General features: G+C 37.7%; 1 protein-coding gene and 1 long non-coding RNA gene across 3 annotated transcripts; one reads left to right on the forward strand and one right to left on the reverse strand.

The window, feature by feature from the left end:
- The first annotated feature begins 48,225 nt into the window (after positions 1-48,225).
- Positions 48,226-52,749, forward strand: LOC135322081 (uncharacterized). Its single transcript, XR_010382395.1, has 4 exons — positions 48,226-48,307; positions 49,034-49,109; positions 49,458-49,519; positions 52,599-52,749. It is a non-coding gene; the product is annotated as an uncharacterized LOC135322081 (long non-coding RNA).
- Positions 52,750-63,044: 10,295 nt separating this feature from the next.
- On the reverse strand, positions 63,045-94,254 carry USP38 (ubiquitin specific peptidase 38). 2 transcript variants are annotated; one of them, XM_010983759.3, is made up of 10 exons: positions 93,048-94,254; positions 91,328-91,463; positions 84,987-85,116; positions 82,719-82,820; positions 78,449-78,607; positions 77,082-77,275; positions 74,467-74,560; positions 71,724-71,830; positions 68,983-70,342; positions 63,045-64,385 (listed from the first exon to the last, which is right to left on the reverse strand). In XM_010983759.3, the coding sequence occupies exons 1-10, from the start codon at positions 93,727-93,729 to the stop codon at positions 64,224-64,226; spliced, it is 3,126 nt and encodes a 1,041-aa protein (XP_010982061.2). In that variant the 5' UTR covers positions 93,730-94,254; the 3' UTR covers positions 63,045-64,223. The 2 variants fall into 2 exon arrangements, with proteins under 2 accessions (XP_010982061.2, XP_064349323.1); XM_064493253.1 differs by lacking the exons at positions 91,328-91,463; positions 93,048-94,254 and adding an exon at positions 86,376-91,299.
- Positions 94,255-144,179: the final 49,925 nt, after the last annotated feature.

Below are 144,179 nucleotides of genomic sequence, written 5' to 3' on the forward strand. Positions count from 1 at the left end.
TTATATCCTGCGTGGGAAATAAAATCCCATTTCTAGGGTGAATAGTATCCCCACGCCCCAGGGGAGCCAATCTTCCAAATGCTAACAAAGAAGCAGCCTCTCTGTGTCCAGCACCTCCCCAGAGCCTTCACCTCGCTGAGCTCAAGTCTACGAATGGGAGGAAATTCCAGGCTACTCCCCGTGAGAATTCAGTGGTAGCTTCTTCCTCAATACACATTTGTTTTTATGAAGAAAACCCCATCCAAGGGTACAACCAGCTGGGAGTCTCCTTCCTTCTTCAAGATTCAGTGGTGGAAGGCAGCAGAGCAATGCGGAGTCAGAGCTCAGTCTCTCTCCTGACCCTGTGTGCAAATCAGACTGAAATATGTATCAATAAGATGTGACTTCTTGCGCTCAGCTGAAGCATCTCGTTTCAACAAATTTCCCCATTTTATCATAAAAATCACTATATCTGCTTGGCTGATAAAATCTGTTTGAATAAGGCCTATGTACATTGGGTGGCCCACAGCAAACCTCTGAGGGCAGTAAATTGCATCTTGGAAATGCAGGCTTTTTGGAACTGTGTCTCCATCAAGACTCCGGGGGATTTCAATGCAGAAGGTTTTGCAAAGTTTGCATTTTTCATTCATTAAGGCTGTGTGGCTGCCAAACTTCTCTTCCTGTTAGTCATACAGGGAGGAGGGCTCAACACAGCGGGCTGGTCATAAATTATCGTGTGGCTCACGGCAGCCCACGAGGAATATACCAAGTTGGCACAAGTTTTGTGAACGATTTCTGAGAAATCCAAATGTATTGAAAAATCACATGTTTACAGAGGAATGAAAGACCCAGGGTATCTTTAGATTCCGCAGGCCAAGAATTAAGCTCGTCCTTTATCTAAACCAGAGTGAGAAACCCAGAATTAGATGACTGTGAATAGTCTATTTTTGTGGCATTCCATAGGAAAATTGCTACAAGTAAATGATTCTTCTGTCTTGATCTGTGGTTCTAAATCTTTTTTTTTTTTAATTTTTGTGGATCCCTTTGAGAATCTGAAGAAAGCTCACCAGACATTGCTCGCAAATACACACACAATTGTATATACAATTTCAGGAGGCTCACGAGTCCTCCGAGGCTCACTGTAACCTCAGGTTAAGGATCGCTGCACTTAATACTAGAAGCTCCCTGATGGCGACGATTATGTCTAACCATCCCATCTAATTATGTCTAATCTGCATAACATCCCTCCTGTTCGTGCCTAATACCCCATTACACACTCAGAAATTCTGGTTAGTGTTCCCTGACATGAACTTGAAGTAATAAAGTTCCTTTCTATTTTTTACAGTGTTCTTTTAAAAAGTCCAAGGTGTTTATTGGCTCAAAAAAGCAAGTCTCCTTTTTAAGTAAGTTCTGCAATGTATCATACATTCCCTTGATGTAGGAAAAAAAAAAAAAAAAAAGAATTACTTTCTCTCTAGCTCCAGAATTGCCCTGAACCAAATTTATACTCAGGCAAAATTGGAAATGGAATTGCTGCTGCTGAGAATTTCCCACTAGCTGTCTACCTTCTGCTTCACGTGGACTTTGAAGACCCTCCTTTTTACTTACGTCTCCCAGGGCTATGGATAAAATGTTGCTGCAGGCACGCACTGACTGGCACAGTTTCGGGGGCGCCATTCACACATATTACCAGGTGGACTTGAGACCTTGCTCAATACTGGTAATGACCACCAATGTTGAGTCTAAACGGTGCTAAGGAGGTGTACTATCTTCACAGCCCCTATGTGATCTCCATTAGTCACTGGAGGAAAGACAGACCAGGAAAGCTGAAAGCCATAAAACTCGTGAATCGCAGTCACAGTTTGAAGCCAGACTTCCCTGACTTCAAGACCCCACACTGAACTGCTACACTTGTCCTCTTCCTTTGTACTTGCGAATTTGCTGAAGAAAATCAGGCTAAAGAATTGGATGGGGAAGAGATCTACTATCCTTCCTCCCATCCTCGGGAAGGATTCCCAGGAGATGTGTCTGCAGAGCTTCCAGGCATTGACACTTCCTTGCACACCTGCCAGTGTGACTGGAGAAGAGTTGAAGGTACATTGTTGAGGATCATATAGGGTGGCCCCCGGAGAAACTGCAAAGCAGGTAGACATTGTCTTGGGTCCCCTCAGCTTCTGTTTCATCCTCTGTCACTTGGCACCACTTGTTTTATAGGCGAAAGTGCAATGATGTGGGGAGTTTGGGCATCTTCTCACTCACCTACAGGAAAGGGGCAGAGTCTCCTCTACAGGCCTTTGTTGCAGGGGGCACATGGGAAGAGGGACTCACAGAGAAAAATACTGAGACTGGGCTATTCAGAACCTGACACAGGCGTGTGCTGGGGGTGGGATGGGCTTGGGGGTAAGCAGGCTAGGGAAAAAGAAACCCATTTCTCCTTTCTCAGGTCTGATTGGTCTAGGAAGTGCCCCTGGGCATAGCCGCTTGGAGGAGGATTCATCATCGAGTCTGAGAGCACTAGCCCTGGCCCCCAGGTCTCCCAGCTCTGCCCTCTGAGCCTCTAGTTGGCTTGTTCCTGGGAAACTAACAAAATCCGGAGTGGTCAGCCGAGGAGGAAGCAATAGGTACTATTCAGTTTCCAACTTCGGAGCTAGAGTTGAGATAATGGAAGTAGATTACCCCGGTGTTGATGCCTTAAGAAGGGGGACTGAAAGTGAGTTACCTGGCTGCAGACAAGGTTGGCAGAGCGCACAGGATTGGGGCGGGGAGGGAAGGAAGAGAAGGGAGGCTGTGCTGGACACACTACACAGAAATGACCAGAGCAGATGCAGGGGAGCCAAGGGCAAGCCTCTCCTTAACCTCACACCACCCCTGGAGAGGGGCCAAAGTCTTAAGGAAACTGTGCACACGGCTGCGAATTGACTTCTCCTCCTTGTCCGCAGTTCAGGTCCTTCCGGAGCACCAGCCCTTGAGGACAGAAAGCCTGGCCCCGGCCCCCGGTGGGCAGTGGTGGTGTGGGAAGAGAAGCCTTGGCAGCGGACTTGTGTGAGGCTGCTCCGTGGGGGAGTCCACCCTTGCTGGAATGGGAACTACTGAGTTATTAGTAAACATAAAATGTCCCAAGGGTAATCAGGCACTGTGAAAGTACTTAACAGGGAGAATCTTTCCTGAGCTACCTAAAATGACGTTTCGATTGGGGTTAAAAAATTAGGTTGTTTTGCAGCAACATGGATAGACCTGGAGATCGTCATACTAAGTGAAGTAAGCCGGCAAGAGAAAGATATCACTTATCTATGGAATCTAAAAACCCAGCACAAATGTACTTATTTACAAAACAGAAACAGACTCACAGACAAAGAGAGCAAATTTATAGTTACCAGGGGGGAAAAGGGGTGGGAAGGGATAAATTGAGAGTTCGAGATTTGCAGATACTAACTACTATATATAAAATAAATAAACAAGTTTCTGTGGTGTAGTACAGGGAACTATATTCATATCTTGTGTATGAATGATAAAGAATATAAAAAGGGATATATGTATGTCCATGTACGACTGAAACATTATGCTGTGCACCAGAAATTGATACAACATTATCAACTGATTGTATTTCAATTTAAAAAAATAAAGTTAATTATAGCAACGAAAAAAAAAGAATGAGATAATATAAGGAACTTAGTGCCTGGAAAAGAGTAACTATTCAGTGTGACTGTTATCGTTGTTGCTTTTATTTAGAATTCACGTTTGTCACATCATGAATATGGTATTCTATATGCATATTGTGGATTTTTTAAAGAAGTACATGTAGATATATGACTATAACATTGATATTAATAATAGCTTGGTGAAATTATATAGATAACAGGATGAGGTAACTATAATCCTCACATATATTTCATAAACTGTATTCCTCAAGTAGTGTAAATTTGGGAAGCTAGTTTTTTCTATTATATTTGTATCATATTGGAGTAATGTTAAAAAAAAAAAAAGCCAACCATTTTCCACAATGCTAGAGATTTCAATATTTTTTTACAGTCCTGTATAATAGTAACTAATTGTGAATTATTTTTAAATCTTCAAGGACATTCTAACAAAAATGAAATTATGTTAATCTTATGTTTAGTGTTCATTAAATCTTGCTGAATGTTGTATCTTTGAGTACGGTAATTTTCCTATGCCATATATGTAATTATGTTTTAACCTGATAAGTCAAATAAACAGAATGGCCTATTTTTCAGTATTCTATAAAAAAAAAAATTAGGCTGATCTATACCATTGCCTAGAGGAGACCACAAAGCCACAGGATGCTAGAATCTGTTGTTAGAGGTCCCCAGATGTCAAAAAGTCACAAATGAATTATATTTTTGAACTGGATATAAAGCTTCAATGTAGAGACTGACCTGCAAGGCTGCCGAGCGAGTTCATGTGGGAGAGAACAAACAGTCCCGGTTATCCAAACCCTAGTCTCCTGTTACTTCCTGTTCTGCATAGTGAGCACCAGCCTGTGCCCACCCTGGTCCCTCTAGACCAGTATTCTCACCTCTGTTCAGGATCACAACTAACTGAAGGGAAAATGCAAGAATAATAACCTGAATTTCATATTCAGAGCAAGACAGGGCAAGAGTCCTGGGAGATGGGAAGAGTTTAAAAAAGATCTTTCTTTCCTTTTTCCAAGGGAGAAAGCAGGGACTGTTCTAGGATTATGTCTCTTCTTTCCCCTCCATAGTTTCCTCCTCACTTCCATTAAATAACATATCTATTGGTTATCTTCTGTGCTCAAGACATTGTGCCAAGCATCACCACAAGTGCAAGGATGGGGAAGCCACGGTTCCCTTCCTGGTGGGTGTTCTAGTAGGGGGGAAATGACAAGTACTAAACACAAATAACTATAATAGAAGGCTTATTTGGTAAATCCAAAGATACTGCTTAAGAAATGTGCCCTCCTGGAGAAGGATCAGGAAAGGCACCTTGAAGAAAGTTACATTTGAGATGGGACTTGAGAAATGAATAACACTTAATTAGCAGGAGGAAAATTGAGGGTTGGGTGAGTGTGTGCCTGGAGGAGGAAATAGCTTGGGCAAAGGCCCAAGGACACAGGGCCTGGTAATGACTGAGAGACAGGTAGGAGGCTGGGGGTACTGAAGTGTATGGTGTGTGAAAAGGCTCCGAGGTGATAGTCTGCAATACTCTGCTCTTCTGACATTTCTAACATCGCTCATCCCTAGAACAGGTGCCTTCAGAGCCAGTGACTGGTCAGAATGTAGATTAGGTGATGAAGAGCAGAAGGCAGAGTTTTCTACCTGTGTTTCCTAGGTTCTACCTGCATATACCTATGTTTCCTGTGCCCACTATTCACATTTTTCCCTCTTTTCATTTCCAACTATTACAGGAAGCAAGCTTGACCTTCCACATCAGGAAAGGAGTCTCTGTCCCATCTGCTCTGGAACATACAGCATTGAATTTTTGAGTGCACAGATGATTATTTCTTAATAATAAGAAAAAGAAAACTTTATGTAACTTTTGCCTCAAAAGTGAAGTATCATCTCATACTGATCAAAATGGCCATCATTAAAAAGTCTACAAATGATAAATGCTGGAGAGGGTGTGGAGAAAAGGAAACTCCTACACTGTTGGTGGGAATGTAGTTTGGTGCAGTCACTATGGAGAACAGTATGGAGATGCCTTAAAAAACTAAAAATAGAGTTACCATATGATCCAGCAATCCCAGTCCTGGGCATATATCCAGAGAAAACGCTAATTTGAAAAGATACATGCACCCCAATGTTCACAGCAGCACTATTTACAATAACCAAGACATGGAAGTGACCTAAATGTCCATCAACAGATGATTGGATAAAGAAGTTGTGATATACACACACACACAATGGAATACTGCTCAGCCATAAAAAAGAATAAAATAATGCCATTTGCAGTAACACAGATAGACCTGGAGATCGTCATACTAAGTGAAGTAAGCCAGAAAGAGAAAGACAACTACCATACAATATCACTTATATGTAGAATCTAAACAAAATGACACAAATGAACTTATTTACAAACAGACTCACAGACATAGAAAACAAATATGATTATCGGGGGGAAGGGGAGAGGGAAGGGATAGATTGGGAGTTTGAAATTTGCAGATACTAACTACTGTATATAAAATAGATAAACAACAAATTTCTGCTGTATCATAGAGGGAACTATATTCAACAACTTATAATAACCTATAATGAAAAAGAATAGGAAAAGGAAAATGTATATGTGTATAACTGAATCACTATGCTGTACACCAGAAATTCACGCAACATTATAAAACTATACTTCAAATAAAAAGATAAATGTCAAGTTTAACATTTCAGTTTCTCAGAGTTGCTGTGGCTCTGGCTGTTGTGTGCTCCAATGCTAAACAAGACAGGACTTTCCAGCTATTCAACAATCCTAAGCAAGTAGCATGTCTGAACAAAGAGTATTTTGACTACTTTGCATAAAATTTTTTTTAAAGTTTTGTGACATATATTAGTTAATGAAATATTTGGGGAGGAAACTACATCATTCAGTTCTTCTGGAATTTGGGGAAATCTCACAGCTGCCTTTGACTCCAGTGGGTTTTCTTGGCATCATTCCACTCCCCGGTAGAAGATTATTCATGGAAAGATTACATCTCTTTATTTGGGAGAAACCACAGACGTGGGAAGGCTCACCAAGTCAAAACCTGGTCATGTCAGACCAGATATGAACGACTTTCATGTGGGGGATGCCTGTGTAAGCAGTCCCTTCACTGCTTGGGGGATGAAAGATCGAGTCAGGAAGGAATACATCTAGAAAAACCCTCCCAGCTCATAAAACTCCCCATGCAGCATTAGAATTCATTGAAAGCTCTAAAACACAGATTTCTCTTTGAAGAGATGAACCCATTTGTCATTTGCGTGGTGCAAATTACTCAGACAACATTTTACTCTCATTTCACAAGTTGAGCCCATGTATATGGAAGCAGTGGAATTATTGATAAGAGGTAGGTGGTGGGAAGGGAAATGTTTATTCATTTTTAAGCAAGAGACATTTGCCTCTCTTACTAGATTTTTTTTTCTTGTAGGGGAGACACTATTACAATTACATGGTCTTTATAACACTGAATGAGAGACCACATCAGGGTTCTGGAAAACTCCAGAAGCTGGAAGGGAGCTCTGATAGAGGGGATAATGCAGGCTCTGGGTGGTAGGAGGGGAGCCAGGAGATGGGAAGGTTGTAAACCCAGAAGTACCTACTGCAAGTGTTGCCCAAGGACCTGGTGGTAGGAATCACTCCTTGACATTGATGAAAACCTGCCAACTGCTTGTTCCCCACTCACTGTCTGAATGGCTTAAAAATAAATTTTGTAGACCTGTTGTGAATTTTTCCCCTTCCTGTAGATAATGAGAGGGATCTGGTAGACTAGATGGTGACTTTGGAGTGACCCAGCTCTGGCCCTTATCTGAGATCTGTCACTAATGTGCTGTGTGATGCTGAGCACATTACTGAACCTCCCTGAACACCCTTTGTCCCCCCGTGTGTAATAGAAGAGGCTCATCCCTGTCTTGCAGGGTTAATGTGAGAACTAAACAAAATAACATATGTTAAAAAAAATCTCAGCAGGATACTTTCAGTAAATACTGTATTTCTTTTCCATAATCCTTCATTCCAGTGTAGAGTTCTGGAAGGACAGTCTCAGGGTGAAGAACTGGCAGGGCACTGGGGTTATTCTTGATGCGGTTCCTCCAGGGCTCAGCACAGCTCACACCCCCAGGGCGCTGAGGCTGACTCACTCTCTTGGGGGACCTGGGAGCAGAAGGCAAAATGGACTTCGGTTCAGTGCCAACTAGAGCAGAGCCTTTCCAGAGCTCTCCCAAGCCCAAGGCGTTTCCCTGGAACTGGACCAGCCATGAATGCAAGGGGCCTGGCTTCACTGCATTTGGCTTGCTTTGGAGTTTCCAAAGAACCCTGCCAGTGTCCTGCCAGACATGAGATGCTGCGCCCTTTTTCCTCAAAGATGTTTGTGTTAATTAATCAAGGCATTTTGGAGCAGGAATTCTTCATGTAAGAGATATTTCCCACAAGCATTCCAGCCTGTAACACATCTTCCATGCTAAAAATACTTCCTATGTTCTAACCCCTTAAACTTTATAAATTACTGTTCAAGCTGGAAACAGTAATGATTTGTCCATGTTCCTTAATTGAGTGTCATTTGAGGTGAAAAAAAAATCAATAGTTACCCCAGCAGCCATCAAATGTTATAGAGTTGACTCCAGCCTCTCTGATCTGCATGGTTAAAAACACTTTCAGAAACCATTAGTCTAAAGAGAAAAAAGAACCGGGAGTTCCCATGTGTTGATGGTGTCGATTTGTTTTTGTGCATGTTTCTCTGGGATAGTCAAGTAAGATTTCTGGAAGGATATTTTTAGTAGGTGTATCGGTTCCTTTATTTTGTGATAAATGTCTTTGCAAAATGTAGTTTGTTTGACACAGCATGAGACTGTCAACCTTGATGGTGACACATCTAAGCTGAATCCAGCTCCCCCACAAAAAGGAAGATCAATAATTGGGTCATGATGCTAAGGAGTGGAATTTCTAGGGGAGGGGCAAGGAGGTTAACACTTTTTTCCTACTGCGTGGAGTTAAGTACCCTTTGGGAGGGCTGGGGAATTTAATTTGCCCTTCAGATGGTCCTATCAATGTTCTTTTTCTTTTTTCTTTTTTCCTGATGTCTGGTTCAAAGAGGTGGGACTGGGTAGCCTGTCAATCAGAAGGGCCCGTTGCATCTTCGGAGGTTCTAGAAGGAACTGAGTAGGGCTCTCGGGGAGGGAGGCACTGGCCAGCTGCTCTCGACCTGATGCAGAAGCACTCTTTCCTTGAATTTGTCTTATCTCCTCCTGCTTCTGGAGACGTAGACCCCCGGGGACAAGGTCTGAGTGTGGGTCTGGAAAAGCGATTCTCAGAATGTGGTCCCCAGCCAGACCAGCTGCATCGGCATCACCAGAGAACATGAAAGAAATGCAGATTCTCAGCCCCCAGCCCAGATCTGCTGACTCCAAACCTCCGTGCTTAGAGCCTGCGCTTTAACAAGCCCTCACGGTTCTGCTGGTGCAGATTCAAATTGGGAACCGCTGGCCTCAGAAAGCCTATTTCTAGGCTAAGTCTTAATTAAGCTAGTGAGGCTGTGCCTGCCCAGCTCAGTGGAGGAGGAGCGACCTGTAGTCGGAACCTCGGCAGGTAACAGAGTATGTGGACGTGGAATGACTGTCCTTTTGGACATTCACCATAGGTAGCCAAAAAGGTGGAAGGCTGGATCATTGAGCCAAAAGTTTTGACTGTTTTCAATCATGCGCTCAAAGAGAAGGAGTGTTTCCCCTTCATTTCGCTCGGCTGTTTGTTTTCTCGGGAGGGGAGGGCCTTACCAAAGGTGAGTGAGTTTGAAGAACCTCAGTCCTGGCACTTACCACCTGGATGGGCCGGGGCACGTTGCTTAACCTCTGAGGCTAATTTTCATCATCTATAAAAATAGATTAATACCTAGTTTTTGGCGCTGGTGTAAGATTAGAGATTCCAGGTAACCCTAATGATCTGCCTTATGGGAGGAGGGTGATAGGTCATCCAAAAAGAATGAGTTTCTCTTTGGCTTTGGAGATTTCTTTTTTCCTAAAGATTTATCTTCCTCATTCTTTGCTTGGGCCGGGATGAAGTTTCCCTTCCATGGTGCGAATCATTCCCTTGGATGGTAGAAACTCACTTTTGTGGCTGGAGTTTGCCAGAGTCGTGCAAGCCTTTTACAGATAACTGAGTTGGCTGCCAAATATTGGTCAGTTCAAAGGTCGTGGGCCGTGGGAAAATACTATTAAATGTCAGTGCTGGTGTGTGTGCCAGCTGGTGTCCCCCCCCCGTGTGCCTGATGGAAGGTGAGCAGAGTGACGTGCAGGTGACTGGGAAGTGAATCTGTACTCAGGGAACAAGGTAGGCCCTGGGAAAGGGGGACGGAGACGAGAGGACACCCCTCAAGTTGAAGGTGGCCGGCTCCCATAAAGCAACACAAATGACTACCCAGAGACACCTTGGGGAAGACACTAGGGTCATCACACCTCAGTTTTCTCATCTGCAAAACAGTGATAGAGCCCAGGCCCCACATCTCCTGTCCTAAGGATTAAATGAGGTGGCCCCTCGCAGCCAGCCCATAGGAGAGTACTTTACAAGGGAGTCTCCCTGAATCCCATTGGCCCTCGTGTGTTTCACAATGCTGTGTCTCCCTGTTCTCCCCCAGAAAAGGACCCTTTTCAATCTGTAAAGCATAAGAATAGATGATTTTGACCTGGTGTGTCATACTGTGAGCTGCCAAATAGAAACTGCCTATATGTCTTGAGGAGAACAGTTGTTTCTCATCTTCATATTCCAGAACACAGTGATATCCTGGCCCCCTCTTTCTCTCTGAGTGAGAGGGGTGTGCTGGGTTTGAGTTCAAACGTGAACACAGAAAAGCTCCTGAGGCTTCCAGGCCCTCATTCTGCTCAAGTGTTGAAACAAAGAGGAGGACCAGACCTCTGCGAGCATCCTCACACCTGTTTCTTGTCTCACGTTCTTAAGAGTCCTGTTGAGAGTAACTTGTATTTGTTCTTTTTTTTTCCCCTTGAAATATCGTAAATCAGGATTTTTTTTTGATGGTTATTTTATCAGTCCCTGTATTTCGAGTGCCGTATGAACTTGTTTATTCATATTTTTTGTTCTTTCATGCAAAATAGCGGCTATGGTAAAATGGCAACATGGCGACGTGGAAATTACACATGCTCTCAAGTTCCGTAGGCCTAGGTTCAGTCGACTCAACAGTCTGTTGAATGCCAGCTGTGTGACTTCAGACAAATCACTTAACCTCTCTGGCCTTCCATTTTCTTATCTGTAAAATGGAGATAATGAATGATGCCTATTTCATAGGATTACCATGTAGGTTAAAGATAATATATTAAGGGACTTTGCACAAGGTAAGCTATAAACCACGTTTAGCTGTGATTAAATCCCAGCACTAGAGATTCTCACGTTTGTCTGAAAATTTAACAAAAGTTATGCTCTTCAGAATTACCCTTGGAGGCAATATTGTTCTCTTTTTGTAGACCAGGCAGAGAGGCTCAGAGAGGTGAAGAGAGAGGCTCAGAGAGGTAAAGGAACATGCTCAGAGGTATGTGTCTAGAGAATGAAAATACAAGGTTTCAGCCCAGATTTTTTTGACCCTAAATTTAGGGTTCCTTTTACTCCATACCAGTTACACTTTCGTGATGAAAACTTAATTCTTTGTGGTATAATGAGACCAAAAATTGTGAATGCCAAAAACAGACACTTTGCCTATTCCTTTTTAAAGCACTGATTACCTTCTGCCTCACAGGATAATTACTTATGCATATGCAATAGTTTATCTGTTAGCTTATGCAAAAAAAAAAAAAAAAATCAAAGCAGAGCCTGACTCTGGGTGTTCTTATGTTCTCCAGATTATCAACACAGGGTCTTAGAGCCCGTGGGTCCTCAACATATGTTCAGTGAATGACACAGAGCTGAATGGTGGAGGTTTATACCTAGCTTTGTGTAATAGTTACACCAGCATGCCATCCCACTTCATTTTTGTGTCTTGCAGAGTTTGTTTTTAAAATAATTTCCTACACCTGTCTCTATTCCCAAACTGCTTGAGGTGGTTTGTTGCTCAGATTAATTGGTACCTGACTTTGCTGACTCATTTTGGGAGATCAACAAGTTCACACACCAGTGTGAACAAAGAAGAAGGTGGGGACCAGTCTTTTAGGATTTATTGAGAGACAGGCACTGACATATCGAAAAATTGATACGCAAATGAAAGGCGCTGTTTAAATCAATGAACAAAAGTCCACGTTGCAATCATTTCCAAACAGTGCTCTGACAAAAATTAATGTGGTTCAGCGACTTACCAGGTAACAGAATGGGAAAGTCTCTGGTCTGCTCGGTTCAGTCATCCTGTGTGCTCCACATCCCACCCCATCCTGCCCATGAGCAGCTCTGCTCTTAGTAAAGGCTTTGAGCTAGAAAAGATTCTGCATTGACAGTTACAGGGTTGCTTCTGGTCCATTGCCTGCTCTACAGACTTGCTCCCTTTGAGACCGAAGTTAGTCTCAGAACTTACTTAGTGACACCAGCTCCACCTCCACCTCCACCCCAGGAGAGTAACACCAATCAGATGTATTCAACCCAACCAAGGATGCAATGCAGCACAAGGGGACATTTATACTGACAACTCAGTACTAGTGGATGTGTTTTCAGAACTAACCAACCCAAGGAATAAATTAGGGGCTCTGGGGAATAAAGTAGGGGCTTGCATTTCCATGGAGGAGGGTGCACTGGCGGTAAGCGTCAAATGCTTGGGACTCAGGAGTCATCGTTTTCTTTTCCAGTTCAGCAACTCCTTTTTGGCTACATGCTATTATTTAAGTTTATTGACAGTTCTGTTCTTTGGTTTATTCATTTAGAACTGTGGTTCTCAACTGGGTATCATTTTGCCCACCAAAGGACACATGGCACTGACCGGAGACATTTTTGGTTGTCACAACCAGGAGAAAGGATGGTGGTACTACTGGCGTCTAATGGGGAGAGGTCAGGGACACTGCTAAACATCCTCCACAACAGAGTTATCCAGTTCAAAATGCCAGTCGTGCCAAGGATGAGAAACCCTGATTTAGAGAAACTACCCCCTCAAATGGAAAGTTAGGCAGTTTTACTTTTGTAGAACACTTTGAGATCTTTGGATACAAAGTTGCTGTGTAAGTTTTAAAAAGTCTTGTTGTTACAAGTCCCTGGGCCTCAGTGAAGCTTGCTGACAGGGTCTGACTCAGCTCCTTCCCACATTTTAAAGGGTTATCTTTGCTCTCATTGGGATTTGTCTTTTTTTTTTTTTTAAAAGCTTGTTTTCCTTCCGAAAGCACTTTAAATTTTAAAGGGTTGATCCTGAACCACTTGGTTATCTAAGTCATTTCTGGCAGAGTTAGAAAGAGTCTTAAAGAGAACTCTTGCAACTGGTCTTGGTTCTAGACTAAAGGAGACATTTTCCAGAGGTCAAACAACAGGTGAGCCTTTAACAACGGTCCCCTTACTGGCTGACCCGGCAGCGTACCCCTGAGTGAAAGAGAGTTAGGTTAGTAAGAGCAAACTGAGTCTAAATTTCATTGGCTCTTCTCTTTCTTTTGCTCCTGGAAAATTCTCTTCAGTGGTCCATTAGGATTCACACAGAGAATGACAAAGAGCGGAAAAAACAATTTCCAAAGTAGACAGTCACAAGAATCAGATTTATTTTTTCTGGAACCATCCAGGAAAAAAAGAAAGCAACCATACAGACAAGACAGTTTTAAACCCAGCCTGCTTCTGATTGAAGTCATTTCCTTTCTGCTAGGCTTTCAGAATTCGACTTCATCGTATCAAGTCTGTCTGAAAACCAGATTGGCGCATGAGGTATATTTGGCACTCCTTGGACTTTGGCAGACTCAAGAAGATTTCAAATGTGTCAGAAATCTGGGAGGCCTGGGGAATGGAGAAATGGAGTTTATTTTCATGGAAAGTTGGTGGTGTACTTAGGTTGCTGAGAATATTTTCCCTATGAAAAGATGATTTAACTAAGGCTGAAGATGAGGGGAAAAAACTTAAACCACTGAAGATCAGGCTAAGAAATTGAATTTCTACCTAAGAAAATTTACTTTGGCATGGAAATATCTATTCCATTTTCCAAGGAAGAGCATCCTACCGGCCCTGTTAATATTATTTCATTATTGTTCAATGAATTTCTTTAGTGGGTTACAAGAGTCATAGAAAAAATATTGCAGCTGGAGGGTACCACTGAAAAGCACTGAAGGGAGGTCCAAGGAGGCTGTTCTGAGAGTCAGGATGACAGCGAGAGAAGCAGGCTACCCCCGGTTGCTGTGAACTACAGCATTGCTCCCAGCCTTACCTTTGATGGCCCTTTGATAGACATTTCTCTAGTTTTCTTCCTTCCAGTGTTTGAAGGAGGTAATGGGAATGTACACGGATCCTGGTGATGACACTAGCATTATGAGTACTGCTTGAGGGCTGGACCTCAAATGCTGAGAACTGACTGTTGGATTCCCAGAACATTTTGCACAATGATGTCTGGGATGCCAAGTCAGCAGAGTGACTGTCAGAGGAAACGTAGACAGCAGAAATCTGTTGGAAGAAGACGTTAAAAACTAGATATTTACACAGAGAATTTTGCAATAGCATCTTTGCCATGTTTGCCTTGTGGTGTGGTGGTGTTTACCTTGCCATAACTTTGTTATTCTTTATCTGTATTATTCTATAGCTTGAAAAAGTATTCTCTTGCTCCTTCTTAAAGGTAATCTCTCTTTGGTGTTGTATGATTCCTATAATCAGTTATGGGTTTGGGATTGGCAAAAATCCATGATTTATTAAGAAATCAGCAGTCACATCTATGTGCTTGTGTAGGTTTGTCCTCTTCCACATAGACTGAAATTAAAGAAGGAAGTAACTTGATCTGATTGGCAGAACATTAAGGTAGGAATGAGATTTCCCTTACAAGCTGGAGGTACAGACAGGGAGAAGAGTTAGCAGTGTGGCTCAGGAGTATTGATTATATCCACAGTGGGGAAAGAAAGCCTGTTAATAAGGGGAATTTTTTTTTTTAATGATGTTTAAAAAAAAATTGCTACTACCAAGTTAGGATAATGTTATCTTAAAGAAGCCCATAGTAAATATTTTAGGTTGTGGGCTGTATGAGCTCTCTAGCAACAACTTCACTCTGCCATTGCAGTATGAATGGAGCAGAGAGAATAAGGAAGTGAATGGGTGTGGCTGGGTTCCAATAAAATTTGATTTATGGACACTGAGATTTGAATTTCGTGTAATTTTCACATTTCATAAAATAACATTCTTCTTTTGATTTTCTTCAACCATTTAAAGATCTAAAAACTGATCTTGGTTTGCAGACTGAGGTGACATAGCAGAACTGGCATGTGGTCTGTAGTCTGCAGACCCCTGATGAAGAGAAAAACACAGTGATTTTGGGAATTAGACTCGGGTTAAAAATCTGGCTCCACCGAAAACTAACAAATCGCTTGATCTGGCTGAGGGCAGATCACTTTTCTAAGTTGGTTACTTCATGTGGAAAATGGAGAGAGAAAAGTCTCCCATTCCTGGTTATTGTGACTATAAAAAAGGTAACGTAAATAAAATGCCTGATACTCTGCTCTTCCCGTAACAAATGATAACATGATAATAAAAATCATCTTAATTATCAAATTTTCTCAAGTCGGCTACTTTAGTTTAATTTGACCAGGATTTCTTCATCCAGATGCATTTCTGTAGTCTCCTGCTGGAGTCTATAGATCCAGACTCAGTAGGTCTGATCCCCAACTATGTATCCTTTCCCACATGAACAGATTAATAAACATTCAAAGCATGTTTTTCTGGAAGCTTCTTACATTGCTCCAGGGAGAAGCCTGTCACTTTCAAATTGCAGTGTAAACCTGGGAGTTGCTGAGTTCCTGGTTTGCCTTTCTTGTAGGACTTGGCGGGACAAGAGTCTTTGGTTTCACTTTCAGGCCTTATGTTTGTGACAGAGGAGGAGATGGCTACGAGACGATTGTTTGCTTGGCTTTCACTAGATAATACAAATGAGTGCTTGGGAGAAACTTTATTCAGAGTAAGTCTCCACATCTAATTCTTTAAGGTACAAGCATTTCTCCAACCCCATAATTTGTGAAAATTACTTCCCACGAGAGCTTCCAGCCTCCAGAGCTATATTTGGCTGAACCCAGACGCTAATTAGACTTCCCATCTGAAGGAGAGACCTGTTTCTCCATCTCTTCTTCTGACTGTACCACATCAAATTTTGAAGGACAGTATGATCTATGGGCCAGGACTAGGATAAGACAAGCAGGACACTTGCCTTGGGTACAAAATTTAAGAAGTGCCCCAGACTTGGTAATCAAGATAAATGATATTTTAATGCAATATTAAAAAAAAATCAAAATCCAGTTGAACAGAATCCAATTGAACAAAAATTCAAACTTTTCAAAAATTTAAATAATTAGGTCCAGTAACGGTGCTGGCCAAACCCTATTTGAGCTTAAGGCAAAAGGAAAAATCAGTAACACTGATGCAATAAATCTTAGTTAGACTCCTTCACTACTCTGTCTCCCTTGGAGGCGGTGCCTGAAATTTTTACTATAATTTAAAACATTGACTTAGAAACTGAGTGGGTTCTGTTGCACTGTTTTCCTGTCTTCACTGCTTCCTTGCTCTCTCTCCACATTCTCTTTTTTGACTCTTCTCTCCTTTTGTTTCTATTATCATCCACTCACTTTTTTTTTTTTTTTTACTTTCTTTCTGCACGTGAGCTTTGACCTGTTTACTCATCCTCAGTTTCTACAAGGAAAACAATCAAAGAGCTCTTTCATTTATAATCATTGCGTGGTTTCCCGTCAGTCAATACTAATTCTAAGGCAAAGATGCCTTTCACGGATGGTGGTTTATGTCCTCTTGGCTTGAAGCCAACGTGGTGACCTCTCTAACAATTCTCATAGTTCCCTTGGGTGTGGAAACCTCCAATCAGGGAAACATTGAGCTACGTGAGAGCTGATAAACCACAATAAGTTCGAAGGATTTCCCTTTATACTATCAGTGGCGCTCATAGAGTAAGTGTTCATGAATGCATGGGGCCACTCGTCCCTGACTCCTGACAGTTACCAGCACATTCCTGAGACAGGAGGCTTTGAGAACCAAATGTTTGAAGTAAGCACCATTGGGATGCGCGGGCCTATTAATGTGGCAGTATCTGGCGTGTATAATCTGAACAAAAGCTCCCTTCCTCTTTCTTAATCTTTATCCCAGATGAGAGCATGGCTCAGTACCAAGAAAGTTTTCAGTTTTTCTTCCCAGGAAAGTTAAGCCAGAAGCACAGAATGCCACAGGGAAGTGACCATGGGAATAGAAGTCAGAGCCGTCCTATATTCCGTGCAGTAGCTGGAGCACCACGGAGACACAACAGCTGATGAACAATTTTAAATGCGAGCAATTTTATGGACACTGATTAAATCCAGCCCTGGGATTCTAGAGCAGCTCATCAGACAGAATCATGATTTGAGAATATTTTTGCTATTCTCCAGTGTTGAAAAATTTATTTACTTTGTCTGTTGCCCAAGGGTATATATATAAGTGAGAGTTCCTTTAGCCCAAAAGTTTCCAAAAGTTTAAGCTCTAAAACAGTAAAATAAACATGTCATATATTTATTCGCATGTTGTCCAAACACACACCAAGTGCTTTTTGTGGTTGGTTTGAAGTTTTGATTCTGGTCTTCTGTATTTATTTATCTTTCTTTTAAGGAACAGGGTGAATATCCTGTGCTAGGATAGGGTGAGGGTTGGGGGAGGTGGCTCTTTCCAGATGATGGGAGAAATCGAATTTAGTTCCTCCAGGCTTGGAAAGCTTCCTGCATTAAGTAGAATTAGACATGAGCTTGGACAGGGCAAAAAAAAAAGGGGAGTTCTCAAGAAGCCTTTTCAGCCAGATGAGAATAGTGGCTTTTGGAGGTCAATCCAAGGGAAAGAGAGAGCTGTGTTCTCAAACTTGAGCATCCATCAGGATCACCTGGAGGGATCGTTAAACCAGGCATTGCTGGGCCCCACCCTTGGAGTTTCTGATTCAGCAGGTCCAGGTGAGGCAAGATCCCAGACGATGCTGCTGCTGTGATCCAGAGACCACAGTTTGAGAATGACTAGTACCGATCGAGTACAAGTTCCTTACTTTTTACTGCATTTGAGACTCTTGGGGATTTGAAGAAAGCTGTCAGAGCCCCCCTGGAAAACTGCACAAACGAAAATGGGAAATTTGGGATCTAGTTTCTGGATTCAGGTGATCCGGATTAAGGACATTCCTTTGGTATCGCTACACTTGAGATGCCCTCCCACCATGATTCTTCAGGTAGGGACTTCATCCATTCATTCCACCAAGCCTTGTAAGAAGAGATGTGATGTTGATTTTAGGGATCACTTAAGGCCCCTGGATTTTAGTAACATTTTTAAAGATAGAAAAGTTTTCGTAGGAAAAATAAAATCATTAAAAAAAACCTCAATACTTAAAACTATGTAAATGTTTTTACAAAATTTGTTCTGGTGCCCTATGGGTACTCAATTCATTTTTTATTTTTAAAGTTTATTCTTTTTTTTTTTTTTCCTTTAGTGGAGGCACTGGGAAATGAACCCAGGACCTTGTGCATGCTAAGCATGTGCTCTACCACAGAGATATACCCTCCCACTCAATTCATTTTTAAATAAATCAAAACTATAATCCTCCTCTAAAGAAAGTTGACCTTAGAAGCATGAAGAAAACCTGCAGTATTCAGAAGAAACGTTGAGTACATGCATTTTAAGTGTTGTATGCCTGTTTCAAGCAATTGTTGAAGGGAGGGAGGGAATTTCCAGTTAGTAAGTAAAGAAAAGCTAAGTCTCTCAGAATTTCGTCAATCACAGGCCATGTGCAAGGAGAGAGAGCACAGAAAACTGCAAAGAGACACGTGTTTTTGGTCAGAAGACATAATCTTGCATGCAAGCACTGACATTGACTAGCTCGGTAATCCTGCAAAAACTGCAGGAGTCCCTTCTGGGGCCCCAGCTTCCTTTTCTGTAAAATGAATATGTTATCTATCTCACAGTTCCTTGTGAAGATAAGATATTCATGTGAACTTGCCTAGCATAGAGATGTCACTCAATACTTTTACCATGGCTCTGTTCTATCCCCTTCGATCCTTTCAGGTGTTCTTTGCTCAGTACTTGGATGGTTTTCTCCCTTGCTTGTGTTCATCAGAATTCTGCTGAATTCTCAAGGGGAACTCTCCGCAGAACTCAGGGGTTCTCTCTCCATGCAGCTGTCCTCCCTCTGGTGTTTGGTCCTGTGGACTCTGGCCACGTTGGTCTCCTGGGACTTTCTTACATCTCAGCTGAGGGAGTCTCCTGGATCTGCTTGAGTTCCCCCTCTGCTCCTCCAGCTAGAAACTCTCTCAGAGCAGTAGGCTGAGCCTTGTGCTTAGCGTGTGACTGAACAGTGTAACTCCTCCACCCACAGCTTTCAGAGGCCCCCTGACATTTGCACCAAAGAGGGAGTCTCTTTTCAGTGGAAGACTGGTGCTGATTGTTACTAATGGTAGACTCCTGGTGGTGGTGGTGGGGAGACAAAGGTTGTTGTCAGTTATCCGGGTCCAGCCTTAGTCTTAGGCAAGCCTGTGACCCTGGAACTCAGAGGCTAGAGCTTTCTCAGCACTCCCCCAGGGTAGCCAAGCTCTACATTGTGTACATGGTGGTCTTACCCCCCCTCCAGGGGTGGGAGACCTCTAGTTCGTATCAGTACAGGAAGCTGAGCCCAGGAGGCATACCTGTGCTTTTCTCAGGAGCAGAGGGCTTTTATTTCTACTATTCCTTCAAGCTGTAGGTCTTTTACAAGGGTTGCTGCTCCTAACCAAGTGGTCCCCAGCTTTTGCTTCATATGAAAGAGGGTCTAGAAAAGCAGGCCATGTTTTATGCTTTTCCTTCCAGCATCAGTCAATTATTGCACATCAGCAAGGGCTTTTTTGGAGTCTTCTGCCCTGTGCTTAGTTTTTCTTATGAAGACCTGGTGGAAACCTGCAGAAAAGAAGTTGCAAGTGAGTGCAGATTCTCCTTGTGTCAGGGGCTCCCAGTTACTATGAACTGATCCATTAGCACCGACTCAGTCTTTAAGAATTTATTAAGTAATATTAGTTGATTTCTTCTTATCCCCCTTTATGGCAGTCACCTCTTCTATTCCTGCTCTCTCAGAATCAATAGTCCTGCCTCTAACTGTCACTCTTTGAATTCAGTTTGCTTGGTTGTCTTGTGACCTCAGTGCCTTTAGTAAGTTGGAGAAAAGTTATAATTTTACTGATTGTCCAACTTTTCTTGTTAGAATAGGAGCAACCTTGTCCAGCACCTATCTTTTTTTTTTTTTTTTTTTTTTTTTTTAGTTTTTATTTTTGGTGGGGGGAAGTAGTTAGGTTTATTTATGTATTTAGTCTTAGAGGAGGTACCGGGGATTGAACCCAGGACCACATGCATGCTAAGCATGCGCTCTACCACTTGAGCTATACCCTCCCCCTAAAAGTTTTTGACATCCTAAGCACAAGCAGAACACTCTTCCTTTTCTTTAAATGTATTAAACATGGTCATTTTATATTCTGTGTCTGATAATGCAGCAGTCAAACAGTATAAATTTCAAATAATATAAATTCCCTCACTAGGAAATATATACACAAACACATATACAGATTTGTTATAGGGAATTCACTTACATAATTTAGGGAGCTGGTTAAGTAGCCCCTGCAAGGCTGTTGTCTCTGCTTTCGAACCTGGAGCTTTAAGTCCACAGGGTGGGAAACGAAGACCATAAGCAGGCCAGAACTCACCAGCATGATATGGAATCCTACGAGGGTGGCCCGATACACTTGTTCATTTCACCTCTGTTATTGGTGACAACGGTATTCTGCAGAAGCTTGGGTCCTTTGTCAGAGGACTATATACGTACTCTTTGGCTAGAAGAGCTAGAGAAGGATGGAGGGGAAGGGAGAGCAATTGCAGGCCCTGCTGATCCGTCCCATCGAGGTGGGTCAGCAAAGCAGCAAGGTGTGTGCCCTCCAAAACGGCACTCTAACTGCTGTGTATAAAATAGATAAACAACATGTTTCTCCTGTATATATCACGGGGAACTACATTTCAATATCTGGTAGTAACTTATGGTAAAAAAGAATATGAAAACAAATATGTATAAGTTCCCATGTGACTGAAGAAGCATTGTGCTGTATGCCAGAAACTGACACAGCATTGTAAACTGACTATTCTTCAATAAAGATATATATTAAAAAGGCTCATTTTAAAACTGAATAATTTTAGTAATACCTGCTTTGTATTATAGTACTATGATTAGAAGTTTAAGAATATGGAGGCTTAAGGACCTCCCTGCATCCTATCCTAACAGGAAGCATTCAAGAAAGGGAATTCTGGGAAGAGCACTTCAGCCAGGTGACACATCCCAAAGCCACCAGAGATAACTCCACAATCTGAATTTATTATAGGACTGTTTTGTGGACCATATTGTTCCACTAGTTCTCATTCTTGGTGGCTTTTTCCTTATGTATTTTGTTATTTTTGACTGTGGGCCATTCATTTTCCTTGACTTTTGTTTGTGGGAATTCTTATAGGCTTGGTTGGAAGTTGGCTTTTTGCCGAGTGTGTTTTTATTTGCTCCTTCCGGGAACCTGGGGGTGTTATCAGTAAGGAATTATGTCACGCTGAATTCTTGGCTTGAGGTTTTTACCCTACACGTGTTGTATGAATTCAGGTACAAACCCACAATGAGGACTGAATTGTGGATCCAAATTCTTAGCATCATTCCGCACCCCCCCGATACAGTGCCAATTTTGAGAGAATTGATTTTTCTTGCAATTCTTTGGAGTTGAGAACAGACTTACTTCTAGTTCACCTTCACACTAAGAATATAGCCCCCTGTTTCCCAGAGTCATGTTGGGGAGGGGAGGAACTATAGTTTTAGATGTCTACATTTGCTTGTCCCTGGGTTTTATTTCACTTCCCCATTTTAGTATTAACAGAAAGACACATCTGAAGGAAATATTTTTAAAAGCATAGTTGAGAGTGAAAATTTACTATACCTTAGCTAATATAGATCTCAGGAAATGAACAATTTGATGCAATCTTCTTTCTGGATATTTAAGAGTTAATTTAGAATTTAAATATTAAAATTTGAACTATTTTAAGTGAAAATATTTCTAAAATATCTGCCTGTCATGTATCATAGGGAGTGCCAAATATAATTTATGCTTTTTGTGCTTACTTGGAATAACCATTTTAAGTATTCTTAAAGTTCTAATCATAACAGTAATCCTACAAAGCAGGTAATGTATTACTAAAATTATTCATTTAAAAAAACCCACAAAAATTGTAGAACAGATAAACAAGATTATACTGTATAGCACAGGGAAATATACACAAGATCTTATGGTAGCTCACAGAGAAAAAAATGTGACAATGAATATGTATATGTTCATGTATAACTGAAAAATTGTGCTAAACACTGGAATTTGACACAACATTGCAAAATGATTATAAATCAATAAAAAATGTTAAAAAAAAAAACAACTTTAAATTGAAGTTTGGAGAGTACTTGGAGTAAGAAAGGATAAAAAAAATTTCCAGATGATAATTTTTTTATGATAATTTGTTTATGAATGAGATCTATAATTATATTTTAGAAGATGCATTCTCTCATGGGTATTTTTTGCGGATATTTAGTCTTGACTTGAGTGACCACTGAAGAAAAATACCAACAGCTTACATTTATTGAGTGCTCACTGTTTACCAGCATCGTTCTCAATGCTTTAATCCTCACAAAACTGTTATGTGGTTAGTGCTATTTTTATTTCCATTTTATAGTTAAGAAACTGAGGTACAAGGAAGTTAAGTAGCCTGTTAAAGGCCACACAGTCAATATGTAAAAAGGTTGAAATATGCGCCCAGGAAGCTGGCTCCAGAGCCGGTGCCTTTAACACTGCACTAGGCAGCCTGGCAGGATGCTGTCCCAGCAGTGAGGAGATGGCGGGAGAGCTGTGTCTTCTCTGCTGCTGCAGGCAGAGCACTTGTACTGTTTTCTTTTCCCATCTTCCTAGTGGGAAAGATTTCAAATCTACAGAAAATTTGCAAGATGAGGATAAGGAACAACTGTATATATTTTAAATCTTTTGCTTCTTTCTTTCTCTGTCTTTGAGCCATCTGCAGACATCATAATCATTCAACCCTTAGGCGACACAAGCTGTATTTTCTAAGAACAAAAATATTCTCTTATTATGGTCTATTATCAGATTTCTGTAATTGTCTGAATACTATCCTTATAGCTTTACTTTTTAAAGTCCAGGATCCAATAAAGGATAACTTATTATGTTTGGTTATTGTGCTTTTTTAGCCCCTAACTGGAGTACTTTCCTATCCTTTTTTTCCTTTCATGATGTTGACTTTTTTTTTTTTTTATGTCTGGACCAGTTATTTTTGTAGATTGTCCTTCAGTTTGGACTTGTTTAATTTCTTCCTTGTGATTAGATGCAGGTAACACGTTATTGAAAGAAATGCTATCCAGGTGACGTGGGTCCTTCTAAGTGAGTCACGTCAGGGGCACACAATGTCTGTTTGTCCCATTATCGGTAATGTTGAACTTGACTATTTGGTTAAAGTCGTTGCTGCCAGACGTCTGCCTGAGGTGCAGAAGACCTTTTTCCTTTCAAATTAATAATTCATGTTGGGGTGAAACCTTGTGACTATGTAAATATTTTTTCCCAAAGAATCTTGTACGCAGTAAGTTTGGCACCCATTTTTGGTTCTTGTTGAATCAGGTATTACGGTAGTGACTGTGTAAGTGGGGATTTTCTACCTCCATCATGCCTTTGCGTTTTTTTTTTCTGTAAAGAATAACTCCTCCTCCACTTGGACTTTCTATAAGTTTTGTGTTGTTTTTAATCAGTGTAACTATGCCTTCTTGGATCCTTTTTCTTCACTGTAAGACCCACTTCGGTCAGGACTCACTCTGATGAATGCTCTGTCTGGAGTATTGCTAGTGGTGGCCCCTGCCTTCCGACCCCAGGCTTTTGACGTGCCTCATTAGTCTTGAGCACTATCTTACTTTCTGGCGCTTTCTTACTTCTCTACAATGAGACAAGCCAGGCTCATGGAAGTCCTATTCAGGGTCTTCTATTTTTGCTCATGACACAACTGTCCATTCCTAGATTCAGATCTTTCCCAATTTCTTCCCTTATCTTCTCTCCTTACTTTTGCTAGTTTCCCTTGATTCTTGCATTTACTTTAGCCATTGTGCTGACACAGTGGCCTTTTATACACGTCACAGGCGCTCAGAATGCATCATTTATACCAATAAAAGCTTGGCCCAAGCTATACTCTGAAATTGCCCTCCTGTCTTGTCCACTGCTTCCCTCTTGCCTCCTACAATCCGTTCTTCTAAAAGCGGGCAGAACAACCTTTTAAAAACATAAATAAGACATTAGTGACTTCTCTGTGTAAAACCCTCCAGTGGCATCCAACTTCATGCCGAATAAGAACAGAACTTCCTCCTAGGCTACTACGTTCTTTTCACATCTTACCTCTTACCGCTTTCTTTCTTGCTCCCAGGCTTTAGCCTTTGTCCATCAACACGCTAAGTTTATTTTTACCTTGGAGCCCTAGTCCTTGGATTGTCTGTCTCTGGGATGCGTGTCCTTGGATCTTTGCAGGGGATACTCCTCATTACCCAGTTTTGGCTTAAAGGCCTTCCCTGTTCGACCATCCAAACGAGGCCTTGTCTGTCTTATTTACTGCCATCCCCTTACCTCCTTGAATGAGATGCATTACAGATGGTAAATAAGTATTTGTTGAATGAATCAATAAGTAAATGAATGAATAAATCATATATAGCACATCAGAATATCAAATATGATGTGTGGAGATTGCAGGAGTTTTTGCTTTTGTTCTCTTGTTTTGCTAGAAGCTCAGGTATTATCACTATTGTTATATTATTATTATTTGTGTGTGTGTGTGTGTGTGTGTGTGTGTGTGTGTGTGTGTGTGTGTGTCTGTGCAGGAAGGGAGGGGTCAGTGTTACTTCCAGGTTCAAATCCACTGTGAAAACCTTAGGATTCTGGAAGGCTGTAAGGCTACTCTTTCTGCTTGTGAGACCAGCTTTGCAGAGAGGACTGTGTCTCTTAATGCTACAACCCACACCTCTAGAATGTTTAGGTATTAAATAAGAATCTATTTTAATTATACTTTCATCTTCCATTTTCTGTGAAGCCGGTTCATCTCCAGAAATAAGATAGGTCCCAGGAAGAATATTTTATGAGTTATTCATGTATAGTTTAATTCAAATCAATACTAAATAGACTTAAGAGCCCTGCATCTTTCAGATGAAAAAAATGCATGATAAAGCCTAGCGTTGTTTGATGGTGGATACATATGACAGCTAATGAGCTAGGACTCAGCTGCTCTTTTGCCTCTGTCTCCATATTTGGTTATTTCCTAACATGTGGACAAATACTATCTGAGTCTTTAAGTTTGTTTTGGATGTTTAGGTTTTCCCCTAGGGTTTTGTTTGGCAAATCATTTTTTTTTCCTTAGCCCTCCAGGTTCTTAGTCATAGGTATATCTAGAAATAATGCTGAAAACTTTTATTACTTCTTCAAATACAGTGATAATTAAGGGTTAAGGTTTGATATTAACAAATACACACTACTATTTATAAAACAGATAAACAACAAGGACCTACAGTATAGCACAGGGAACTATATTTAATATAACAAACTACAATGGAAAAGAATCTGAAAAAGAATAGATGTGTATGCATAACTAATCACTTTACTGTGTACCTGAAACTAGAAATCAACTATACAATGAAATCAACTACATTTCAATAGAAGGAAAAGAAGTAATTAAAGTTTTTTTCTGAATTAAAAAAAAATGACTGCTATGCAAAATGTCATCACTATACCATGTGAATATTTCTGGCTCTTCTTACTACTGAGATAATTAAGAAAGAACTAGTTTCCTAAAAATAAAATTTAAAAAACAATGAAAGTAATTGTCAAAGCTAGCAAAGGTGAAATGCAGTATAGATGTGTATACATGCATATATACGTATATGTGTGTATAATATATAAAAATACGTAATTAATAATATATGCATATATATTTTTCTCTGAATCCTGTGTTTATGACAGAATGCTATTAATTTTGTGGCAAAGTGCTCATGAGAATTATTTTAAGATCTATCTTCCTTCTTTATTTCTCTGAGTAAGTGTCTGAAAAGGGAAGAAGGTTGACTCAGCTAGAGTTGGATGCAACCCTCACCAACCCATCAAATTCACTAATAAATGGGCATTTAAAATAGTCTGGACAAGTTAAGTAATTTTGGCCTGAGTGCTAACGAGCTAGATCATCGTCTGCTTGTACCACTCCCTGGTGTTAGGCTAGACATTTAGAGAAGCTGTCAGAAGTCACGATGTGCCGCCTGTGTGTGTGATGACAGCCCTGGTGCCCACCCTTGTGGAGGCACGAGCCTCCGGTGTCTTCCTAGCAGTGGAGAGGTTTCTCCTCAATTCCTCACATTCCTAGGTCGACCCTCCTGGGATCAATGCCGTGTATTTCTGAGGCATTTTGTCAGGGAGACATTTTGTTCCTTGCAAACCTAACTGGTCTTGTATGGAGAACACAGACGTGGTAATTTAAGAAAATAACCTTAGAGATCTAAATCAACGTGGGTTCCCAAAAAGCACTTCCTCTTTCTCCTCAGAGAATCTAACACAGTGAAATTAAATAGTCAACACCAGATCCACAGCTTCACCATTTTATTCCTTCTCCAAATTTCTATTTTAAGAAATTTCAATCCCACAGGAAAGTGGAAGCAATAGGACAATGAACACTTGTATACCCTCTCTCTAGATTCAAACATTGATGCATTTTGCCACATTGGACCATTTGAAAGTAAATTTCAGACATGAGGGCCGGAATTCTTCAACATGCACCTCCTGAGAACAAGACTTTCTTCCATCATTTCATTATTGTGCTTAAGACAATTAACAGTAGTGCCACTGGTGGGAATGCAATTTGGTGCAGCCACTGTGGAAAACAGTATGGAGATTCCTCAAAAGACTAGGAATAGACTTACCGTATGACCCAGGAATCCCACTCCTGGGCATATATCCAGAAGGAACCCTACTTCAGGATGACACCTGCACCCCAATGTTCATAGCAGCACTATTTACAATAGCCAAGACATGGGAACAGCCTAAATGTCCATCAACAGATGACTGGATAAAGAAGAAGTGGTATATTTATACAATGGAATACTATTCAGCCATAAAAACCGACAACATGACGCCATTTGCAGCAACATGGATGCACCTGGAGAATGTCATTCTAAGTGAAGCAAGCCAGAAAGAGAAAGAAAAATACCATATGAGATCGCTCATATGTAGAATATAAAAAAAAAAAACCAAAAAACCAAACCAAACAAACAAAGCATAAATACAAAACAGAAACAGACCCATAGACATAGAATACAAACTTGTGGTGGCCAAGGGGGTGGAGGGTAGGAAGGGATAGACGAGATTTCAAAATTGTTGACTAGATAAACAAGATTATACTGTATAGCACAGGGAAATATACATAAGATCTTACGGTAGCTCACAGAGAAAAAAATGTGACAATGTATATATATGTTCATGTATGACTGAAAAATTGTGCTCTACACTGGAATTTAACACAACATTCTAAAATGATTATAAATTAATAAAAAATGTTAAAAAAAAGAAATTCATACTTACTCAAATATATATTTAGTCTTTTAAATCATATTTATCTTTGTCGATACTACATTACTTGGTAGTATTTACGTAAGTAGCTTTGTAACAGCTTCTAGTTGTGTTATGCTTATGTATGTGTGCTTTCCCTAAAAGAATTGCTTATATATTCTTTCCCTATTTTACGACTCAGTTTTAAAACCTTATTTTTCTGATATTATTCATAGTCGCTGGTAGTATATATTGAAGTCATCTTTTTGGAGGGCAATTTTGAAAGCATCTATCAACATTTAAAATATAGATACCCTTTGACTGACAATTGTGTACTTAGGAATTTATCCAGAAGAAACATTTGTACTAATGAATAAGAATATATGTACAAGGATAGTAATTGTAACAGTATTTGTAATAGCCCCAAATTATTGACAATATAAAGGTACACTCAGAAAAGGCTGACTGAATCTTGGTAAATCCACAATATGGAAATTTCTGCAGTTGAATAAAATCAAGTAGGTCTCAAAATACCCATGAGACGAAAAAATTCATGAAAGATTAAGTGCTATATTATCTAATCTTATTTTGTTTAAAATGTTTATATATGCATACATATTTTATATGTTTAATTGGTACATAGATATGCATTTATATATATTATATATATTTGTATATGTGTGGGAGACAATCTTGAAGGTAAAAGTTATAGTAAAATAATTGTGTATACTTAAGATTAAGTTTTCTTCCTTTAAGAAATTTAAAATTTGTTTTCTTTAGTTGCAGGTTTTGGAGATGGGAAAGGAGAATTCTTCCCTTTTTACTTTGTAAACTTTATGTGTTTTATTTTGCAATGAGAGCATGTTGCTTTTATAACTAAAAATGTAACAAAGATTTTAAGGCTTTCATATCAAAATAAATTATATATATCAAAATTATTTTCAGAGAATTTAGAGAAAAGTGTGAAAGTCCAACCTTTTAAAGAAAATAGACATAAATATTTATCAGTTTAAAGTTAAGGAAAAATAGAGACTTTCACAAATTTTGCACTTCCACGTGTAAACCAATGGCTCCCCTAATTAAAAACTCTGTGCTTAATTATAGTTTTCAATGTTTGGTTGAGAGGTTTTGCTAAAGCAAATTAAACAACAGTTTAAAAGAGTTTCAAAACAAGATGAAAAAGTGCTGATAACGTTGCATCATAAGAACATCTTTGCTAATGTTTTAAAAAGAAGAAGGAAAGGAGGCTGTTGGTGACTGGTCTCCAATTAGAGTGTCATAAAAGCAGGAAAGGTTTGGAAGAGGGCCACTGTCAGGGAGCCTGGGGCCGTACAGGGTTGTGGTGGGTAGGGCAGGAGGAAACATCTGGAATATAGGTTATTGTGTTACCAAGTAGTCTCTTCCTTTTTCTGTCTGGCCACGTGCAAAAGCCCCAAGGGAGACCAGAATGGAACAGCCATTTCAGAGGAACATCTGGTAGACCAGCCACCTTCTCAGGGTGGCCAGCTTGCATCTCAGGGTAAAGGAAGCAGGCCGCGGTCGGGAGGAAAGTGTTGTGGCTTTTGTCACCACCCTGACACTGAAAAGCCCTGAGAGGGCCTAAAAGGGAGAGAAGACTGAGGGTCAGTGAGGGAGCAACCAAGCCAGGAGACAGTGATTAGATTTCAGCCAAACAGTCAATAACCGGGAAGGAACACTGAGAAAAGTTGTAGGCTGCCCACATTTCTTTGACTGAGGCTAATTTTGCTTTCAATAGAAGGTTGGCTCTTGGGACCACTAGTGAAACTTTATACCCATAGATGTTCCCCTCCTAAATGAAAAGCTCTATTTTGTTGTGGTGATGATATTTAGAAGCATAATTGAGTGGAAGAACATGCTGAGATCTTAACCCCAGTAACACACTTGTGAATGGCCTCATCTTGAAAACCATGAGGTCACAATCTAACCGTAACTCCTGTTACAGATGATCTGGCTTAGGGTGGGCCAAAGACATTGCCTCTGATTTCTGATTTCCTCTTAAACTCTGCCAGGCTGATTGACTGAAGCAGCCAACACCCAATCTGTTCTAATCGCATCTATATTTTGGGCACAGCAATAAAAAGATGTATGGATTACCCTCCCATCCTATTTCTTCCGGTTCTCTTGGGCCCCAGGTGGGGTCCACACATAATCAGAACTCTCCTCCTGCAATGAGGTAGCAGAAGCTGGAATGGTTAAGGGAGGCTCTGAATCAACATGCAACAGAGCTGGGTCCAGTCTGGTTGCTATTTGTGGGGAGGCTGAGGAGCGGAGTTAATTCTAGGCATTGCCCTGAACAGGCAAGATTGCCATGTGCAGAGCCTAGTGTGTCCGAGTTAGGCTGCATCTTGCTTGGCTGCCACTGTGTGTGTATGTGTGTATGTGTACAAGTAACTTTCACTATAAGTCTCGGGAAATTACGGAGTGCTAATCATTTACAAATAGAGATTCTACAGTGTAGACTCAGTTTTTTTCACTGCATCTTTTACTTTCTAAAGTTTGGACCAGCCTTCTTCAGATCTGCCTTCTTCTAGTTTGTTGCAGTTTCCCAAAGGTTGGCTGCTGCTCAGCAGGTTTTCCAGTTAAAACTGAACTAAAATCCCTCATTCTCTCGAGGCTACCCAGCCTCCCACTGACTCTGACTTAGGCTGTGCGTTCTGCTCCAAGGCTGTCCCTCCTGCCCGCTCTGCCTGAGGGTATGGTGCTAACTGTTAGCTTATGTTGGATATTAACAGGTTGAGAATTCACAGGCTATATTCTGGACGCTTTTTTTCAGTCTGTTTTCGTTTCAAGGTGTTTCCTGCACACTTGAGCAGCTTTTTGTACTTACAGTGCAGCTTGGTTAAGGAAAGGTGGCATTCTTTAACTTTATTTTCTTCTTGTCTGGCTAACAGGATTGGTAGAAAATTAATTGCTTCTTCCTCCTTTTCAACCAGTATTTTTTTTTTTCTTGCAGCTGAGGCTCCTAATCAGCATATTAGCCACACTCTCTAAATTTATATAATGCACGAATGATCCAGTTTCTCCACATCCTTGCCAGCATTTAGTATTGTCACTACTTTTAATTTTGGTTGTTCTGACAGGTATATAGTGATATCTCATTGTGGTTTTAATTTGTTTTAATATTAATTCCCTAAGGACTAATAATGTTGAACATCTTTCCATGTGCTTATTTGCCATCTATGTTCTTCTTCAGTGAAAAATCTTTCATCCATTTCCTCACTGGATTTCTTTTTCCCTGTTGAGTTTTACAGACTCCTTATGTATCCTAGATACTAGTCCTTTGTTCAGTATGTACTTTGCAAATGTCTTCCCCAACCCTGTAGCTTGTCTGGTCACCCTCTTCGTGTGGGTACTCACAGAAGAAGATTTTAAATTTCGTGAGGTCCAGGTTACCAGCTTTTTTCTATAGTGAGTTGTCCTTTTGGTGTCAAGTCTAAGAACTCTTGGATAGCCCTACATCCTGAAGATTTTTCTCTATGCATAGATTTGCATGTTTCACCAAATTTGGGACATTTTCAGCCATTATTTCTTCAAATGCCCTTTCAGCCCTACAGTCTTTCTCTGGTCCTCATGTAACCACGATAATAAGAATGTCGAGTTTTTGTTATTGTCCCACAAATAGTTGCCTCAAGTTCACCACTTCTGTCCTCTGTCATCTTTAATATTGAGCACACCCAGAGGGCTTTTAAATTTCTGTGACTGTATTTTTCAGTTTTATAATTTCTGTATGGTCTCTTTTTTCCAATAACTTCTGTTTCTTTGCAGAGATTTTCTATTTTTTCATTTGTTACAAGAGAATTTGTTATTGATGAAGCGTTTTTTATAATTCTGTTTTCAAATCTTTGTCAGATGGCTCCAACCTTCGATTAGTCTTCGATTAGTCTTGATTGATTTTTCTTATTCAAACTGTAACTTTCTTGGTTCTTGGTTTGATGGTGATTCTCAGTTGTGTCCTGGACATTTTGCTAATTATGTTGGCAAAACTCTGGGTCCCAGTTAAACCTTTTACTTTAGCAGGCGTTCACCCTGTTTGAGTTTTGCATGTAGCTCCTGGCCTACTTTTGTGGTCGGTGTTTCCAATGGTAGTTTAATTCCTAGGGCCTTTGTGGCGTTACTTTGGTGGGTTTGGTCTGTCAGTCCTCCAGGCTCCCCCATGCACCCTGCTGGTGCTGCCTGAGTGGGTGGAGGGGTGGTCTCCAGGCCTGGGTGGTGGGTGACTTTTGGTTTGGAAGGGTGTGGTAGGATGCCCCTAACAGTGCCCCATGGCCGCTTCAGTGTGTCTGGGCAAAGGACCGTTTAGGGCCCATGGGAATAAAGAGGCTTCTGGAACCGGGCTGTTTGTCAGAACTGTAGCCAGGTTTTTGCCAGTTCTGCTCACTCACCTCAGTTTCTCTTGACAGAAAATGGAAATCCCAGGTCCTGCGGGAAGGAAAGTGGCTCCCCTAGCTCAGGGCTCCCAATGGAGCCCCCTTGCCTGTGGAGTTGGGTTTGCCTGATGTTGTCAGAGAGACTCCTGTTCAACTTGGGGGAGGAATGAGCCTCCCTGTGCTGCCTTCCATTGCGAGGTCGGGAAAGAATCTGTCTGGTGACTTTCTTCTGTTGGGTGGGTGGGGGTGCAGGATGCTGTTCCTCTCATCCTGGGTCCCAGACCAGCTCACCTTCTCACCACTTTTCAGAGTTCTCCTTTGGGTGCCTCTAGTGCCATTTCCAGAGTGCATAGTTGACCAGGAAAAAGTGACCATGCCATCTGGTCTATACTGGAAGTCCATGTGTGTATGTTTTATGACTTCTGTTGTCCTCCTTCGAGATGCTAGGCTGGGACATGGAGGGAAGAAAACTACTTGATGCAGCAGACACACATTAAAGTAAGGGAAGAGTTACTTCTCACTGGCTTAGAATTTGATAATTCTTGTAACTTTATTTCCTGAAGATTCCCCCTTTATTTGCCTCAAAACATTATTTTCCACAAACCACCTTTTTTTGGCCCTTGTACAGATTTATACAACTGGCAGAGTATACTTTCTGCTCACAGTACCCCCAGAAACCACAGGATGTGCTGAACAGCGAGAATTAGGCTTCCTGTCTTGTCCCACTTCACCTGCACTTCTCCAGGCTGCAGGCAAAGTGTCTAGGAAGCCACGGCAAGCTCAGTACTTACCAGATTCAACGACCCCCCAGACTCTAAAGTAATTGCAGATCTCATAGTTGTAAAGTAATATATACATAATAGACCATCAATAACTATCAGCTGGATGAATGAGTCATAATTTCAATTCACATTTTTATTTTCTTTCTTTCCTTTTTAAAAAATTGAAGTATTTAGTTAATTTACAATGTTGTATTAGTTTCTGGTGTACAGCACTGTGATTCAGTTTCATATATATATTACACATATATATGTATTCTTTTTCAGACTCTTTTTCAGACTCTTTTTCATTGTAGGTTATGATAAGAATGTAGTTCCCTGTGTTATATAGTAGAACCTTGATGTTTATCTATTTTATATATAGTAGTTTGTATCTGCTAATCCCAGACTCTTAATTTATCTCCCCCTCTGTTTCTCCTTTGGAAACTATCAATTTGTTTCCTATGTCTATGATTCTATTTCTGTTTTATAAATACATTTATTTGTATCATTTTTTATTCCACATAAAAATGATGTCCTATGATATTTGTCTTCCTCTGACTGACTGACTTCATTTTGTATGATAATCACTGGGTCCATCTATGTTGCTGCAAATGATGCTATTTCATTCTTTTTGTATATATGTGTGTATGTATATATATACATATATATATACATACACACATATCACATCATCTTTATTCCATCATCTGTTAATGGACATTTAGGTTGCTTCCATGTTTTGGCTATTGTGAATAATGCTACTATGAATATTGGTGCACGTGTATCTTTTTGAATTAGAGGTTTTCCCTGGATATATACCCAGGAGTGGGATAGCTAGATTATATGGTAATTTTATTTTTCATTTTTAACGGAATCTCCATACTGTTTTCCATAGTGGCTGCACCAAACTATATTCCCACCAGCAGTGTAGGAGGGCTCCCTTTTCTCCACATCCTCTCCAGCATTTATCATTTGTGGGCTTTTTAATGATGGCCATTCTGACTAGTATGAGGTGATAACATCATTGTAGTTTTGATTTGCATTTCTCTGATAATTAGTGATGTTGAGCATTTTTCATGTGCCTGTTGGCCATCTGTCTTCTTTGGAGTAATGTCTGTTTAGGTCTTCTGCCCATTTTTGGATTGGGTTGTTTGTTTTTTGTTATTGAGTTGTATGAGCTGTTTGTATATTCTGGCACATTTTTATTGGATTCTCATCTGAGCCCCCTTTTTCTTAAGTTGAGATCATCATTTATTCATAACTCAGTTGAATGTGTGTTGAGAACAGGCTGAATGCTCTGGCTGTGTGCTTCCACAGTTTCCTGCACTTCCCTTCATGCAAGGGATGTTGACCAGTGCAGCTCATTGAGCTTCTTATGAATGATGGGCCTTGAACCCCTGTTAGCTTAAGCAAACAGCTGACTTTAGGAATATGTAGAAAGACATTCATTAAAAGGAGCAATCAGCAAATCTGGGGAGTTAGGGAGCTGGAATTCCCTCCTCACCCCAAAGCCTCAGGATGCCCTCAGGGACCATCTTTAGTTTAGTGCATGTGTAGTCTGGATGTGAGGCTCCCAGGATTCTTCTCAAGGACCTCAAACATGAGGAACTGATATCTGAACTTATTCAGCTTCCCAAGAATTCATAGTCAACCTCAAATGGAGTGCTACCAAACACACCACACTTCGTTTTACCTGTGGAATACCACCCTAGAGGTATTCACGATGCAGGCATGCCATTGAAATGAACCCTCACTGAACACCTCAACTTCGATCATAGGATGCATCGGATTTTGCTGTCATTGCTTATTCGATCATATCACTTATCCAACTAGACTTATAGCAATGGGCAAAGAGAACGGTTTTGCTCTCCATTTTCTCTTTGGTAGCTAACACAGTGCCTGACACACAGTGGGTGTTATTATTTAATAAGTAACTATTTCAGACACTGATAGGGGCAAGAAGGAGTCAAAAATGTGAGAGGATAGGTTGTTCCCCCAAGAACTTATAACTTTGGTGAGGAAGGTGAATGGGGAAATAACTAACAGTAGTGTAAGTCATTACAAGAAATGCTAGGAAGAGATTAAAATGATCAGCCCTGCTAGTTTCCAACACAAGGAAGTTAATTACTAATTATGGGATCGAGGAAGGCTTTACAAAGGAAGTGACTTTCAGCTGCATCTGGAAATCATGCAGTCTAGGAGATGGTAGATTCCTTTTCCAGAGTGCATCCTCCTTTTCCTCACTTCTGTTCTTTTTCCTGAAAGGAGAAATATTTACAAAGTCTTCCGGTTACTAAGGGTCTGCTTCCTGGGGAAAGTCCTGAGTAGCATTCAATGATGGAAAAACAAGAACCTCTGTAGGATAATAGTAGATCCAGATCTGAGTGCTAAGTCTGGAGGGAAAATATTAACCACGTTTTCAACCCAAATACTATTCCAGGGCCTTTGGGAGTCTCTTTGTTTTGGTTTAAGCAATTTGTTTTTGGCTCAAAAGTAATCTCAGATGGTAGCAGCATTTCTAATTAGGTTTTAGTCCTGCTGACTGTAATCTATTTAAGGGTGTGAACATTTTTTTTTTTCTTAATTGGATTCACAGTGTTTCTGAATTCTCCAATGACCAACAGAAATTGTATAGACTTCAGTAATTGGATTTTCCAACTGAAGGGCTATTAACTCTTTCAAGGAGAGAAAATATATAACAAATCGAACGCTGTTGATTGAATTGAACGCTGTTATTTTACTAAAGGACTGCACATTTTTGTAAAATATTTTGCTAAAATATTACCAAGTGTTTTGGGGCCATCTCACTGATTTCCACTCAGAACCTGGTTGAAAAGGTGGGAAAGAAACAAATCAGATTGTTTTTCTTTACATGATTTCTTCATCACAGAAAGGTTAGGGGACTTACGATTTATCACACAGCAGATCAGGAGCAGAATCATTAACTTTATCTTGCATTGCGTGCTTACTTTGTGGTTATAAAAAAGCTTTGAAAACCTTTGCCCCTAATAATAATTAGAGTTTTCACTAACCACCCAGAAAATAAGGGTGTGGGGAATAAGGCATTAAAGATGAGTGTGCTGAGAAAGGCGAGAGAGGGTGGGGAAGTTGAAGGCTGCCTAAGGGAAATGATTTCTTGAGGCACTCTCTAAGCCCATGCCACCAAAATGTCAGAAGAGGCTGTGACCCTGGGGCAAGGGGTGGACTGGAAAAGAGCTGTGGCATAGCTAACTCACGAGGGTCAGCTGAATGAACTGAACATTTCCAGGTCTTTCCTTCCTCTACCGAAAGTAGTTGATGTATCATTATCTTCAACAAAATTTGTTGGGGTCAAGACGTTTATTGTCTGTACCTCATAATTAGCTCTCATCTACTCTGTGTAGTGTGGTTTACATGGGCATCTCCGCAAATAGACTGTAGTCTCTTCAGGGGCAAGGACCAATGCTTAGAGACTGTATCCCCACGGGATCCTATAGAATTCCTTCTAAACTCGTGAGGAAGTCAGTAAATACCTTCTGATGGTATTTCATTTAACTTAGATGCAAGGGATGTCCAGCGCGTTTATCTCGGGGTCAAACATTTCCCATTTTTTGAGAATCGATGTCCTCCCCTTTTGCACCTGTGAATTATCAGAGGGGGCATCAGAGCCATGACTTCACTTTGATATTCTCCCTGATAGGCCAAGTGGAGCCAACGAGAGTCCTTCTCTTGGAGATTTGGCCTTTGAGACAAGGAGGAAAAAGACATTAGATTTTCCTGCCAATGGAAACCCATTAACCAAAGAAGCAAGACCCACAACGTCCCTGGTTCCTGGACGTGGCACACACTAGCCTGACCACCACTCTCAAACACCGCAATTTCCCTCCAGTGTCAGCAGACGATTCCCTGATCACATGAAAAATAGTCCCAACTTCCAGTCTAGGGATGGTCCTAAATCTATAACCCAGTTCTATCCAATGATAATCATAAACTCGGTTCTGTCTAATGAGGCATAACAGGGTCTTCTATAAAATACTTATTGCTCCTTGAGAAAAAGAGATAGAATAATTGGTTGTTCTCTGCCCTGGCCACCATCCTCACCCCCTGCTCCCTGCCTGGTGTTAAGGCAGCTGTCTTGTGACCATGAGGTCACCAAGCACAAGAGTGGCTGGCATACCGAGGCTGGTAAAATGAAAGAATGGAAAGGGTCTGGCTCCTTGATGACATTGTTAAGTGGCAGAGCCAGCCCTGGAATATCTGGAATGTTATTTTGTCTAATAATTAAATGTCTTTTTTCCTAAGGCCACTCTTAGTCAGATTTTTTTTGTTATTTGCAGTAAAATATATCCTAAGGATAGACCATATGACCCAGATCTTCCTTGAATTTTATTAGATTCACTAATATACTTCCTATAGATTCTTTTTCCCCCTTGGATAACTAGAGTAAATTTCTATCTTGTGCAGCCAAAGAAGCATTAACTTCTCATATAGGCTTCTTAACCTATTATATATGCTTTTCACAAAATATTTGAGGCTTTTCTTTGTATCATAGGAGGAAGTCAGGAAAAATGTTTATCCAAATACAAAGAGCATTTGTTTCCTATGCTTCCTGGAGTGTTTTCCTTTGCAATTTGACTTAACTCTGGATGAAAGCAACAGTAAAGTCAGAATCGCCTGTTGCTCTCATCCTCTCAGCTTTGAGAATTGCACAAGACAGTTGAGAGTATTCAAGTGTAGCTTCATCAAAGACAGGTGCTCTTGCTAAAGGGAATGCAATTCAGACTTATCTTTTTTTTCACCACCCTTTATATGTCACCTGAGTTGAGAGTAGAGTTTAGATACGAATATGTAGCAAAGAGCATTTCAAACTGGTGTATCTCCTTTTTAAAGAGATAAGGTAACTTTTAATAAAAGCCACAAAAACATTCATGTCCTCTGACCAAGTAATTCTACGCTAGAGAATTTTTCCTAAGGAAATATTTTGACAGATGTAGGGCAGATGTTTCTATCTGTAGTAGGAAAAAAAAAAAAAACACTGAAAAAGGAAAACATTAACTATTCAACAATAAGAAGATAATATAGTTAATTACAGTGTATCAGCAAGAGGGACTACAACCATTGAATATAATAATTGTGTAAGCAAGGTAAGAATATAGAACATGTTTGTGATACCTTTTTTTAAAACACAATACATAGTGATATGTAAACTATGATTGCAATTATAGATAAGCTCGGGAAGGTATATGAAAAAATAAAAAAAAAGTTTTTGGAGTTAGGTGGAATTGAGGGCAATTTCTTTCATTTTTCCAGTGTGATTCCAATGTGTTTTGTTATTCACGCCAAGCATCATGTCATGCCAAAGTCATCACCTGTGCCTGGGAAAAAAGTTTTCCCTCTGTCCAAACCTCATGTGGGCTTAAGAATTTGCTTGTTTTATGTTCCTATGTTGAATAGTCTGAACTATGGAAAAGTCTTGAGGAGTATATAGCTGAGAACTGACAGGACCATGATGACAAGGGGCATGAATGTTCAGAAAAGACTCTTCAGGGCCTTCGCAAGATTGATGCCATATGGTCTAGGTGGTATCAGAGTGGCCTGCTTTCTTCCTAATCCATTATTTCTCCCTGTGGGCCACTGGGCGGCTATTCATCTCTTATCCTTGGAAAGGTTTCTGAGCCTAAGAAGTTCCCTCCTAGGCCTTTTGAAGTTCACTCATGTGGCTGTGGTTGTATTCAAGGGCATATCACACATACTGCCTGGAAAAGATCTCAATGAATAAAAGTAGTTCCTTCGCCTAGAATTTTGTAGTCCTTTTTTTGAAGAGAATGTAATTGGTACAATAGCACCATCCAGAAGATAGTTACATTTGTCCTTACTGATGAGGAGGGGCTGGAATATGATGAGGATGGGCAGGGCTGGGCTGAAACGACCTGGGAGTGAACTCATGGGTGAAGCAAACACATTTAATTCTCCTTCCATATTTATTCGTGTCTCTAAATAAGCTAAGAAACAACTCCATAACGATGGTCATGTTCAGTAATAAGAATGGACCGGTGTTAGAAGGAACCATGCCTTCAGCAGAGATGAATACAGCCCTGGAGGGAAACCTTGACATTGTGCGTAAGAATTCTCTGGGGCTAGCGTCCCAGCCACAAGAATGTAATTGCCTTTGGGGGCTGTGAGACTGAGCAGTGTCCATATAGAAACATATGTCTGAGGTATGGCGGTTCTCGACGTTTGGAAATGTGGGGGCGAACTTGTGATGTCAGGATAACTGGGAGATGTTACTCAATTTGGTGAGCAAGGGCTAGGAACACTAATCTCTTGCAGTGTTGTAGACTGTCTTGAACAGTGAAGGATCGTCCTCCACAGAATTCCATTGATGCCCCTGTAGGAAAACACTAGAAAATCAAAAATCTAGTTTTCAAACACTAGAAAAATGAGATAATGGGGACCATGAAGCTATCATCAGAAATGGAATGAGTATGGGAGCTACAGAAGGAAAACACATTTCTCTGGCTGTTGAGTTTTGTTCTGATGGTAATGACTCGAGAACTCAAGACTGCATATTAGGAAAGGCTTTATCGGAGATCCTTATACAACACTGTCCCAGGAAAACCCCACTGCTTTGGAATTCTCCAGTTAGGCGCATTCTGGAGGTGGTGACATCGATTGATTTGAGAGAGGGAGCTTATAAAAATCATGTTTCAAAAATACACCTGCTGGAATCGTTATTAGCTTTAAGTGTTTTTCCAGGCTTAAAAGTTCACCTAGGCTTCTGAGACTGAAAATCTGACAGAAAATATCTATCAATGAGATAAAAGAAAGAATACATTTTATTTACAGTCTTCATTCTGAGTTTAATTCTCACCTGAAACAATTCGACAGTTTTTTTGGCCTCGTGTATATTTTTTTCCCATTTGGGGATATTCGGGTTTGCACTAACGTATTTAGCCATGCAGCATGATAGACTTTTGCTTAAAACTATCCCAAGATGACTTCTTAGAGCATAAGGAAGTTTCTGTAACACGTATTCTTCATCGACGAGCTTCATGCAAAGGTTTTTCTGCCGTCACACAGTTGCAGGTATGTTTGCTCAACCTGTAGTTTTAGGGTTTAACTAAGCCTTTTCGTTGTAATGTCTTTTCTAGAGGACTGATTATTCATTATTATGGAGGGTTAATATAAGGGAAGGATGAGTCTAGTAGTGATCCTTCCTTAATTGCATTCTCCACCGTTAAATGGGGGAAAAGCACAAACAGAAACAAACCACCCATCAGGCTGAGGGCAGGGGAACACATTGAAAAGAGAAAGGCTATCAACGCATCGTCGGCCTTTTCCATATGCTACTAATGTATTTGAAAGTGTTCACAACCCTAAATCCAGTCTTTCTTACATTAGAGATTTTAGTTTCCCTTAAAGATAAATGAACATCCACCCCCACCCCGCTTCCCTCTCCAGCTCTTGCAGAAAGGCTTCCCGTGCTTTGGCTTGTTCTCAGTGTAGTTTGGTTCTCAGAGTGCTTTATCTTGACCCATACGGAGTAATGGAACCCAGTGAAGAAGTGACTGTAAACCCTTAATACACTTTCTCACCCCTTCTCTTCTCTCCTTGCACGGCTTCTGCCATGTTGCTTTTGGCAAAGTCCTGCGGTCCAGTTAGCGAAGGTAACTGGAGAGCAGGGGTGTGGATCTGGGGTTGGCCATGGGTCATCTTCCTAGGTGGCTTTTTGGAGCCTGAACTTCCACTGCACTTACAGGAGAAAAAAACCTCTAGGGATTGAAGAGAAAGAAAGATTAAAGGGTGTTTTCCTTACTTTACAGATCAAAATGGGAACCTGATATTTGAGATTGTTTTTCAGCACTCCCTAACCCAAGGGAAACATCTGAAGAGGGAGGGCAGGGTGTTTCTCCACTTAGAAGGCCGTAATAGTGTTCCCAGAGGCATTCCCTCCAGAGCAGAACTTTGCTCACAGCCTGGGTGGCCAGGGAAGCTTCCTCCTGGAGAGATGCGCTGAGGCAAGGGAGGGGCCCGAGCAGGAGGGCAGGTGAGCAGTCTGGGCTTACTCTTCCTTTCCCCTCCCCAGGGGCCTCAGCTGGGAGCTCAAGTTGGGAGGGCTGATGTAGTCAGGAGAGATGCAGTTCCTCCCTGCTCTTAAATTCTAGGAGAGGCTTATCACATGCTGATTCTGTTGCCTTGAATGCCCACTGCTTTCTCATCTGTTCAGAGAACTGCTGCTAAATTTTCAACCCTCCTGTGCAAAGCCTTCCCAGAGAGCATCCTCCCTTTGCTTTCCAGCTTTCATGCCCTCCCAGGGGATCAGGAACACACCCTGTTACTAAAGTATCATTCTTAAAAGCAGTCCACAGGCAAGCTGCTCACCAGGCTTTGTCTCTTTGGTGACCGAACAAATAGTCAATAGGGTCAGTCTAGTCCACTTGTCTTTCTGTGATGGTATCTAGAAGGATTCTTGAACTTGAGATCTTTAGGAAGACGATGACAACACAACTCTATGAAGAAAGGACAGAGTCCACATGATGAATGAAAACCATTTATATTTTTTTAAATTTTATTTTTTATTGAAGTGTAGTTGATTTACATTGTTAGTTTCAGGTGTATAGCAAAGCAATTCAGTTATACATATACATACATACATACATACATACATACATACATACATATATACATACATATGTATTTTCAGATTCTTTTCCATTATAGCTTATTATGAGAAATTGAATATAGTTCCCTGTGCTACACAGTAGGTCCTTGATGTTTATTTTCTATATAGCAGTGTTAATCGTAAACTCCTAAGTTATCCCTCCCCCCACCCTTTCCCCTTTTGTAACCGTAGTTTGTTTTCTGTGACTGAGAGTCTGTTTCTGGAAGACCATTTACATTTGACCATAGACAATGTAAATCTCTGTGCTGGATTCTCTGTTGGGATAGAAGAAGCAGTCCACCTCCCTCCCTCCTGTCCCCACGCCCCACACGGCTACAGGATCTGGAGGTCTGGAAGCTCCTTTTTTCCAAGCTGCTTTGTCATCAGTGTCTAGTTTAGGTTCCAGGAACGGGAGCCCTCCTTGAGACTGAGAACAGAGCAGAAGGATATGCTATCCTTGACTCAGCAGCTGTGGGCAAATGTGTAAGCTTCAGCAGAGCACAGACATGAGGCTTTGTCAGGAGTTTCTAAGTATTCTTTTGAAAATCACCCACTGTGGTGCTGCAGGAAGCTGTGATCATTGGCTCAGTTCTGTTCTGATCCTTGAACTTCCTGATCTTCTGAGTTCTGTGAGGGGCTGCCCTGCCCTTCAGTCTCCTCCCACTTACAGTGGTTTTGTGTAAGGGCTCTGATTCCCTGTATTAAATCCCCTCCTGCTTGAAATACCTACAGTGGCTTCTGTTTCCTTGGCTAGACTCTGACTGATACAATCTACATGATCAAGTAGAAAAGGTAACAAGGGTTAAAGGGTGGATCTTCAATAGGAGATTTTAGTTGCTACTCATCAAGGGTCAGATGATTAAAACAAGAATCATTTTTCCTCTCATGCCGTCCAAACACTGCTCATCCTCTTTTGTGTTCCATTCCTGTTTTGTCTCATACCCGTACTGTGATTTGCTTTCCATAAAAGAGTTCTCACTCTCATATGAGACAATGGGCTGCACACAGTAGGTCCACAATATCTACTTGTTGAATTAAAAATAAAATGTACCTTACTTATGCCCTTCTTTTATATTCATTTTAGATACAGTATTTGGTAGCTGGATAGCAAATCAAGGAGGTTACTGTACTTCCAAAACATTTTGCAAAATGTTTAATGATGACATACACCAAGGAATAGCTCATCCCTCAGTGTGAATGACTGTTGAATCACTGCCTAGTCATTCTTGCATATAATCACTTACTCAGTAAATATTTATTGATCACCTACTGTGTGTCAGGAATCATTATAAGTGAACGAAATCATTATAAGGAAACAAAACAAGCAGAAATCTCTGCTCTGTTCATCTCACTGCTTTGATTTGGTTTTGACACCCGAGACTGAATGCTGTTTCCTTTGTTCTTTTGTGTGAGCCTCACTATGACTAAGGCAGTTCTTCTCAGTGGGATGATAAGTGTCCTGATTGCAGATCCAAAGGGAAAACTGACATTCTCCTTATTAGGAAGAAGCATCAAGTCCAAGGTGCTGAATGTGAACCTCATCTTCCTGGGATCCTTAATATAGGAGTGACACTCTGGCTTCCGTGCTAAACAATGTCACGTGCAGACTTGGACACGCTTTCTTCCGCTTCATTAGTAACAGTGGAAGTTAGGCATGGTTTCTCCTCAGATCTTGGCACGTTGTTGTTCTACTGGGATTGATAAAATTTAGTAGCTCTCTCATTCAAGTCCCATCTTGCCAGTGGTTTATAATATTTCTCTTACTCTTTAGCTTTAGACATAAGATAGTCTGGAGAGGGTTTGTTGTCTAGATATTGTTTTGGGTGCATTTCCTTGAAGAAGTCCCTGTTATCTTTGCTCACATGCTCCCTTTGAGTGATTTCTGGGATGAGACTGACTCATTGCTTATGACTAAATTTGGTAGATTTCCTTTAAAGAGGATAATTCTATAGTTAATCCTAACACATTACAAATATTCTGAAATATTATATAATACACCTGTGGGTAAATGATGGAAATGGATTGACTTCATGTATATATTTTGTCCTTCTTAGTAAATTTAATACATGGGGAGGAGAATTCACCCAAAGATCATTGAGGGTAATTTTACTTCTGTTCATGAATAAAAGAGGCAGAACCCTTCACTACACTCCTGCTGGTCCCAAAGTGTAGCCAGAAGGAAACCAGGGACCATTAGTGGTTCTGGCTGATAAAGAGTCTCAGGCTACTGAGATACGGCTTTTAACTTTGTTGAAGCTTTACCTCCTCCTTACACAGAAAGGGTGATAATCTGACCAGGGCTGAGGAGGGCAGGGCTGGGAGTGGGTGTGGTCAGAAAAGTAACAGGGATCCAGGCAATAGCACTGCCTATTTCCAGCCTAAAAGGCGTTTGGGCAGCCGAGATTTGGCTCTATGCAAAAGAACCTGTGATGAAAGTCATAGCAGGGACCAACTGAACTCCCATTTTTAATACTTAGGCCAATCAGTACAGCATGGATTACTGTTTTCAGAAGATGGAAAACCTGTGCTTCCAGATTCTTAGTCTCTATGTCCAAATATGAAGATAGAAAACAGCAAGTCTGGCCAAATGGACTTTACAGTGTGTATCCTGTTGGCTGCCTGCGTGCAGAAGCAGACTGAGTTGGACTGAAGATAGACAAAGCATTGTGAAGGGAACGGGCAGAGAAAATATGAGTAAGGTAGTGGGGAAGACTTTTAAATCAGTTACAAAAAAAAATACAAGGAAAAGAAATACTAGAGACCTACTTTAAATAGCACCTAGGAACTGTCCTAAATCAACAACAACAAAAAAAAACTGGAATATTAAGAGCTAATTTTAGTATCTTTTCCACTCAAGCCTATGTAAAGTCTTCCCCCAAACCCCAAACAAACAAACCTCATTGGACAGTACCCCAAGAGTAAAGTTAATTCTACTGTATGCCAAGTGAAAATAATAATAATTTTCTTTTGAAATCCAGGGGGAAAAGAAGTGTTCTAAGCCTGAGGCTCAGCTGGGGAGAAGCAGAAAGATGATGCTTAACGGTGGTTCTCTCCTTTGCAGTGTATTTCCACCTTAATCCACCCTTATAACATTCTGCGCGTCATTTATTTAAATAGAAGCAGGTATGGATATACACACAATATAGGAAGGCAAGCTCGGAGGTGTTCCAGCTTTGCAGACATGGTAGGTGAAATGGCCATGGAGCGCCCTGGCCAGCGCGTTCCAGCTCTGTTGGCTAACCCAGGGGTGGCCCTGCAAAGTCATCCCAAGCAAATATTTTTTCAGTTAATGGGCATCATTACTGAAATTTCACACAACACTTCAATCTTGCTCTGCAGCTCAGTTTCCTTCCACATCCAATATCCAACCTTTTAAAATACACATTTGCAGAGCGAAATTGGCTTTTGAAAGTTTTTAGAAGTTCTACCAAATGGGTGGAAACAGGCTGTCAATTTCTTCTCTTTTCCATTTCTTTTTTTCCAGAGCCTTCTGTCCTAGTTTAGGGAATGTATGAGGTCAGGGAAGCTAGTGGGGTCTGGCAGCAGGAAGAGAGAAGTGGTTTCATAAATACTATCTGGAATATCTTTTCTTAGGATGAAATCTCAGCAGGGAGAAGCCACAACTCTTTGCCTACTGGTTGACATAGCTTTAATATCTTTATGAAACTATCTTCTTTATTTCTACCAGGATTATTTCTACCAAGGAGATTATAGTTAAAACCATATATAATGAATGTGATAACAAGATTAGGAATTTAAGTTAAAAAGCCGTATATACAGGCAGAAAAAATATAATGCACTATTGTGTATGTATGACTGAAACATTATACTGTGCACCAGAAATTGACACAACATTGTAAATTGACTATATTTCAATTAAAAAAATAAAAAGAGTAAAAAAAATGCACTATTAATTTATATTCAGATCTTTATAATAACCAAAACAAAAGAAGAAATATAAGCATATATTTACTGAGGTCTTGCAATTTGCCCTGCTCTATATTTGAACATAGAAAAGCACTCGTGAGGAGTCTGGCTCCAGGCCCAAATCCTATGTGTGACTTTTCAAGGCTGACCATGGGCAATTGCAAAGGTTTTATTCGGAAGGCTCTTGGGGGAAAGCTGCCCTCCCCGCACTTGGTGGGCGGTCTGGAGGGAGTAACAGTCAGACTCACTTCCCCACAGGCCGGCCAGGCTAACACATAACGACATTCCTTGTCCAAATGCCTCCATTTGGAGGCCTCCTTATCAAGAGGCCTTCCAGTCACTTATCTTCCCCCCACCACCCACTTTTTTTTTTTTTTTAATGGAGGTACTAGGGATTGAACCCATTACCTCATACATGCTAAGCAGGTGCTCTACCCCTGAGCTGTACCCACGTCCCCTTCCCGAAGTCACTTTTCTGCGCTGACTCAGTGTTCAGTAGTTTTCTACTCTTTGCCGTCTCTCCACCCCCCAACCCAGGGCTCCTCTGGCAGTGAGGCAACCCCCAAGTCTCTGCTAATCCACCTGACCTTCCTCTGGAGCTGCTCTGGGAGAGAAAATGGAACACTGAGGGAGCCAGTGCTTTTTTTTTTTTTTTTTTTTTTTCCAGTTTTGCCTTTTGATTGTACCATTGCAGTAAGTGAATAAAGGCTTAATGGTTCCTCTGAGTTTGACTTGTTGTCTTAATTGACCACCTGAACACCTGGCAGCTCAGCTTTCTCCAGTTCAGCTCTTGACCGTAATTAGATATCAAACTTGGGAACAGAGACCCAGTTTACGGTTCTTATTCAGGGCTGAATGGATATTCATCCAGAACAATCAGGCATCTTCCCTGAATTCCAGAGTCCATCTGCCCCTTGAGAGGAATTGAAAAATTCATGGTTTCGTGGACAGGACACAGAATGAAGTGCCAGAAGTCTTGGGTTCCAAAATATACCTGGCTGTGTAATGTGGACATACAACATCATCCACATTTTCTGGGTTTCAGTTTTCTCAACTATGAAATGAGGAACTCTGGACAAGCAGGTAGTAAGGTGCCTTCACTCCATGGTTTTATGAAGCGAGTGCTCACCTGGGCCATCCCTTCTTCATTCCTTGATGTGGGTAAGAGTGTCTATCACTCACCTTTGCTAGGACGTGGGAGTGATAGAGGAAGCTGGGGCAAGAGCAGAGTCCTCAGTGCCTTCAGGAACAACCACCCCATTCTAGATCATCCAATTGGGACTTCTAGGCCTTAGACAAGAATTCATGTTTACTCTGAGAACAAAGAGTAATCTGCCCTGGGAATTTTATAATTTTATGCATATTTTTTAGAGCAGACAAGTCCATGGTTTAGTTTTAGATCGTCCTCAACTGTGTGTCTAGACACTGGGTAAATGATACTTTTGTCTCTTTGTGAGCATAGCAGAGTACTTATTCTAGTATTTACTAAATAGATTTTGAACAAACATGGGTATTGCGGACTGAATTGTGTCCTTCCAAAATCCAATTGTTAGGGAGAAGTTACAGTGCAGTGGTAGAATGTATGCCTAGCATGCACAAGGTTCTGGGTTCAATCCCCAGTACCTCCATTAAAAATAAATAAATAAAAAACCAAATTACCTCCCCTCCAAAAATTTTTTTTAAAAAAATAAATAAAATTTAAAAAGCCAAAAAACTCCCCTCAAACTCCAAAATTCATTTGTTGAAATCCTAACCCCCAATGTGATTGTATTTGGAAATAGGGTCTTTAAGGAGGTAATTAAGGTTAAATGAGGTCAGAAAGGGGGGACCCTAGTCCTGTAGGACTGGTGTCCTCACAAGAAGAGAAAGATCTCAATAATGATCTTTCTCTCTCCATCCATGCACAGAAGAAAGGCCATGTGAGGACACAGTGAGAAGGTGGCTGTCTACAAGCCAGGAAGTAGGATCTTACCAGAAATCAACCCTGCTGACACCTTGATCTTGGATTTCCAACCTCCAGAACCATGAGAAAATGTGTGTATTGTTTAAGCCGCTCAGTCCATGGTGCTTGGTTATGGAAGCCCAAGCTGACCAGTACAGTGAGGGAAAACATCTGTTTAAAACTGATTGTCTAAAAATGAAGCAAGGGAAAAATGTGGCATGATATTGAGCAATTGATGGAATGTGAGAAAAGAATATCTATTTGCCCTTGACACTGGAGAAGGTTCCTTCAAGCAGCACAGCTTATCGACATGGGATTATGTTTGAGTCTTTGTGAGTCCAATCTTACCATTTGTTCTGCTGAGAATACCATTTCCTTAATCATATTTTAAATATTCATAATTGTTTTTCAGTTTTTTATGATTCAACCTTTAGACAAAGTGTAGAACATTTAATTATAATAATTATATATACATGTATATACAAATTACATAAAGTAAAAATATAAACTTTAATAGTGTAAAAATGAAAGGTAGAGCTGATAAGCTGGAAGGTGGTGGAGGAGGAGAGTTGGAGCAAAGTGGAGGGAGCTCATTTCTCATTGTATAAATTACAAAATGGAGCAGTACTAGTAGTAGATGGATTAAGAAATAGAAGACACAGTTCCTTAAAGTTACAAAAATTACCAGTATTAGAGCTAAAATAATAAAGGTTAAAAAGTTCTTGGAGGAAAAGGAGCTAGTTATGAGCTAGATCCCTCATTATTTATGAAATAAGATCAAAAGCTACTTGAAAAAACAGACACATCAAGATATAGAAGTGTAGGTGTATTGTTTTTATTTTTAATTTTTTTTATTGAGGTCTACTTGATTTACAATGTTGTGTTAGTTTCTGGTGTACAGCATAGTGATTCAGTTATACATATACATATTATTTTTCATTATAGGTTATTACAAGATATTGGATATAATTCCATGTGCTATACAGTAAGACTTACTTATCTATATGTAGTAGTGTGTATCTGCAAATCCTGAACTCCTAATTTATCCCTCCCTCTACCTTCCCCTTTTGTAACCATGAGTTTGTTTTTTATGTCTGTGAGTCGAGTCTTCCTGTTTTATAAATAAGTTCATCTGTATTTTTTTTTAGTTCCACAGATAAGTGGTATATACATACACAATGGACTACTACTCAGCCATAAAAAAGAATGAAATAATGCCATTTTCAGCAACACGGATGGACCTTGAGATGATCATACTAAGTGAAGTAAGTCAGACAGAGAAAGACAAATATCATATGATATCACTTATCTGTGGTATATTGTTTTGAACTAAAATCTCAGTCATAAGCAGGTGATATTGGAGTACCAGTCAATGGGGAATCTCTTTTCCATTCAGTTTCTGAACAAGTCAGGGAATGAGGTCAGGAGTAAGGCTGATGGGAGATGTCAAGTTACTTTATTAGTGGCAAAGGCTAACTTGGAGGACATGCCTTGTTCTGAGAGCCGAAAAGCTTGTTTAATGCACTCTGGGAAGAGGAACTTTTTCCAAGCAATTGTAAAAGTGCTGGACCAGGGCAGCCATTTGCACATTGTGGGAAGAGGCCACACCTAGCAAAGCAGCAGGGAACACCTTCCCCCATGAAACTCCAGCCCCCAGCGGAGAGAAAGGAAAGAGTCAAGCCAGACAAACGCAGTTTATCTTTTTCAAATTTCCACTCAGATTAAGCCATTCTATAAATGAATGGGGTGGAGAGAGGCCTGGATGGACACATGTGGAAGGAAACATCAGGAATAGGGAGATCCCCCCTTAACGGTTGCCTCTAGGGAGTTGAACCTGTACTGTGTGTAGGGTGGACTCGAGAAGAACGTTACTTTTCATTATAAGGGAAGAATAGCAATAGAAAGTGGGAGGTGAATGAGCATTGGTCTGTGCCTTGTCTTCACTTTGGTTTATTTTTAATCCTACTTTGCCCTTCCTCATCCCTCTGCAGATTTTGGTTGGGCCACCTGGGAAGAGGGGATGATGAAGAGATCAAAGGAGAAAAGAGTCAGTGCTGGCTTACTACTGTAAGTCAGTTCTCCTGAATGTTTATCTTCACCCTTCATCACCTCTGACGCAGAAGCCACACCTTAATCCATTTCCGTAGAGTTAACCTTTATTTAGCCCCCTCTCCTGTTTTGGGGTTGCACCATACCCTTGTTTTCTTTTGCTCTATATGAATACATTCTAACAAAGTGAGACTTCAGGGAGGACCCTCAGGCCCTGTGATCAGACGGAGGTGGGCTAATCCCAACAGTCCTTGTGTGATCCTTACCCATCCCTTTTCATTCCGTTTACTCCTCCCACTCTGTTGCACTAAGGATGCATTTCTCTAACCCTCAAGACTAAACATCTCTTCTTCCTCCATTTGTCAGGTGATCAAGAACTTGGCATTCAGAGTGTCTTGATCTGGGTGGTAGTTATGCAGGAAATAAAGGTATGTGAGAATTTACTGAAGTGTATACTTAAGACTAGTTCACTTTATCCAGTCTACTGTATGTGTTATACTTCAATTAGAAAAAAAAACTAGCCTTCAGTTTCTTGACAGTTTCTATCCATGCCCAGAACTGTCACAAATACAGGCAAGGCCCTTCCCTTAGACATTTATTATGACCACACTTTGAAGGTGGGACTTTCTGAACTTTATATCCTTTCCCAGTGTTTCTCAGTCTTTTAAATATTTCTTTTCCTCAAGACTTACTGAACATTTTCAAGGCACAATTAATTTTCTTCTTTACTAGACCTTATTAACTGAGACATAAAATCTACAAGCCTTAAAAAAAATTGTTACATTTGGCTGCATGAAAAAAAAAATCAACATCTGCATGATGAAAACACCATGAGTAACATAAAAATATGGATGAAAGATTAAAATGGGAAAAAAATAATCACAACTCAAATCACAAAGGTCTATGTCCCTAATGTAGACTTCTGATTGGTTTATAAGGAACCCAATAAAAAGACAGGCAAAAGATGTGAACAAAACCTTCCATAATATATGAGACACTAAGCACATAACAGAAGCTTAACATCACTCACCATAAAAGAAATGAAAATGGAAACTACACCAAGACATCGTTTTCAAGTTAGAAGCGTCATCATACGGTAACTATTCTAAGTGCCTTTAAAACAGTAATTTGATTGTAGCCCTTAGAGGGATATTCTCAATGGGAAATTACAGAACAAGGAAGTTGGTTCATTCAACAATGACAACAGAATTTGCAAGGAAAATAAGGGAGAAATGAGAGGGAAACCCATAGATAAAAAAGCCTGAGAAAGCATATCTAAATCAATTGCAATGTATGGACCATATTTGGATTCTGATTCAAACATAAACATTCTAACATAAAATGTTAGAAGTGATGTAAAAAAAAAAAACACGAAACATTCTAAGACAATTCGGGAAATCTGGATGCTGATTGGAAATTTCATGATGTTAAGAAATGATTGAAAGTTTTTTAGGTGTGAACATTTTGCTACGGTTAAGTTTTAAAAAAAGAATTCTTAGAATTTAGTGATATAAATGCAACTATTTAAAGATGAAATGATGCCTGAGATTCCTTCAAAATAATCCCAAGGGGCAGGGAAATTGGCTGATAGGTATATGGAAGTTCGGTATAAATTTTTCAGTCTAAAAATAGGTTTTATACAGGGCAGCAGGGGAAGAGAAAATTGTCATTGTATGGTACATTAGCAAGTTATGTGAGTAAGGTCTTCACACACTTGAGATCTTTAGTTAGACGTGGGTCTCTGATTCCATGAGACTCAAACCCCTAGAGATAGATAACGTACCCTTCTTGGCCACAAGAGAATGATAATGCCTTTGAGGAGAGCAAAATTCAGAGGTCCAAGGGCCAGCTGATTTTAAAACTGGCCTCAAAACTTGTTTCCCTCATTTATCTCCTTTTTTTTTTTTTTTCCATTGCTAATTCCAATTCAGCCTGTATTCTGTCGTTTGGCCAATTCATGCCAAGGCTGTTATAGTACTACCTTATTATTTCTTCCCATAGCATAAAGCTCATAGAACAGAATTATTTCTGTGGTAAACACACTTAAGACCTCCCTAAACACTGGTATTTTAAAAAGGTCTAGCCAGAAAGTCATAGAACGGAGAGACACTGTTGATTAAAAACACTTTATACCAATGGGCAGAATTTATTTGCACTTACTATCTGGTTAGGTAAAAGGTTATTTCTTTAGAAAACCTGAAAAAATTTTCTGTTATTTAAAAATTTAGTATGTTTATTAAAATTTTTAAAAATAAAGAAAGAAAAACTGAAAAAATACAATTACATATACATGATACAAAATTTTTAAAATGCTCCCAAAATACTGTAAAAAACAAGTCTCCCTTCTGGGGAGGTTTCTCCCCAGATTTCTCCCTGGAAACATCAAAGCTAACAGTTTATTGTGTGTTCCTTCCAGAGATATTCTAAATATATTTGCAGAAAACATGATTATATATCACCAATGGTAGTAAATCAAATATGATTATTGAGTAATCCTTAACTTTCCCTAATCTGTGACTTCTTTGGGCTCCTTTTAACTTCTGGACTATTATTTACACAGCCAGCACAGAAAAACAGTTCTGAAAAAATCTTTGCCTCACGTTTATTTCTTCTTTGGCTTTGAAAAATTGTTTCTTGATTTTGACAACTCTAGCAATTTCATTTTTTTCCAGATGGATAATCACAGGACTGAGTAAATAAGAATTTAAACTAATCGTGCACGAGTTCACTGATGGATTTCAGTGAACATTTTGCTTTGGGTTCCATCAGTGTCCTAAAAGTGATGTTTAAAAACAATAAAACTAGGCAATCCTGCTTTTGCCTCTTGTCTCCCTAGTTTCAGAATCGTGAGTTTTAATGAAGACCAAACCATGGGGATTTTTGATAAAAAGGAATCTTGACTTAAATGACAGTGTGTTAGATCAACCACTGCAGGAAGATCAGAGATGGGAGGAGAGGTAGGAGAGAGGGAGTGTGGGAGGGCGTCACTCCCTTCACAAGCCCATTCCTTCCCAGGTCCTGTGTTCTAGCTTCTCTTCTTAACATCTTTCTATGGGGAATGGGCCATGCTTGTCCACTGCCCAGCTTTCCAACAGCCTTTGGAGGGAGGCTCTCAGCAATGGTAGCTGCTTAAAGAAAGACTAAATCATTCGAGTTTGAGAGTTGGCAGGTTTAGGTTCATACCACATGCATAATATAAGCTATTTATATCAACCAACAATTATACATATAGCTAGATCAATTATCAAAATGTATATATTAAAAATGTTAAATAATATTTTATATAAAACTATACTTCAAGGTATGAAGTAAAAATCATAAAAACCTAGCAGCAGCCCTCAGGCCTGCAACCCCATCTCTTTTTCCCTCTTTATTTCCTTTTCCTCTCCTCACTCTCTTTCTTCTCTAGTTCAGCTAGTCCCTAAGAAACAGTCATTCCATCCTCAGGCACAAGTCAGATCTAAAGCTGGCCTCAGGCCCAGCCAACTCCATGCTGTCTCCTTCCAGGAGGAAGACCAGGCTACACTTACTAAAGAAAGTAGGTGAATCTTCTCGGAAGAGTCACGGGCAGAACAGCTAACCAAATTAAATAGAGGCCATAAAAATGCATCGTTCTGAAGGCCAAAGAGTCCAAGAATGGAATAAATGCCAAAACGGATCCATGTAAGTTTAAAAGTAACTAAAATTGCTAAAAAAATTAATATTGCCCTGTGGCTTTTGACTCTGCCTGATAATGAAATAGATTAAGGCTCAAGTGGGCCAAAGACTTTTTCCTCATTTAATAAAAAATCTAGTGCCTGTTCTACCCAAATTGAAATTTTCACACATTATCTTATTCTGTTATTCGAAGTGCTGTCGCCTTGTAAATTCTATAATATATGATATAATACAATATAGTAAATAATATAACATATACATTAGTATAAAATTACTCTTATCTGTAAGTCCTAATTCCAGATTTCTAGAAAGGAAATTAGTTCATCTTGGGTGGAATGTCAGTTCTTGGCCCAGTTATGACCAGGTTCTTCGTTGGGTACACCTCCCTGAAAGTATGAAGTTCTTCCACCCACTTGTCCTAATGCAGACCATCCAGACACTTTTTGACCAATGATGTCTATCAGCTTCTTCAAGACTCATAATTCTGGGCTCTTGGAAAATGACCCTGCCCAGCACACCCTTGTATTCAGTTCCATGTGCATCTAGTGCCTATGAAATGTCAGGTGGTACAATGGACATTGGGAGGGAAAGATAAAGGCATTCTTTCAGAGGGAATTCAGTCTAGTTGCAGACAACCATATTCCCAAATATACAGAATTAACAATAGGCTGTCCTCATGTACTTAACACTTTAATAAAGATTGTGTTAAATGTAACTTTTTGGGGGACACTTTAATGGCAAAAAAAAAAATCACATTAGTCAATTTATTTAAAGTATGAAAATTAAAAACTCTCCACTTAGAAATACTGTGAGGAGAATAGACATGTGATTTCTTGTTAGCAGCTCTCTCAAATTTCTATGGAAAGAATAAAATAACTGACTAATGTAAAGCTTCAGGGTTATCACTTGTCTTGCCAACTACGATCATACATTTTTTAAAAATGAAGCCCCCCTTTATAAACAACACTATTATTTTCATTGCTCTTCCTTAAAACCAAACCTCCAGTGTACTGAGTGTTCTTAACTGACACTGCATTACCTAGAAAATAGAGATGTGGATTATTTAAGGCAGTTATTCTGAGTCAATAGTAGATCTGGAAAGACAACATATTTGCCAGATGGCAGCCAATCTATTATTTTGTCTCTAGTATTTAACACAAACTTAGCCCTTTGTATACTTTTAAGTGTCTAACCATGATGTTCCAACAAGGGATAGTGGAATATTCAAGAACTGTTCCAGACAATTGCCGACCTGTTTATATTGGCAGCCGGTGTCCTGGCTGAAGACACAATACAGTATTCTGGGCAGTCACTTCCCAAAGCAAGATTCTTAGTTTAGTTTGGGATGTTTTCTCTAATACTGTTTTGTTGGGATTTAGGCATGGGCAGTGGCGACTGGGAGGCAAGTTTTGTATTTCTATCATTATTATTATTTTACTTTTTGTTTTGTGTTCATCTTAGCCATGGGTGACGACAGTAATAAACTGGTCTCTGACCATTGGCTAATTTGATTATGCAATTGCTTCTGTTGTTACCGAAAGCTGAGAGGGGGGAAATTATCCAAGGCAAGAAATTATTCAGCAGGGACATACAGAAGTGTACCATCAATTACAACAGCAAATTACTTTTCCATGTTTTGAACCTAGATTTCAATATTTTCCTCATTAACTCTGGACCATGTTTGAGAACAAACTGCTCCAGACAGAACCAAATTAAGTTCAAGCCTGTCCTTCATACCTGAAAATGATGGAGTTCTCTGGAAATATAAGCTGTCAAAAAATGCAGCATGAGTATTATTTATAAACATGTGCCTTGGAATTAGCCAAGTGTAGATCATTCTGGAGACACTGAACAGCAGCAGTGCTCTCCACTAGGATGTTGTGATTTTGGTATCAAGATCACATACCACAAGGCAGACATCGTGGAAAATATTCACTTCTGTTATTGTCTGTTTAAAGAAACTGGGTAAGTGCTAGGAAGTTGAGGACATACAACCCCAAACCCAAGAAATAAAAATAAACTTAAGAAGACAAGATGTTCTAAAAGGGTAAATAAACATTATGAGTTATTTCCTTTCTGATAGCCATGGACAGACTGGTTAATAAGTGGTCAACAGGAACAACATTAAAATAAGTCTGTTGCTCTGTTGCCTTAATAATGGGGAAGTTAATAATGTTATAAGTTCCTCTTTCAGAAGTCATATATGGTCCATCCTCCGAGTAGAAATGAGCCTGAAATTTCTAGGAAGATAGGCACCCAGAAGTTTTTTCTTAAATATTTCCTTTTATTCCATAATTAGAGAATAGACATATTTTTTAAATTGAATTATAGTTGATTTACAATGTTGTATTAGTTTCTGGTATACAGCATTGTGATTCAGTTATACATATATATATATATTCTTTTTCATTACAGGTTATTACAATATAGTTCCCTTTTTTATACAGTAGGACCTTGTTTATCTGTTTTATATATAGTAGTCTGTATCTGCAAATCCCATACTTCTAATTTATCCCTCCCCACCTTCCCTTTGGTAACCATAATTTTTTTCCTGTGTCTATGAGTCTGTTTCTGGTTTTGTAAATAAGTTCATTTGTGTCATTTTTTAAGATTCTATATGTAAGTGATATCATATGATATTTGTCTTTCTTTGTCTGACTTACTTCACTAGTGTGATAATCTCTAGGTCCATCCATGTTGCTGCCTATGTGTTTAATTTTTTATAAGGGTACCCAGATGTTGGGTACTTAGGATGGGAAGGTGGCATAAAATTACAAAATATAGTTTACCACCACTATGGTTCATTACTATTATTTAGAGTTGTGCTGTTCATTATGGGAGCCGTGAGCCACATGGGGCCATTGACCACTTGAAATGTGGTTAGTGCATCTGAAGAACTGATATTTTAATTGAAAATTTAAAATAGGTACTCAATTTAGATATATGCAAACAATTTATTTTTAGTCTTTCCACTTTTCTCCGACTCTCTTAGTTTAAGCTCATCATCCATCCCTGGGGTTCCTGGAGTAGCTTCTTAACTGCTTTCTGGCCTCTGGTCTTACACTCTGCCAGGCTACTCTTAAAAAAAAACTGCCAGTTATAATGAAGATTTTCAATATTTTTTTGAAGTATAAAAGATATACAGAAAAGTACAAAATTGTAAGTATACAGTTTGATATGTTATAATGTGAACACAGCTGGTAAATGAACAACTAGGTGAAAAATAGAGCATTAACTGTATCGCAAATGTCCCCATTCATGATCCTTTCTGATTGCTTCCCCCTCCGTTTCTCTAAAGGTAGCACCCATACTTCCTACATCCACAAACTGCCTGTTTTATGTAAATGGTTTGCTTTCCTTAAATTATGTTTGTGGAATTCATCCTTCTTGTAATGTATATCTGGAGTTCATTTCCACTGCTGTATAGGAATTTAACATACTATATACCATAATTTATCTAGTCTATTCTTCATAGACACTTTAAGTTGTAGGCCATTATTAATAATACTACATTGAACCTTTAAAAATGTGTTTTGTGAATACGTTTCTATAGGATCTATTCCTAGTGAGTGAGTTACTGGATAGTAGAATATGCATGGGTCCAGTTTTCAAGGATAACTGTCATTTTTCCAAAGTAGTTTTATCAATCCACACTCCTGTAGGTAGTGTATGAGACTTTACAATCTGCAGCCTCATCAGGATTTGATACTGTCAATCTTTTTAAACTTAATTCATCTTATATAAAAGTGCTGTGGTTTTATTTGTATTTTCTGATGATTAATGAAGATCCGTATCTTTTTGTATGTTTATTAGAAAGTTGTTCTTATGAAGTTCCTGCTTCTCTTTTCCTCATTTTCTTGCAGACTATCTTATTTTTTTATTTTTTGATTTATAGCAGTTCTTTATATATTCACTTATGAGTTGCAAATATCTTCCACTCCATGATTTTTTCATTCTGAATGGTGTCTTTGAGGAACAGAAGTTTTTCATTTTATGTAATCCATTTTACCACTGCTTTCCTTCATGACAAGGGCTTTTTGGATCCTATTTAAGAAATCTTTCCATATTCCTAGGTTTTGAAGATATTCTGCCAAGTAATCTTTTAGAGTGTTAATTTGCCTTTCAGTTTAGATTTACAATCCATCTGAAAATACATTTTTGTATGCACTGTAAGAGCTGAATTTCTTTTATTTTATATGATTATCCAATTGCCCCATATGATTTATTGAAAAGCCCATCCTCACTAGCTAAAGTGCTACCTTTGTCTATTGTGACCAGCTCATTCCAATTTTCTTGGTTTTAGTTCTGAAAGATCTATATCATGGGAACAGCCTCAGGCTCAGGCAGACTAGGACGGATGGTCATCTTACTTTTGTCATAAATCATGTATGTGTAAGTTTGGGTCTATTTCTGGATTCACTTTTCTTTCCTGAACAGAGATGATAACCCACTCTGTCCTAATTAGTTTTGGCTTGTTTTGTTTGTTGTATGAGGGGGTTGTAATTGGGTTTATTTAGTTATTTCCATTTGGAAGAGGTGCTGGGGATTGAACCTGGGACCTCGTGTGTGCTCTACCACTTGAGCTATACCCTCCCCCCATCCTAATTAGTTTTGTAATAAGCCTTGTTATCCTGTAAAGAAAGGCATCCTACCTTGTTCATTTCCAAGAGTCTTGGCTATTGTTAGAATTTTTTCATTTCCATCTTATAATCAGCTTCTCAATATAAATAAAAAATCCAAGATTGGAAATGCATTGATTCTTTAGGCCAGTGTGAGGAAAATTAGATATTTATAATATTGAGCTTTCTAAACCGATTTATTTAGGTCTTCTTTACTTTCTTAAACAATGTTTTGTAGTATTCTGTGTGGAGGTCTTGTGTATGTTACGTTTTTAAGAAATTGATCTTGAAAATATGATGGTATATATAATCACTCAATTTTATATTCTAATACTTGTTCCCGATATCCAGATATACATTTGAATTTTGTATACTGGCTTTATATTCAGGGAACATGCTAAACTCACCTATTGATTTTAAAAGTTTGTATGTTAAGTTTAACATTCTTAATTATTTTGGATTTTCTACACAAACAGGTGGCTGGCTCCTAGGCTGTGTTTGCCAAACCCTGCTTTAGTCCATGTGTATGCTTCTTTTCCTGGAAGGGAGTCTCGTCTGTCTGCATGGTATGCTGGGCGCATGGGGGATGCGACAGGAGGCCCAAATCACTGCTCTTGGGCACAGTGTGAGTCTCGAGCTTTCCAAAGCTGTCTCTACTTTCCTGGATATTGAGTCAATGGTGCCAAATCTGTTTCCAGCACCCTTCATTTCTTTGTGTAGATCCAAGTTTCCATCTGGGATCATGTTCCTTCAGCCTGAAGAATTTTCTTTAACATACCACGTAGTCCAAATATTCGAGGAAAAAATTCTCAGCTTTTGTCTAAGAATTTTTTTCACTCTCACGTTGAATGACATCTTTGCTGGTATAATATAGCAAATGTTTACTACGTAGGCAGTTTTTCCTTCCTGCACTTTGTAGATGTCATTCCATTGCCTTCTAGCTTGCATATTTTTTAATAAGAAGACTGCTGTCTTCTGTTTTTCTTTATCAGAAATCAAACTTTTTCAGTGAAGTACTCTAGTAAATATTTTTGGCTTTGCAGGCCAAATAGTCTGTCACAACTACTCAACTCTGCCATTCTAGTGAAATAAACGCCATAGACAATAGGTAAGCAAATAGGTGTGTCAGTGTCCAGTAACTTTCTTTATGAAAAAACAGGAGGCAAGATAGATTTGACTTGAGGGCTGTATATAGTGTGTGAATCTCTGTTTCTCCAGTTGCTTTTAACAGTTTCTCTTTATCACTGTTTTTAATGAATTCAATTATCATATGCCTTGGTATGATTTCCTTTGGAAATCCATTTCTTTATTCATTTTGTCTTGGACTTTCCATTTCTTGGAATTTCCTTTTTTTTTTTCATTTTGTCCATATTTTTCTTTATATTCTTTTAAGCTGCTAGTTTGTCAGTTCCTTCCTTTCCATAATTTCTGAATCGGCATTTTTTTCTTTCTACTTTTAAAAAATTGAAGTATAGTCATTTTATAATGTGTCAATTTCTGGTATATGGCACAATGCTTCACTCATACATAAATATACATATATTTGTTTTCATATTTTCACCATAAGCTACTATAAGTTATCGAATATAGCTCCCTGTGCTATACTGAATCTGTTTCTATTGACTGTTTTTTCTCCTAAGTATGTCATATTTTCTTCCTTTGAATGCCTGATAATTTTTGATCAGATCCTGAATATTGTGTATTTGTTAAATGCTGGGTTTGTTGTATTCCTTTAGAGTATTGGACTTTGTTCTGCATGCAGTTGAATTACTTATAGATGACTTTGATCATTTCAAGGCCCGCTTTTAATTTTCCCTGTAGGTAATGCTCTAGGGCTAATTTAGCTCCATTACTAAGCCATGGTCTTTTTAAGGAGCACAAGACACAACCCAGGATAAAAGGGAAGACTAGTCAGTTTGGGAGGCCAGTATGAGATATACTTGAACATATTGCCTGGTGAGCTGGAATTAGTCAAATGAAAGCAGGAAGGGAGAAGTGGGGTGTGGGTAATGGTATGCTATACTGGGATTTGCATGTGTAGAAGCCTAGAGATGGCAAGTACATGATGTTGTCTGAATAAGGACTATGCGAGGTCCAGTATAACTTTGGAGGACAGAAAGGGAAGAATGAAGAGATGAGGCTGGTAAAGTAAGCAGTGATTTAACTGGTGCAGCAAATGAGCTTGCTAAGAACCACATTTCTTAACCATTTAGATCACTATCTACAAGTTTTTACAAAGCAAATCTCACTTTTTTGGAATCATGTTTGGAGTGCAAAAGAATAAGTGAAACAGATTATAGAATTTTATTTCATAATTTTTTTTGCAAGCTTTTTTAAACATGTAATTTGCTTAAGTCTTTTGTTCATATTTTTCTCCTACTTGTTACTGTCCCTCTGTTAGAGCATTGACTTTGGAGTTCTGAAGGCCTGGATTAAAATCTCAATTCTGATTTTTTAGCTGCATGATTTTGAGCAAATTTCTTAAACAGTCTTTCTTTATCCATAAAGGCGTAAGGGAGGGGAAAGGTATAAACTCACAGGGCTGACATAAGTTAAAAAGACATATAAATATCTGTGTCCAGCACATGACAGACAGCCAGCATATTAGTATCCTTGGATAAAAGCCCTAGGGAAAACAGCTCCTTTTCTAGCCCAGAAGTTCTCAACTGAGGCAGCACATTAAAATCATGTGAGAACTTTAAAAAATATTGATGCTCAGTCCCCATGTAGTTTAACTGGTCTTGGGGGGGAGTCTGATATTATTTTTCAAAACTTTTCCAAGTGATTCTAACATAATCACTTCAACCAGCGGTTGAAGCCGCTGGTCTAGCCAGGGAAGGCTAACCTTTTCATCTCTCTGAAATCAATGTGTGTGTGTGTGTGTGTGTGTGTGTGTGCGCGTGTGTGTGTGTGCGTATGTGTGTGTGTGTGTGTGTGTCTGTCTAGCACACAAAGCAAAACTTGAAAACATATTTATTAAGAGAAAAACAACTGCAGGCCATAACTGACACTGATGAGAGCTGGCTACACACTTGGCTGACTTCTTAGATTCTATTTTTAATGTTAAATCCACACTGGTTATGTAACACTGAGGCTAAAAGTTTTACATAACAAATCCCTTTGAATTTGTAAAACCCAGATTTGTTTTGTTGAATAAAAATCTTTATCTCTTAAAAATTATTTCTTTAGCAAAATTTCTTTTTATACAGGAAAAGCTGCTGTTGCTTTTTAAGTCAGCCTTTTTTCCAAGCACTGTTTATTTTGAATCCTTGTTTTTTTCAAATCCCTCATTCATTTTGAGTTTCATTCACTCCCAAAAAGGACTCTGTAAGAAAATTAACTTAATAAAACAAAATAAGGCTAGCTCTATGATGATATGACAGTTTGGTAAATGCCTAAGAATATATATGTATATGGAACAGCTTATATTTTAGACTTATTTTTAAAGCTTCTTTGGGGTAACTTTAAATTCATATTTCCTTGCTTTCACTTTAAACCTGTTTGTTACAGGATCACATTATCCAAAGTTTAACCTTATTCTTGTAGATTGTATTACTGAATTACTAATAAGTTAACATTTCCTAGTAAGTTTTCATAAGCTGAGAAGAACTTATCCTTTACTTCCGGAATATTTAGTTTTAGAAACCTAATCTTATTAGGAAAAAACAGAGGGTAAAAGGATATACAAAGTACAACACCTTTATGAGGAAAAATACCATATGTAAATGTAAAACATTATTTCCTCTGTTTTAGCTCTCTTGGTATAGAGTATATTGTGTGGAGTACACAATAGGAAAAGATACACTAGGAATTAAGAACTGGAACTAAGTACACAGTATCAAAATGGTCATTTCCATTAAGATCTGGGTACTAGAAAGATTATGCCAATTATGTTTAATTAAACCGGGCTGGGCACACATTAAGCATTCAATCCTCTTTCATAAGAGGGTAGCAAAAAGTACTTAAAGAGGTAGTATATGAAAAGACAAGTACTTTTGTAAATAACATCATAAAAAGAACAGATCTAAATGAAAAAGAACATTATAGATCTGAGCTTAAGACTTACTTTTGAAATATTTTTGTTCTTTCCAAATGTGACTTAAAAATCGGCCTTCTGAACCTGTCACAAAGTCCCCAAATACCTCTACACATTACGAGAGATCTTTATTCCTACATCCACAGGAGTCTTCTGGAAACCTAAGGTATGGAAACAAAGGCCAGGAATCTCTAGCCCAGTGTTGCCCTACTTCTCTGGTTATTCAGCTTAAAGAGAGGTGATGGGAAGATGCCTGAAGGGAGACTGAGCTACACTCCTTTCTCCAACTCGAGCTATGGAAGTGTCACAAGCCAGTTTCACAGGCACCTGCCTAGAGGATGGGTTACCCAGGCTTACACGACCAACCACATTTGTATTTTCTTCTTTGTATAGCTCTCTGAAAAAAACCTCTACTGTTCTCAGGGTGCCAGTAAAGATCTTTGAGAGGAACAGGCTTAGATGCCTAGTTTTTAATTTTTGTGAGTAGTGAGACCTAATGTGCCCTTCTCAGCAAAATTAGCAGCTACATTTTAACTGATTACCTTGGATTGAACTGAAGGGAAATAGTAGTAGTACCCTAGCCAGCCTTCACAGTCAGACCCCACAACATATGCAAGAGCAAGGGTTAGGAATACGGGGAAAGGGAAGACCTAATATGACAACTAAACCAAGCTGCAGTCAAGTGATAGGGATGCTAATTACTGAGGAGGACAATCATCAGAGCAATCCTAAGTATCGGCTTATTGAAGAGGCTCAGATGGATGAATTTTTGAATGAAGCTTCTGATTATTCTGGTTCCAAGATTTCCACAGGTATAAATGCTTTAAATTCAGCAAATAATGTTACTGTGTTTTTAATCTTAAAAGGAAATCTTTAATTTCAAGTCTTTGGTACTGGTATGAAGTTATTGAAATGTTTAATGTTATATAACTAGAACTTTATCTTTCTGTTATCATTTTGGAAAAAATTCAGTATGTATTACCTTGAGACATACGATCCTTAAATGATCATAGATAAAACTTTGGGTAGGTCTAATGGTCTTTATGGAAGTTTCCCATAGAAGCAGCTGAACCCAATATCAACTCAGCAAATATTTAATGACTTTATCAATTTTAGTAAATGCTAAGACTGATATAACCTGATTGTAAGTCATTATCTAGCCAGTGGACAACTGAACACATTGGGTAGCTCAGACACCCACTATGAGAATAGGAAGTCACAGGAAAGGAAGTTGATAAAAGTCCTTCTGGGTCAGTGATTTATATGGAAGAGAAAGCTCAATCAATTCTGCAAAGAATTTCCAGTTTAAACGAATCCAATCAGGTTTCCTAATCTTCCTTGTGACTAGAAACAGGTTAGGAGTGGGATGCGGCGGAATGAGGATGAGGAGTTGTTTTTAACTCCTGCCATTAAAAGCTTGGGAAAAAGATAAACCCCAAATCACCAAAGGCCATTCTTTCCTTAAAATGTTTTCAAAATAAATAGGAGACCAATCTTCAGAACAATGTGCAACCATGGGTAAGTTAAAACTTTTATGAATGGGGACAACTGGGCTGACTCCTGAATACTGTGTAATCAAGACCCAGGAGCCCCAAATGGTTGCCAGTTTCCTGGCAAAAGAACATGTGGGACGGTACAGGCTGACATTTTGACATTTTATCTCAAACTGTGAAACAATTGTGCAAAACATATGACTCAAACAACAACAACAACAACAAACTCAGAAAAACCCGGATGAACGACTCTAAAAATATGTGATCAATTTTTAATATTCTGAGGATTAAGTAACAAAAATCAAAGTTTTTTTTACGTGACTAGGTTCATTTCCTCTGAATTCTTCTAAGAGTTAAAAACAAACTATCACACTTATTGATTTAGAACCATCAGATTTTACTTCAGGAAAATCTAATACCTTTCAAAAAGTTATAATTTTAATGTTAGCACAAAAAATTACTTCCTAACATTTTTCATTTAAAAAAAACTTTTCCGCAGCCAAAGATTCCTATTTTTGAATTACAGTACTGCAAGGCACATACAGAACTCACCTCCTTCAAAACACACAGAAGATATACTCCCTGAAATAGAATTTTTAAAATCCTCAAATAATTAGAAATACTACAAAGTTAGCAATTTTTAGGTAAAAATGTGGCTCCTACAGGATCATGCACCTTTCTTAAAATCAATTCAGCACATATGTATAAATAATCCTTTTTTAAAACATTTGTACTTGAAATGCAGATACAGTGATGCTGAAGACAGCACTACACAAACCTGAAAAGTACTACAGCTGGATGAATTTTATGTTATTGCCTTCAAGAGAGACTGTATCATCTCTAGTATTTTCAAAGACTTGAATTTAATAATGGATAACTACACAGGTAATCTAAATAAAAGATTTTTTCTTTCCTTTTTAACAATATTTCCTTCAACTCTAATACCAATTCTTTTATAAAGGATAATAAATGAAATTTTTTTTTTCTTTCAGTAAAACCAAGGACAGGACCATTTAAATACCTCTACTAAATTTAATGCAGCTTAATTAGGGACCAGGTATATATTTTCCTCTGAAAATTTTTGGTCAAGCATGTCTAACCATAAAAGCAAATGGAATTTTAAGAGGTAGATTTTTTTCCCATGATGCATTTTGTTAATAAATGTATTGTCAAGAAAATAAAAACAAGCACTGAATGTGTTTTCTCAAAGTATAAGGGTCTAATGAAAAGAAAAATAAAAGATAGATATGATACTTGTTACAGTCTGACATTTTAACAGTCATAATATTGGCTGTTTTGTGACCAGTGCATTTGGACTCTCTCAGCATCAAAATACGAGTCTGCCAACAGTATTAAATCCTCCTCCACCCCCACCACCAGTTGGTCCGCAGCTTCCTGGTGGATCATTGTCATCAAATCCATTGGGCCGAAATGAACAGGAGGCAGATGCAGCTTGTAGGGCCCGGGCTCGAGCATTCAACTCTTGTTCCTAAAATTAAAAATAATTTTTATGAAATTAAAATTCTAAATACACATGGATGGACACAGCACCTATATAAATATTTTAAAATTGCCTCAATACGCATCCTTCAACTCTCAGTGACTGTAAAAATATTGATTACACTGATCCTTACCAAATCTTACTAAAGTAAAGTATATAACCACAGATGGAGCAAACAAGATAGCAAAATCCTGTTGTAACTCTACGGAATGACAGATCCTAAAGGCCGTGTTGTTTCAATACTGCACTTTATAGAAGAGGAAACTGAAGCCCCATACTTAAAATTTCTCTACAGAAATATTACAGTTCTTGCAACACTCATCCACACATACAGGAATGGATTTCTTTTCTAATACACAGAACAGAGAATTCAAAGGTCATGACAGTGGATTATCTACTCCCCATCAAGTGGGACCATTTTGGGAGTGGGCGATTACAGTAAAAAGCATAAATACTGAAAGAAGGCTGAATTTTTTTCTATCCTTTCCTCAGAATATTTCTCAGTAAATAAAAGATATCAGAAACACTGCTAAGCACAATGGAGCCTGTCTCCTTACAGTATTACTTAATGCTTTCCCTACCAGATTACTAGAACTTTTATAAGGAACCGTATTCATCTCAGTGTCAGACAAATATTAGGTGCTCAGTGAGTATTAATGACCTCAGATTGGAACACTACTAGGTACTTAGCTACAAAAGGAGTATATGTGAATATTTATTTACTCATAAATAAATCAACTGCAAATTCATTTGACAAGGTGAAGAACTAGATTCTACAACTGGCACAAACTCCTTGTAAGAACAGGGAGAATATTCTGGCAGACCCCTTTTTCTGGGAAAGAGTCTATAACTTTCTGAAGAGGTCATCAATGTGAGCAAGGCCTGCAAGCCAGGTAACAGCACAACCCTTAACTGGTTGGGTGTCATCATCTTAAAGAACCTTCACAGTACACTCAGCATGAATAACAAAAACCGTACGATTTCCAGTTTTTCAACTAAAAGCCTAACTACTTTGCTCCTCTGGGCCATAGTACTATTATTTTATAATTTCTAGCTAAAATTTCTTAGTTGACTATTCTACCTCCTTCATGAGATGTCCAGTTTTTCACTATGGAGAAAACCCCCCAGGCTTACCCTGACATGTATCTGTCATACTATGGACACCTTGTTTCTCAGTAGCACACAGTGACTGCTGTGCGATTCCCAGTACACAGATTATCAAGAACCACATATTTTTTTTATGGCTGACTGTGACCTTAGATAAGAAATCCTCATAGTAGAATGGCTTAATTAACCAGTCTCTGACAGGCCTCAGAGAGGCTTTCAAACTTAATTTGCAGGATATTTCTCAAAAACATTTTTTCCATTTACTCTATCATTTACAACATTTATAACTGGCTTCTCTGTATAGTGGCTAACGACACAATATTTTCCAGGAGATATGTTAATTTATTCTTCAATCTGTAAAGTTAAAGTAAGAACTATAGATTTTTTTTTAACATACAGAAAATAAAAACCATAGTTATTTCGGAAATAGACACAAAAATAAGAAACAAAAATCCTCTGCTCTATAACCTATTAAACCAGCTAAACAATCAATGAAAATATGACTCTGTATCTAAGAAATAATATCTGGTTTACGATTTGCACATGTTCCCTAAAGAATGAAATTAAACTTAATGAATATGGAAGGTGGAGTTCAAGAAGTTCTGTTCCTAAAAGATATGGTGAATTTTGCCTGGACTTTGTTGAAAAGTGATTTCCTGCCAGAATATGTTGAAGGAGATACAAAATACAAAAAAATTGAGTTAGTAACTCCATTGCTTCTGAGACTCTTGAAACCTATATTATATTTCAAGACAGAGCATCCCAAGAAAGTAATATTCCTTTCTGCTTTCTTATCTACTTATACAAATACATGGCTAACAAGAAAAACGTATGAAATTCTGTTTTTAGAAGCTTAAACAATGGATAAAAGTAGGCTTTTCATTTTATTTCTTTTAATATAGATGAGAACATTATGTAAATGTCACAAATTATGAGTCTCATAGCATATGTAATTTATATCCCAATTTTATATCAAGTATGAAAGTTAATTATTTCAGCAGTGGACAGTTGACCTAGTGAGAAAAAAGAGTTACTACTGCTTTGGGACAAAACCCTTTCAGTATATTTAGATTTCTCATTCAAGTAAATCTGTTAACATTAAATTAATCCATTTTTTCCCTTTAAACTACACAGATATAATGTATACTCTTCTGTATGTATGACAAAGCAAAATATTAAGACATTAAACTACCACCTCCTCCAAGGAAACAAAGAAACCCAACAAGGAAGGGGAGAATTGCCTGCAGCTGGTGTGGGACAGGCGGGGCTAGGTATGATCTCCGCAGTGCAATGGTGGTGCAACTTACAGCTTTCTCTCCCTGGATCCTAACCAAAGGCATGATTTTTGCAGTCCAGACTCTAAAATAACGGAGATACTCCTAATGGAAGTTGGACTGAGAGGAGAGAAATATATGAAAAGACAAGCCTTTTCCAAAATTTACTTCAAGATCCACAATTTACATTGGTCTCCTATGTGTCAGCATACGACACAGTAGAAAATGGTTTGTCAGACAGGATTTTTTTGCCCAGGCATTTCAAAACCACCAATCCTGCCAACACTAGAAAGAGCAAGAGTTTCTAACTTCTGTAAATCTAGTTGTGACTTAACTCCACACCCTTCCTTTTACTAAGATTTAAGTTTTCTACAACTGTTTTATGTGTTTACATCATAATTCAAACTGTATCAATTACATTGTTGTATTTAAAAATGAATAATACAGTCTAACTATATTTAAATTTCTAATCAAGAGTATTATTATAATTTGCTTTATTTTTCTTAAATAAACTTTGTATCTTTTAATTAAAAAATTTTTTTTGTTGAGGGGAGGTAGTTTTACTTATTTATTTTTAGAGGAGGTACTGGGGATTGAACCCATGATCTCATGCATGCTAAGTGTGCTCTCTACCAATTGAGCTACACCCTCCCTGTATAATTTGCTTTAAAAAGGCACTTTGATAATGAAGCTTTAACAGCCTGTCTTAATATAGGCAAGTAAATACCTTAAAGTAAAATTTAGCATTATCTTTTTCGCATTAAACAAATGGCCAATCTGAGACTTAAGATGCAACTTAAAACTACTGCACAACACTGAGAAACTGAATTAACAAAGTATATAATAGTTCTCCTTTACAGTGAGAGAAGGGTCTTAAAACAATAATGAAAAGAATGGCTCATCACACATAAACACTGTAAAATCAGGATGTAATGGGGTAAATGGCAAGACAGAGAAAATCATTTAGAGCTAGGCTGCAATACAAGTAGTTGTTATGGTTGTAAGAGCTTTTGGCATTCCAGTCACAGAAATCTGAGGAGTTTCTGCATGTTTCCAAAAGTCAAGATTGCACTGAGTCTTATTTTTATATTTTACATATTAGAAAATTTCTATTTCAATCTAACCCTCTTACCTTCACTCTCCAGTCTTCAAGAATCATGATGATTCTTATCAAGTGCAATATCATTTGATATCTAGCAAGAAGGACATGGTTGAATATAGTCTATTACCTTGATCATAAACCTTCTGACTGGATGTTAGAATCTTTGCTAGCGAATAATTCTAACAAATATTCTGTGTTTCTGATTTTTTCCTGTAAAATGTATCATGTATCATTACTTATTTTACAGTACAGTAAATGTGAAAACTTTTGAATAAACTTCCCTCTGAAAATCAGTACCATTTCTTCTCTTATTCTATATCTTTTAGGAGTTTTGTGACTTTCAAACACAAAATTTTTAGAAACTTAAAATCATAAAATCATTTGTAACACCTAATTACTACACCTACAACTTCAACTTCAATTTACTGCCTGTCTTTTATGTTGATAGCAAGTTGGCAGGTTTCAAAGAAAAATATTTTCAGCAAGGTCTTTATTAATTTTAAAGTAAGAAAAATCAGTAATTCTTTGTGAAAATTACATTTATAAGTAAATTTAGTTCATATGAAACCTTTTATCCATGATTTTTATTATTAATTGTTCTTTTATAGCCTTGGTTTTACTGATCAGATCCTTAAAGAATAGAAATATCCTATCTTTAGTGTCCTTTATGTTACCCACCTGACTGTCAAGAAATAGTTCTTACAGTATTTATACAAATATCTAGAAGGAATAAATGCCAAATTTGGCAGTTGTTTCCCCTGGCAGATGGGACTGAAGAGAAGAAGAAAATACTTCCATTTTATTAAACTTTCAGTGTTTCTGTATGGAATGATTTTTACAATGATCTCATCTTTTGTAATTAAAAACAAAGAATGTCTGCTATACTGCATCTAATTGCTACTTTTCATAACTAATTCCTAACATTAGAAAGAAAATTTAGTTCCATAGGTTGAACCCATTTCATATAAGCCCAGATTCAAAATTCAAAATTATCACCTTGAAAATGTAGAAGTTGGATTTCAAAATGAAGGGCACTCATTTAACCACCTGTCAACTGTTTAAATACTTTCCACAAATGATGAAGCTTCTATTTTCAACTTACCTGTAAATACAGCTTATTGTCTTTTGTTATGGCATCCATTAGTTCTTTCTGGAGAGGTGGGTCTCCATTTACCCAGAGTCCACTGGTTGAATTATTACCACTTAAACCATTAGTGCTGTTCTGTTTTTTATACAAAAGCACATAGGCTGTGTCCTTTGGAAATCTACTCGTGATTTTCTGGACTGACTGAAATGAAGTAAACGTCACTCTGCTGTCATTAAATAAAAACCATTCTTTTGATATCTCCTTATTTTCCAAATCCTGTTCAATCACTGCACTGGGACTATCCCTCCCTAGTAAATGACTCTGGGAGGAGGCTAACGCCAGAGTTTCGGGCTGGTGGCACATCTGGTATGAGGACTCTGTACCTGTGATGTTTCTGGCATAAGAGTAGTAATGCCCGCTTTCAGAGGATACACCAGAGTGAACGACAACAGAACTTAATAGATAGGGCACCAATTTTGGGCAGCAAGCTTCTTCAGTCCCAGAAGGCTTTAATTTTTTAGCTAGATTCTCACTAATATCAGTGAAGTCAACATCTAGAGACCAACTTTCTGACAATGAAGAGAAAGAAGTAGTTCTTTTAACTGGCAACTCCAAAACCAGTGGCAGTGACACATTGTCTAGAATTTTTCTTCTCACATGATACTTCTGATCATATGAAAATCTTAGGAGAGTAAGAATTAGGTATTCAGGTTCCTCCGTAATTTGCATAGTTTTCTCGGCATTCTGCAGAGAGGCACAGTTTTCACAATAATATTGGTTGTCACCAGTAAGAATCTCTGGAGCCAAAAAATAATGTAGTAAGTCAGTTACTGAAGGTGTGATTTCACCTCCTGGTTTCTGAGGTACATCCTTATTAACAAGAATCTTGCTAGAGTCATTAGGGACAGAAGTGTCTTCAGTACAGCGAAACTCATCGGAACTGTCCACCATTCTTTCATTCACAGCTGAGTCACAGACAAAGGCAGCTGTTGCTGGATTACAGACTCCTGGTTCTTTTGAAGGACCAGGTACACTGGCTTGCATTAGACCACCATCCTGTGTACTGGGTAATGATGCTGGATCTTGAAAAGACAAGTTTTCCACAGAAGAGGAAGGACAAAAGGCAAGTGAAAGATCCGTAAAGGCTTCCACTTTTTGTGAGGTACTCCTGCAGTTCAGACAACGTATGTGAGTTCGTAGTTTTCCTCCAAACATTTTTTCGATTAATGTCTTCTCACCATCACTTGTGCAAGGGGTCTCTGTTAGTACAGCTGCCTTACTGGCTACTTCTTGTAAAGAAGTTTCATTGTACCCCATACTTTCGGACAGCTTGTGTGAGGACTGAACTTTCAAGATCTTTTCTTCTTCATGGAGCCTGCAGGAGAGTATATCATTATAGAGCTTCTTCACCTAAGTTTAAATGTCATTTCCGTTTAAAAACATTAGTGGCTTACATAAGTAGCCAAATTATTTTTATCAAATATCTTGCTTAATTTAAAATGTTAGCCAATATATGTAAAAATAGATTTAAAAAGTTTCTTCTGTATAGCACAGGGAACTATGTTCAATATCTTGTAATAACCTTTAATAAATATGAAAACGAATCTATGTATGTATATGCATGACTGGGACATTGTGCTGTACACCAGAAATTGACACACTGTAACTGACTGTACTTCAGTTTAAAAAAAAAATAAAAAAACCAAATGAAAAAATAAAATATTTAAGTTTTTCTTCCTTTAAACAAGAGGAATATTGAACAGTTTGAGAATGTAGATCAGACAAGACGTTAGGGACTGTTACTACCCGATATTCTCATTACACTTTCTTCATACTGCTGTTTTATAGCACTTATTATAGTCAACTCTATATGTCAATTAACTGTCTTATATATCTTTGTCTGCCTGGCATGTCATAGAAATCCTGGCAGAAAGAAATCATTCAACATATCCTTGCTGAATGGAAGGAAGGTTGCACGTGTTGAGCTCAACTAGCCATTCACAGAACAGAAGGAAGGCAATATAGGAAGATAGTAGCTCTTCTTATTAACTATGTGGTAAGAAGACAGTAAAATTTACCAAGTCCACTCAATTAGGAACTGGTCTAAGGAGCAGGTATTTAATTTTTTGTCTCAGGACGCCTTTATAAAAAATAAGTATGGTTTCATTTATGTGGTTATATCTATCAATATTTACTGTATTCAAAAATTGAGAATAAAAATAGTAAAATAAAAGATTTGAAAACAATAATAAACTAATTACATGTTAATAGAAATAAACATTTTTAAAATGAAAAAGTTATATTTTCTAAAACCAAAAAAATTAGTGAGAAGAATGGCACTGTTTCACATTTTGCAATTATTTCAAGTCTCTAGCTTAATAGAAGACAGCTGGATCTTCCTATCTGCTCTGCATTCAGTCTACTGTCATACACCATTCTGGATGAAGTATATGAAGAAAACCTGGCCTCAACTACATATATGCACAGATATGAGCTGGAAATGGGAAGACCCAGGAAAGTGTTTTGGGAACTCCCTAGGGGTCCTTGTCCCACACATTGAGAACAGCTGGTCTAAAGTAAGAAGATTTAAAAAAAAAACAAATTAAAAATGAGAACAATTAAAAAATATAATAAATGCAAGGCATTTTAAAGATTGACATCTGAAATACGTTTTTACAGGTAAAAACAATGTTCTGTAAAAATAATCTGTTATGAAAGAACACAATTCAAATCACAGCTTTAGAAATACTTTTTACCTGTCTAGTAGAAACCTGAGGTATTCAGAACAGTCTTGCTGTGATCTGGGGGTAAACCATGGAGGTCTGGAAGCCTCAAAGAATATCCGAGGTGCATATGCTTCTCTCTTTTGGTATCAGTAGAGACAAAACAAGAGAGTGATTCTCACACTATGAACCAAATAACTGAAATCTTAACATATAGCTTAATCAAGATTACTAAAATTACACTGGCTTAACCTTTACTACAAAGTGCCAAACACAGGGACACATAAAATTAGCTAGAAATAAATTTAGGTAACTTTCAGTCATACCTTCTCATTTTGCAGATGAGAATTAAGATCCAGAGAAACTATGTGACTTGCCCAAGGTCACACAGCTAAATTAGCAGCAGAGGGGATGATATCAGAACCCAGGTATCTCTAACTTAATACAATGCCCCTGGCGTTATCCCTCTGACAGTCATGTGCTTGATTCCACAATTTTTAAAAACATAAAATCTGAAAAAGACATGCGACTGAATATATGTTTTGGATAAAGTAATAAGGGGCATACTCCACAGAATATGCATACCTATTTTAGGTGAAAATTTTCTTGGCTGGGTACACATGTCATAAATATACAGAATATGAACACACTGGGGGTTAGGGATCTTGCTCATTTTATTTTATTTTTTTTCGTAAAGAGGCAGTTTAGTGAAGTGATGTGATGGATTTGGAGCAAGCTAGGTTCAAATCCTAGATTTTGACATGGCAAAAACAAACAAACAAAAAAGAACTGAAAAGACATCTGAAAAATTATGATTGTAACTTGAAAATTTAGAATTCTCTTGACATTTTGAATATTTGTGGTACATAACAGAGCTCTAAGTTAAGGAAAATTTTTATCAAGATAGGAGTATTTATGGCATTTTGAAGGAAAGGAGTTTAGTGTACTGGCTGAACATGGGTTCCAGAATCATTTGGTTCATATTCCAGTCTTGCCACTTATTTGCATGACCTTGAAAGCAGGTAATGTAAGCACTGTTTCTTCACCTGTAAAATGGGGATACTATCGTATTACCTTAAAGATTGAGTCTGAGGATTAAGAGATAATATATGTAAACCACTTAGCACAGGAGCCAAATTTAAATGCTAAAAAAATGTTAGCTTTGTTAATTATAAAAAGAAAAACCTTTAAAATTATATAGGGAAAATCTATGTACTAAAACAATCCTTGTTGGCCTGCTATGGCCAGGTCTTGACTGTAACAAAATTTTAATTAGGGTCACTTCTTAATAACTTTTTCTTTTGTTGAGAGTATGGAAGCTCCTAAGGTTTTTTCCCTAATAGCCCTGATTTAGTAAATAATATAGTATATATAATGTATTTATAGCTACATGTATACACATAGATATACATACATATTATATAGCTGACCACTGAACAACACGGGGGTTAGGGGTAGGTGTACTGGCCCTCTGCTTAGTCAAAAACTTGTGTCTAACTTTACAACAAGCCCTCCATATCCGTGGTTCCGCATCTGTGGATTCAACCAACCATGGACTGTGTAGTACTACAGTACATCTTTACTGAAAACAATCCATGATTGACACAACATTGTAAACTGACTATACTTCAGTAAAAATATTAAAAAAAAAAAAAATCCATGGATCCTCACAGCTCAAACCTGTGTTTTTCAAAGGCCAACTCTATATATAGTGATACAGCAAGTGAATAGGTCCATTCATTAGAAAACAATGTTTGGGAGCTGGAGGGAAGAGATTTTGTCTTCCTTGGTCCTGAGATGTTAAATTTTGTGAACATATTTCCCCCAGATAGAGAATAATAAAATGATATTTAGTATCTCATAGGCCATCATTATCATCTCATAGGTCAATCCTGTCTTGATTTTTTCCATTTAAGAAGGTATACTTGAGATATTTCTCAGTTTGTAGATAGGAAACAAAGCATTCCTATCAATTCAATTCCACCAACTCTGGACCTATCTTCTCTTCTGGCTGCAACTACCTACTCTTTTAGACTCTGTGAAACTAAGACAATCAAAGTAAAATCAGAAGGTAGTATTTAATACTTATAAATGGTATATATTATTCATATGTATTACTGAAAACTTAAAGTTCTTTGAGCATAAGGATTCCTTTTTGAATGCTTATCAGATTGCATATTGTGTCTCTAAATAAATGTCTGCTGGATGAATTTACTATATGTGACTTTCTTGCCATTAGCATAAACTCATTTCATTGGATTAACATGTGGACATAAAAGAGCAACACAAAATTTTTAGATCTAGAGCTTAAAAGTTTAGTTATGATGAAACGGTATATACATATATTAGCAACGGGAGAAAAAAGAAGCCAAGGTGCCACAAAATTATTTTAATTGTTCATTTTTAACTGTTCATTACTGTGAAAAATCTATCAATTAGTATCTATAAAATTAATATTAAAGATGCATTATAAAAGATTTCTTCATGGAGGAACTTACTTATTGAATAAAAATCAAATTTTAGCTATAATAATTAGAATAATGGATCAGCAAAATATTTATCTACAAGAATGAAAAGCAGAAAGCAGAAATAAAAACTTAGGGCATATCCTGATTTTAGGCAGTATCTCTTGAGATTTCTAAGTGGATCTGTTGTGCTGGGAGATATATGTATTATTTCATCAATTAAAAAGGTTCACCAAGTTTGGTATACTGGGAAGTTTAAAGAAGATTATCAATGCAGTTAATATATACATACTACACACTCTAACACTCACCTGTGTATGAGCCAAAAAGGCAAAAAGATGCTGTAACTTTTTCATTAATGAATTGCACCCATTTAGATTTAAAGATAATACTTGTCTCCTGAAACTGAAAGAGAATAAAATATAATGACTTTTCTATACATGTGTACACACACACACATTTTTTAAAAGCTAAATAGAAGTTAGTTCAAGGACTTATTATCTTCAAGGTAAAATTTCACTCACCTGTAGGCCCTTTACCTGGCAAAGTCACTGCCCACAATGTAGTGAAGAAGGGGAACGAGAATAAAGGTAAATGAACATTTCCTATGCGGCCTGGCAATGGCCATGTGCTGTCACATATTATTTCTATCTTCCCGATTAGCAAATAGAAATAGATTAGGCTATTAATGGGTAACTTAAGTAAACAACTTTTAAATTCTTTCAAATATGCATGAAATAAAAAAATATACTGCAATTGAAACTCTGAAGTTAAGTGATTGAAGGAGTGTGGTACTAGTGCTGGATGGGAAAAGGACAAACTATTCAAAAGACAGTATAGGAACAATTGGGTATCCATCTGGAAAAAAAATGGAATTGGATAAGATTTTACACTGTCACAAATGCCACAGAGGAATAATGAGCTAAATGTAAAATACAAAGCTACTAAAGTATTTAAAAGAAAAAAAAGAGGGGGGGGAGGATTTAGAGGAGGAAGGTTTCCTAAAAATTCAGATACTATAAATGATAAATAGCAGATTTGACTGCATAAAATAAAAAATTGCAAATGAAGCCCTCTACGAATCTGAATCGCACTGACTGGAAGAAAGCATGGTACAAGGGATTATCATCCAGAGTATATATAAATCAGTATGAAAAAGAAAAGGACCCAAGAGAAAGGTGCACAAAGAATAGATTATTTAGAAAAGAAACACAAATGAACAAAGAAAATTAGAGAGGGAGAAACTGTAATGTTCAGCAATATGCAAATTAAAACAAAAAGATATTTCCCCCAAGACTGGAAAAAATTTTAAAGACTGATTATACCAAGTACTGCCAAAGGTATGGGGTCATAGGTACCCTCATGAATTAGTATGCAAGTACAAATGCTACAGCCTTTCTGGAGAGCAATTTGGCACACCCTATTCAAAGAATATCCTCTATATCTGCATTTGGGCAGACTGCTGTTAATTATGAGCAAAATAACCCAACAGTCATCAATAGGAGTATGGTTAAATAAATTATGATACACCTGTTTACTCAGAGTAACAGTTCTGTCATTGTCCTAACATGGGACTATTTCCAACACAAATCATTAAAAGATAAAAGTGGCTGGAAAAGAATATATAAACAAGATTCTTTATAAATATATTTAAAAAAAACCAGTGTTTTTGTACCAGATAAATCTTATCACTATACAAAAAACAGGTCTGGAATAATGCATGCAAAGCTTAACAAATTATGTTTGGGAATAGGAATATCTGATTTTTATTTTACGTACTTCCAGATTTTTTTTTTTAACCACAAAGAATTTACTTATTCCCAAAGAAACAAAATATGCTGTCTGCCTATCCTGAGACACTATATTGGTCACTGTACAGTAAGATGTGCTCTTTGAATTGCTGTTGCCAGTTTTAACTGCTGGTTTCTGCTTATTCTAGAGCATCTGTAAAATGAGACTGCTGCATTAGACTATCTCGGGAGGTAAAACACGGATCACTTTAGCTTTATGCTAGGTACATTTGCTTGAAAAACAAACAAAAAATCGCAAATACAAATAAATCAAAAGACAAAAGAAAATTAGTAAGCCAAAAGAAAAACCTTTTAGTGTTGCTAGTATATTCTGACGCCAGGAAATAAAACTAAACTCTTCATCTTTTAGGTTATGATTCCTCTAGGTAGGCATAAAAACTTACAAAGGCTTGGAACTCAATAAACATCTTTGGTCAAATTTCATGAATACTCTATTGGTACTGAAGAGAAAAATTCAACGAGGTTTTTGCCTTCAGGAAAAGTTCATCATTATTTTGTACCTTTACAGACTGTATTCACATAGCTAACACCCTCTGATTTTCTATTTGCTTGGCTGCAAAAGAAAGTGAATTTGAAAGTAAATCTGTAAGAAGCAAAGAAACATGTCTGTTTACACATTTGTTCAGTATCTATCAATTTGGGGTGAAAAGCAGAGCTTAAACTTCTTCAACAGCAACAAAGAAGTTATTGATTTGATAAACAGCAAAATAACTACAAGCAGAAAAAAACTAAACATGACCACCTCCAGAGATATATAGGTTAAAAAAACCCTACTGTTTAATAGGATAATAAATTAGTACTTGAGAACCCTTAAACTCTGTCAAATAAATAATACTCAATCCCTCTGTTACATTAATAAGTATTGTCAGAGTAATTCAAAAGATTCTAAATGCAATATATAATATAAATATAAAGTAGAATTTATATGTTAACATGTTAAAAGTTCCTGAGCACTAAAAGAAATTTTATTTCTGAATAAGACAATTATATGAAAATACTAATATTGCTGTCACATATAAGAAGTAACGTGAAGGCAATTCAAGCATCTTACTTTTCATCAGCATACATCAATTTCTACAGTTAAAATGAAAAAGAAAGTTCAAATTTAAACTTACTCCGTGGCCATAAACAATGCCTGTATAACACTGTTCATATAACAGGTATTCCCTAGATTAATAAGACCAGTTTTCCCAGTTTCAGATTTTCCAGAAAGTCTAGACAAACAAGATGCCAAAGAATTGGATTGAGAAGTCCAGGCACTTTGATTGAGAATCAATTTAATCTTCTCTTCACTGGGCTTAGGAAAATCCTATAGATCATAAAGAGGAAAAATAGTGTAAAAATATAAACTATTTTTTGTTATTAATACCATAAAGTAGACTCTTCCACTGATATTTAACTTTTATTTTCTCCCACTAAGTTTTGAAATCACTGGTAATACTTGACCAGTTATCAAAAACTGAACCATACTACATGGCAAAAATAATTATCTCTTAAAATGCATTAAATATCTCTTAATAGTAGAGTTTATCAAGCTGAGGAATACTCAAGAACCAGGAATTCAAGTCTCCTTTGAACTATTTATGTTTCATATTTGCCATCAAAATGTTTTCAAAATAGAACTCTGAGATCAATAGATCAGAACTCTGAGATATGTAGTGCTATTCAAAGGCAGCAGAATGAAGACTTAAAATTAGCACACAATTGAACAAGGTAAACAATTTGCTTTCAAATTTTGTAATGAGGATAAGAAATATCCCCTTTTCATTTACTACTGTTTACCTGCTCTTACGCCTTAGAAATAAAAGCTCAAAGTAATAAGGGGATGAAAAATGAAAGTTATCTATGCACAATGACCTCTGACTTTAAAAAATAAAACTCAATCTCATGCTTAACCATACAGAAAATTATTACAAGATACGGTTTCTTCCCCGCTTCGTGACATATGAGATAAAATTTTAAGTGTAAATGATTTAGATCCAATAACTATACAAAGCTGAAAAACAAATAAGTTTGCAAATAATTCAAGTAAAGATTCTACAAAATATGGACACTCATGAATAATCCATAGCAAAAATGAAATAAAAAACAGAGAAGTCAAATATTTTATTAAACTGCCTTTCCTTAATTCTAAGAAGTATCTTACATATTTTAACACTTCTGATATTGGGAAACAACTCTGATGTATGTATTCACTTAATGTAGCATTTTTTAAACTGTTTTAATTTAAAGATATGCCTTATAATTATTGGCTTTGTAGAACTGAAGAAATATGGTTATTAATTTAAATTAGTTACAGAAAGTAAGAAAGAGATTACTCCCTAAAAATTAATGAACCCTGATTCCAATTGCATTTTTCAAACAAAAAACATATTTCCATAAAACAGTCAATTGAAGAGCTGGTCATAGGAATGTTTCACGGCGGTCATCTATCACATCACGGGCTGCAGCTCTGCAGACCCCGGTGCAACTATCATCGTACCTTTACTGCTTCCAGGATAGGTTCGTAGAGATCTGGAAATCCAGAATAGTGATACATCATACAGTGTATCAATTCCGTTAACTGCACTAAGAAGGCTGTACTGGAGGGCAGACCATCACTTTTGAAGGAGTGAACCAAGTTAACTACATGAGGAACAATCTGAACAGAAAAAAAAGACAAACATTCCTCAGTTTACAAAAATGGCAACAAGTTCCGGAAAAGAATATATAAATAAGATTCTTTATAAACATATTTTTAAAAAATAGTGTTTTTTAGCCTACAAATGGAATGCAAATGTTACATGATCAGCAAGTGCTTTTTGGTGTGTTGAGTCACTGCCTTTTTCTAAAAAGTTATGAAGTTAAAAATTTCTAGAATATCAAGGTACATCTAGTTTTTAAGTCAAATGTAATTGTAATTCTACCTAAGACCCCTTTCCTCATCCTTACACTCCATCTAAAGCTAGGTACAAACTAACTAAAGCAGAAAATAGGAGCCTTCGTTACTACTGCCGTTCTAATGATGCTAGGGCTGTTATATTTACCAGGTTGTTCAAAAGGGACAAACTTTTAAAAGCTAAACCTAGAATTAGCTTAAGAGCTCCATCTAGTGTGAATTTTAGATTTTTCACTTTAAAGAGTCATACATACTTTGCACATTAACGTCTACTTCAAGAAAATCTTCAAAATAACTCACACACGTAACTAAAATTACAGCTCAGGCTACAGCACTATCTCTATTTTTAGCTAAGGGACTACCTCTATTTTAGGGACGGTGTCTTATCATGGTTATCCTTACTAATGACCCCCATTCTACACTTCCAAAAAAAAAAAGATGGTTCTAAAAATAAAGTGAATCAGAAACTTCTATTATTTTTAAGGAATTGGGTTAAAAATGAAAGCAAAATGAGGCTAAATGAAATGCTCACAGCTCATAAATATGTAGAAAACTATTAAAACCGATAATAAGTATAACAACGTCCTTTCATTATAAAATTAGACTAAAAAGTCAATATAGAGCCAATCCTATTTGAGGTTATTAACAAAACAAACTTTATTTTGCAGAAATGGCTCATTCCATTGGTACAGTGCTATACTTGTTTCAACTAATTATTAATTATAATCTGATACTTCATATTTATATTTCACATGTATAAAGCATCTTATTATTTTATATTTGTAGAACTTTGTGTGTAGCAACATGGGAAAATATGTAATGTTAAATTTTAAAAGAAGGATACAAAAACTGCACATAGATGACAAATATAAATACAGTCCTGTTAAAATACCTAGGGGAAAAACATCATAATGGAAAACATAAAAACTATAGTGTAGTGAGATTATGGATAATTTCATGACATATTGGCCTAACTTCCTGTAGTTAAATAATCTTTCTGTAAAAGTTTAATTTTGTTGTAAATGAATTATATGGTTATTGTAAAATAAAAACAAAAACAAAAAACCTAACAATACAAACTTGAATGAAGTGAAAATCTCTGTCTCGTTGTCCACTGAAAGACATTGCTTGCTATATGTCACACTTCATATAATGTCACATTATATACCACATGTTATTTTTTGTACAAATGTAATCATACCATATATATATACTGCTTGTAATTTTATTTCAGCTGACAATCATCTCTTGCCTCAATTCATGCAAAACCTCCCAACTGGTCTCCCTGTTTTCACCCTTCCCCTTCTTCAGACTATTCTCAAAGTACCCAAATAAACCAAATAAAAGGCAGTGTAGAACTTTTTTTTCTGGTTGCTAACTTGTGATAAAAGTGAAGTGACAGCTCTATGGTCTTATTATCAAACAGCAATAACAACAATTAAAGTACTATCCCAGTCAATTCCGTTCCTTCCTGTAAAAAGAAAATCATAATCTTAAATTAACATGGCCATTCTCGATCTACTGTGTCTGGTTTTACTCTTATGCTTTGAGGTCTTATATCACATTCTAGCTTTTGCACCACTTTCTTTAATCTACCCCCATCAAAGGTATTAATCTGACCATAAAACTACAAGTTCCTGAAGGTTCACTCTAGCTCTCATCTCTACATTTCAAAGCAAACCTGAATTATAATTCTTCTCCATAAAGCCATATCTATCAGATACTCTGTTGCTAAAATAATCAGAAATCCAAAATTATTGTTTCCTCAGAGGTGATGGGAGAAACAGAGATGGAAGAGGAAAGAATTTTTTAAATGATTATTTCATTTATAATTCCAAATCTTCTAAAAGCTTTCCTAGTGTAGACTGGATCTCTATGATCAGATAATACATGTAGTTGTCTATAATTACATCTTAAATGGTCAAAATTACCACTGATGCAGAAATAAGACTACGTTCTTCATAAGCACACTGATAGACATCCAAGCAGGCTATTAACTTCTAAATGCCTGAAAGTGGAATTTTTTCTGAAGGAACAAATCTAAATATTTACAAACATTATTGTGATATTCATTAAACTTAAGTTACGATTTGCAAAAATGTGTATAATTTATTTAATTAAAAGCTTTGATATTTTTTCTTTAGTTTAAAATTTTTTTCCACTTACAAAAAGCATATGAAAAGAAACTTGATCCATAATAACACATGCTATATTACAAATTTTGGTTTGCTCTAAAATATTCTTACATATATAATATAATGAATAATGATGCTAGTGATTCCAGACTATTGCTCATACTTAGCAGCTCCTAAACCCAAGTCCTTCACTGAGTTATTTAGAGCTACAGGTGATTTAACTACCACATGACCCACTACTGGATGCCCAAGTTAATTTTAGTTGAGTAGCAGGTCAGGCTATACACAGTATGTAGACAGCAATTAGGTCTATGTTTTTAGACTTTACTAAGCCAGATTACAATTTTCAATTTTAGATCCAACTCTTCCTTAAATAAATGATTGATATTTGCTTATTTCAGTAGCCAAATATTTCCAAGTCAACCATTTGCTATTTCAATTACTTTTTTTCCAGGGGGGAAAAAAAAGCAATGCAAGGTAAGGAGATATCTTCCATCTTTTAAAAACTGAGCAAAGAAACAGGTTTAGAGTATAGCATAAGTGACTAATCAGAGAGCCTAAGGAATGTCCTCAGTGTGGAGAGCAATAAAAGTTAGAATGGATGAGTTCCTTCCCAGAAATTCTGAAAATAAACCTTTTCTCAAATAGCCTACACATCATCATGCCTGATGACAGGGACAAAGAGTTGATTTTTTTTTCCTTGAAAGATTTTGTTAGTATACATGCTATATTAGCTCAAGTTTGAGATTTGTTTGTGTAACAGATATAAGGTTATTAATTAATGTTCAAGCTCACCAACTAGGGCAATTAAATGCAGAAATCACTCATGCTAAGTGATACTATATAATGTAATTACTGGTAATTAAGGTTTACTTCTATTGAGCCTGCAGACTTCCTTCAGTGGAAATAAGGCACTTAGCAGCCTATGTGAGAATAATATTCTAAGGCTAGTGATATGTCTAGCTAACAATCAATATTTGGAATTCTGCACTTCATCAATCTCCTTTGAATTTGTTTGTGGTGGGCCAGTATTCCTAAAATTTTAACTATGTGGGTATGTTGATAATGAGTTTCCTGTTCTGTAGAACTGAGGATCAGACCTTGGAGAAAGTGGGTAACCACATAAAGCACTGCATTCCTGTGACACCCTAGACAGACAAATGGACAGGTTCCCAAAATAACATTGTCATTTCTCACCTAATGATCTGATAATCAAATAATCAATATCAAATCAAATCAAAACCAGTGATGTAGGTGGTTAAAAGTGGCAGGATTCTAGACATATTTTAAAGGTGGAATCAACAGGATTTGTAGGATACAGGTTGAGAGAGAATGAAAAGCCCTAATTCTGGGGCAACAAAACAAAGACTGATGTTTTTAAAGTTCTAAAGTAGCCAGTGGTTTTCAACCATTTTATTTCTACACTATTCACAAGTGCAAAAGACGCTATCTGTGACACTGACATGGGACGTCTCTCATTAAGAAGAGTGGCTTTCAACTTTCCATTGCTGATTCTGATTGTAAGTGGAGCAGTTTTGGTGAGACCTAGAACATTATGAAAATATACTTTGGAAGGAAATCTCAAAATCTCAATTTTGACAGCAACTATAAAGCTACATGAAAACAGTCAGATTTAGGACTAACCTACAGTCTTTTCACAATCAACAAATGTGACTCAATAGTAAACTGAAATTTTAAGACAAGGTTTTTCAGCATAGAAAGTGTGTGTCACAACTTACCAAGTGGAACGCCTCTGGCGAATGCTGGAAGCTCAGCAGCATGTGAGAAAGAACTGCAAGAGCACCGGGTCTCACAAGAGGAAACCAAAGACGATTGAAAACCTTCAGGAAAGACAAGACATCCACTTTAAGAGTCAGCAGGGAATCATTTACCCAACTGGTGGTTATTTTCCTAGGGCCAAAAATTATTTATGTGAATATCCCCCTTCCTGGAAAGTTCTATCATAACAAATGTTATTAAACTCTGGGAGAGGGAGACAGTTGGGAAATAATGACAGAGATCAAGGGAATATAGTGACTTAACCAACTCTTAAAACCCCCTGATCAAATAAGAAACTCAAACCATGTTTACAAGGTAATAAGCTCCCCAGCCCATTATTCAGTCAATTCATTCAGATATTTATCGAGCACCACTATTGCTCAGCACTGTTCTGGGCAGGCAACAGTAGATAAAAAAAGAAATCTCTGATCTTACAGGGCTTACGGTCTAGAGGGTGGGTAAAGATAATAAAAAGTAACATGGGAGAGAGCTGCTGTGAAAGCAGGGCATGTTGCGTAGGGAATGCTGACTGGCAAAAACGTCTGCTATTTCATACAGGGAATCTAAAAAATGCCTCATGAAAAAGGTGGTATTTGGCTATTAAAAAACTGAAAGGAATGAGAATAAGTCTGACAGATGGCTGATAAGCAGGAAAAGGCCCAGCACTGCAGAAGCCGAGGCCTCCAGCCTGGTGGACTAGAGAGATAACAGCAAGGGCAGGGTAAGTAAAGCGCAGAGACTGAGGCAATCATAGTGGGAGAATGGATGAGAGAAGTAGCAATGGGCCAGATCATACAGGACCTCGAGGGACACCTGAGGGGACCAAGAGCAGGAAGGCTACAGCAATCAATACAGCAAGGGATGATGATGACTTTAGACCAGGGCGGTAGTGATGTAGCCGGTTAAAAGTGGTAAGATTCGGGATATATTTTAAAGGCGGAGTCAATAAGATGTGTAAGATATGGGCTGGGAGAGAATGAAAAGAAACAAGGAAACTTCAAGGTTTTTGGCCTGAGCAAGAGGAAGGATGGAATATTCATTTACGATGGGGAAGACCAGGTCTTGGAGAGAAAAATCAGGGGTTAAGATTATGGATAAGTTGAATTTGAAACCCAAGTATAGAAAGTTGTAGGAATACTATTCAGCCATAAAAACTGACAACATAACGCCATTTGCAGCAACATGGATGCTCCTGGAGAATGTCATTCTAAGTGAATTAAGCCAGAAAGAGAAAGAAAAATACCATATGAGATTGCTCATATGTGGAATCTAAAAAAATAAAATAAAATAAATACAAAACAGAAACAGACTCATAGACATAGAATACAAACTTGTGGTTGCCAAGGGGGTGAGGGGTGGGAAGGGACAGACTGGGATTTCAAAATGTAGACTAGATAAACAAGATTATACTGTATAGCACAGGGAAATATATACAAGATCTTGTGGTAGCTCACAGTGAAAAAAAATGTGACAATGAATATATGTATGTTCATGTATAACTGAAAAATTGTGCTCTACACTGGAATTTGACACAACATTGTAAAATGACTATAACTCAATAAAAAAATGTTAAAAAGTATAGAAAGTTATATACATGAATATGGAGTCCATGGAATAATAATGGATGAGAAACATAAACTTTGCAGTCATTATCTTAGAGCTGTTATTTAAAGCCATGGATGGCTGTGAGTATGGACTGAGAAGAAAGTGAACCAGAGATAAAAGTTTAAGGCACTCTAAAGGTAGGAAGACCCACTACAGAAGCCTGAGAAGCCAGTGAACCAGGACAAAAACTAGGAAAGTATAATGTCCTGGAAACTAAGTGAGGTAGGTGTTTCAGTAGGGAGTGATCAACTATGTCAAGTGACTGAAAGGTTAAGTGAGAGGAGGCCTGAGAAATAGCTCCCGAGTTATGCAACACTGGAAAGCATTGGTGTCAAAGACAGTTTTGACAGAATAATGGTGGTAAAAGCTTGATTCGCTGAGATTCAAGAGATAACGGGAGGAATGTGTTTTCATATTAAATATTTGAAAACAGCAAAATTAATTACCTAATCTTAAGCAGCGTTCTAAATTTCTAAAGCTCATTCAGAATTATTATTCAAAAGAACAAAAACAAGAACATATTCAAAATTAGAAGCTTTAAAGGGGACAATTGAAAGATAAAGATAAAAAGATTGACTATATTAACCTACACATTCTAAATAAATTTATATATTCCCACTTACCAGTTCTATTTTCAGTAAAGTAACATCTATCAAAATAGTAAACTTCTGGACAGCTGCCAGTCCTTTCAGGAGTGCAATCACCCATGTGTCTACGTGCTGAGCCAATGGCCAGGACAGCCAGTCAATCATTCTGAAAATTGAAGGAAAATGAAACTATCAGCATTGAAAACATCTTCAACATTATTTAATTAGGAATAAAAAGAATTACAGTAGATACTCACTTTGTGACTCAATATTTACTGAGCTTGCTTGTGAAAAGCACTATTGAAGACGTAGAAATGAGAATAATAGGTGCTTACACTCAGAGTTTCTAATCTTGTAAGCTGACAGTTTCTTATACAACATATTTGCATAAAGATTTCTCTGATAAGCTATCATTTTGCATAAACACAAAGTTTAACATTTATGCTATATAGTGGTATCAAGAATTTATTAGGCAAATTTACTCTAATAAGAACAGTTTAAATACAACTATCTTAACTAAGACACATGGATATGAACCACAATTTCTCCTTGCTAGCAACTGCAGTCTAAATATGAAATGCACTGTTTAAAAAGACTGTATTTTGAATTGTGAAACAGGTCTCTTCATCTCTTTCAAAATCCTACTATACAAAGACAAAAGAAATTTTAAATAGATAAAAGGGCACTGAATGTGTAAATATCAAAACGGTCTCATTTTGTATTAATGAGTGTGTTTCTTTTTGAGTACCAACCCAGTTTAATGGAAATAAAGATAAAATAATATGGGGTGTGATGGAGACTGTCCCAAAGGTTAGACCTCAACCACAATGAAGAAGACTGGTACAACTCTTCTGGAGAGCACTTGGGCCAAATGTTCTTATTCTTTGATCCAGAAATCCAATTTTGGCAAATATATAATTTAAAAAACTAGTAAAAAGAACTCAAGTTTTTAAAGTCAGAGTGATCTGGTTTAAAAATCTCAATTCACCATTTAATAGCTGGGGGATCCTAAATACTTATATAAGTTATTTAACTTCTTTGCACCTCAGTTCATCATCTGTAGATTACAGATAAACATGCTTATTTTACAGGGCCGATGTAAAGGTTAAACACATTAATATATGACACTGGAAATACTCACAGTGAATGTCTCTCTTCCACCAAGAGGTAATACCTTGATCGTATGAAACATCAAATATAAATACTGAGTACATAAACACATGACCAAAAGAGCAACTAACATGTTAAAAGGACTGACTTTCCTACTGATAGTTATAAACAATCTACATTAACACTGGAGGGTTATCTTTATTAAGGTTTTTGCTCTTAAGATTAAAATTTTCCATTAGATACTAAGAGTGGTTCCAAAGTCCAAACACATTTTAACTGCAGGTTATCTGTGTGTTCCCTCTGTTCCTTACACACATTGTCTTTCCCTGCTTGTCTTTCTGGCCATCTTCTTCCAATAGTGATGGTTATAAGTCATTAAAGTAGTCCCTGACAACTGTTCCACATCTTCCATCTGTTGTTAGTCTGGTTTTCATAAGTCTGTGGCCACATTACATACATGGAGTAGAAAGTAGAGATATTTGCATTTGTGTACAAAGGGTATATTCACTGTAGCACTCCGTATTATACAGAAAAAAAATACAAATTATCTAAAAGCCCCCCATAAGGAAATGGCTAAATATACTATAGTATTGTTATTATGGAATATGACGTAGAGTTTTAAAGAATGAGATAGATCAATATGAATAACTCCATGGGGATCTAATATAGAGAGCTGAGATATTCTTAAATTAAAAAAGAAAAAAATCCATAAATCTTTTTAAAACTGTTTTTTTGTTTGTTTGTAACATGTGAGTACATACTATACATTTTTTTAGTGTAAATATTCACAGGAAAAAAGATGTGGTTTAGAGGAGGAGTATATGTGAACACACCTCTTTGGCTCTCTGGACTCTGGCCCGTAGGGAGCGAAGTTCCAGAGCAGCAGCAGACTGGGCTTCCTAGCGCACAGGGCCCAAGGCCAGGACTCCCTCTGGCTCAGGCCTAAGGGGAGTATTAGTAAAGAGTGAGGGGGCAGAGTAGAAAATTCCACTTGGCCATGGCTTTTTAATTTTCCCCCATCACCCAAAAAGCCTTTTCCTCCTCCCCATTTCTGGCTTCCCCTCTCATAAGCCTCTATTCTTTACCTTACCCCACATATACTCAATCTTCTGACCAATCTAAAGATACTTTAAGTCAGAAGTAACATGAGGGGGAGGAAATAGCTCAAGTGGTAGAGCCCATGCCTAGAATGCACAAGGTCCTGGGTTCAATGGCCAGTACATCCTCTAAAATACATAAACCTAATTACCTCCCTCCCCTCAGCCAAAAAAAAAAAAAAAGTAACAGGAATAGAAGCCAGTTGTTCAAAAATATTTGAGTGTCTATTATATAACAGGTACTGTGTTAAGTGCTAAGAATATTAGTAATACAGGGTTTCTGTCCTCAGATTGATAAGAAAAGTTAGGAAATTTATCAACAGTCACACAATTAATAAGCAGCAGTACTGGTATCTGAACTAAGCTCTGCTGGTGTATAACATAATACTTTTGGCTACACTTGAGTTACATTCCAGTTTTGCTTCACTTTGATTGGACTTGCATATGCCCCAAACCTCTCAGGCGTAAGCGCTGTAGAATGAGTTATATTTATGATTAACTATGGTAATCTTATCCACCATGTATTGGCTACATTGTGAATTTTAAGGACACATAACCCTGATATGCTGATAGTTCTAAATGTTCTTTAAATAGTAAGAAATTAAATGTAGTTGTAATAAATTTTGTTTCTTCCATTAAATTGTGAGCTTAAGACAGCAATCTTGTTTTCTTAAAATCTTTATTCTTTGATTGGCACTGAAATGGAGCTCAAATTTGTTGAATAAATGAAACCATTTCTCAAGGTCGGAGGGTATAGCTCAGTGGTTGAGTGCGTGCTTAGCGTGTATGAGGTCATGGGTTCAATCCCCAATACCTCCATTGAAACAAACAAACCTAATCATCCCCCTCCAAACACACACACACACACACACACACACACACACACACACACAAACAAACAGCAAAAAGAAGCCATTTCTCTTTATAGCTAAAAAAAAATACATACAACTTGAAAACCTTAAATCAAAATTGGCAATATTATGAAAGGCCACAAAATAGATTTAATCTTAATTTGTAGAGAATAAAACCAATTTTCACTGTTAGATGGCATCTTAAGGGCTAGATCCAACCTTCAGTTTGACTTGTTGCAATGTTTTGAAAATTTAAAAAATTCACATAAAAACTGATTTCAGGCTTCTTTTGAAAAATCAGATCAGCAACACCGAACCCAAATTTCCCTGTGATAAGAGCTTTCGCCGAGGATCAGCTTTCTCTTTTAGAAAGTGCCTGTGTACCCCATTTTGTATTATTTCCGTCACACCTGGCCTATTTCATACTTTAATGTTACTTATCTGGTTCTGGTACAATACCTGTATTTGCATTTCTTTGGATTACAGAGAATGACAGTAAAGCATGGTAAGTGCTATGTGTAGGGAAGTATAGCATATGGGGGAGTATAAGGTGGGAGTATGGTAAAAGTAAACATCCTTCTCATTTACATTTGCAATGTAAGAATAGTTACTCCAGGTACATTATGAGCTAAAATACGATCATGTAGGATAAACTGGAAATGCAATACAAAAACTGGATCACAACTTCCCATAGAAACAAATAGGTAAAAATTAATTTCCAAATATATCTTAAAAATAAAATAAATTCCTAAGTTGGATACTATGACTATTTTGAAAAGGTTCAAAAATTAAGACTAAGAGTGCCGGATGCCAAGAAGTGGAATTTGCACCTGACTTAGTAAGTGCTGGAAGTCACTTTCAGTGACTATCAGAAGTAGTTTCTCGATCAGAAGGGAGAAATGAGTAGCCAGGACGACTTAGAGAAGAGAGACAAGTCACTGCTGGCAAAAAGGCCAACTAGAAGTCTCTGCTGCAATGACTTTTGGCATGTAATGAAAAATGTGAGCTATTATTACCCAGGCAATGAAGGTGATGGACCAACCGACTTCTAATTTCACTTTCAGCTGTGAAATCTAATTCTCTGAATCTTTCTGTTTTACTTAGGGGACAACATAGTTTATGATATATTCATCTCAAAGGGAGACTTCAGTGCTACTACAGTCATACTGACAAAGGATTGCTGCTAACAGGACACAGGAGTCTGATTATGGAGAGATGGACGAGGTAAGAGTGTTTCTTAAAAGCAAATGAACAATGAGAACTTTACATAAAGACTTGCAAATCAACCACATGTAGATAAAGATTGATACAGGGAAAAGGAAAATAAAAAGAACAGATAATAGGAAGAAAATCCTAACAGCACTGTATTACAGGACTTTTGGAATTTCAAGAACTATGAATACAAAGATATCAAGAAGATGAGAATAACGTATAGACCACCAAAATGGCAAGGAGATCACCATAAGCTGAAAGCAGTGGGGATCGAGGCCACATGGCAGGAACAATGTGTACATAGACTGTTCTCCTGTACAGAAAGCACTTTCACAAATCTATGGAATTTAAAGAGAAAATAAGCAGTAAGAAACTGGAAGTAAAAGTTACAGGCAAATTGACTTAAGTATAAGACAACAAGGAAGAAACAAGAAAAGCTAGAAGACAAAGGCTTTTTTAAACACTGGACAAAAAGGGGAAGGTGGTGGAGAAAATCAAAATTCCCAAAGTTTATGTTAACTTTGGAAGAGTGAGATTGTATACATGTAGCTTTCTGAGAACCCAACATAAATGTTACCTTATGACTGTAATTTATAAAAGGCTCACAAAAACCATTTTGTTCCAAATCCTTATACTTTATTTAAATGTGCTATCCATACATACACACACACACACATACACACAGGAAAAAAATAGGAAAAAATTACAAAACAAGAACAGATATGAAAAAAGAAAAGGTAGACAGGAAAAGCTTTGTTAGAAAAATAGTTATTGAACTAAAGAAACTCAAATTCTGGGATAATCTCTATAAATGGGTACCTTTGAAGGAAAAATTAGTGAACTGTAAGACAGTATTGATGTTCTTCCCCTTAGATCTCCACAGCTTTGCATCCTCATTTCCTTCATGTCTTACTTCATGGTCACCTTCACAGTGAGGCTTTCCTCATCCATCTTATTTAAAATTGCAAACCATTCTCCCACATTTTATCCCCTTCCTGTCTACTGTTTTTTCCCAAAACACGGACCACTATTCAACATACTAAATTATTTTACTTATCATATTTAATCAAATCTAAAACAAAATCAATTTTAGACAGTATAGTTTACATACCACTAAGCCAAGAAAAGTCCTGCCGTTTAAACTACAACACCAATGACTGTGCTTGTCCACATTTTAACATCTCAGAAATCAGGATGTATCTTGGAATTGAGAAATATGTTATCAGATACTGTATACCTCCCCAACTTGAAGGTAAGTCCATGAAGACAGATATTTCTACCATTCGTTCAAGGTTTTTAAACATTGCTTAGCATTCATGGTACGTGCCCAATAAATGTGATATGAATAGCTGAATGAATGAATGATTGAATTAATAAAAGCACAACAGTTCTGACAAATGCAAATAACTTTAAGTTTACACCTAGAAATATAAGAATAAAACTGCAAAACATCAAGGATAAAGAGAAAAGCATAAACATTACCAGAGGAGCCTAACAGCTCACAAACGAATGATACTCGGATTGACTGCAGACTCCAAGGCAGCAACAATAGATGTCAGAAGACAATGCAGTACTATTTACAAAATGCTAAGAGAAACTAACTATCAAATTAGAATTCTGTATATTGACAAATCATCTATTTGAGAATAAGCAAGAAAAAATGCATTTCAAACAAAGGCTAAGATAGTATTACCCAGAGATCCTAGTTGAAAGAGAAAGTAAAAGTATGTACTAAGTAAAAGTATACACTTAGCCAGAAAAAAACAGATCCCTTTTTAGGGAGGAAATAGGCTGTAGGAAACAATACTGGGCAAAGAAATTAGTGAAATATATTGGTAATTTAACCAACTCCTGACTGTACAGTAAGTGTATATATGTTTTGTTTCTGGAATTTAAAAAAGCTGAATTGAAAATAGATTTGTGAATTATTGGGATGCCTGTCAAGCCTATAATAAGGTATTCATTCCAATTAATTTGGAGAATCTTTATATATTTGAGTGCATGATTTCAGTTTTAAACACTAAGTTTTTCATTACCTACAAAATACAGCAAAATATCTCCTCCTCCCAAATCTACAATTACCATCTTTGGTGTTATGAAGAAGTACCTGCAAAGAGCTTGGGTCATACTTGCATCTTTTACATTTGGATCCGTAGTAAGGCTCCTGATGAGAACTGTAATCATCTGAAGAGGAATGTGCTGCACAAGACTTGCCAATGCTACAGAAGGTTCAAATGATGCATCTATTTTTTTAATTAAAAAGAAAAAGGAATATGGCAAGAAGGTTCAAGTGAAGTATTTAGAGAGAACAACAGTTTACACCCCCTCCCCTCCCACCCCAAAATGTAATTGCAGCAAAAGTGTTAATCAGGAAGCAGTTGTTAGGTTCCACCTCATGGACTCTAGCGTATGAGCAATGTTAAACTGCAGAAATGAGAGAGAAAGAGTCAGTGGCAATGATCGCTCATCCTGTAAGCAGAACTACTGCAATATAAAATCTATTCTTGGCTATACCCATATTTAGTCCATAAATTACTTTATTTTCTTGCATTCCTTAATATTGTTGTTGCGGCAAAATATTCATTTGTAAAGCAGCAGTCAGAAAAGAAATGTAAGGTATAACTTAAATTCCCATTTTAGATCCTCCAGAGTAACTTACAACTACTAATTACAGTAGTCATTACATTGCTTTAAGGAAAATTTTTTAAAATCTCTTAAAGAAATAGAAATTAAGGTGAATTTTAGGGGGACTTTGCTTAAACTACATAAAAATTAAGCAAATTCAAGGTGAGTACCTTTACAACCACAGCTGAAAAATTTCTGGGGAAATCTAACAGGTCTAGCCACACAAGCAATACAAGAACAATTACAATAAAAAAAAAAAAAACAAAACTCAGACACTGCCAATATATAGTTGGTAATTCTTTCATAAATGTATTTAATTCATCAGAAAGCATGGAGCCTGTTAAAACTCTACTCTTATTTCTGGTTCTCAAGATAAAAGGAGTACACCTTCTTCACAAGTTCAATTTCGAACAACAGCCAGAGAATGGCTGTACCAAGCAGAGAGGGAGTGAATACAGTTTTGGATCTACTGTTTCACAACTTAACAGAGCTGAACACTCCATGTCCCAACAAGGAATGTAAAAGCACACGTAAAATTCCTGGGTGAGAAAGCATTTTCCCAAGTACCACTTGATCCCTTCCTGACTTCTAAGGACACAGTCCATGGGCTGTATATACCTCTGGCATGCAAAAACACCTGTTTAAGTCTTCATACTCTTTCCCTTCACTCATTCCACCTGTATCCACTCTAACTTTACTGCAGAGAAAGTATCAATATTCAAGAAATATGTAGTTAACTAGGAAAATCGAGTAATAAAACTGCACAGTCCATGGATTAAAAAATGGGGAAATTCAAACACTAAGGAAAAACTCATTTCAACAAGATGATAGAGTCACAGCACAATAATAATACGGTAAACATTATGCTGCCATTAGTCACCAATGAATAGAAGTTTATATAGAAGCTGTCATCTTCAAAGCATTCCCTAACTTGAGCAAGAGGCTAGATAATTAAGCAACTTGTTTACTGCCAAAGGTCTTAGACCTCAACGTTCTCAACCCTTAAAATAAAAAACACTGCCTGTTTTCTAAGGTCTAAATGCCAGCCTGAGTAGGGTAGTGGACGGGAATTTGGATGAGGGTGTTAAGATTTGATCTCCCATTAAGACGTTTTCAGGACAGGGAAGCAAACATGGTGTACACGTGAGAGCGGAATATTGAAATTTCCAAGGGAGATTTTCTCGTAATACAATGACCCTTACCTGTGGAAGAAATGCTTGCAAAAACTTCTTGCAGGGAAGGCAGCAGGGTGGAGGGCTCGGCCTTCCAGATGTTCTGTAGCAAGTTACTCACTTTTGTCACCTGCGAGACATATTCCCGCAGCTCTTTCTCCTGGGTGGAGACGCACTGGAAGTGGCCTATCGTTCGAACCAGCTGTTGACAGAAAGTGATGGACAGTTTCCCTTTGGGGATGCACTGCACGAAGTCGGTCAGGAGGTCGCTCAGTCGGGCGCACAGCTGCGGCTCCGGCCGCTCACACACCATCCGCAGCACCTCCACCTGCAGCAAGCTGAAGAGGTCCAGCACCGACGGGCAGCTCATGATCAGCCTCAGGCCATTGTGAATGTAGTCCAGGATGGCTACGTCTTTCCTGTCTAGCGAGTGGTAGCCTTGCTGAAGGAGGCCCAACACGAACGTCTTGTTGAAGAAGGACTCGAACTCCGGCCGGTGGTACCGTGCGTAGGCCTCCAGCACTTGGTGCCCCACCTGCCGCTGAAAGGGGTCCTGGCCCTCCAGGATGAGCCGGGTCGTCAGGTCAAACATGGCCTCGCACTGCGCCTCGTCCAGCCAATTCTCCGCCGACTCCACCACCTTCCGCACAATTACCCGCTTTAGCGGCAGCGGGTGCGAAGAACTCACCAGGCCCTCCAGGATCTTGTCCATGGTCGCCAAGCTGCAAGGCCAGGGCCAAGGGGTTAAGAGCGGGCGGCCACAGCCCGGGCGTGGGGCAGGAGAGCCCCGGGGCGGAGGTGAACTTCGAACGCGGCAGCAGCAGCAGCAGGACGGACCACCGCCACCGCCGCCTCAGTAGCCACATTTATCGGGCAGGAGGGCCCATCCAAGCCCGGGCAGGAGTTGGCAAGCCTCGGGCGCGTAAGAACCGGCACCGCCTGCGGCGGGCCTAAGGAGCCAGAGGCCCACACTCCGCCGCCGCCGCCCGGGGCCCGCGGTCTCTCTCAGCATCGGCGCGGAAGGGCTAGCGAGGCCCCCCGGCGGCGGCGGGCACTCCAGGCCCGGGGCTGAGAGCCAGTCGGTGAGGAAGCGCGCCTCCGCGACCCGCGGCAGGTGTGAGCGTCCGGGCTCCGGCAGGTCGTGGGATGAAACCGGTCCTGAGTTGAGTCAGGAGCCGCTGTCACCCAGCGTGCCGAATTAACCCGGGAGAAGAGAAGGCGAACACCCTTGACCCGGATTCAGAAGGTCCAGCGAACCGGAAGTGAAGGGTTCCCCGGAAAGGCCCGCCCCGCCGCCCCGCCGCCCCGCCGCCGCCCCGCCGCCCCGCCGCCGCCCCGCCCCGCCCCGCCCCGCCGCCGCCCCCCTTTTCTTCCTCCCCTTTTCCTCCACCACCACTCGCCAACTCCCTTCCCGGTGCCCTCGGACCCCGCTCCCTGCCCCGCCCCTTCGCTGCTGCGCAGGCGCGGCCGTCTCCTCCGAGTCGCGCGGCGACGGCCGCGTCATGGGGGGATCGTGTGTCGAGTCACAGGTGGCTTTCCAGGAGGAGTGGCCCGGAGCGGACGCGGTGCAGGTGGCTGTGACTCTAGATTCCCACCTTCCGATCTCTGTCGGTTCTGTCCGAGTCAGGGTACTTATGAAAGGCCGAGAAAGTTTTATTTATGTAAAACTTGTGAATGGGAATGTTTTGGAAAGGCGAGCAGAATAGCATTTAGGGAGAAAGTAAGGAAAAGAACTCAGAATTCGGATTGAAGAGAAATCGTTTAAGGTCTTGGCTCATTTTTCAAGAAATGAGCTAGGGTTCCTAAATGTGAGTGCCTTTTTCCTACGTTGTGGTTATTAAAGTAAGGAGTGTACTGGCGGCGGTATACTTTTAGAGACGACTGTTATCAGTAGGAGTTTGTTTCAGGAAGCCTGTAGCAAATACCATTTTAGTGAAATTATGTGACATATTGAAACTTTTAAGTTGTCCCAAAAGATGGGAGGAGAGTAAGGAAAATGACAGGTGAAAAAGAATGAAATATTATACATAGATATAGATATATATCTATGTCTCTCTCTCTATATATATATATATGCCTGTGTCATATTAAAGAGTACTTTGAGAATAGAAAACCAGGTGAAATTTTCACAATTATTTGCGTGTATGCAGACACTGAAGATGGCTTTACAATAAAGAAGAACAGGTGCAATCATCATGCTTGTACTCTTTCAAGTTAACTTCCAGTGATTCACAGAATTTAGGCTTTAATCAGAGGCCTTTAAATTGGAAAACACTACCCAATTATAGTCCCGTCAAGGCTTGACTAATATAACTGTGAAATCAGACATTAGTGGCCTATACAGACAAAACTTTAAAGAAATGGCTCATGTTATGTGTCCAATAGAAAAAATGAACAAAGTTGTAAGTTGTTTACTCTGCTAGTATTTTGATTTTTATCAATTTCCAAAATGGCTACACCAATATACTTAACACATCCATTAGGGTAATCTTAAAAATAGTAGCAGTTTAAAGAAAATAGGAGCTGGGTAGAGGAAACTTGAGACTGAGTTTGTAGGAAGAGATTGAAGATGAAAGAGAAATGAGGTAACTGATGGATCTAAAAGACAGTCATGGCAGAACACAGGAATAGCTTTGGAACTTTTCCTTTTCCAATAGATAGAAGGTAAAACTACAGAGAAAGTATGACTTTGCTGGTAATGTTGCCACACTGGAAGACAAAAATAATGTAGAAAGTAAAGCATTAAGAGGAATGAATGGTAGGCTTGTGAATGTGCTGATATCCTGTAACTTAAATACTAAGATGTAAAATTAACAATACTTAAACACTATAGGTTACATCGTATGTTATATGATAAAGGAACAAGAGAGGAAAGAAAACAAAATATTTGTTATATATATATATATATGTATCAGTATATAAGCATGTATTTTTGTTGTATATAATAAGCAAATATATTACACAAAAATTCATAAGGAAATAAGGAGGAAATGTTTTTGACAGTTACAGTCCAGCTTCTGAAACTGGTCATGTGGTTATAGTTGGTATTTATAACAACCTTTTCCCACTATCTATTCTGCATTCCCTTTGCCTTCAGCAAATACTTCAGCTGGTTGTGGTTCTTTGCCTGATGGAGTGACCCAAACCTTCATTCCTTAAGAGTCTGGGCCACTAGTAGTCCTGCCTGGGTTGGATTGTTGTCAATTTCAATTGACTTTAATCACAGAACGTGGTAATACTAAGAGATGCCCTAAGGAAACTCTGGTATTCCAGACAGGATACCTTCCTTACTTTCATTGTAGAGTTGCAGTTCAATTTCCCCATGATAATTAGGATCAATCACTTCAGCCAGCACAGTAACTCCCTTCTTTGTATATTTGACCATAGATATGAGGAGTCCAAAGTGGCCTGATGGCATTCTTAACTCCCAGTTCAGTGAACTCATTGGTTTGTTTCCTGGTGGAAACATTCTTCCCTTTGGAACTAAGACCTAAGCCAGCAGGGCATAATGTCAGAGGAACAGGGAGCAAACGTTTTGCTAATAGGTCACTAACAGAAATAGTGAGTGGTGCCACTCCCATTTCTACCCCTTGGTTTCTGGACCTGTGAATTCTGGGTATGAGAGAGGCAGCAGCATATATTGGATGCTCATATATAGCATTCTGGAGAACTTTGCTCCAGTCCTTCAAGTTCTCGTCACTTAGTTGTCACTTTAATTGAAACTTCAAAAACCTATTCCACCATTCTGTCAAGCCATCTGCTTCAGGATGGTGGGAAACATGATAAGACCAAGTGAATTCCATGAGTGTGGGTCTGTTACCTCATTTGCTGTGAAGTGAATTCCTTGATCAGAAGCAGTAGCTGTGTAGAATACTGTGTTGGTGAATAAGGTATTCTGTAACTATGCATGGTAGTTTTGGCGGAAGTATTGTGTGCAGGGAAGGCAAATTTATATACAGTCAATGTGTATTCAAGTAAGAATAAAACATTTCCCCTTCCATGATGGAAGCAACCCATTTTAATCAACCTGTCACCATGTGGCTGGTTACCACCCGTGGAATGGTGCCACATCAGGGACTCAGTGTTGTTCTCTGTTGTTGGCAGTTTGGCACCCAGCAGGGGCCAAGCCGGGTTGAACTTGGTGAGTGGAAATCCATGTTGTTGAGCTCATGCAAACTCTCCATCCCTGTTATCATGGCCACTTTGCCCATGAGTCCACTGGGTAATGAATGACCTGGGTGGCTGGGGAAAAACTGATTGGCTACAGACCAAGAACCAAGCAGGTTCACTGCTCGAAGTCTGCCCATTGGGAGGATTTCCTTTACCTTTGTCCTTCAGGAATGTCCCAGAATGAGGGGCTGTAGTGCTGTAGCCATCCACTTTTGGGCGGAGCTTGCATATTGTCCAAAATCATCTGTATACCAGGCTACAATCTTCTCTTCCTCTGTCTACTGATTGTAGACAGAATTCCTCACTCTGGCATGCAAATGTCTTACTATTAAGTCTAGAGTAGTTCCTCCTCTAGGTCCATCTTTTGCTCACCAGGTCCACTCAGCGTAATGTTATCAATGTAATGGAGCAGTGTGAGATCTTGTGGAAGAGAAAGGCAGTCAAGATACCTGTGAATTAAATTATGACCCCTAACTTAGGACTGGAGACTTAACTAGTCCCCTGAAGCAGGGGAGTCAAGGTGTATTGCTGCTGGCCTTGCTAACTGTAAACAAACTGCTTCTAGTGGTCTTTACTAATAGGTATAAAGGAAAACAAAACAAAACAAAACATTTGCCAGAGCATTAGCTGTGTACCAGGTACCAGGGGATGTGTTAATTTGCTTAAGCAATGAAACCACCTCTGGTAGAGCAACTGCAATTGAAATCTCCACCTGGTTAAACTCATAATAACCCACTGTCATTCTCTAAGATCCACCTGTCTTCTGCACAGTTTAGATAGGTGAGTTGAATAGGGATGCGGTGGGAATCACTGCTCCTGCATCTTTCAGGTCCTTGATTATGGCACTAATCTCTGCAGTCTTTCCAGAAATATGGTATTGCTTTTGGCTTCCTGTTTTCCTAGGTGGAGGCAGTTCTACTGGATTCCACTTGGTCTTTCTCACTTGAATAGCCCTCACTCCACAGGTCAGGGAATCAGTGTGGAGATTCTGCTAGTTGTTGAGTATATTTGTTCCAATAATTAATTCTGGAATTGGGGAAATAACCACAGAGTGGGTTAGGGGGCCCACTGGGCCCATTCACTATGAGACAGACTTTAGCTAAAATTCCATTGATTACTTGACCTCCGTAAGTTCCTACTCTGACTGGTAGATCACAGTGATGTTTTGGATCTCCTGGGATTAGTGTCAGTTCTGAGTTAGGGTCCAATAGTCCCTCAAAGCTCTGATTATTTCCTTTTACCCAATCACAGTTACCTTTGCAAAAGGTTGTAGGTCACTTTGGGGAAGGCTGGGAGAAAAATTAACAGTATAAATTTTTGGCAGTTCATTCAGATGATTCTGGGTCTATCAGCTGGCTCTAGTCTGGGAACTGAATGAGGTGCCATGACTTTTTTTTTTATGATTCAGGTTAGACTTTTGTTCACTTAACCTAGGACTTTTCTGTTTGTATAGATCATTTCATTTCTAGCAACACCATGATCAGTTAGCCAGGTCTATGCAAGTCAGACTATTCTTTTTTTTTCCCCTTTAATTTTATTTTTTTATTGAAGCATAGTTGATTTACAATGTTAGTTTCAGGTATACAGCAAAGCAATTCAGTTAATTCAGTCAATAATTCAGTTATACATACATACATATATACACAAATATTTTCAGATTCTTTTCCATAATAGCTTATTACAAGAAATTGAATATAGTTCCCTGTGCTATGTAGTAGGTCCTTGTTGTTTATTTGTTTTATATATAGTAGTGTGTATCTGTTAATCCTGAACTCCTAATTTATCCTTCTCCCAGCCTTTCTCATTTGGTAACCATAGTTTGTTTTCTATGTCTGTGAGTCTATTTCTGGTTTGTAAATAAAATTTGCATCTTTTTTTAGATTCACATATAAGTGATATCATATGATATTGTGTTATCATATGATATTTGTCTTTCTCTGTCTAAGTCAGACTATTCTGATTGCTGCTTTTCTGCTGTCCATTATGGTAACCGTACTCCCCTTGCCTTTAGCAGTTAAGGGCTACCACTTTGACTCCTGCCACCTGGAGATCAGTTACTCCCATTGCATTTAGGTTTTTCAATTTAGTGACTGTAGTCCCCGCTGTAAGGTCTGTAGAGAAGAGTGATCACAGCATTCTTCAGAGATGTAGGGGCTACCCTCATAAATTTATTTCCCCCAGTAGTGGTGAAAGGTATGTTTTCTGGACCTTCCCAGTACAGATAAAGTAGGTCTTAAATGACAAATTCACTGTACCTTTTCAATCTCACTAAGCCTGTGAAACCTTTCCTCTACATTAACCAAGGCAGGTCTGGCATTTCTAATTTGCCCATTGCAGGGTGACTGATATCACTGAGGGAATTAATGTTGATAGGAGAAGAGAAATAGCTGTAAGTTGGGAACTCCAACATTAAGATATTTGGAAAACTAGGAGGAAACAACAAAAGGAGCTATGAAGAAGCTACTAGTGTGGTAGGAGGAAAACCAAGAGAGTGTGGTATCTTGGAAGCCACATGAAGAAAACAATTAAATACATTATATATTGTTAAATGGTCTAATAAGATGCGGATTGAAAACTGAGTACTGGTTTTAACAACATAAAGATAAGTGGTTGGATAGAGTGATATGGTGAATGTTAAATCCTATAGTTGACTCGAGAAAATGGGAAATAAATTGATGACAGCAAGAATAAACAACTCTTTCAAGGAGATTTGCCAACAAGAAGGGGAAATTATGGGGTGATATCTCTAATGTGACACAGGATCAAGCAAAAGTTTTTTTTTTTTTAAAGCATGTTTGTTGGTGAATGGAAACAAATCTAGGAAAAGGGGAAATTATTGATACCTGAGAGAGAAGGAAGAATTTCTGAGCCAATGCCCTTGAGTAGATGAGAAAAGACCTAGTACACAAATGGAGGGGTTGCCCTTTGCTAGGAGCATGAACAAGTTCACTCAGTAACAGGAGAGACAGCAGCTGCAGGTAGGTGGGTGAATGTGGTTGTGGGAGTTTACATAAGTTCACATCTGATTGCTTCTGTTTTATTCAGTAACATAGAAAGCAAGGTCATCAGTTAAAAGTGAGACTGGAAGAAGAGCTGTAGATCTTAAGAGAGAGATGAAGCTATGTAACAGTTGTTCAGGAGACTGGAAATATAGGATGATTCCAGGCAGCATTAAGGGCCCACTGAAGTTGGAGATCATGAATGTAAATGAGATCAGTCAATTTGTTTGTTTCCTCCATGCTTACATGCACAAGTGCAAGTATGGAATAGGCAGAGTTGGACATGACCAGGGTTGTGGTTTAGCCAAGCGCAGGAGTTAAGAGAAGGGCAGGAGAGTTGAGTGTATGCAAAGGGGTGGTTATGACTGACCATGCAATTAAGCTGGGTAAGGATAGAAGTTACGATGTGGGGGTGAGAGGCATGAAAAAGATGTTAGGATCAATGAATTGTAGGTTCTGGTGGGGTCAGAGGATTGTTGGAAATTTCCAGGTTCCAAGTAGAGGTGGTGAGCTGGAAAAATAGGAGATAGTGGTCAGAAAGTGAGATGCCTCAAATTAAGAAGGCTGAGAGGCAATACAGTCATCCTTTAGTATCTGCAGAAGATTGGTTTCAAGACGCCCCGTGGGTACCAAAATCTATGGATGTTCAAGTCCCCTGTATAAAATAACATAGGATTTACATATGTCCTACACATATCCTCCTATATACCTTGTCTCCAGATTAATTATAACACCTAATAAAATGTACAGTTGACCCTTGAACATCATGGGGGTTAGGGGCATTGACCCTTTGTGTGGTGGAAAATCCATGTATAACTTTACACTCAGCACTCTGTATTCTTAGTTTCACATCCACAGGTCCAACCAATGAGGGATTGTGTCATACTGTAGTATTTAGTGGAAAAAAACCCACATGTAAGTGGACCTGCACAATTCAGATCCATGTTGTTCAAGGGTCAGCTGTAGATGCTATGTAAATTGTTGCCAGTGTGCAGCAAATTCAAGCTTTTCTTTATGAAATTTTACGGAATTATTTTTGGAAAATTTTCGATCCATGATTCATTGTATTAGAGGATACAGAACTCATAGATAAGGAGGGCCAACTGTAGTTACTGGGAAAGACAGGATTGAGGTATTGCTATTCAAGTAAGTAGCTGGAGTAGTGTGGAGGATAGAATCATTGGAGGAGAGGAGGTCAAGGCACTGAGTGACAGTGTATTGAATAGATCATCTGTGTGGACATTGAAGTCAGCTGACAGTTATGATAGGAATAGGGTTTGAGACAGTGTCAGGGAGTTAGGAACTAAAGTCTCTGAGGAGTGGGGTGGAGGCAGAGTGGCCTGGGGATTGTTTGGGTGCTGCAGCAGGGAAGGGGAGTTGGTCCTGTCTTTTGATGTCATAAAATTTAAATGGGCCTGTTAATGGAGGAGGGAGGAAGAGTGGTCTGGAAGGAGCACCAAGGAGCAGAAAAGTTGTCTTCTCTAACTCCAGGCCTAGTAGTGGTAGAATTTGGGAGTTTGGACTGTAGAGAAGAGGGCTGCAGAGTTGATCAGGTTTTAAAGCAAGAAGTGAAAGAAATATTTAGAGAAGGTGAATTTGCTAATGACTGAGTCTCAGAGGGTCCAGTGGAAAGACATCAGGTGTCAGACAGGGATGAGGAATGGGTCAGAAAAGGAGATGTTCCGAGCCTTATAGGAATTAGAATCCTGAAGATGAGAGTTGACTTTGGCTTTTTGTGGCAACTAAAATCAACAGGCATAAAGGGGATAATGCGAGTCATCTTGATGAAAGTCTTTGATGAAAGCTTTAAGTTCAGAATGGAGACTGTAATGAAACAAATGTGCAGCCTCAGTGCCTATTCAAGGACAAGGCTGGGCTTAGATTACTCATGAGTGAAATACATTTTGGCAAAATGTCTGCCTTGTAAAGGGCGCAGGGTTATGAACGAATCTGAAGACCTTGGAGATAATCAAGGTGTATTATTCATTACCTTCAATTTACATCATACAGCAATTATAGCTGCTGTCTCAAAGATTTTCATTACCATAAGAGGATCCTTCTCAAAAGCTAGGCAGTAAGTTCTGCCTTCTTTCCTGAGAAAAGTTTGAATAGCAGTAGCATCTTATTGATTTATAGACATTTTATCTATTTTTACAGTCAAACAAAATTTCAAACTTGAAATTTGATTTTTAAAAAAATTCCAAAAGTTCAAGGCAGTCATAATTGGCTGAACGTGAATTCAAAAAAAAAGAAATGGTAGAGGAACTCTAAATTAAAAAATGGACATAAGACATAAATATTTATAGGCACATAAAAAATTAAAACAGTTCTCCCTATTCTGACTAAAATAATCAACATGTGATACAGGAGAAAACAGTGGGTGGGAATATTAATTTTGGTCTAATTCTTGGTTTTATAAACTCACTCATCTTCTCCCTAAGTCTAGATCTGTGTGTCTCTTCTTCACTTACTTATAACAGGAACTCAGAACTATCATGGCTACTTTTGAATTTTGAGAGGTGAAAAAATTTCTGGTCAGGGGCAACCAAGGCTTTGATGGTCTCAGAGAGGGCTGTGTAATCACAGGATGATGTGAGTAGGAATGAGGTGGACAGCAAGAAAGCAGATGACTATGGCCTGGTTACAGTTTCACTTGTTTTGTGATCAGGGTGTTCGCATAGTCCAAAAACTCAAGTTTGCTAAATGAGGAAAGTACTGGAGTGGAAAATCATGTGGTATTTGCGCATAGGTTTTGAAGATTTAGGTGGAAAGCAGGACTGAGAGTGTTATCGTTTACTGTTTAAGTTCTTTTTTAAGTTTCTGCGATGACAATTAGTGTGCAAGACACACTGCGGCATGGCAAATTACAGAGAAAATAAAACCAGGGTCTGCAAACAGCTACCTTAGAGTTTTGCTGTAAGGGTAAATAAAATGAAATATGCAAGGTACAGAGCCCAATGCTTGGCTTAAGTTGTGTTTCCTTTCTTAAAAGTTTTCTGGAAATTATCTTATTAGTTTTGGAATGTTTTATAGAAATAAAAAATTATTTCTGGTTGCAGAAAACCTCCGTAGTTATTTAGATCAGCTCTTTAATATTGTGCTAGCTATATGTGTGTGTGAATGTGTGTATGGATGTGGGCATGTTTAATCATAGAAAGGGACCCTGAAATGGTCCCTTTTCTCAAGTATCATTAACTCATTCTTTCAGATCTCAATTTAAATATCCCATCTTAGAGGAAGTCTTACCTAACTTCACAAAATAGATCAAGTATTCTACAAAATATCCTCAGAGCACTGTGTATTCCTCTCTAGCACGTATCACAATGATAATTATTTTTTTCCGTAAGTTTTGAATCTCTTTCTTCTACCCTAGGAGGTAAGTTCTCTGAGGACAGGGATCATGCTTATCTTTCTTCCTGTTCCTTACTTAGCACCCAGTACAGTATCTCCCAGTACTTAGCACTCAATAATTATTATATCATGAGTCTTGGTTTTAATAAGAATCGTTTTGGGGATATGCTCATTTGGCATATATCAATATTTTTAAAGGAAGATTTGACAGGAAATAAGTTCTTAGTGGTATTGTAAATCTTTAGGGATTATGCATGTTAGCTCCCTTTTCTATATCTATAGATATATCTATTGAAGGGTTTTCTTAAGATGTTGTGGACATTGCCAACATGTAGGTTATTAAATGTTTCAAATAATGTTTTTTTTTTTTACCTTCCTTCTGAGGCTTTGTACATAGTCTTTCTCAAAGATGTATTACCAGGGATCTTTATTTCTTATATGAAACAAGATGTGATAGTCTGTTATAGGCTTCAATGTAGGAGAAATTATTTGTATTTTAGCAAGATGGTGCTTAAGTCAGCTTTCATTATTTGTGTTTTAGCAAGATGGTGCTTAAAGCACCTTCATGTGAAGAGCAATCCAGAGTGTTTATTTGAAGTGTCCCTTTTAGCTCTAAAAAGTAGACTGTTGTGTTGGCAAACAAAGAACCAAAGCATTGGTGACAAAGCAGGTCAAAAATTCTTTGTTTTTTGATATGTTGCATACTTTTTATTTTCAGTTGCGAATTAGTGAAGAAGGAATATTACTGTTTTTCAAAACAGACCTAAGTAGGTTGACTATACCTGTCTTTTATGTTATGACCTTGGGTATGTTACACACACAGACCTCAGCTTCCCCATCTGCAAAATGAGGACATCACCTTTATTGCCATGGATGTTCTATGGATTAAATTATCTAGTGTACATCAACTGTTTTATATATGATGGCACACAAAAATACTTCTCACCCCTTTATGATCAGTTGGTGGCGTTAAAGAGAAAAATCACAGGTTTAAAATGGCATCACTTGTGTTAAAGTCCATGACACCAAACCTAGATTTAATATCTAACCTAATTGCAGTTTCAGCCTTTCACCAGAAATGTAACCTTAATCAACCAGTCTGGAATTTTCTGGTCAGCACCAACGAGGTAATCTGCCACTTGGGTCTTCTCCAAGCCTCAGAGGAAGAAGAGGCAATCTGCATGATAAATCCCTTGCAGTTCCCTTCCCCCCACGAAAGAGGTCATCATGTCCCAAAAATAATCCTTTTCTTTCTTTTGCTAATAGCTCCCTTGCCCCACCCTTCTTCCAATAAAAACTTCATTTTGTATAACCCTTCTAAGAGCCCTTCTAGTTGCTAGATGGGTTGCCACCTGATTCATGACTTGCCTGATAAAGCCAATTAGATCTTCAGATTTCTTTGGCTGAATTTTTGTTTTTTTAACAGGCTGAGAGAAAACAGCATTGTAGGATTTTATTGAACTATGGTTCATATCATTTGACACTTCAAACCAGGCCCCTCCTTCCTTCTCTTCGTATTTTCCTTCCTTCCTTATTTATTTATTTTTCTTTCTATCTGAAAAGGTAAAGTTTGTAGTTTAGACTGTCATTTGTAATTATAGTGAAAGTCTTTAGGGGATGAAGAGAATGGAGGGTACATACCTTCTCAACTGTCCATATCTGGATATTAGAAAGTTCAGAAAACTGAGGAGTTGTAGTAAGTTTATTGAGAAGAGAATGTCTAATAAAAGCATTGAAGAAAACAGCTAAAAGATTATGGAATATATTTTTTATTCTTCATAATATAGATGTAAATACTATTTACAGAGTTTCTATTATTACAAAGAGGCCCATGAAAAGAGAGGGTTGGATTGCTGGGAAAGCTAGAAATTGTTTTTTGGCTCTTTATTGGTTTGTTTGAAATGAAAAGATAACAAGGCATTTTTTTTCTTAGCTTTTAATGACTTTGAATGTAATCCACAAGTATAGTGTCCCAAAGCTAAAGAAAGCCTGTTCCCTTTTAATGGCATTTATAGGGTAAAGTTAGTGCTACTGTATTTATCTAACCAAAATTGTTTCTGTCTTAATGTATCTCATAATTAGATCCCATATTATGATTCTGGTTAAATCGTTTGGCAGTGATGGATCACAAGGATAAATTAACCAATCTATCTAGTTTAGCTTATAGCAGATGCAAATTCTAGTTATTTAAATGATTCATCTCTTCTACTCCAAGGTTTCTTACCAGTGATGTGTACCACAGTAGCTTTAACTCTATATAGATTTTTATAAAATTAATAAAAGATCTTTCTTACAGAAAGGAAAGAATTTCAACTAATCAGTAGTCACAGGCCACAGATATTACTTAATTCAATTAAATTTTTATAGTTGGATTCAAATGCTGAGTCAACCCTATAATTCAGTTCTCCTACTCCAGTTCCCCCATTGCTAAAATATTATTAAGAGTAAGTCAGGAAACCAGACTGATTGATAATACTACTAAATCTTGTTATCCACCCTCAGTGGCGCCCTCATTGCTGTTAAGCAAGTTTTCTATTCATCTCTAAATATTTCATATCCCCCAAGAACCCAAGCTTCCTATCCATGCCTTTTTTGGTAGTGTCTTTTATTCTAACTCCACTGGAAAGATTGAGGACTATCACATCAACTCCCTTAATTTCCCTCTTCAAAGGAAAAATTTTTTTTTTGTATTTTAGCACATATTTCCCATCTTCCTTCTAATCTCAGAGCATAAAATATCTTTCTCCTTTTTAATTTTGATGCTCATACCGTCCATCCTTTCTCACTTCTTTGTGATATTTTGCTTCATCAATTATATCTGTATATCATCCATCAATTGCTTTCTCTCAAAAGATAGATATGTTACTTTCCTCAGTCATCTCATCTATTTGCCCATTAGTAACTCACAGTATTTTAATAACACTTTTTTTAAAAAAGATGTCCTATACTATTTAAATTATATGTAAAAGGATGTTCATTTGACTCTCAGCTCAGAAGTCTTGCCTTAGTGAGCATCAGTGAGAATTACCAGTGAAACTAGCCTTAACCATATGGTTCACTTTGGCATATACACTTTTAAATTATTACAATAAGGTTTTATTTATTATTTATAATGACCACAAGTATAATCTAATTTTAGTAACTGAACATCAAAATTATTTTCCTATATTCACCTTTTATTCAGATTTTACAACTATTGATAACATTTACCGGGAAAAAACTGGGTATCATTATTCTTGTTGGGAGAAATACCTCCTCTTGGGTACCTCCTTTTGTATCTTTCTGTTTTATAATTTTCTACCCAGAAAATCACTCTCATTATTTCAGTGACTATTTTTCAGCTTTACATCTACTGAAATACTTGGCTGTCCCAGGAACTAATCAAGGCCAACCCTACCCTACCAAATCTAGAGAGAAAAGCAATATAACCTTTTGAAAACCAGTTTTTTAAAAAAAACCCTTAAATTGCTCACATCACTTTAAAATACCACTGTGCCACAATGAAATAGCCAAATAACTATGTTTTTATTACATGGCAAAAGTATCTGTCTCATGGGATTATGTTTGTTTAATGGAACTGTTATGATTAAAATATATCATTAACACAATCAACAAAGCATTATTACCAAGGGCCATCTGTTGATATATGAAAACAGCATCATTATATAGAACAAGATAGTTATTTGTACCTAAATGTGTACTTCCAAGACTTAGAGAAATAAATGTACAAAAGATATATAGTAATACAATTTAAATGAAATACATAAATGTTAGGTTTTTAATATAATTTATATATTTGAGTCATTTTTGTGGGGAAAAATCTATAAAAGTATTAAATATTATATAATGAAAACACTATGGAGGATTCTGGGAAGATACTAAAGTAGGAAGTACCAAGAATCTGTCCTTCCAACTAGACAAAAATTGCCCTGGCAGAATTTGTCTGATGTAACTATTTTGGAACTCTGGAGTCTATTGAAGCATTGCAATTTCCAGGGGAAATATTGGATGGTAAATTGTGGTTAATTTTGGTCAATTCAAGCTCTTAGCATGTTAGCAACTACCTGTTCCCCACCCCCAGCCATATGGCAGGCAGTGGTGTACACGTTCCTGGAGAACCTTGCACATAGCTTGTGGGAGCCAAAGTGGGTTGATAAAAGACTGTGTCCTTTAAATATTGAGGTCTGATTGCAGAAGTGCAGAAAAAGAGGTGGGTCGTCATTGTTGTTACACCTCTTCCCATTGTTGTAAGCTACACCCCCTTCAGCTAAAGTGACTTCCAGAGGATTTAAAGGACTGATGCCCTTTTCCTCTCCCCTCTATTTACCTCTTTTTTTAAAAAAAATTTTTTTGGGGGGAGAAGTTTGGGTTACTTATTTACTTATTTTTAGAGGAGATACTAGGGATTGAACCCAGGACCATGTGTATGCTAAGCATGTGTTCTACCACTTGAGCTATACCCTCCTCCTCATTTCCCTCTTTTTACCCTTTTGTAAGCGAAACATTAAAGACTAGGGCATTCAAATACAATAGCATATATAGGGAAAATTAGAAAATGACTATGCATACTCAGGGACAGTCTCTGAAAAGACTTGGGAAGACCTTAAATTTATACCTCAGATTGATTCTTGGCACAGAGACAACCTACAACAATCAAGAAAACAAAGACAATGAACAAAAACAACAAGAACAAAAGAGCAAACTCTGAGGAATGGGGAGAATTGGATTTTCAGTTACCACATTATTAGATTAAAATATCTAGTTTTCAACAATAACAACAACAATAAAAAAACAAAGAAGGCATACAAAGAAACAGGAAAATATGGCTCATTCAAAGGAAAAAATAAATCAACAGAAACTGTCCCTGTAAAACATCTGGTGGCAAATCTATTAGAGACTTAAAAAAACTGCCTTAAAGATGCTTAAATAACTAAGATGTGGAGAAAGTCAAGAAAATAACATATGTACAAAATGGAAAAATCAATGAAAATATAGAAAACGTAAAGAAAAATTCTGGACCTGAAAAGTACAATTACTGAGATGAAAAACTTGCTAGAGGGATTCAAAGGCAGAATTGAGTAGGCAGAATAGTCAGTCAACTTGAAGACAGGACAATATAAATTATCGAGACTGAGGAACAGAAGGATAAAGATTAAAGAAAAGTGAGCAGAACCTAAGGGACCTGTGGGACATAATCAATTGGGTCAACATGCATTGTAGGAATCCCAGTTGGAGAAAAGAGAAAGCAGCAGAGGGAATATTTGAAGAGATAATATCTGAAAACATCCCAAATTTGATGAAAGAAATGAATATAAACATCCAGGAACCTCAGTGAACTCAAAGTAAGGTGAACTCAAGACACCTACACTGAGACATATTATAATCAAACTTTCAAAAGCCAAAGACAATGAGAGAATCTTGAAAGCAGCAAGAGAGAAGCAACTTGTCACATATAAGGATCCACAATAAGATTATTTTTCATCAGAAACTTTGGGGAACAGGAGACAGTGGACTGATACATCCAGAGTGCTAAAAGAAAAATATACCTGTCAACCAAGAATCTTGTATCCGGCAAAAATGTTCGTCAGAAGTGAAGGATAAGGGGTGTGGGTATAGCTCAGTGGTAGAGTGCATGCTTAGCATGCACAAGGTCTTAGGTTCAATCCCCAGTACCTCCATTAAAAAATAAAAACAAGAAAAAGTGAAGGATAAATTAAGACATTCTCAGATAAATAAAAACAAACACTGAGGGAGTTTATTACTACTGGACCTGCCCTGAAAGAAAGGCTCAAGGGAGTCCTGCAGGGTGAAATAAAAGGATGCTAGACAGTAACTCAAAGCCATATGAAGAAATAATGATCTCAATGAAGGTAAATACAGGAGCAGTTATAAAACTTAGTATTATTGTAACAACAGTTTGTAAATCCCCTTTTTGTTTTTTACATGATTTAAAAGATTAATACATTAAAAGATTATTAGTCTAAAAGCTAGTATTATTGTAACTTTGGTTTGTAATTCCACATATTGTTTTCTGCATAATTTCAAAGACTCATGCATTTAAAATAATTATTAATTTATGTTTGGGAAGAAGTATGTTGTATGAAGAAGTAATTATATGACACCAACAACCCATGAAGAAGTTGTATGTTGTATGAAGAAGTAATTATGTGTCACCAACAACCCAAAGAAGTGAGGATGGAGCTGAAAAGGAGAAGAGTTTTTGCATGTTACTGAAATTAATAAAAATTCAAATTAGAATGTTATAACTTTAGGATGTTAAATGTAATCCTTATGGTAACCCTAGGTACAGAATAACACAAAAGGAAATGAGAAAGGAATTTAAGCATTTTACAACCAAAAAAAAAAAAAAAAAAGAAAGAAAAACTAAACACAAAAGAAGACAGTAATACAGGAAATGAGCAAAAAAATATATATGAGATAAAGAAAAAAAATAGCAAAATGACAGAAGTACTACAACCTACTAAGTCTGAATCATGAAGAAATAGAAAATTTGAACAGACAAGTAAGGAGCTTGAATCAGTAATCGAATACTTCCCAATCAAAGCCCAGGACCAGATGGCTTCACCAGTGAATTCTACCAAACATTTAAAGAGCAAATGCCAATCCAAACACTCCCAAACTCATTTTTTGAGGCTATCATTACAAGGCTGATGCCAAAGCCAAGAAAAGAAAACTACAGGCCAGTATCTCTGGTGAATATAGATTCAAAAATTCCCAACAAAATACTAGCAAACCAAGTTCAACAGTACATTAAAAGGATCATACCCTGTGATCAGATGGCTTTTATCCCTGGGATGAAAGTATGGCTCAATATACACAAATTAGTAAATTTAATACATCGCAGTAATAGAATGAAAGAAAATTCATATGATCATCTCAATAGATGCAGAAAGAGTATTTGACATAATTTATTTTTTCATGATAAAAATTCTTAACAAATTGAGTATAGAAGGAACAAAGCTCAGCCTAATAAAGGCCATACATGACAAACTCATGGCTAACGTCATACTCAATGGTGAAAAGACTGAAAAATTTCTCTAAAATTAGGAACAAAACAAAGATGCCTACTGTCACCATTCCTATTCAACATAGTGCCAGAAGTCCTAGCCAGAGCAATTCGAGAAGAAAAAGAAAGAAAAGACGTCCATATTGAGAAGGAAGAAGTAAAATTATTTTTTTGCTGGTGACATATCTTGTATATAGAAAATTCTAAAGACCCCACCAAAAAACTGTTAGAACTAATGAGTTCAGTAAAGTTTCAGAACACAAAATCCACATACAAAAATGAGTTCTGATTCTGTACACTAACAATGAACTGTCTTAAAAAGGAAAACAGTGCTATTTATAATAGCATCAAAAACAAAATACTTAGGAATAAATTTAACCAGGAAAGTGAAAGATCTATACACCAAAAACTTTAAGACATTGATCAAAGAAATTGAAGACACAAATAAATGGGAAGAGATCCCATGCTCATGGATCTGAAGAGTTAATATTATCTAAATGGCCATATTATACAAACCATCTATAGATCCAATGCAATCTCTATCAAAATTCCAATGGCATTTTTCAGAGAAATAGAAGAAACCATTCTAAATTTTTAATGGAATCACAAACACCTCAGATAATGAAAGCAATCTTAGAAAGCTGGAAGCATCACACTTCCTGACTTTAAATTATATTACAAAATTATAGTAATAAAAACAGTATAGTACTGACATAAAACAGACACATAGACCAATAGAACAGAATCTAGAGTCCAGAAATAAACTTGTGCATATATGGCCAGCTCACATATGACAAGGGAGCCAAGAATACTCAATGGGGAAAGGATAGGTTTTTCAGTAAATGATGTTGGGAGAACAATATTCACACATAAAAGAATGAAGCCAGACCCACATCTTACATCGCTCACAAAAGTATCTCAAAATGAAATTAAGGACTTCAACATAAGACCTGAAATTGTAAAACTTAAAAAAAAATAAAATAAAAAGAGAAAAAGCTCCTTGACATAGGTTTTGGCAATGATTTTTTAGATGTGAACCCCCAAACTGAAGTAACAAAAGCAAAAATCAACAAGCATTACTATATCAAACTGAAAATTTTCTGCACAGCAGAAGAAACAATAAAATGAAAAGGCAGGCTGTGGAATGGGTGAAAATATTTCCAAACCATGTATTTGATAAGTGGTTAATATCCAAAATATGTAAAGAACTCAACAGTGAAAAAACAAATAATGCAATTTAAAAATGGGCAGAGGAGTTGAATACACAATTTTTCCAAAGAAGACATAAAAATGGCCAACAAGTACATGAAAGGAACTCTGCATCACTAACCATCAGGGAAATGAAAATTAAAACCACAATGAGATATCATCTCATCTGTTAGGATGACTATTTTCAAAAAGACAAAAGATAAAAGCTGGCAAGGATGTGTAGAACAAGAAGTCTTGGTGCACTGCTGATGGAAATGTAAATTCGTATAGCCACTATGGGAAAAGTATAGAGGTTTCTCAAAAAATTAAAAATACAACTAGGATTCAGCAATCCTACATATAGGTATATATTGAAAGGAATAACCTAAATGTCCACTAACAGATGAATGGATAAAGAAAATGAAGTATATTTATAGAATGAAACATTATTTATCCATATAAAAGAAGGAAATCCTGCCATTTGTGACAGCATGGATGGGCCTTGAAGGCATTTTGCTAAGTAAAATAAGCCAGATAAAGACAAATGCTTTATGATCTCACATATGGATTCTAAAAACATCAGACTCATGGGAACAGAGTAGAATGGCAGTTGCCAGGGCCCAAGGGATCTGGGAAATGGGGAGATGTTGGTCAAACTACAAATTTTCAGTTAGAAAATGAATAAATTCTGGGAATCTAAGGTACTCCATGGTGACCATAGTTAACATTATTGTATTGTATACCGGGAAGTTGCTATGAGACTAGAGTTTTACCGTACTCACCCTAACAACAACATTAAGTTAAAAAGAAATAAGCCATCAAGCCGCGGAAAGACATGGAGAAACCTTAATAGCCTATTGCCAAGTAAAAGAAGCCAGTCTGAAAAGGCTACATATTTCATGATCCCCACTGTATGACAGTCTGGAAAAGGCAAAATTAAGGAGAGAGTTAAAAAAAAATACATATATAATAAATAAATGTTATATAAATATATATAAAGTATTTATAAAATATATACGTGTGTATGTGTGTATATATATATATTTATATTGGTGGTTTTCGGGGATTAGGAGGAAGAGGGGATGAATAGGTAGAGCACAGGGAATTTTTATGGCAGTGAAACTATATGTAATGATGGACACACGACAAGCATTTATTAAACCCACAGAATGTAGGACACAGAGTAAATGCTAATATATCAGTATTGTTTCATCAGTTGTAATAAATGTACCACACTAATACAAGTTGTTAGTAATAGGATAAAATTGGGAATGAAGGAATATGAAAATCCTTTAAACCTGGGAAATTTTTCTCTAAACCTAGAACTACTCTAAAAAATAAAACCTATTAAAAAAAAGTCTTCAAACACATTATGAAAGATTTTATTTACTCCATCTGTTCTGGGTCCAGGAACCTTTATTGTAGGGTCAAGCAGGGTTTGGCAGTTCTGGGATTTGATTTTGCCATGCTTGCAAGTTAATAAGTTAGCTTGTTACATCAGTGCATGAGCATCAGTATGTTTGCATTGGCCCTCATTCACATGGGAGTGACCAGAGGGCCTAGTTGGGAGCCTGCACATGCTGTTGGTTATATTATAACTGAACTTGGGAATCCACTGTTTTTATAGCAAGCAGTAAGCAAGCCTGCTCTTTATTTGGGATGGGTGAATTACCTTATTTCTCAAGGTTGCTCTCTGCAAACACAACTTTGAGAAATGGCCTGGGCAGACAATGGTCAGGACTTTGTGTTCTTGGCACACCCTGCGAAAGTGTGCAGATCTCCTCTCCCAATGAGTCCCTTTAGTTCTGGTATCTCTTTCTAAGAGTACTTAGAGAAAAAAATGCTTCATATTAGGATTTCTAAAAACAACAAATACACATTTTCATGTACAGTTGACTTACATATAGGTATATAAAGTTAAATATGGAGTTTTCACAAATGGAGCCCTGATGTCAATTTCCATTTCCTTTTTAATAAACTTTCTTCTTTGTTCTGGTGCAATCTAGATTTGTTTTCTTCCAAGTCTTCCTGATCTTCCTTTGGAGGGTTCCATGCAAATCTGCCATGGAATGGTGACTTCCAAAGCTCTTAATACTGTTTGCAGAAATTTATATATGCGTGGGCAGTTTCTAGAGCTTACTTTAAATACGGTCTTTTCCTTGTAAGACTGCAGTGAACCTTGTTCTCTTTGCCTTGCCCTGTTTTCTACAAGGCTATGGTCTACTCCCTTTGGCAGGAAAAATTGCTCCCTGTTTGATATCTAGACTGAAAACAAAATCACAGTGGGCAGAAACATGGCCACCATAATGCTTCCTGGGTAACATTATTAGATAATCTTCCACTTTTATGCATCTGTGCCAGGAACATTGTTGTTTAATTATTTTATTCTCAGTATTGTGTGGGTTGTAAAAATCCATGAAAATATGATTTAACATTCAACCTACAAATGTATAAAAAATGAATGTCCTTAATGAATAAAATGGGGTAAGACTAAATTGAGTGCCCATAGTTTATAACTATCATTTGTGTAATAAAGGCTGTGGAATGCCTATGTCATTTAATTTCAAATCAAATCAATACTCTTTTATCCTCCAAATAATACTTTAGTCACGTATGCTAATTATTGCTATTACTGAAGTTGATAGAGTTAACTTATATCTCTTTCTTTGCTTATCCCCATTGTCTGTAACTTAGCAATAAGGAGATAAAATAGCTTGCATAATCTGAGCATAGAGAGAAAAAGAAACTCATCAAACCTCTTGCTAATTTTCATAAACCTCCAGTCATATTTTATTGTTTCACAATTGACCAGCCTGTGCCTCTTTTGGGGGCAGCACAGAGGGGTTATGCTCAGTGGAATATCAAAGGGTCATTACATTTTGAGACATGGAGTAAAAATAATAGTTTTCTTTGTTTTTACTTCTCCTGACATTAGTAACTCCCTGGGTGGAAGTCACATATATTTAGAAACTGCATTAACATTTTAAGGCCATTTTGGTGCTAGTTAATAAATTATACCTTCATTGTACTAAAATAGCACCTGGATGGACATTCCAATGGACTTTCAGAAACAGAGTAGTGTAGCAAGGCAGTGTTATTTACAAATAGGAACAAGAGCTCAGCTGGAGAGTTAGACTGCCTGGGTTTAAAACCTAGTGCCACGATTTACTAGCTATATGACTTTGGGAAAACTAATCTCCAGTCTTCAAGCTTCTTATATAATAGTAATGAACATAGAACATAGAGCTTTCAGATGATTAAATGAGATAATCCATGGAAGACACTTAGCTTAAGTGCCTGTCACATCATATTCACTCTGTAAGTGATAGCTCTTACTATTTCTTGGCATTATTATAATATATTGATAATAGTGAACTTAATGAATGCTTGTTATGAGCTTGGCACTGCATTTTCATAAGCATTGGCTCGTTTAATCCTCACCAGTGTCCTCTGAGGTAGTAATCTTAACACAAAGGATTGTGTTAACAAATCAGACAAGAATCAGAGATCTCACTAGCACCGTTGGGTGAAATGATGATTTGGCATACTTAACTATGCTCTAAGTTTGCCAGGAGGTTTGTCATTAATATGTTCATAAGGAGATTTAGCTAGGTCAACTTCCTTCTTTCCTAGAAGCCTTACTTTTGTGAAGGGAGAGAATGGATTGCAGGATACTGTTAGCAAGTTTCTTCCCAGTCAGGCACTGTTATTATTTCCACTTAAAATTTAAAGACATTGGGGCACAGAGAGGCTAAATTAGTTGCATAAAGTCGACCAGCTAGTGATGATGGAGCCTGGATCAAAAAGATGATGGTTTATGGAATACCCACACGTGAGGCACTAAATTGCATACAACCAAACTCACATTTAAACCAAGCTCAATCAAACTCACATTTAATTTCTCAATAACTTAAAATTTGAAAGAAGATATTCTGATAGATACATAAAATACACAAATATTTAGCAACACATTGAGAGAGAGTATTATACAAACCTGATATTCCAGTTTCCCTTTCTCAGGAATGGCACCACCATCTAGCAAACCAGAAGTCTAGGAGTTGTCCAAGACACTTGCCTGCTTTCCTCTTCTTCACCCCCATATTCAACACCCCATAACAGATTCTGTTGTTTCTACCTCCTACATAACTTGGTAAGTAATTCAATTTGCTTCACTTTTCTGTATTCCCTAGTCTTAAGTATAATCTTCTGTCTTCTGAACTACTGCAATAATACATTTCCAGATAAGAAAGTAACCTATACAAGTACCCTCTTAAAATATGGTCTCCATACCACTTGCAAAATGATCTTTCAAGTTGCAAATCTGATCATGTCATTCCTGTACTTAAATATATTAAGGATCCCCATTCTTAAAAAAAGAACAGAATTCTCTATTATGGTCTATGAGGCACAACATGGCTTAGCTCCCAACTATATTTCTAGCCTCAGTTCACACTGTGCTCCCCCATGTTCTCTGTAGTTCAGCCACACTGGCCATTTTGCAAACTCTTGTAATTTCAGTGCTTCCTCCTTCCAAATAGTTTTTACATATGCTTTTCCCTGTTGCTTTTTTTTTTTTTTTAATTTATCCTACTGACCTTAGTTTAGTTATTTTTTTTTCTCCATAAAGCCACCTCTCACCTGTTTGACAAGGCCAAGTTCCCCATTCCAAAGCATGGACTTCAGGTAATTTCACTGAAAAACAGTTGACTTAGATAGAGTTGGTTCCGTGAATGACCAGTTTGCTAAAAGCAAATTTGGCAAAAGCCAACTTTCAGAAGACCAGTTCATCTTACTGGTCTTGGATGGTTCTCTGCAGCAATCTTTCTGGAAGGGGCTTAAGTCTACAGAAAGTAAACTGCATTTAAGGAGAAGCCTACCATTTGCTTACATTAGAGTACTAGATTTTTGGGCTTACAAGAAGGACTTGGCATCTGAAATGTGAAAACATGAGATTGACATGCAGCCCAGACAGACTGTCAAATTTGGGGTTAAAGAGCTGTCACGAAAGGACTGAATTAAAATTTCTGTGAAATGAAGTCTTCAAAAAAATCCTCAGTAATTCAGTAAATTGGTCACTTGATGAAATTATGATTTGGCAGACTGCTTTTCATCAAATTGATTTTCTAGAAATTGGTTTTTGGTGAACTAGCTTTCAGTTAATTGTCTGTTAGGGAATTCAGCGAATCAATCATTTGGAAAATTGGCTTTTGGCAAATTGGCTTTCTGCAAATTGATTTTTGGCAAATTGGTCTTCTTATGGCATCATGTACCTCACCTTGCAGCACTTTTCATAGTTAACGTTTTCCACTTGTTTTAGGATTACTGGATGGGTAGTGTTCTCCCCCACTGTACATAAGCATCACCAGGGGAGGGGCACTGTCTGTTTTTATTCACCATTTTATTCTCAGCTCCTGGCACAGTGTCTGGCACAAAGTAAGTACTCAATAAATATATGTAGAATGAACTTTAAAATAACATGTTGCTATAGATCAAAATGGAATAGAAATGGATTTTGGGTACCACTCAGTGGGGCTTAATTACCAGTTATCTAGAGGAACTGATTCTGAGGCAGTTGACTTTAGATAAGTGCCTGTATGAATGCTGTGTATATAAGGTGGTACCATTTTAACTTGGCAATAATAACAATCGCTAACCTTTCTATATCACTTATTTCATGACAGACTTTACAGTTATTAACTCATTTAGTCCTTGCAAAAATTCTGTAAAGTAGAGTCCTACTGTTTTCCTTATTTTATAGATGAGGAAGCTGAGCCATGGTGAGGATAAGAAACTTGCCAAAGGTCACGCACCTGCTTGAACACAGGTGTTCAAGCTGGCTTGTGTTCAACACTGGCTTCAGCACTATACTAGCCAATATGTTGCAGTTTTCTTGACTCAGGAAACTGAAATTTTGGTCAAAATTAGGTAATGAGGAGTGAGCAGTTTGTAACTTCTAACATTTCTTAGGATAGACATGGAGGAATAAACAGGTTATGAGAAAGGAAGGGTATTCCAGGTGTAGTTACTAATGTGATCTAAGAATGCAATTCTGAAAATTGTCATGGAGCATAATGTTTGACGATGGGCTAAATGATGGCTGGACGTGATAGGAAACAGGATTTTTGAGGGAATTTCTGTGTGTCCACTGGCTTTCTGAAAACTCCCAAAATATACAGCATGTATGAAAACAGGGTGCTTGCAGCAAGCACAGCATCAATGCAAAAAGCCCTCTATTTACTGCAACTAAAACAGTGTCCTCGCTGTGCAGTCAGCTGTAAGACAGTTTTTCTAATGTCGCTTTCTTACCAGATTGTTGCTCCAAGTTCCTTCTGTATAGAAATTCTGGAGCTGACTCTAGTTCCCATAGGGTTACCTGGGAGGGAATGAAAGCAATAGAGGTGGGAAAAGGATCAGTAATAACTATGGACAGCAGGGAGTGAGATTCAACAGTTCACGGAGGCCTTGTTACCATTTTTGAAATAATAATGCAAAGCATTAGCTTGCTGTGCAGAAAGAGAGAGAATGAGGACTTACTGCTTTAATGTAAGCCTTTGTATTTATCGTTTCCGGGGGAGGGGTACTTTCATATATACCACGTTTAATTTTTACAACAATTTGCAAATGAAGTATTATTCTTCCTATTTTACAGATAATGAAACAGATTCAGGATGAGTAATTTTCCCAAGGTCTTATATGTAGTAAGTGATCTTGGGAAACTAATCAAGATTTACCTTATTTCAAACCCATTGTAATTTCCTGCCCTTGTAGGATATTGTAATGTAGGGGCAATAATGATCATGTTGAAGAGTGGATGTTTGTTCTCAAGCACACAGCACACAGAATGTGAAGGAAAGCAAAGTTTATGCTAAGGAATAAGTGCTGGTGAATGATACAAAGAAAAGAGATGCCTTGGTGAATAGGGCCTGTTTAATGAAATGGAGTAATGTGTTACCATAGCCATCTGTCAAACATAACGGCAGTATATTGACAGCACAGTCATCTTTGGTTTGAAAATTGGACTGAATGAGAGGCTCTTCCTGAGAACATGTCATCAAATTTATCTCCAAAGATTGGGCATACCTTTGAAAGAGACTTGATACATCAAATGAATGATAAACTACTGTTTCTGTCAAGGTTTCTTTTCTCCGTAAGATGAAAATGTTGATTATTGCTAAACATTTTCTCAAGAATATAATAGCTGCAGGCCAGAATTGAAATGTTCAAGGTGATTCATGCAATCTTTCAGAAAGTTTCATCAGCAGTTCTCATTGGCTTTGCAGGAAATTGTTAATCTCATCAAATTCTATATAGGAAACAGGAATGAATTCATGTGTATTTTTTTCATCACATTATGCTTGCTGGTTTTCTCCTATTGCCACCTATGGGAACTGCTGTCATTAGGCTAAAGGTTAAATATGTCATTAGTCAAATTCATTGTTAAAATTTTTTGAGTTAAATATCAGCTTTTTTTCATATGTGCTAAAATCCTGACTATAACAAAAAGTAAACATACACTTCATTAGATCTGTGCACATTTAAAATTCTAGACAGAGCTAAGGAAGGTATAGAATTTTTTCAGAATATTTAAGAGTCTGATGCATTATTTACTAAGAAATATTTTTTTGAAATAATATTTTCTATTTTGGATGGAGACAGAATTCTGAAAAACACCTTTCTTTTTAGAATTGTCTCTAGTCTTCAGCCATTTAAAAAATTCTCTGAACAGATTTCCTTCTCAAGTCTCCAGATGCATGCACACAATGACATAAATTTGTGACGAAGACTTGTGTGATGATACGGAAACTCAGCCTTTTAACTTTTTTGGGGGAATAATATCAGTAAAAGTTGTACATTTCCTTTTGTCTCTGAATGGATAATGCTGCTTCATTGATTTTGTGGTTTCATCTGTGAAGGAACTAATCTTCCAATCTCTATTATAACTTTTTAATAACATAGCTTAAGTCAGGATTATATGACAGATGAAATTACTTCCAAAGAAAGCAGTAATGAAGAGATTAGTTACTTCCTAAGATTTGGTTTGCTGCAGAATCTTTTAAAAGCAGATCTGACTCAGCTATAAAAAAATGAGGTGTTCTGAATATTTCTTTCCTCTGATTCTTTTGAGGTGATAAGAGAATAGAATTGCTTTGTTTGTTTAAAGAGTGAACAATATTAATTTTTGTATGTGTGTTTGACTAAAAATGTGGTTGAATAAATAATAGAGAAACTGCTGCTTCATGTAATATTTTTTTTCAGGGTATGGTTGATTAAGTTCTATAGGTTGTTGACAATTCAGAGTTTTAAAAATGTTTATAAAAAATTCAGTATTACCTAACCATTCTTCTCAGTGGACTTCCTTTGGTATTGAAGATAGTTGTAAACATTCATCTCCCTTATGTTTTGGACAATCAACAAAGAATCAGAAACAAGAGTCTTATAATAAATGACCTTAACTACTTACTTTGAGTTGGCCAAGCTTAATGGGTATGAATAGTATTTGCTGTGGAGGAAGTTTGCCAATATTTTGGAAATGTGATTTGTGTGTTGACTACAAGTCTCTGTCTTTACCATTGACCTGATACTAATTTTCAGGTAGATTCAATTTGGGGAGACTTTCCCTCTCCATATGTCATTAACTCAGATACTATGAACTGTTTGCTTCATAGTTCACTGCATTTCTATTTGCTACTGTGTTTTAGATCAGATTTTTGGGTAGTGGTATAAAGAATGGGCTGATGAGGCACAAAATAAGACATAAGGAGACCAGGTAGGATGCTATTACTGACCAGTTAGGACTAGCCAAGAAAGGATAGAGATTTAAACAAATATAATATCAATAGGGATGATGTTAATAAAATAATCTTTATTGAATGCTTTCTATGTGCTAGGCACAGTGCTAGGTATTGTACATGGATTGTTGCATTTAATATTCACCATGTCCCTATGAAGTGGGTTCCATTCCCATTTTGCAGAGAAGAATGAGGTCTAGAGAGGCTAAACATCACATAGATGTTATGCGGTCAGAGAGTGGTATAGCTGCGATTTGGCTCCATAGTCTACGCACACAACCACCATACAACAGACAGAAATATTTGAGAAGTAGAATTTAGCAACTGATTAGAAGCAGGGAGGATAATGATGGAGAGCTCAGGTGTAAGTCTTTGGACTCTGGGTTGGGCACTCTGGTGAATGATAATGCTTGTCTCTGGGTCAGGGAATACAGAATGAAGAGCACTTTTGGAAGATTAGGGAGTAATAAGTTTAGTTCTGGACATCTTGATTTGAGGTGCCTTTGAGTCACATCAAGAGAGGTCAAATAGGCTATGTGAATCTGGAGCTCTGGCAGGAATCTGGGTCAGAATGCTTGGCATGATGTCTGGCATGGCTGTCAGTGAATATTCGTTGGATGAAATGACAGATGGAGGGGAGAGAGAGAAAGAAAGAGAGAGGGAGTACAAGCACAGAGAATTGCTAATTATAAGAGTACTGTTGGTACTTGGGACTAAGGGAGTGAATAAAATTTCTCAAGAACAGTGTGTCAAATTGAGAAAGAAGAGAACCCAGACTGACTCTGGGGCAAATCAATACTTAAGAGTCAGATAATGGAAGAGGAACTTGAAAAGATGACAGAGAAAGGAACTTTAAGACAATAATATCCCAAAAGCCAAGGAAATGGAAGGATTTTAAGGATAGTATTAATAATATTAAATGCCATAAAAAGAGGCCCAATAAAATAATGGTGATAAATAGTTAACACTTGTATGACATTTAACCATATACCAAGCAATGCTGTAAGTGTTTTATATGTATTAGCTCTTCAAGTTATATCTGTGATATAGGTGTTTTTATTAACCATGCTTTATGGATAAGAAAACAGAGAGATGAAATAACTTACTAAAGTAAGTGGCAGAGTCAAGATTGTGAACCCTGCAAGTGACTGCAAAGTTGATGTTCTTAAACCACTGTGATATTCTTGCTCACAGAAGCAGGGGCCAGAATGTATCTACTGGATGTGGCAGTTAGGAACTCATTTATTACTTGGAGAGTGCAGTTCAGCTGGGTAGTGTAGTCTTGAAGCAGGATGCAGTCAAGAGTGCAGGAGACTTCTCTTCCTGGGAGCTTGGCTATAAAGGAGAAACGAAAGAGTTGGGAAAAGGGATATCAGAGTTGAAGAATTATTTTTAGGAGAGATTTAGGGGTGTTTACTTGGTGAGATAAAGTGTCTTAGGGGAGAGATTTCGGGATATAACTGGGGAGAGATGGCAAAGGAAAATACTTGATGATTAGTATTGGGTTCTAAGCACTTTAGGAGATCTTCAACTTGGCCAAGAGTGAGGAACACCTGTCATACAAAAGGAGAGGGTTCATGGTTGGGTAGATATGCATATGGGTTTTTTTTTTTTTTTGACGGAACAAGGAATATATTGATGGAGTTCATACTTCCTTTCAGTTGAAATTGCTTTTTTCATTTGTTTCCATTGCTCCAACCTACTATAGAACATGGAATATGGGAAGTAAGATAAAACTCACCAAAATAGTTATAATAACTTTTTGAATCAATTTTTAGTTAGGTGATCTAACTAGGAATAGACTTTGAGGCAAGTGTCATTGTATTTATCAAAATAATCACCTTTTAAGAATTTTTAAGTTAAAGATTGTGAAAGGACAAAGTGAATGTTTGATTTACTTAGAGTTATTTAGGTGCTGAATGGAGTCTTAACCCTCAGCCACATTTTTTACCATAGATTGTTCGCATTATTAAAGACATTTTCCCAATTAAATTTGTGAGTGCTAATGGATCATAGGCATTCTCTATAATTTCACACTTAAATGACTAGTTTATCAAAAATAGAATCTGACTCTGGGACATATGTGTTCACACAGATCATCAGTATGCAATTCCTGTTTGTTGTCTGCCATTCCCATAAATAAATATTTATGATTTTGTAGCGTTTTATAGCTCATGTATTCTTTTGCTCTTGATAACTTTTCACATATTGTGAATTTGTAATACATTTTATTACTGACAATAAGTAATAGAACAGTAATAAAGGAAAATAAGCTAGTGGAATAAATAACAAAAGTAGAAATATGCTAAGAGATGGTTTAGTGAACAACTTCCAATTTCACTTTGAACATGATTATATTTCTGTAAAAGAAATTTACAATAGACACTTGAAAAAATTATTTGACTCCTAGAATTGTGTGTGTGTTTGATACTCAAGAGAAATTGAATGTCTTTGATGCTTTGTGGGAGCTACACACGCAACTTCTTGGCACTGGCAGTGTGCTGCTGAGTTGGTTATCTTGCCTGGTTTTCTCATTTGTAAAACGGGATGCTTATATCTCATAGTGTTACTATAGATAGAATTCAAGTGAGCCCAAATAAAATGTTCCTATGAAGTCAGTTAAGCTTTTATTATCTATTTTATGAGGTCCAGGACGTTGTCTAGTATTCTAAGAGATTCCCAGGGATAGTTAAATGGTTTTAAAAAAACTTTCCTGAGAGTCTGCCGAGGTGCTTATTTAATTTAAATTTTATTTTAAATTTAAATTTTTATTTCTTGCATACCAAAGCACAGATACCACTCCAAGCTTACAACAAAAGCAGCCATTCTCTCCTCCACCCTCCCCACCCCCAATATCCTCTGTACTGCTTTCAACTCTTTTTTTAGCTTATGTCTTGTTATTTTATTTCCATCATGTTTCTGTATCAACTCTTTCTTGATTTTTAATTTTAATTTTTAAATTTATATTTATTTTAAAACACTTTAAAACAAAAAAAATTAATGATGAGATAATAATTTTTAAATTTTAGACTTTCCTTTGGTTGACTTCCTACTATGGAAGATGACGATAAAGCTTTCATATGTCCCTCTCTCCCACCCACTGCATACCCAGCCACACTCTCCCTCTCTCTCTCTCCTCCTCAGACACATATGTCATGATTTTTGTGAAAATGAACAATAATTGTGTACCTAATTATAAACGTGTAAATATTGTTCATAGCTAAGCCATGTTTATATCTCCTTTCTTGTACAATATTTGTCTTTCATGGAACTAACAATTGCTTTAATTTTTTAAAAATCTGCTTTATCCCCACTGTGCTTCTTTTACTAAGTTTAGCTCCCAAATTTCCCATAGAACTTTGAAATTCTTCTTGACATGGTCAAATACATTGATAACTTGTCAGATTTACGTTTTCCCTGATGACAGCCCTCTCAGACCCTTGCTGGTCCCCACCTGGGACGGACTGCCCTGTGGGCCTGCTGAGACTCCTCTTCAGCATCATGCTGGGAACCCTCTCTGCCTACACCTTCATCTGGGTGCTGCTTTCCATGTCTTCCTCCTTCTTGGATGGAGGTTGGATGTAGCATTATAAGTGGAAAATAATTTTCTCTTCGAATTTTGATGGAATGCCTCTTTTGTGTTTTTTTTTTCTAATACATACCATTCTTCCCCTGCAATTTGTATGTTGAGTGAATAATGAACTTAGATTTAGCCACATACCTTCAAGGAGCTCTGAGTTTGGAGAGTGGGTGGGATTTAGAAAGAAAAGGTTAATATTTGTATGTTTACCATATGTCAGGCAATAGTATAATATACTATCTAATTTAATCTTCGTAACATTTAACTGTATAATAAAGCAACTGAAGCTCAGAGAAGTTAAGTAATTGCCAAGATTACTCAGACATATAGAGATTTAAATACAAGTGTCGTTGGAGTACATGTGTTTCTCTTCCAACTACACTCAATAGCATCTTATTTTATCTCATTAAGTATTTTGGTTATAGTATTGCCTGGGGCTTAGATCCTGGTTTCATATCTGCCTCTTTCTACCTGAATTATGAGTTGATATGTGTAAAGTGCTTAGAGAAATATAATAGATATTGTATAATGTTAGCTCTTAGCTGACGTCATTATTAAGATTGGTTTGGGTACTGCTGTCCCCTTCTCCCATTCTGTTTGCCTAGTTAACGTCTCATTCTTAAAGTTATCATTTTACTTTCACTTCCCTAGTAAAGCCATTCTAACTGGAAAAGCTTCACTCCCTCCAAAACTGGATTAATTTCAATTCACCTTTCACATTGTTACCTTACGGAACTTAGTGTGTCTCCTTCATATTGTAGTCTGTAATTATATATTTTTGTGAGTATTTGTTTCAAACCTGTTTTCCCTATTGAAGTCTAAGCTCCATGTCTGTTTTGCTCACTTTTGTACTCATAGAACCTAGCAAAAACTCAGAATATATGTATTTTATAAATATTTGTTAAAATATTGGTTGCATAAATGAACACTGAGCATAGGCAAATCTGTTTTTTCCCTTTACTGAAGAAATACATATTTAATAGAGAGTTAAAGAGTAATAAACAATAACTGCTATCATCTTTTCCATGTTTCCTATGTATCTAAGTGTAGGGAGAAACCATTCAGAGATGGTGCAGTTTGTTTCATCATTAGTGGGTTGTGAAGTCAGTTTAGTGGGTTGTGACCAGCTTTAAAAAATGACATGAATGAAGAGAAAATATGAGTACATCACATATGATAAGGGGAAAGTGCTGTCTTATGAAACATCTGTTTCAGATTTCATGTATATCTGTATATCTACACATACACATGATTATATCAAGTGGGTTGCATTGTAATAAAAATATTTTTTATTGTGAATATGGTCAAAAATTCTTGCCAAGTCAATCGCTTTAGAGCAGAGATTGGCAAACTTTTTTCTGTAAAGGCCTAGCTAGTAAATATTTTCAGTTTTGTGATCCATGTGGTCTTTGTCACAACTACTGGACTCTTCCATTGTAGCATGAACGCAGCCTTAGGTAATGAGTAAAGAACTGGACATGGCTGTTTCCAGTACAACTTTACAAAAACAGAAGTCTGGGTGGCTTTGACCCAAAGGCCACAGTTTGCTGACTCCTGCCCTAGGGAGATGGGTTGTCAGGGAAGCTTTTATCCCTCTCTCCACCTTGTTAGTTGAAGGAGATAATCTGATTAATTTGGGGGTAATCTGATAATTCTGATTAATCTGATGGGTCAATAGGGAAAACAGATTTGAAACAAATACAAAAACACATAATTACTAACTGTGATATATATGAAGGAAAAGCAGTAAGTCCTATAAGTTTACAATGTGAAAGGTGAATGGAAATTAATCTTGTGTTGGAGTGAGGCTTTTCTAGTTGGAATGGCTTGGTGGATGGGAGAATAGGGTACCTCAGGCTCTTATTCTCTTGATTTTCCTTGTATTCCTGACTATGTGATAGAATTGAAAAAGATTGGGCAGTGCTTTCCTCTCTGTAAAGAAGAGCTTGTCACTCTCTCCGCAAGGCCTTTGCCTCTGTCTTGTATGTTACATGCTGTAAAATGGTGTATGTGACCTGAGCCCCCTAGAGTCGTGTCACCTCTGCCTGGCAAGTGGCTTTAGAGTCTGCACTACGATTCTGCCTCTCTCCTGAGTGGGTTTTAAGGATCCGAGTTAGAGTGTTAGCAGGATCCAGAGTTAGGTCTGTTAGCAGACCACTTAGGTCTAAAGTTCAATCCATGCTCTCAAATCCGACTGTTAATAGAAAGACGTGAATTTTAAACTGATTGGGTGTTTGTCTAGATTGAGTAAAATGGACTCTATGGTTACAAGTTCTTTGTAAGAGTACTTTATAATTTAGAACCCAGAGAGATGAGTTCAATTCTCTGAACTTCCAACATTAAGAATTGGGTATTCAAACTATATTTCAAAAGCAGGAAGAAAAAAAAAAAGAAAATTTGATTTCTCTTTATCTCTCTCTGGAATAATACATATCTCTCACTTCAACTAACCTGAGAAATATGACACCCTAAAGTGATTCTGATTTGGAATGAGAGGAATGGAATATACTGAAAATAACTGCTTCAGAAGGGTGTGGCAGATGTTATAGATTGGCTGTACCAAATTCTTTTATAATCCCCTCCCTTTCTTTTCTTCCACTAGAGTAGTAGAAATCTTAAGGATTCATGTTCCTTAGACTCCCTTGAAGCTAGGTCGAGCCACGTAATGTAGATGAGGTAAATGAAATAAGTGTTTCTTTTCCCCCATCTTTCTGGATGAGATGGTTCCTAGCAGGTGCCTGCAGGTGCAGTGCCATCTTGCACACACGAACAGGAAAACTCCCTGCCAAGGGTGCTGGCACAGGAGATGGAAGGAGTCTGTTTGCTTGATAACATCATTGAGCCTTTCAACCGCCAACCCTTAGACTTCTTGTTGCATGATATAAATAAATTCTCATGGTTCAAATGACTTTTAGTCAAATTTTTAGTTATTTAATGGTAAACATAATCCTAACTGATACCAAAAGAAGCTCAGCATGTTAGATGAAAATTGTTATTATAAAATAATGTTCAGAGGACATAATTTAGGTAGTGAAGGGGGAAAAAGCATTGGTTTGAAATTTAATAGTTTGAATGAATAAGTTCTAAGTAGTTTGTAATACTAAACCTTTATTCCTTTAAATGCAAGAAATCATGGCGGGGCTCTTAGAACTCACAATTGTAGCAGTTTCCAAACTAGAGAAAATTCAAGATCTCTTCATTCACAATGCCCATCAAACACCTAATATGTATCAGGTATGTGCCATAAGCGCATGTTAAATGAATAATTGAAAATGCCATTGAAGGAATAAATGAATGTGAAAGTTGTTTCTTGTAGGAAGTATCATAGATGACCTTATCAAGAATATTTAAAAACACAAATCAGGAAAGTTGTAGAAGTTTTTATACTTATTTCTGTTGATATCAGTAACTTTGAAAGACAGATGTAGACCCTGACATGAAATGATTTTAATGTTTCAAAAAGATATGATCTTGTCTGTTGTGAAAGTAGGAAGGACAATTTATTTAGTCTGAGAGTGTGTGAATAAAATAAACAAATGGAAACATGATCTTTAGATTTTATTATGAAAGTTGAAATTAATTTCTAAAATGTCTATACTTGCGTCAAATTATTCTCTGGAACTGAAAGGGAAACAATGTAACATAATATTAGGAAGCACAACGACATTTTAGAATATAAAATGATGACTGATGAGTGGTTTTGACTCTGTTTTACAAGTTTGGGAGGAGTCAGAGTTGTATCTTTTCTTATAAAACTATAATTGTGAGTATACGCTTTCCTGAATTTTATGAGTCATGCTAGTGAGTTATAGAGCCTGAGGAGGTCATGAGAACCCTTGGATTTTCAGCCAGTTGATCAGAAGTGTGGGTGTCCTGGAGACCACCTGAACTTGCAGCTGGCATCTGAAGTCAGAGCAGTCTAGTGGAGGACTGAACCCTTAACTTGTAGGGTCTACGCTAACTCCAGGTGGTTTGTGCCTGAATTGTATTGAAGGATATTAGTTTGTTGAAATGGAATACTGTCCATAATAAATGAGTGGTGTTTGCAGCCCAGTAGTAGTCTCAGATTGTATCCTGTCTGCCATTAGGTTGACTTTCCTGGGAAATTCTCTCCTTAATGGAGATTAATTTGCAGGAGATTTTTTGGGTAGTATTCTTAGGATCAACAGTTTTTGAAGGGAAGATGAGAGTAGGATTGGGCAAGGGGAGGATTCAAGCTGTGATGCAGTCTTAACAGAAGACTCCCCTCTCCCTACAGAGTCTTTTAAAGGTAGGATGACTCCTCAAAGCTACCCCAAGTTAAGGTAAGAGACGTGGACCTTGACACCACTGTATTCTATGTAGGCCACCCAAGGCGAGGGTATGACAATGGTTGAGACGTTTCTCTTTGACTGAAGCAATCTTAGAAGGAAGTTGCCAACTGAGGATTGCCTGTCAGTAGCACACTCAGAGGCTGGGATAATCTTTTTTTCATTCCTGAAGGGGAATCTGAGCAGCGTATCACAGAACCCAACACAGTCCATTTCTTTTGCTGCTCAGATTTCTTCCTAAAAGGTTTGGAAGTAGCTCCTCTAGGTTTCAAAGGGGAAGATTATTGGGAGAAACTACAACCCCCCTGCCTGTTGCAGATCGTCTTGCAATTGAACCTCATCCTCTCCCATGTTTAATACCCATTTTATATTGCCCTCACTCTCAGCTAGAACTTGTGGTCTTATTGGCTTACGTGGTGGCATGGCTCATCCTTGAGGGGTTTGAGCCCTTGATTAATAGAGTTGTTTCCCTTGTCTGTTTACCTTCAAAACCAGGCAAAGAGCACCACAACATCCCAAATGGATGAACAGGTGTCAAACATAACATTCCTTACTCCTAGTATATAACAGTAGTTCTGCCTACCCTTGACAGTTATCCTTGCAAGATGGCGACATCTTGCCTGCTGATCCTTGAGTACAAATTGCCTGAAATACCCAGATGACCACATTCTGTAGTTCAGTGGAACTCTTGCTGAAGATTCTAGTATAAACAGTATCCTATTGGGAAACAGGAGCTCAGAATCCATTGAGCCTAGAATTGAAGATATGGGAAGTACATTCCCTAATGTGTACTGCGAGTGATTGGAAGCAGGAGCCCCTTGGCTCCCAGACAAAAGCAGTCATCCTATTGGGGACCTGGAACCATATAAATATTATTGATTCCAAGTATATAGTGCATCCTGGAAGATGGTGCACCATATTCAGAAATTACCGCATTTAAACATGCTTCAGCTGTGACTTCAACAGGCTGTCCCATTGCTTTACGAGGTCAGCAGTTTCAGGATGGTGTGGTATGTGATATGACCAGTGAATTCCACAGTCCTTACCTAAGTATAAATACATACCTTCTTTGCTGTAAAGTGAGTCCTTTAGTCTGATAGGAAGTTATATGTGATCCCAGGCTGTTGGATAAACCCTCTAAGAGAGGTGCAGGCTAAGGTACTGTAGGCAGGAAAGGCAAACCAATACCCAGAATTTGTCTTTATTTTCATTAAAATGAATTTCTGCTCTTGCCTGGGTGAAAGCAGTCCAGTGCAGTCTACTTGCCACCAGGTGGCTGGGTGGTCTTTTCAAGGAATGGTGCTGTATAGAGGACTCAGCACTGGTCTTTGGTGTTAGCAGGTTGGGCTTCCTTGGCAAGTAGGGGCTTAAGTTACTGCACTCATGCAAGGCCCCTTTCCCTGACACCAAAGGTACTCAGTTTATGTGCCCATTGCACCAGCACTGGGATGGCGGATTATAGGGAACAGTTGATATTAAGTGATTGAATCATTTTGATTACCTCATTGTTTAGTGACTCTTCTGTGGGGGTTGCTTTCTGGTGGGCATTAACATGTAAAACAAAGATTTTATACTTCATGCCCACTCTTACATGTCCATTTATATACCTCTACTTTCTCTTTCTCCAACCCTGGTACCAAGTTTTGCAGGTTGGGTTCCCGGGCAGTAGAGTCCTAAATGGAATTAGTGTGGGGGAGGTTTATTAGGAATGCTTGTGGGATTTATGTCTGTGGATGAATGGGGATGGAGGGAAGCAGGATGGGGCAGAAGGAAATGCTGAGCTGCTGTAATGAAGTCTGAATGGAGGCCTCAACTGACCATTTGGGGAGTTATGAAGATGGAATGAGCTGGGGAGAAAGGGCTAGGCCTAAATATACACACATGTCATTTATTGGATATAGGATTCTTAGGACAGAGATATGACTTTGGCCAAGGTGGCTTTCTTTAGGTATGATAATTCCCAAAGGGGGTTATAGCCTAGGGCTGACCATCTGCCCAAGTAACTAAAAATTGGATGATAAATTTAAATTCTTCATTCCTGAAGGGGAATCTGGATGGCACAACACAGTGTCCACCACTGTAGAAAGTTGGAGGCCTTTTCCAATTTGAATGACTGCAGTCCCTTTTAATGCAAGTTACATCCATAATTTGAAGCAGACTTCTTTATGGCTGGAGCATTGCTGTATACTGTAGGAAAACACCCTTAAGATTCTTAGTAGCCATTTATCTAATTGAGACAGTCTACTGGGTACTATTTTAAATCTTTCTGAGGTCTTAGGAAAGGGTCATACAGCCACACCCTGAGTCAGTCTTTGCTCTAAGGCCATTTCTTACTTTATTTATTTATTTGTTTGTGTTTATTTATTTATTTATTTGCTGGGGAAGCTTGGGATGGGAATAATAAGTCCAGCCTAGCAATTCCAGGGCTCTCTGTATATCCTGTATATTCTGTTTGCAAACCCATCAATTCCTTGTTTATAATCTCTCTCTTCTTGTACCTTATACATAGCTCAAAGAAGGCAATGGCCACTTTCAATAGTCTGCCTAATACATTAGCTGGAGCCACATATCTTCTAGGTACATTATCTAGCTTCTAAGTTACTTCAGGTAAGAGTTTTATCAATTATTCCCACATTATACACCATGAGTTTCTATATTTTTCCAGATTCCAGTAAGAATCATCACTGCCTCTCAGGCCCCACTAACATTTGGTTCATCGTTCTTCCAGCCATCCTTCCTCCTTTTCTAGCCTCTACTCAACCTATTCACCACGTGATCCCAAATACAATGATGTATGTTTATGTTTTGTTAAGTCAGTACTCCACTTCTAGTTACACATTTCTGTATCAATTATTTATTTCTGCATAAAAAAGCACCCCCAAACTTAGAAGCTTAAAACAACAACCTATTTACTTACTCATGATTCTGCAATTTGACTTGGTACAGCTGGGTGGTTCTTGTGCTGAGCTTTCTTGGGGTCATTGGTGTGGCTGCTGTAATCTGGCTGCTCCACTGGGAGTATGTCTGGCTGTTAATCTGGGTTGTTGGCTGGAGGGGAAGGGTGTTATTTACAGGTTCTCTCTTGCAGGATAGCCTGGGTTTTTTTAAATAGTCACTACAGACATTCAAGAAGATGAGAACAGAGTTCTAAAGTTTGAGTCTGATACTTGGAAGTTCCTAGCTCTACTTTACCACATTCTGTTGGTCAGAGCAAATCACAAGCCAGCCCTCGTTCAAGGGGTTGGGAAATAAAACCTACTTTTTGAGGAGTGAAACATAAAATATTTTGTGGTCAAATTTAATCTCTATATTTAAAAATAGTGTTAGCTATTTTTGACTCTCTCCCCAGGCCATGTCTCTTATATTCATCTTTTCCTTCATCTACTTCTTTAACCACTTATTCAGTGTAAATTTGACAACTATTTATGGGATACCTAATATGTACCAGGCATTGTGATGAGCATTGGAAATCTAAACTTCAAAAACTGATGAAATTATAAACATCTCTTAAAATTGTAAAATTCTGAGTGCTCTGTTATAGTTTTGCTCTTGAGTTTTAAGTGTTTTATCATTGTGCAAAGCTTATAACATATGATTCAATTGAGCTACTCAGCTGCAAACAGAAGTTATAAAAGCGAATGAAATGTCAAGATGAACCATACCTTCCTGTGAATGAATTTTTCTAACTTCATTTGTAGGATAACTTGGTTTCAGAACACATAAATTAATAAAAAACAAGCAAAGACTTGTTTTTCTTAAAAATAAAGCTGAACAAAAGGTAAGGCCTTTTGTTCAGCTTTATTTTAAAGGGTAAGCTGTTTTTTGTTTTTTTTTTAATGATTCATAGGTCCCTTGGATATCCAGGCATCTATAACTGCTGTATAACCAGCCCTGGTGGGCCATAAATAGAAGTTCTCTCTCTGGATGGAGAATTCTGATCACTCAGGAGGACTCCAGGCTCATCTCAAACATGATATCCTTCAAAGGACTCTGACCATCCTCACCTTTCCCCAAGAGTTAGTTGCTTTCTCTTTGTGTTATTATAGCAACTAGTATAGCACCCTAGTATAACATGTATGGCATATTTTGAACTATTTGTTTGGTTTATGTAACTTAAACTATGATCTTCTCAAGAGCAGGGTCTTACTTTGCATTCTCTGGATCTAACCTCACATATGGTAGACACGTAACATCTTTGTTAAATATACGAATACGGGATGTGAGAGCTTGCCATATGTGAATTATGATGATGTTATAAATTACTCCAGTTGCTTTATCAACTGTTGGAGTGCCGGAACTACCTCCTAGTCATAGAAATTCAAAGTTAACAAATACCTTTGAGTCAATCAGATCAGTATTTTTTTCTATTTTATATAACTGAGTAAAAAGACTCAGAGGGTTTAAGAGACTGCCTGAGGTAATACAGTTGATTGTAAAATAAGGACAAAGCCAGAGAATTTGATTGCCAGTTCTTTTCACTCTACCAAGGTGCCCTCTCATCCCAGGATTCCTGATTTAAGGTCTCATTTTTAATTGGGTAGGATCTTCTCCAGTGCTGCTCAAAGTAACTATAGCTGACTTGCTTTGAAAAATATGAGTGTGTTCTTGTCAGCATGGACTTTCCCTAATTGATTAGTTAGCTCTCCAAGTCACTGTCTCCATTTTAGAAAATCTGCTGTTTTCAGGGGACAAGCATTGGCATTTCAGTAAGATATATCTCTCTCATTCTGAACCCACTGTATCTTTAGTGTACAGAAAATGCTAAATAAAGATCTGTTGCCAAGTTTATTCATATTCTTGAAATACAGCTAGGTTATAAAAAGTCAGCAGTAAAAGTGTGAAGGTGATACAGGAAAAAAAATGTAGGGTGAGAGAATGGCCGTGTCCCAGGTCTCAGCTGAGTCCCTGGGGTGCATCCTGCCAAGTGTGGGTCCTTGGATTTGCACAGGAAAGAATTCAAGAGTGAGCCACATTTGAGTAAAGGTAGATTTATTTAGAGAGATACATACTCCATAGACAGAGGGTGGGCCAACTTGGAAGGCGAGGGAGCAAAAGGATGAAAGGCACAGTGTTGCTAGTTTTTATGGGCTTGGTAGCTTCATGGGCTAAAAAGTGGGAGGATTATTCCAACTATTTTTGGGAAAGGGGCTGAGATTCTCAGGAACTGGACCACCGCCCACTTTTTGACCTATTATGGTTAGGCTTGGAACTTCCATGGCACCTGAGGGAGTGCCATTTACCATGTTAATGTATTACAATGAGCATATAATGACGCTCAAGGTCTACTGGGAGCCAAATCTCCTGCCATCTTGGGCCTCAGGGCCTGTTGAGGGTCGAATTTTCTGCCACCTTCATGTTAAATGCTGTGTCGTTTCTTGAATGGCTGTGACCTGCTCCCTTTCTTCCTATCTCAGAGGTGGGAAGGGAGAGGTCTTATAGATGTGATCGTCTGTTTGGCATGATAAGAAATTAATTTGAATGGTAGGATACAGAGCTAGTTTATAAAAAGCATGGAAAGAGGGAAAGGTTGCTGGAACACTGGACTGTTTGCGCATATGATGGCCATACTTTTTTATGCTGGGTTAAAGAGAATTATAAATTTTCCACAAGGGATTGGTATGAGCAAAGCAGGATATTGCTAAGATTAATTTGGCGATTTATGTAGAGAGACAAAGACAAAAAGTGAAATACTAATACACATTCACACACACACAGGATCTTACTGTAATTAAGTATATAGGTCATGAAGATACGTTCTAAGACAGTAGGAAGAATGCAGAGATAAGATCTCAAACCTTGATTAATTTACCCAGTGTTTTATTTTCCAGTTGCTCCATTAGTTTTCAGAATCATTTCTCTTTTCTTGCTTTTCTTACCCAACTTTCACTTTGAAATACTGGTCGTTTCTGAGATACTTAATGAATCTATTGAGAAAACCACCATCTATTTCAGTGCAGTGGAGGAGGAATAGGTACTGGAAGCCTTCATATAGGCAAAGTTGATTTAGATTTGTTGGTGTTATTACTGAGTTTGGTCCATCTTTCCTCCCTCACTGGTGATGCTGGGAGACTTTCTTAGTCTTTTTTCCAGGTCAGAAAAAAACAATGAGAAAAGGAAAGAGTCTGTATGTCTATGTTTGAGGAGTAGGTGGTGAGGGGTGGGGCTACAGGAGCTCATGGAAGAGGATAAAAAATTATGGCTATTGGTTAGATATTTTTTATTATGCACTTTTCTCTTTTTCCCCCTATTGTGGCTGAAGGCTACTAGGGAGAGGAAGGGCCTTTATTGGATTATAATAAGCATTCTTGTTTCTCACCCCACTTAATGAATCACTCAGTAAGTAAGATGTGTGATTCTTTGTGATCCCATATCTATCTGTAGATTTTCAATTCTGGATAAGCCAATTCCTGGGGAGTAAACCTCCTCTGCTCTTAAATCTTCTATTTTTTTGATACTATTACAAGCCTAGAAATTCTTCACAATTGTCCTGTGAATTGGGCTACTTTTTTTTCCTCCCCAAATGAATCTTTTATGAAAAATCATTTAAGATTTTTTATTTATTTAAAAAATAGTATTAACTGGTTTTAAGCAGATTTTTCAACCAATAGAGGAATTAACCATTAGATTACTGTAAGCATAAAGCCTCACAGGGCATTGAAAGTATCATATTAAAACTTCTGTTTATATTTTAATTAAATTAGCAGAAGGTGACATAAGAATAAATAAGGATTGGCAACTTTTTCTCTCAATGGAGTGTCACCAGATGGCAGTGTCTCAGTAGATCAGCATATTCAGCCTTACTGGTCCCAAAACGGAATTTGATTTATCTACCTAGAGATGATAAGCCTCATACTGACCCAGCTCATAAGATACTCATTTCACCACCACTTCATCAGAACTTTTATTGAGGTATCTACTAACACCAAATCCAATGGTGAATTTCCTCCCCTTAAGTTACTCACATTCTCAGCAATATATGACTCAGCTAATTGCTCTCTTCTTAAAACTTAGTATGTGGTTGTTAGAACACACCGCCCTGGCTTTTCCTTGCTTGCACAGCGTTCTCTGCTTGATCCATTTACAGTAGGGTACTCAGAGTTCAGCCCCCAGCCCACTTTCTTCTCTATTTTTGCTCTATTTAGACAATCTAATCTAAACGCATTACTTTAAATGCAGTCTATATGTTGATGACTCCCAGGGTTCTATCTACATGCCTGCCCTCTCCATGAGCTACAAGACTTGTATATCCAACTACCTGCTTGTGGTCTCAAATTGGATATCAAATGAGCATCCCAAATTTAAGTCCAAAAGTAAGCACTTAATTTCTAGCCTCCACCACCCTTGGTAACTGGCTCTTCCCTCTTCTTTTCCATCTCAATGAATTTGTGATTCTTTTTTCCCCCTCCTCATCCCCCAAATCTAGTCCATCAGCAAGTCCTATCAGCTCTACCTTCAAATTAGATCCCCAATTCAAGTGCTTCTGCTCAGTTCTCATCACCACCTAGATCTGAGGATGTCTTGTTAGGTAGAGTTACTTTTATTATATGTCTTTTTCTGTTGCTTTTTTTTGCCAGTATATTATGTTCTTTGCTCACTACATATATATGTATATATGTGCATGCATATTTATATGCATAATGTATAATAACTGTATACTTATGCATATATGTACATACATATATCTCTGTCTGTCTGTCTATCTATTTATCTACCTATCTAAACTTTTGGCCTAAATTTTATTTGTCATTTTGGCTAAATTTGTTAGCCCAGATTCCTTTAGTTTCATATTTGCCTAGTCTAATCTTTATTTTAAAACTTTTGAAAGCTTTTTGTTTTAGGTGTGCTCTACTAGACAATATTTTGTTGGGTATTTTTAAAAATCAATTTTGAGTCTCTGTTTCTGAATTGATTTATTTATCCCATTTGTGATTTTTGTATTACCATTCTCCTAAGATTTATTGCTTGATATCATTTCATATTTTTCCAGTGACTTATTTTTTTCCCCTCCTTTTCTTGTTTTCTATTACACAGATCAAATTTGTTTCTTTTGGCTTAAAATTATATATTCTATTTTGTCCTCACTCTGGTTGCCCCTGTTATGCCTGTTGCCCTTTGCACTGGTACTAATGTTTATTTACCCTAAACAAGTTCTTTATCTTATTAGTATCTGTATTGTTAATCTTAATGAGACAAGTACTTTAATTTACTCATGTCTTTTTTGGTCTCTCTCTCTCCACCTTCATCATAGTAATATAGCTGAGAGTATTAGTTGTGGGTAATAGATGCATTTTTTCTTCTTTAAAATTTTAAACCTTAATTTCTAGACAAAAAGAAACTCTGAGAAGATATGTAATTACCCTTACTTTTCATGTCCTTCTCGTACATCCTGAATTAAAATCCTGCCTGCCTTCTTTCCTTCCTTCCTCTCTCTCTCTTTTTCTTTCTTGTATTTTTGCTGGTAGTATTTAATGTGGATTTCTGTGTGGCACACCTTCTGAGACTCTGCCTAAAAATATTTTTATTACACCCTCATATTTGAATGACAGTTTTGCTATGTACAAAATTCTAGGTTCAGAGTTCTTTTCCTTCAATTTTTAAAATTATCACTTCGTTGACTAGTTGCATCCTATAAAGGACCTGAGAAGTCTAAGGACAATAAGCTCCTTTTTCTATTGTGACATACTCTTTTATCCTAGAAACATTTTAAATTTTTTGCTTTGAAATGCCCTATAATAAGTATTGGCATCAAGTCTTACTTTGCTGGTACTTCATGAACCTTCCATTTGAGATCTGTTATCTTTCTTGAATTCTGGGAAATTTATCTCCATATTTCTTCAAATATTTCCTTTTTTGTTTGTTTGTTTTTACTGTTTTCTTCTTTTGAGTCTCTTGTTATTCAGTTTTAGCATTTCTACTTTTATTCTCTTAACTTTTTTTCATATTTTCTATTTATTTTTTTCCTCGACTTTTGGGAGAGTTCCAAAATTTGATATATTTTTAAAAACTGATATTGTGACCACCTTATACTATCTATTGTACTCTTTATTTCAACTATATTTTTAAATGTTTCCACATAGTTCTTTCTTTTTATGGGTTTTTAACTCTTTTGTGTTACTAATATGTTCTTTTATCCTCTTAAGTATGTGTTGATTTTAAATTCTTGGTCTGATTCCCCTCAAAATTATGTTTTAGATTCCTTTGTTTCTTGGCTTTTATCAGGACAAATGTAGGTCTTTCTGAGCCATTATAACTTTCTGTGTATATTGGATAGGTAACCAGAAAACCAGGTTTAATGTCTAATGCTGTCACTTTTCAGCTGTTTAACTTTGGACAGATCTCTTAAACTTCTAGAACTGGAATCTCTTATCTATAAATTGAAAGGGTTGGCATTTATGATCAATTAGATACCTTTCTTTTCTTTTCAGTTTTATTGAGGTATAATTGACAAATAAAATTGTAAGATATTTAAAGTGTACAATGTGATGATTTGATATGTGTGTACCTTGTGAGAAGATTCCCTCCACTGAGTTAACACATCCATCATCTCACATATTTTTTACCTTTTCTGTTGTTTGTTTTGGTGAGAACATTTAAGTTCTACTTCTTTACCAAATTTCAATCATATAAGACAGTGTTATCAACTGTAGTCACCATGTTATACATTAGATTGTCATTCTTACTCATCTCATAAGTAAAAGTTTGTAACTTTTACCAGCCTCTCCCTATTTCTTCCCTGGCAACTACCAGTCTATTCTGTTGTTATGAGTTTGACTTTTTTTTTTTTTAAGATTCCACGTATCATATAAGTGATACCATACAGTATTTGTCTTTCTCTTTTTGGCTTATTTCACTTAGCATAATGCCCTCCAGGTTTATTCATGTTGTCCCAAATAGCAGGATTTCCTTTTTTAAGGCTAACATTCCATTGTATATATGTACCATATCTTTTTTACCCATTCGTATTGACTGACACTTCGGTTGTTTCCATATCTTGGCTCTTGTGAATAATGCTACAGTGAACGTGTGAGTGCAGGTATCTCTTCAAGATAACGATTTCATTTCCTTTGGATATAAACCCAGAAGTGGAATTGCTAGATCATATAGTAATTATATTTTAATTTCTTGAGGAATCTCAATATTATCTTCCATACTGACTGTACCAGTTTACATTCCCACCAACAGTGCATGGGGGCTCCCTTTTCTCCACATGCTTGCCAACACTTGTTATCTGTTCTCTTTTTTGGTAATAGCCATCTCAACAGGGGTAAAGTGATCTCTCATTGTGGTTTTGATTTGCATTTCTCTAAGTAGTGGTGTGGAACACCTTTTCATGTACCTGTTTGCTATTTGTATGTTTTTGAAAAACTGTTCATATCCTTTGCCCATTTTTAAATTGAATTATTTGTTTTTCTGCTCTTTATCGAATTGTATAAGTTCCTTGTGTATTTTGGATATTAACTCCTTATTGGATATGTGTTTTGCCAATATTTTCTTCCATTCCATAGTTTGCCTCCTTTAAATTTTACTGATGGTCATTTTTTAAGCTTCTTAGATTTCTTAATTTGGGGTAGTCTTACTTGCTTATTTTTGCTTATTTATTTATTTTTGCCTTTGCTTTTGGTGTCAAATCTAAAAAAATTATTGCCTAAACCACTGTCAAGGAGCTTACCCTCTTATGCTTTCTTCTAAAATTCTTATGGTCAAGGCCTTACTTTCAAGTCTTTAATCCATTTTGAGTTGATTTGTGTGTATGGTGTAAGAGAGGGGTCCAGTTTCATTCATTTGTATGTGACTGTCTGGTTTTCCTACCATTGATTATGAAAGAGACTACCCTTTCCCCATTACTTATTCTTGGTTCCTTTGTCATAATTTAATTGACCAAATACACATGCATTTTTTTTCCTCTGCTCTCTATTCTGTTCCATTAGGTCCCTTTTTGTTCTATAATTTTTATGATTGTGCAGAGTTTTCAATAATTTATTTTAGATGCAGTCTTAGAAAGTCTCACTGTGGGAAATTCTTATCTATCATTGATGACAAGTCTTATAAAATTCTATGGGTAAATAGTATGTAGTACTAATAAAAACAAAGTTTCAGCCTTCTGGGTTAAGCAGTTGGCATACATATTCACTCTAAAGTAGTGGCCCTCAATCTTGAGGGCACATAGGAATGAATATAGGGAGTTTGAGAAAAGGATAAATGTATTTGAAAAATATATTGCTGCTAGACCCATTTCAAATAATTAAATCAGAATTGCTAGGCATGGGAACTAGGCCCAGATAGTTTTTAAAAGCTGGTTTTTTAAAAAATTTGCAAAGAAGGCTGTTAATTAGGTAATAAAAGCTAACAGACCAAAAGTAATTGAAAAGGCAGAAGTGAAAGGGATTCAGTTTGAACAGTTTTGAAAAAGTGTAAACAACAATTTTCAAACAAATATATGACTAATAACTCAGTTGAATTCTGGAAATACATAATTTGAGAAAAATTTTTATATATATTTTTAAAATTTATTTTTTATTGAAGTATAGTCAGTTTACAATGTATCAATTTCTGAGGTATAGCATAATGTTTTAGTCATCCACATACATACATATACTCATTTTCATATTCTTTTTCATTATAGATTACTACAAGATATTGAATATAGTTCCCTGTGCTATATAGTAGAAACTTATTTTGAAAAAAAATTTTAAAAAGAAAATTACTGCTAAAATGCAAATTAAAATCCTTTTCTAGTTCAAGTTTGTGATATACTTTTCCGTAGACGTTTAAAACTAGTCCATCAAATTGACCATGCCATCATTGTGCCAGGGAGAGTGCTAGAAGTCCTTTAGACAGGGATGAAAAAGAAGAGAGACTTTTTGCATCAAATAGCCCACAGTCCAGTGGGCATGTAAGGATGGTGCAGTGTGGTTCATGTTTGGAGAAATGTTTATGCTGGGAACATAGAGAAGGAAGTAATGAATGATTTAGGGGAAATGGTATCAGGGAAGGCTTCACTAAGGAAATAAAGTAGGAATTAATTCTGACTGAGTAGGAATGCATTTAAAAATTCATTTAAAAAATTTAAATTATGGAGATAACGTTTTCATTCTACTAGAAACAATGAATAAGGCAACATCAAGAAAAGGTCACTCTAAGATATGATTGAATTGTACAGCTAAGGAAACGTAGTGATAAGATGCTTATGACCTATTAACTGTTTTTATGTTTAAAAATTCTGCCACAAACAGAATGAGAAAATAAATAGCTATGTACTAACATAATAGGATATAAAATTTAGGAGAGATAATACTTCAGAAAAAGGAAAAACTTGTATGGCATGGAATGTTCTGAAAGTCTTTAGAAGAAATGAGGTTTGATATTCAGCCTCAAAGGTGAAGAGTTGAGTAGATGGGGAGAGAGGAAGTTGATCACAGTAGTACAGTGGGTGCCCAGGAAAGAAAGAATGACAAAAAGAGGAATAACTAATAGAATCTGATGCCTCGGAGCCCCAGCAGGATAAAGAAAGGAGATCAAGCACTAGGAGGTTACTGGTGATATTCATAGAAGAGGTTTGGGTTGGGGGTGGATTCATTTACATGCTATTGTGACTATTTCAGGCCAGGCATTGAGGCTGGGACATGGGATCTGCTTTTGCAGATGTGTAGGTGTTTCTTCCCTAGCAACAGATGGTGTTATAGTCTCTATGATAATAGGGGCCTCCAAGTCCACACACTTTGGGTGGCTCTGGTTTCATACCCTGTTATTCCTGGTCTAAAGTTATACCCTTGTTAAATTCTTCCTTTTGATTTGAAAAAGGAGCAGTCTTGTACCCCTACCAAAGTTGAAGTTAACCTCTTTCTTTTATATTTTGATGGGATTCTTTGTATCTTGATCTATCCTATACTACTTTAATGTATTTAAATTTTCTTATAAGACATCTTACTGACATTCCATTGGAGCTTTATTACCTCTCTTTTTTTTTTTTTTGACTAATATAACAGACACCAAGCCAAACCAACCCATCAAACAACAACAACAACAACAAAAAACAAACAAAAAACTGACTACAAGCATATATTGTTGAATAAGGATGTCTTTTGAAGGTCTCATTTCTCTCTCCAATCTCCTTTTCAGAATGCTTGCACAAGAAGACAAACTAGCTATGAAGAAGGTAAAATTTTCTGTATATCATTACAGAGAAGCATTATATTGCTTCTACATGTCACTAAGATTACAAACAGATTCTGCTGAAAACGGCATCTATTCCAAACATGACATAGCTTTTAAATGAAAAAACTTCGAATGAAAACACATTTTGTATAACTGAAACCTGTACCTTTATCTGACATTCTTATTTTCCACCCTCTCTACCCTCAGAAAAACACCCTCTGCTCTACATAGGCTCATTTTCTTTTGTTCCTCAGACATACTAAATTTATTCAAGCTCCATTCCCACTTCCATATGTTCCATCATCTCAGGATGCTCTCCTTCCCCAGGAAGCCATAGAGTTCCTCTTCAGCTTTTCTAAGCTCCACCATCCTTTCAGGCTCAGTTCGAATCCTTGCATGAGGTTTTTGGGATTATTCTGTCCCTCAGTGACTTCTCTTCCTCTGAAATCTTAAGGCATGGATAATTTGCTTCAACCAAGTTAGCACTAGTATAAGAATGCTTATTTCCATTTCCCCAACAAGAGTCAAATTTCTTCAGGCAAAGCACCTATTAGAAAGGTGTATCATTAGGACTGATTAGTAGCAGGACTCAGTGCAGTACTGAGGACACGAAGGGATATTAAAGGAGCTCCATTAGAGTCAGAGTTCCTCAAGGGCTGTGGCTTTTAGCCTCTGCCTCCAGCACTCTGTCTCTAGCACCTAGTCCTGGGCTTCACACTCATAAGCGTTAGTTGGTTCTCAGTAAATACTTTCTAATCTACAGATTGTTCTGATTAGCATCTAACTAAACATGTAAAGCGGCATTGAAACAGCTTGCTTTTTGTATTGTGGATGGATGGCTCTATAAGACAGTTGCCTCAATAAGTAGCGATAACCAGAAGTTAATGTTTCTGTGAGTTGTTGCACAAACACGAAATCAGTGTGCTTTTGTCCGCTGATGTCTTACTCTAACATTCCTAGCCTAAAGGAATGCACCTGGCTTGCTATGGCAACAAAATATTTTGTTTTTCTACCTATACCCAATAATTTCATTCTGGCCACAGTCCGGTATATTTGATTTATTCAAACCTGAAATACTGTCTTCAGTAAAGCTAAACTCAAACCTTTTCCTGTTTCATCCCATAGTAGAAAGTAGGCCTGACACCATTTCCCTGTCAGGCAAGTCTTCTAAAGTGTAACACAAAAGTCCTTTTCACAGACGTTGAGTATACAAGCTACATACAGACAGGCAATCATAGGTTTACAGTGTATGTCTGACTAACAAATATAATTAAAGTGTGACTCATAGGATCATTCATGAATAAACCTCAAACACCTACTGAAAAAAGTCACCATCTGGGAATGAACATATACTGAGTGAAAAATAGAAGTAGGTGTCTGGGAGAAGTTACCTACCTCTTTATAACAAATTACCACAAACTTTGCAGGTAAAACAGCACCCATTTACTACCTCAGAATTTCCTGGGTCAGGAGTCCGGGTACGGCTCAGCTGGGCTCTCTCCTTCGGTTCCCAGGACACTATAATCTAGGTGTTGGCCCCGCTGAATTCCTTCCTGGAGCTTGGGATCTTCTTCCATGTTTACACGACTGTCAGCAGAATTAAGTTCTTAGCAGTTGTAGGACTGAGGTCCTCATGTTCCTTCCAGCTGTTAGCCAAGGGCCTCTCTCAGCTCCCGGAGGCCCATAGTTGCTGGTCACGTTGCCCTCTCACTGGCCCTCTCACAACACGGTGGATTACTCTCCAACACCAGCAGAGGACAGGTTCTCTCTTTAAGAAGGGCCCGTTCCCTCTTTTAAAGGCTTTTACTTGATTAACTTCAACTCACCTGGATAACATCCCTTTTTTCACTTTTGTCATCTAATGTTACCTAATCACAGGATGAAATCCCACTATATCCACAGACCCTGGCCACACGCAAGAGAAGGGGACTATACAGGGCTGCATCTCTACAGCAGGGGATGGAATTTTGGGGGCCAGCTCACAGGTCTGCCTACTAGTCTTTAAATCCTATTTCCCCCTTCTTAGTTGTTCTAGGGAAAATGGCAGCAGCCCAGAGGTAGGGAGTCAAGGTCAAGTCCTGGCTCTGCCCCTGACCCATTGATAACTTTGGACAAGTCATTTACCCTTTTATAAAGGAGGGACTAGATTTCTTCCTCATTTCTATTCAGGTGCTGATATCCCAAAATCCCATGATTCTGTCTCTAAGTTTCTTTGTATGCAGGAGGGACTCAATATCAGACACATGGCTGCAATTCCATCAAAGTTAGTTTAGCAGGGTCAAAAATTTAACCCACGTTATAACTTGGCAAGCAGAAAAATATAGTTACTATATGTAGTCTACAACTTTACATATAACCTCTGTCAACTAATTGGAAGGGAGAAAAACCAGCTTAATATCCAATATATAGTTTATCTGGTTCAGTAATTTAAAACTGGCTATTTAAGCAGTGGATAATACCTCTTGGATAATATGGAGCCTTTCATACAACTTCCTCCTCTTCCCTGCCTTCTTCCTAAGACTGTCAGCTGTGATGGAGATAGGGAGGAGGAGGAAGAGGAGGATGGGTGGGACTAAAACATCCTTCTCAAGGT

The sequence above is a fragment of the Camelus dromedarius genome, chromosome 1 (genome assembly GCF_036321535.1).
Source record: "Camelus dromedarius isolate mCamDro1 chromosome 1, mCamDro1.pat, whole genome shotgun sequence".
Classification (NCBI taxonomy): Eukaryota; Metazoa; Chordata; class Mammalia; order Artiodactyla; family Camelidae; genus Camelus; species Camelus dromedarius.

Bases quoted from the DNA above. Each gene is read 5' to 3' on its own strand.
- USP38 (XM_010983759.3), bottom strand. From the start codon at position 93,729: ATGGACAAGATCCTGGAGGGCCTGGTGAGTTCTTCGCACCCGCTGCCG. The intron at 85,117-91,327 runs GTACTTCTTCAT...TTCAATTTTCAG, and splicing joins ATGACCCAAGCTCTTTGCAG to AATGATTGACTGGCTGTCCT. The intron at 64,386-68,982 runs GTAAGTTGAAAA...TTTTAATTTTAG, and splicing joins ACAATAAGCTGTATTTACAG to GAACAAGAGTTGAATGCTCG.